General features: G+C 36.7%; 6 protein-coding genes across 10 annotated transcripts; 3 read left to right on the top strand and 3 right to left on the bottom strand.

Moving 5' to 3' along the window:
- The first annotated feature begins 24,729 nt into the window (after positions 1–24,729).
- LOC129275183 (splicing factor 3B subunit 1-like) lies at positions 24,730–57,832 on the top strand. 4 transcript variants are annotated; one of them, XR_010295389.1, is made up of 24 exons: positions 24,730–24,831; positions 29,877–30,088; positions 30,715–30,807; positions 33,157–33,274; positions 36,791–36,864; positions 37,476–37,557; positions 38,363–38,475; positions 39,140–39,401; positions 40,066–40,284; positions 40,685–40,803; positions 41,392–41,589; positions 42,035–42,316; positions 42,825–43,182; positions 43,840–43,985; positions 44,778–44,924; positions 45,546–45,671; positions 46,648–46,869; positions 49,705–49,887; positions 50,546–50,724; positions 51,955–52,140; positions 53,048–53,320; positions 54,029–54,245; positions 54,770–55,193; positions 55,398–57,832. XR_010295389.1 is itself a non-coding variant. In XM_054911973.2 (23 exons), the coding sequence occupies exons 1-23, from the start codon at positions 24,801–24,803 to the stop codon at positions 54,926–54,928; spliced, it is 3,999 nt and encodes a 1,332-aa protein (XP_054767948.2). In that variant the 5' UTR covers positions 24,730–24,800; the 3' UTR covers positions 54,929–57,832. The 4 variants fall into 4 exon arrangements, 3 of the variants coding, with proteins under 3 accessions (XP_054767948.2, XP_063964173.1, XP_063964174.1); XM_054911973.2 differs by having other exon boundaries at positions 54,770–57,832; XM_064108103.1 differs by lacking the exons at positions 24,730–24,831; positions 29,877–30,088; positions 30,715–30,807; positions 33,157–33,274 and adding an exon at positions 35,104–35,155 and having other exon boundaries at positions 54,770–57,832.
- Positions 57,833–59,309: 1,477 nt separating this feature from the next.
- LOC129275181 (60 kDa heat shock protein, mitochondrial-like) lies at positions 59,310–68,629 on the bottom strand. Its single transcript, XM_064108500.1, has 11 exons — positions 68,439–68,629; positions 66,940–67,147; positions 65,985–66,320; positions 65,152–65,341; positions 64,522–64,690; positions 63,875–63,974; positions 63,178–63,285; positions 62,667–62,804; positions 62,126–62,300; positions 61,626–61,804; positions 59,310–60,921 (listed from the first exon to the last, which is right to left on the bottom strand). The coding sequence occupies exons 2-11, from the start codon at positions 67,129–67,131 to the stop codon at positions 60,757–60,759; spliced, it is 1,752 nt and encodes a 583-aa protein (XP_063964570.1). The 5' UTR covers positions 67,132–67,147; positions 68,439–68,629; the 3' UTR covers positions 59,310–60,756.
- A 5,586-nt stretch (positions 68,630–74,215) lies between these two features.
- LOC129274670 (10 kDa heat shock protein, mitochondrial-like) lies at positions 74,216–78,073 on the top strand. Its single transcript, XM_064108499.1, has 4 exons — positions 74,216–74,521; positions 75,922–76,080; positions 76,605–76,694; positions 76,963–78,073. The coding sequence occupies exons 1-4, from the start codon at positions 74,519–74,521 to the stop codon at positions 77,017–77,019; spliced, it is 309 nt and encodes a 102-aa protein (XP_063964569.1). The 5' UTR covers positions 74,216–74,518; the 3' UTR covers positions 77,020–78,073.
- A 971-nt stretch (positions 78,074–79,044) lies between these two features.
- LOC129275185 (probable citrate synthase 2, mitochondrial) lies at positions 79,045–102,587 on the bottom strand. Its single transcript, XM_064108498.1, has 10 exons — positions 102,346–102,587; positions 100,141–100,191; positions 91,268–91,375; positions 90,441–90,638; positions 88,495–88,683; positions 85,170–85,366; positions 84,424–84,553; positions 83,858–83,959; positions 83,414–83,623; positions 79,045–80,576 (listed from the first exon to the last, which is right to left on the bottom strand). Exons 1-10 carry the CDS (start codon positions 102,391–102,393, stop codon positions 80,415–80,417), a joined length of 1,395 nt encoding a protein of 464 aa, XP_063964568.1. The 5' UTR covers positions 102,394–102,587; the 3' UTR covers positions 79,045–80,414.
- Positions 102,588–108,332: 5,745 nt separating this feature from the next.
- On the top strand, positions 108,333–112,123 carry LOC129274671 (uncharacterized). Of its 2 annotated transcripts, XR_010295466.1 has the most exons (3): positions 108,333–109,260; positions 109,708–111,638; positions 111,706–112,123. XR_010295466.1 is itself a non-coding variant. In XM_054911442.2 (2 exons), the coding sequence occupies exons 1-2, from the start codon at positions 108,796–108,798 to the stop codon at positions 110,899–110,901; spliced, it is 1,659 nt and encodes a 552-aa protein (XP_054767417.2). In that variant the 5' UTR covers positions 108,388–108,795; the 3' UTR covers positions 110,902–112,123. The 2 variants fall into 2 exon arrangements, 1 of the variants encoding a protein (XP_054767417.2); XM_054911442.2 differs by having other exon boundaries at positions 108,388–109,260; positions 109,708–112,123.
- Positions 112,124–113,913: 1,790 nt separating this feature from the next.
- On the bottom strand, positions 113,914–128,868 carry LOC129275186 (tubulin gamma-1 chain). Its single transcript, XM_064108562.1, has 13 exons — positions 128,722–128,868; positions 124,853–124,965; positions 124,282–124,449; positions 123,152–123,220; positions 122,462–122,541; positions 121,658–121,784; positions 121,163–121,249; positions 120,120–120,275; positions 119,538–119,693; positions 118,653–118,727; positions 117,785–117,871; positions 116,702–116,893; positions 113,914–115,808 (listed from the first exon to the last, which is right to left on the bottom strand). Exons 1-13 carry the CDS (start codon positions 128,768–128,770, stop codon positions 115,785–115,787), a joined length of 1,383 nt encoding a protein of 460 aa, XP_063964632.1. The 5' UTR covers positions 128,771–128,868; the 3' UTR covers positions 113,914–115,784.
- Positions 128,869–135,059: the final 6,191 nt, after the last annotated feature.

Below are 135,059 nucleotides of genomic sequence, written 5' to 3'. Positions count from 1 at the left end.
TAGGCCAAGAGATAACAGGGTACATCCACCAAGTCACCCTCCGGAGATTTCACTCGGCATCGCTCATACATAGTACGTCAATTCCCTAAAAATTGACATAACAAAATTAACTAGTATGGTTTTTCCTAAAACTCATCTAATTTAATCGAGTCTGAATTACTAAGACTACTGCTATCACTCGCCAAATATAATAAAAATAAACAAAGTTCATTCATTTTCTACGTACAGCGAATGGGGGGGGGGGTATACAAATCTGATCATGACAAAATACTGACAAGAAAATCAACTTCGCTTAATATACTCGATCTCATAGAAAACAAACATGATATAATTTCATTTTATAAACTGATCATAAGAAATCTTCTCTATTAGAATGTGAAATTGACTATAACAATAACATGAAGCATAACGATATTGTATCAGATATACAAAATTAAATTGACACTCAACTCTACTCTCCGTAATAATGTTTTTCTTAAGAATGATATCAACGTAGTCAAAATCTTAAACTGACAAACGATATATTTTGAATTCAAACTTACATGCCTCCTTGTCGAGCTTGACTTGGAAGAGCGAACATGTAACCCTAACGTACACTGTTGTCACCAATTGCTTTCTGATTTATCCTACCGCCGTAACAACCAAAACGCTTATTCTTTCGCGCCACCTACACTTGAACGCTACCTGATATAAATATCCTTCCACAACATCACAAATATTTATGACATATTACTACATTTAGTATCAATGAAAAGTATAATGGAAACAACTATGGTTTTAACACAAAAATCACACATATCATGTATTTATGAGAATAATCAGCTATAAATCTGAGGAACTACTTTTACTTTCTTGAGTAACAACATCATTGACGTTACGTAACAGGTGACTAAACAACGGAAAATGCCGACCAAGAAGAGATTCACTTTCGCTTACAATTCTCGTAAGGTGTCTCCTAAGAAACAATGATTTTGCAAGAAAATTCAGTTTACCACAATCCATCCTGACAAAATAACATTTTCTCCATATTATTGATAATATTCATTCTCCTAGAATTATTTTTCAATTCTTTAAATAAACATTACAATTTTTACAAAGATTGCATTTTTACCATATAAATTATTCAATATGCTCCTATTATGAAATATTTCAATCTATACCTAAACTTCAATCAAAAATTCTCATCTGAGTAGTTTTGATATCTCCAAAATGAAAAATGTAAATATCCAACATTATGGAAAGAAAAATGACAGAAGAAAAAGTGAAATTCATTTCACTGCCGTCCTGGGCAGATTATAAGGGTTGCTATGCATTCCCTTGGTTACTCTCGTCGAGCGTCGTAGTTGTCTCTGACCTACTTCCTCCCGAACTGGAAGTCTATCATTGAAGTTAGGGAGCATGATATGGTTCTCGTCATCTTCATCACTGCTAGAGGTGTCTGACATTTCATCATCTTCTCCTGGAGGCCATAGTTCTGGTGGATCCTCTTCTTCAGGTTCTCTCGGATAATCCAATAGATACTTCTTGTTCACTGTCTGTACTTTGCCTCCATGTAAAGGTCTGATGCTACATACATCTTCTTCAGGATTGATCCAAACCACGACATACTTGTTTCTATGATAATGATCAGCTAACTTATGTCTTCCTTTGAACGCGGTCCTTCGCAATAATACATGTTGCCCAATCGTGATCTTCTTTTCCTTCAGCCCAAGATCATGCCTACTCTTGTTATACTCTGCTACCTTCTTCGTGTTGTTTTCTACTATTGCATTCATCTTAGTAAGAGCATCAGCTTGAGCTGCAACATAGTCTTGATCCCAGTCTCCTTGTTGCTGAGATAAGAGTTGATCAAGAGGTATTGATGGGACCCTCCCATACATCAGTCGGTAAGGTGAGTAACCAGTAACTCGGTGTGGTGTACTATTGTATATGTACACCAAATGAAATAACATCTCTGGCCAGCGTCTGCGCTCACTAGGTTCCATCGACCTAATCATTGTACACAAGGTGCGGTTGAAACGCTCAATTTGCCCGTTTCCCTCTGGGTGGTAGGGGGTGGTTCTGGACTTGCTGATATTGTACAACTTACATAGCTCCTGTATCAATTTCCCTTCAAAGTCCCTGCCTTGGTCAGAGTGTACTCTCTGTGGTATACCATAATGTGAGAACCATGAGTCACGAAGCACTCTTGCTACTGTCACCGCTGTTTGGTCCTTACACGCAACAGCTTGGGCGTACTTCGTGTAAACATCAGACATGACTAGGATATCTTCATATCCTCCTCTCCCCTTATCAACCTTCAAGACATCTATGGCCAACACTTCCAATGGTCTGAAAGCTATAAGGTGTCTCATGGGTGTCTTCACTCTTGGTGATGGAGCTTTGGCCACATTACAATTCAAGCAGTTCCTCACATGACGTCTTACATCTCCATGTAGACCAGGCCAGAAGCACCGTTCACGCAATAGACTCAAGGTTCGTGTCACTCCTTGGTGTCCCCATCTGTCGTGAACGGATTCGAGAATGGTCTTCCGAAGCTTCTCAGGAACTAACAATTGTAAGATGTTCTTCCCCATCACTTGGACCTGTCTATATAGTACTCCTTTCTTCTCAGTCAAACTTGTCCACTCTTTCAGCCAACTTCGCACCTCTTTACTATCCTCAGATATCACTTGACCTGGTTGCCATCCTTTCCGATAACAGTCCCAAATCACCCCAAGTGATTCATCCTGCTCTTGGAGTTTCTTCAGTTCTTCGAGGCTGAACGAAGGGAAGATTCCAGGGCCACTTGCTTGCAATGGCTCTTCCTTTAACTCTTTCCTCTTGCTTTGAGACTCAGTCGACAACTCCACTGGAAGAACTGAACACCTGCTAAGTGCATCAGCACACCTATTGGAACGCCCTGACCTGTATCTGATTTCCAAGTCAAAGGGAGCTAGTTGGGCGATCCACCTCTGCTCCGTTGCTCCTAACTTGGCTGTCTGTAGATGGGCTAGAGGATTGTGATCCGTAAGTATCACAGTGTGGCTCCCAATCAGATAGTCCTTAAACTTCTCCGTGACTGCCCACTTTAGCCCTAATAACTCAATCTTAAAACTAGAATAATCTGAATAGTTCTTCTCGGCCTTTCTCAAACCTCTACTAGCAAATGCTAATGGGTGTAACTTCCCATCATCGCCATGTTGAGATAGACAGGCTCCTAAGCCCTTCAGTGAAGCGTCGATCTCTACGACAAATTCACGCCCGAATACTGGATAGCTCAAAACTGGTGTCGATGTCAACAATCTTTTGAGTGTGGCAAATGATTTCTCTGCTTCATCTGTCCATTCAAACTTTGCTGATACGTCACCTTTCTTCTTCTGATACCGCCTGGACTTCTTCGATGACTTCTGTGTCTTCCCTACTAAGGCATGAAGAGGGGAGGCAATCTGTGCAAAACCTGTGATAAATCTACGGTAATATGATGCCAAACCCAAAAATGACCGAAGTTCCTCAGGTGAGTTAGGGGTTGGCCAGTCCCTGATTCGTTCAATCTTCCCTGGATCTACAGATATGCCTTCTGCAGTCACCACATGACCAAGATGGTTCACCCTTTCCTGAAGGAACTTGCACTTCTTCCCTTTGAGCTTAAGACCGTTGTCAGTCAATCTTGTGAAAACAGCTTGAAGCCTCTCTATATGTTCCTCAAATGTGGTTGAATAGATAAGTATGTCATCTAAGTATATGATTACTTGCGTCATATTCAAATCTCCAAGGACCAATTCCATCACCCTCTGGAATGTACTGGGGCTATTAACTAAGCCTTGTGGCATCCTCTTGAACTCAAACAGCCCCCAAGGAACACGAAACGCCGTCTTGTCTATGGAATCCTTGTCCATGGCTACCTGAAAATATCCGTTAGCCAAATCTAGGGAGGAGAAATATGAAGCTCCTCCTAGGGCCTCAAGGGTTTCCTCTATACGTGGTAAGGGAAAGGAATCCCGAATTGTACGAGCATTCAACTGTCTGTAATCTATACAAAGCCTTAACGAGCCATCTTTCTTTCGCACTGGAACTACCGGACTTGCATACGGACTCCTGGAGCGCTGGATTATTCCTTTATCTAACATTTCTTGCAGTAACTTCTTCATCTCCGCAGCCTGATTAGGAGGAACACGACGATATGGCAACCGGATAGGTGGACCTTCTGACGTCTGGATTTGATGCGGAATGACTGTACAGCAACCCAAATCCATCTCTGATTCAGAAAATGCAGCCGCATTCTTGACCAAAAGCGAAGCAATAACATCGGCTTTCTCAGCTTCCAGTCCATCTAAATTAACCCCCATAGGTAGTTTGAGATTGCGACCGTCCAGGCAAGTGTGGATTCGGCTATCAGTTTCTGGTCCGTCAATCGCATCACTCACTGGAGCCTCATTATCAACTGCGCCAGGCTCAACTTCTATATCAGTGACCATGACTTCCACTGTATCGTTTTGTTCTTGTAGTACTATTTCACTCTTTCTTTCAATCCTTGTAGCAGATGCCAGTATTGTATTGGGCTCAATGACAAGTTGCTGCTCACTCCGGTTGGCTACTGTCACATGAAGTCTTTCTCCCTTCACCTGAGTGCAACCATCAAAGAGGTCAATCGAATTCAGTCTTGGTATGTCTTCTGACTCATCGTGTACAGCTTGGACAAGAACATCTCGACCATTCCACTGGGCTGCATTGTCCACGTGACACTCTAATCTCCTGACAGTGAGTGGTGGTATCACCTCATCGTTATCTCCTGTCTTCAGCACAGTTGAAGTCTCCTGGTTCAACACAGGCTTAGGAAATGCCTTTAAGACCTCCGCAACCATCTGCCAGTCACTTTTTCTACTTTGGGACTCATCATCTCCCACAAAGCTATAAAGAGTGTTGGAGCCTAATAAAACTGGGTATTCCTTTCTCTTACTAGGGACTACATCCTTAATCACGAGAAATCCTACTTCGTCAGTCTTCCCATTGGCTGTAACTGGTGCCCTGAAGTAACCTACGATTGGGACGGCTCCTGAGATGCCAGTCACTCTTAAACCGCTATCAGTACCTTCGAGATCCCCGATGATCCCCTCTAAACATCCCTCGTAGTAACTCAGTGGAACCAGACTCGCTTCGGCACCTGTGTCTAGAATACATCCAGTCTCTACTCCAGCTATCTTCACTATGGCTTTTGGACTTTCTGATACTAGCGATGAAAGATAATTTGAGGAGTTGGATACTGTGAGGACTTCAGCGGATCCTTCACTCAGGTGATTTCCAGGATTACTCTTCACCGTTTCCATAACCTCTGGACAATCTTTCTTAAAGTGACCTGGCTTGTCACAGGCATAACATCTAGGTGGTTTAACACAATTTTTCTGTACATGGCCCTTCTGTTTGCAGTTAAAGCAATGTAACTCTCCTTTCTTCTTTGGCTTTTGTCGAAGATGAGGGGGGAACTGTAGGGCCTGAATTTCCTTGACAACTTCACTAAGTCCTTCTTTAAGAAGAGATATTTCCTCCCTCATTGATTTTATCTCAGCTGTCTCAGAAGATGCTTCGACCCTAGCAGTCTCTACTTCACATTCTCTCACCCTTGGTCTTGGGACCGTATCTGTGTCTTGAAATAAAGTCAGGACCTCTTCTCTCATCGTCAGGAATGTCCCAGATCCGCTAGAAATTAGGATCCTCCTCAGCTCTCTCTGGATTTGTTTGTCCCGCACCCCTCTCACGAATTTTTCCTTGAGGGTCATGTCTCTCAATCTTTGCAGAGCCTCCTTCTCAGGTATCGAAGCGGCTGCTTCCATTCTATCATGCAAACGGATAAGAACACTGCTGAAATCGGCAAGTGATTCTCCGTCAAGTTGAACACGACTGTGAAGTTCACTACTCAAGCTTTGGACGCTCTCTCTTGAGCCAAACCGAGTCGTCAGCACCCTTCTCAGGCCAGTCGGATCTTCACGTAGACTTGCCTCCCTACACATGATCTCATCCTTGGCTGGACCACTTAGATGAGTCACAAGAACTTGTGCCTTCTCTCTCTCCGATAACTGGTAATATTGGCAGTATTCATCGAATTCATCAAACCATTCACGTACAGTCAAATCACCAGGCTTTTGTGGAATACCCTTAAACTTAGGCAACTTCATCGAGGGCATTGACCTAGTCATGGACATACTTCGGAACGCACCAGTCATAGAAGCAATCATGTCTTCGAGGCTAGTGCTAGGGGTTGCACCAGCCCCAGTCCCAACATTATCTCCAGGCATCCTGCTGGTTTATTTGGGGAAAGAAATCTATGACAATTTTGAAAACAACACAACTTCTTACAAAATACAATTATAATTTCTTAACTTCTTTCAACTATTTTAACCAAATTACCTTCCAACCTTAAATTAGCTTATATCTAATAGCGTCTTCTTATCCTCTTGACCTGCTGGAGTCCTCTGACGTAGTAGGGGGTTGCATCAATCTCAAACCGGTGATCCCACTTCTGACACCATTGTAGTAAACTGGGCGCGAGCGGTAGTATGGGTTGGGGTTCTATACACAGTCAGGAATGCAACCATAGACAAGAAGTAGGGGTGGGTCAGCCATTTATTGACAGCCGGGTAGATCGTACAAAACGAGGAAAAAACCCTGTAAATAAGGGAACAATATGTATACAATGAATATAATAGTTCATCAATACTGATCCAAGATCACGTGATTATCATATCATACCTTGATAAATTGTATTTCATTAATCATTAAATTGTATTTCATTAATCAAATGCATGATAATATATGTAATCATGAATTTAATTCAATAATCCGCAGAAATTATACAACAAAAATTGCATGCAAATATACATTAATTCATTTCTTGTTCATAAGTCTATAACATTACTAAGAAGAGTTATTGATCACTTTTCAATGAAGTCGTAATTATTACAAAAATAATATATTCCAATTAACCAATGATAATAGCAATAATACAGCTAGGATTAAAAATCATTCTTTTTAAGCACATTACAATATAATATTTAAACAATTATTGCCTTATTATACATGTAAATCACAACAAAATAACCATAACTTGGCCATCCTACCAACTAACTCACCCTACTATAGGCCAAGAGATAACAGGGTACATCCACCAAGTCACCCTCCGGAGATTTCACTCGGCATCGCTCATACATAGTACGTCAATTCCCTAAAAATTGACATAACAAAATTAACTAGTATGGTTTTTCCTAAAACTCATCTAATTTAATCGAGTCTGAATTACTAAGACTACTGCTATCACTCGCCAAATATAATAAAAATAAACAAAGTTCATTCATTTTCTACGTACAGCGAATGGGGGGGGGTATACAAATCTGATCATGACAAAATACTGACAAGAAAATCAACTTCGCTTAATATACTCGATCTCATAGAAAACAAACATGATATAATTTCATTTTATAAACTGATCATAAGAAATCTTCTCTATTAGAATGTGAAATTGACTATAACAATAACATGAAGCATAACGATATTGTATCAGATATACAAAATTAAATTGACACTCAACTCTACTCTCCGTAATAATGTTTTTCTTAAGAATGATATCAACGTAGTCAAAATCTTAAACTGACAAACGATATATTTTGAATTCAAACTTACATGCCTCCTTGTCGAGCTTGACTTGGAAGAGCGAACATGTAACCCTAACGTACACTGTTGTCACCAATTGCTTTCTGATTTATTCTACCGCCGTAACAACCAAAACGCTTATTCTTTCGCGCCACCTACACTTGAACGCTACCTGATATAAATATCCTTCCACAACATCACAAATATTTATGACATATTACTACATTTAGTATCAATGAAAAGTATAATGGAAACAACTATGGTTTTAACACAAAAATCACACATATCATGTATTTATGAGAATAATCAGCTATAAATCTGAGGAACTACTTTTACTTTCTTGAGTAACAACATCATTGACGTTACGTAACAGGTGACTAAACAACGGAAAATGCCGACCAAGAAGAGATTCACTTTCGCTTACAATTCTCGTAAGGTGTCTCCTAAGAAACAATGATTTTGCAAGAAAATTCAGTTTACCACACTAACTTTATAGTTCATTGGTGCGTGTAACTAGCTCCGCGAACCATAAAGCCCGGCCTTCCGTACGTTCTTGAATGACTCGTCTCTTTTGTATTCTCCTCTGATAAGCTAAGCTCGATCGGCTCGGAGGCTAATTACTGGTCCCGGGTTGAGAGGCAGCAGTTGCCCCCCAACCACCCAGTTGCCCCCCCCCCCAAAAAAAAAAAAAAAAAAAAAAAAAAAAAAACTGTATTCCATATCTTTCTATCTTGTTTTTCTTAAATTTTTTTAAGTTCCTTTCCCCTCATTTTTTTGGTCATATCGCCCGTTTTAATATTTCATTTTCTTTTTCTTTAATTTCTTGCTTTCCTCCGTTTCTCCCCCCCCCCCCCCATTGAATATTGTCTGTATTTCATGATCATCCTAGCTTTCTGCTTTTATTTTTTCTCCACCCTCTCCCCTATAGCTTTTCTTTCATTTTTTCTTCAACTCCGTGAGCGCGCAAATTGAATGAAAGGTTCTACAATACTGTGTTGTACGACATGGCCCTCACATCGGAGGGGGGGGGGGGGGTACGGCGGCACCGTAGATTTGCATGGATGCGCTGCGTGTGTTATGAGGCAGCACCCCTGAAGATTGGTATGCTTAAATGACAATCCACCCCAACAAAAAATTATTTGAATAAAAAGAGAAAAATCCAACAATGAAGCACATAACACTGAAAATTTCATTAAAATCCGATGTACTATAAGAAAAAGTTATGACATTTTAAAGTTTCATTTAATTTCACAAAACAGTATGCACATCCTGCTCGGTATGCAAATGATGAGACTGATGACGTCATCCACTCACTATTTCTTTAGAATTTCATTGCATGAAGTATGAAGTATTCTATTTTGTTATTCATTCTCAAGTAAAACAAAGATTAATTCCTCCCTTAACACGTGGAATTCATTAGGTTTAATACTATATGGATCAGTCAAGTTGCTCTTTATCAATTGACAAATCTGTTTAAAAATGAAATATTGTATAATTCAAAAAATAAAAAAACAATAGAAATAGTGAGTGAGGGACATCATCAACTGTCTCATATGCATGTCACTGAGTTATGCATAATTATCAATGTTTTGTGAAAATAGGCGAAACTTAAAAATGTCATAACTTTCTTATTTTACATCCGATTTTGATGAAATATTCAACGTTTTGCTAGTTGGATTTTGTATATTGACTTCAAAACTTGATATTTTAAGCTCCATATCAGCCTATTGAGCAAGTTATATCCGTCCAACTAATACAAACTATGGATCAGAGTTCAGAATAGTGGTAGGACTACTGAAATCGAAATTCAGTCCAGTTCGAGCCTCCCAGTAGGAATAAAAGCAAATTCAAACTATGGATCAGAGTTCAGAATAGTGGTAGGACTACTGAAATCGAAATTCAGTCCAGTTCGAGCCTCCCAGTAGGAATAAAAGCATAAGCTAAGCTCGATCGGCTCGGAGGCTAATTACTGGTCCCGGGTTGAGAGGCAGCAGTTGCCCCCCAACCCCCCAGTTGCCCCCCCCCCAAAAAAAAAAAAAAAAAAAAAAAAACTGTATTCCATATCTTTCTATCTTGTTTTTCTTAAATTTTTTTAAGTTCCTTTCCCCTCATTTTTTTGGTCATATCGCCCGTTTTAATATTTCATTTTCTTTTTCTTTAATTTCTTGCTTTCCTCCGTTTCTCCCCCCCCCCCCATTGAATATTGTCTGTATTTCATGATCATCCTAGCTTTCTGCTTTTATTTTTTCTCCACCCTCTCCCCTATAGCTTTTCTTTCATTTTTTCTTCAACTCCGTGAGCGCGCAAATTGAATGAAAGGTTCTATATACAATACTGTGTTGTACGACATGGCCCTCACATCGGAGGGGGGGGGGGGGGGGGGTACGGCGGCACCGTAGATTTGCATGGATGCGCTGCGTGTGTTATGAGGCAGCACCCCTGAAGATTGGTATGCTTAAATGACAATCCACCCCAACAAAAAATTATTTGAATAAAAAGAGAAAAATCCAACAATGAAGCACATAACACTGAAAATTTCATTAAAATCCGATGTACTATAAGAAAAAGTTATGACATTTTAAAGTTTCATTTAATTTCACAAAACAGTATGCACATCCTGCTCGGTATGCAAATGATGAGACTGATGACGTCATCCACTCACTATTTCTTTAGAATTTCATTGCATGAAGTATGAAGTATTCTATTTTGTTATTCATTCTCAAGTAAAACAAAGATTAATTCCTCCCTTAACACGTGGAATTCATTAGGTTTAATACTATATGGATCAGTCAAGTTGCTCTTTATCAATTGACAAATCTGTTTAAAAATGAAATATTGTATAATTCAAAAAATAAAAAAACAATAGAAATAGTGAGTGAGGGACATCATCAACTGTCTCATATGCATGTCACTGAGTTATGCATAATTATCAATGTTTTGTGAAAATAGGCGAAACTTAAAAATGTCATAACTTTCTTATTTTACATCCGATTTTGATGAAATATTCAACGTTTTGCTAGTTGGATTTTGTATATTGACTTCAAAACTTGATATTTTAAGCTCCATATCAGCCTATTGAGCAAGTTATATCCGTCCAACTAATACAAACTATGGATCAGAGTTCAGAATAGTGGTAGGACTACTGAAATCGAAATTCAGTCCAGTTCGAGCCTCCCAGTAGGAATAAAAGCAAATTCAAACTATGGATCAGAGTTCAGAATAGTGGTAGGACTACTGAAATCGAAATTCAGTCCAGTTCGAGCCTCCCAGTAGGAATAAAAGCATAAGCTAAGCTCGATCGGCTCGGAGGCTAATTACTGGTCCCGGGTTGAGAGGCAGCAGTTGCCCCCCAACCCCCCAGTTGCCCCCCCCCCCAAAAAAAAAAAAAAAAAAAAAAAAACTGTATTCCATATCTTTCTATCTTGTTTTTCTTAAATTTTTTTAAGTTCCTTTCCCCTCATTTTTTTGGTCATATCGCCCGTTTTAATATTTCATTTTCTTTTTCTTTAATTTCTTGCTTTCCTCCGTTTCTCCCCCCCCCATTGAATATTGTCTGTATTTCATGATCATCCTAGCTTTCTGCTTTTATTTTTTCTCCACCCTCTCCCCTATAGCTTTTCTTTCATTTTTTCTTCAACTCCGTGAGCGCGCAAATTGAATGAAAGGTTCTATATACAATACTGTGTTGTACGACATGGCCCTCACATCGGAGGGGGGGGGGGGGGTACGGCGGCACCGTAGATTTGCATGGATGCGCTGCGTGTGTTATGAGGCAGCACCCCTGAAGATTGGTATGCTTAAATGACAATCCACCCCAACAAAAAATTATTTGAATAAAAAGAGAAAAATCCAACAATGAAGCACATAACACTGAAAATTTCATTAAAATCCGATGTACTATAAGAAAAAGTTATGACATTTTAAAGTTTCATTTAATTTCACAAAACAGTATGCACATCCTGCTCGGTATGCAAATGATGAGACTGATGACGTCATCCACTCACTATTTCTTTAGAATTTCATTGCATGAAGTATGAAGTATTCTATTTTGTTATTCATTCTCAAGTAAAACAAAGATTAATTCCTCCCTTAACACGTGGAATTCATTAGGTTTAATACTATATGGATCAGTCAAGTTGCTCTTTATCAATTGACAAATCTGTTTAAAAATGAAATATTGTATAATTCAAAAAATAAAAAAACAATAGAAATAGTGAGTGAGGGACATCATCAACTGTCTCATATGCATGTCACTGAGTTATGCATAATTATCAATGTTTTGTGAAAATAGGCGAAACTTAAAAATGTCATAACTTTCTTATTTTACATCCGATTTTGATGAAATATTCAACGTTTTGCTAGTTGGATTTTGTATATTGACTTCAAAACTTGATATTTTAAGCTCCATATCAGCCTATTGAGCAAGTTATATCCGTCCAACTAATACAAACTATGGATCAGAGTTCAGAATAGTGGTAGGACTACTGAAATCGAAATTCAGTCCAGTTCGAGCCTCCCAGTAGGAATAAAAGCAAATTCAAACTATGGATCAGAGTTCAGAATAGTGGTAGGACTACTGAAATCGAAATTCAGTCCAGTTCGAGCCTCCCAGTAGGAATAAAAGCATAAGCTAAGCTCGATCGGCTCGGAGGCTAATTACTGGTCCCGGGTTGAGAGGCAGCAGTTGCCCCCCAACCCCCCAGTTGCCCCCCCCCCAAAAAAAAAAAAAAAAAAAAAACTGTATTCCATATCTTTCTATCTTGTTTTTCTTAAATTTTTTTAAGTTCCTTTCCCCTCATTTTTTTGGTCATATCGCCCGTTTTAATATTTCATTTTCTTTTTCTTTAATTTCTTGCTTTCCTCCGTTTCTCCCCCCCCCCATTGAATATTGTCTGTATTTCATGATCATCCTAGCTTTCTGCTTTTATTTTTTCTCCACCCTCTCCCCTATAGCTTTTCTTTCATTTTTTCTTCAACTCCGTGAGCGCGCAAATTGAATGAAAGGTTCTATATACAATACTGTGTTGTACGACATGGCCCTCACATCGGAGGGGGGGGGGGGGTACGGCGGCACCGTAGATTTGCATGGATGCGCTGCGTGTGTTATGAGGCAGCACCCCTGAAGATTGGTATGCTTAAATGACAATCCACCCCAACAAAAAATTATTTGAATAAAAAGAGAAAAATCCAACAATGAAGCACATAACACTGAAAATTTCATTAAAATCCGATGTACTATAAGAAAAAGTTATGACATTTTAAAGTTTCATTTAATTTCACAAAACAGTATGCACATCCTGCTCGGTATGCAAATGATGAGACTGATGACGTCATCCACTCACTATTTCTTTAGAATTTCATTGCATGAAGTATGAAGTATTCTATTTTGTTATTCATTCTCAAGTAAAACAAAGATTAATTCCTCCCTTAACACGTGGAATTCATTAGGTTTAATACTATATGGATCAGTCAAGTTGGTCTTTATCAATTGACAAATCTGTTTAAAAATGAAATATTGTATAATTCAAAAAATAAAAAAACAATAGAAATAGTGAGTGAGGGACATCATCAACTGTCTCATATGCATGTCACTGAGTTATGCATAATTATCAATGTTTTGTGAAAATAGGCGAAACTTAAAAATGTCATAACTTTCTTATTTTACATCCGATTTTGATGAAATATTCAACGTTTTGCTAGTTGGATTTTGTATATTGACTTCAAAACTTGATATTTTAAGCTCCATATCAGCCTATTGAGCAAGTTATATCCGTCCAACTAATACAAACTATGGATCAGAGTTCAGAATTGTGGTAGGACTACTGAAATCGAAATTCAGTCCAGTTCGAGCCTCCCAGTAGGAATAAAAGCAAATTCAAATCGAAATCGTAATGACGTCATCATCGGCTGCGACTTGAAGCCGATTTGGACATTACTTCGACCACAGGGCTTGTCGCAAAGTAAAAATATGATTTTAGTATAATATTCCTAACATTATGCCAAACTTTAAATAAAATAATTTTACTTCTTGGAACTTAACTCATATTTAATGCAAAATCGCGTCGCAAAAAATCGCAAAGTGTGAGCCGGGCTTATTGATATTCAGCGGCGCTATATACTGACCTGAAAATAACATTTTGCACTGTTTTTTTAAGGGGCTTATGACGAAGGTATGTTTATAAACCCCTCAAAAAAAGTTTGGAAATCTGAGTTTGGCCATTAATTTCTCCCAACTCCCAATTTTACACAATGCATATTGACATCATTCAAAATATCATTTAATTCTCTGATACCATGCTTGTTATGATCATGCCATCACGAAAAGAGCAGGATTAAAAAATGTTGGATGAGGTATGAATTGAAAAGCTGCAAAACGAGCAGAAAAGGTCATACAGGGTTAATACAGAACATGATTCTTTTGTCTGTGTCAACAGAGATGAAAATCCATTCAAATCAAGCCCCTTCTTTTTCATTTTTTATGTTTGTTGTGGTTAATGTAGTGATGGTTCTGTGAGAAAACAAGCGCGAAGCTTTCGGTGTTTCATAAATTAAAATGAAAAGGAGCCGTCTGTCTTGTCTCTAGTACCTATATCAGCTCCAATTCAGTTGACTATATTGTGATTTTGAACCTTGTTTTCAAAAGTGATTGTGAACGCACAAAGAGGGATAAAATGGAGGAAATTAAAAAAATATTAACCCCGCGCGAAGCGCAGAAGCTAAAGCGTTTTATCCAAAAAAAAATTGCAAAGAAAAGGGTCCCGAGAAAAGATTATTCTCTAAGTTATATTGAAAACTTCCCTTGGAAAGATCAGATTTGATTACAAACAATTTAGCGACAGTGCATATCATTCTTAACTCGCAAAACAGATGAGAATAAGAATATATGCCGGAAGGAAGATATTGCTCCCCGCGCAGAGCAATGAAACTCTGAAATTTGAAAGGGCGGACGTTTCATCAAATGCAGATATCTATAATACCCCCATCGGCTCTAATTCAATTGATTTCCTAAGATTATGGAACATCATACAAGGAAAATAGTTCGCAAAAAGTTGAAACTTCTGTGATTTATTGAAATTATTTAAAATAGGATGATGTATAATTTCTTTGACTTACCCTGATGCGCTTCACTTTGAATGATAAAGAAACTTAAGTGTCGTTAAATTTCAAACTGAGGGCGCAAAACAGGACAGGAGATGAATGTGCAGGGAAATGACATGAAGTTTAATAGAATTTGATTTAAAAATATTGTACTTTTTTATTTAATACGACACGAATTGTATACCTTCCTCTTTTGAAATTAGGAACCTGTTTGCCCCAAAAATTATGGTTGTTTAGTAATGAGCTGAAAAGCGGAAGAAGTTGCCTATGGAGGTGACGGCAGAAATTGATATAAAGATTTTACCCGCCCGGAGCCGACCCGACCAGAAGTTGCGCGATTAATAAAAAAGAAAGATAACTTCATATACTACGGCCTAACCTTACTCTCATTCCATGCCCTAATGTATACATTTGAACTTTAAATGGCAAGAAACACACATAGCTGAGGTGGAAAAACAGGGTTAGAGAAAGGGTGAGGGAAACAAAGGAGATTGTCATTTAACCGCGCGCAGCGCGAAAGCAAATTTCATATATATAAATTTAGAGCAAGAGTGAAGGAGTTTCTTTTTTGAAAAAAAAAAGAATAAAAAGAAAAACCTACGAAGCTACCTTTCTTCCCTTTCCTCCCTTCGCTTTTCCTTTTCTCCTCCCTTTTTTTCTTTTTGAGGACGCTTTGGGGGGGGCGACCGCCCCCACCGCCCCCCTGGCTGCGCGCCTGCTCCAAGGCCAAGGCCAAGGCTTTAACACCCAAGGCCAAGGCTTCAATACTAAAGGCCAAGGCTCGCATTTTGATTGGCGAATTATGTATGTCTCAATATTGATTATACAACAAACTACTTAAAATCCCCTTTTCATGACAGTGTATAAAAATTTAGGCTCGCAATTTGCGCTCGCATTAATGGTTAAAAATATATTATCTGATGTATCCTATTTATAATTACAAAAGTGCTTGAAATGTCCAGTTTTCAGGCCATAATTATAATCAAATTTCGCGCCCTCATTAGGCATTAATGAATAAGATATTGATTTAATAAGTGAATTGTCCCTTTTGTTTCATCTCGCGCTTAGCAAGAGGAATATGAAGACGGTCATCATTTCCATAATTATGATGACATGTCCTAAGGATGTCCCGGTCCTATGTCAAAACTCAAAGTAATTATAATGAAAAATATTAGCTCTTTATTAAGTGCGATCCATTTCCACCTCACAACTTTCCTACAATGTTCTTGAAATATAAAGCTGAAATTGACTCTTTTTTTTCAGATAGGAATATCAAATAATTTAAGCTCGCTCTTCGCGCTCGCTTTGATTTTCATGATAAAAGATGTATTTAGAATGCCTAGATTCTAGGTCTAAATATGAAACACTCGCGCGCATGTTTATTCAGAGGCTCGACTTGTTCTCTTCTTAAATCATTATCCAGTTTCAGATCACAATATCAAAAATGTTCTGCTCGAGCTTTGTGCTCGCATTATTAATGTAGGAAGATCCCCTATTACTCATTCTTTTCATGATTTACAAAAACATGAATAGAGTGTCCCATTTTAGGTCAAAATCTCGATTTTTCCGATCGCGCTTCGCGCTCGCATTAATTGTTTAGTTATATAGCTATCCTGTTCACGATTACAAAAATTGATTAAAATTTCCCATTCTTTATGTATAAATGTCAGAGATTTTCAGCTCGCGCTTCGCGCTCGCATTATTTGATTGTTGAAATATATAACGTCTTCATGACTAAGTGCAAGCAGTCCTTTTCGATCCGTTCAAAACGTATATAAAAATTTTCTGCTCGCGCTTTGCGCCGCATTATTAATGTAATGAAGATCCCCAATTACTCATCCTTTTCATGATTTACAAAACATGAATAGAGTGTCCCGTTTTAGGTCTAAATCTCGATTTTTTCCAATTGTTTAGTTATATACCTACTCTGTTTAAGTTACAAAAAAAGTGCTTAGAATTTCCATTCTTTGGGTAAAAATGTCAAAAGATTTCAGCTCGCGCTTAAAGCTCGCATTATTTGATTTTTAAAATATGTAACGTCTTCATAGCTAACTGCATGCAGTATTTAAAACAGGTACCTTTTCCACATTGTAAAAGATGAAGTGCTAATTTGGCACTTACGGTGCTTGTATAGTGACTGCACTACGAGTGCTGTTTTTCTAGTTCAAATTTAAACTAGAAAATCAGCACTCGTAGTGCAGTCACTATACATGCACTGTAAGTGCTAAATTAGCACTTATTGCCCAGAATGTTTGAATTTAAGAAAAAAATACGTAAGATTTCCACACAAAAAATTTAGCTCGCGCTTCGCGCTCGCATCGTATATATAAGGATTATGATATTATATATTTATGTTGATGTATAAGAATAAAGCTAAGAAATGACTATTAGGACTGCCCCTTCAAAGAAACAAAAAATCATCTTCGAGCTGCCGATCGGGGAAAATATGGCTGAAAAAAAAAAATCCGCCCCCCCCCTATATTGGCGAAGGCTGGATCCGCCCCTGAAGGCCAAGGCATTTCAAATGATATATGGAACAATGAGCCAACAATGCTTAGGCAGCAGGCATGGCACACAGGGCAAACTGTATAAAAGGTGTGAGCGAGCAAAATTTTGACCCTTGTACATGTAAAACAAAAATAATTTCATGATAGATTTAGACATATTAATATCAAAATAATAATAAAGTTACCTTTAATAAGGTACATTTAATACATTATTTTCTAGGCGATTTACATTGCAATAATTATTATTACCACGGTCATCTGATCCTGGCATGCCCATTCTTAACGTATGTCTTTCTCCACTCCCCGTGACAGGGGCGGCAGAACATATATATTTTTTTTTTTTTGGGGGGGGGTCACATATGGAAAACTAGCGGACAGAAGGTCCTCGCTGCACGCGCGCACCCTTATAACACGCAGACTTCCCTTGCATCATACCCTTTTTTTCACAAACAAATGTGTATCAAGGACAAGCGTTGATTCAGATAGAATTTCCGTCCCCCTGAAATGAATGTTAACAACTTTTTCTATCAGATGATTATAATTCTTTTTACATTCAATTGGTGAGAAATATGGCACTTTATTACATTAAAATCACTCAAAACCATCCATAGTCAGGAATATGTATTGGGATAATGGGTTTGGAGGACATTTTTATAGTACCCGGGTGGATTATATCCGTCGTCACATCGCTGGGTGATGGTATCAAGAATTTCCGCTCAGATTATAATAAAGGGCACATTGTAAGAAAAATACTCATGAAAGAACCATGAAGCTATAGCTTCATGAAAGAACCATGGAGATTGGTTAATAAGGAAATAGGGCACTTTTATCATCAAATCAGAGGAGATTTTCTTTGTGATAGTGATGTCCGAAGAGCAAACCTACACTCGACGTGCATTCAACATATAGGGCTGGACAGAGCTTTTGTGTACGTCGGTGTGTTGTTCGAGTCACAGCGGTTTTCTAGCTCTTTCCATTGCAGTGCTGAACATTTTATTAGGAATATATAAATATATATACATTGTCAGTCCGAACTACAGATATAAATATATCAGATACCATTATTTTTGCCAACAAAAATCAATTTTATTCTCTGAAAGCTGGATATTGTGACGGGTCCATTATGTATACGAGGGGTGCATCCTAGCTTACCACTGCATATGTAAGTCTGAAAATTAAGTTTTGCTTATTCCTTTCACTTTATAATGATGTTTTAAATGTTCAAACAACGATAATACATGAAATTGACACAAAATATTACAAATCAACGCTGAAACATTATTTGTGTATACATTTTATCCCTCTGTAATGCTATTTCCCCCATAAAGCCGCAATGGAACATTCTGCACCACTAGTCATACGATGATCGCGAGGTCTGCAAACGTCGTCTGCTCTATGTTTTTACATGTCCGGTACACTGCATGCAAGTTTTCGATATGAGCCAAAAAAGGCACTTATATGTCAAAATGGATATTTTGGTGCAAACAGAAAAAAAAACGAGATTATCAACTGCGTGAAGTAGTTGTATGTTTTTTAGAAATTAAGTTAAGCAAAGCCTTTTTAAGTGATTTTTAATTGATAAGATAGCTATTTTGATTATAGGCTTTACTTTTCCGCGAGAAAGCAGTTTTGAAAAAAAAAATCAATTCTGAAGTTGTGAAACTTGATTTTTGGTCAATTATGACGCTAATCACTGTTAAAAAGGCATCCTTGCGAGATGTTGCCAGCGCGAATCAAGAGCTTAAAATTTTGGACATTTCGTGTAATAAGACATGAAAATGAAATATTCCGAGCTGTTTATGTAATCATGAAAAAGATGTGTATCTAACTAAATAATTAACGCATTCGCGAAGCGCAAGCTAAAAATTTTAATCTACTGACCAGAAAAGGAAGCTTTTAAGGACTGCATTTAGTGACTCATAAATAGGATACTAGTACATAACTCAAGTGCACCAAATAAAATATTGCAAGCACAAAGCGCGAGCTTAAAAATTTTGTGATATTACAACCTGAAAACTGGACATTCTAAGCATTTTTTTTTGTAAACGGAAACAGAATGAGCAGTGGCGTAACAGGCGGGGGGGGGGGGCAGGGGGGGGGCAAGCTGCCCCCCCCCCCTGGCGGAGCTCACCGGGAAAAAAAAAAAAACGGGAAAAAGAAAAAAAGGGAAAGGAAAAAGAAAACTAAGAAAAAACATAAAAAAGGGAAAATGGAAAGATAACGGGAAAAGGAAGGAAAAAAGAACAAGTGAGAAAGAACAATTCGCCCCGATATACAAATACATTAGCATGATTAGTAAGACAGGGAAATAAATTAAAGATGACAAAAAGGCAAACAAAAGCGGGAAATAAAGGCAGAATGGAATTAGCCAAAATCTAAATTGGAAAATAAAGAATAGGGACAAGATAACGTACACTACCGGGCTGCCGAGGATTGAGATAACGAGCGGGAAGAAAAATGGATGGTATATAGCATAATGTCGTATGAAAGTCTATCATAAACTAGCTAAATCTCCAAAGGCTCTGTTCAAGAGTCAAGACCCCGTGCAGTGGGGGCTCTTCATCTGTAACCTTTAATGGGTTCTATAACGGGCCCCTATATGGACCCTTCCTGCATTAGGCTTTACGTTGAAGCACTGGCGTACCGGGGGGTGGTTCCACAGCCAAGGGGAAATAAAAGAAAATAAAGGAGGCAGCAAAATGAGATGAATGAAAAAAAATATATGACATGATATTTGCTATAATGATGTAAAAATCTATCACATAATTAGAATTTCGTTTTAACAGGCCATTTTTTTTCTGGCTCGCTTCGCTCGCCAGCGACTTTTTACAAATTTTCCCACATTTGCTATGGTGTGCCCCTCACAATATTTGGATGATTACGATACACACTTGAATTTATGTGTTGTGTTAAAGCTATATAAATATACACGCAATTTGATTAAATTAAGTGGCCATCTGTAAGGTTTAAAATGGCTTTGATATCAAGAGGTTCCGGGGCTCTGCCCTGGACCCCACCCATAAAGCACTGTTATATGGATGAGTTTGGACCATGGCCCCCAAAAGTTCTACAACCAAACAAAAAAAAATGAGGAAAGAAAGGAAAGTGTATTATATTTTTCTGAATATCACGTTAAAATCTATCTTCATGTTAGATTCTCATGAAAGGTGATTTTTTTATCTCGCTCGCTTCGCTCGCTCGGGACCTATGTTAAGCTACTTCTTGCCAGAAGCGCCATACTCGGCCCCCTCGAGCATGTAGAGCTTCGCCCTGATGCTCACAATCATAACAAAAATCCTGTTCACCGTGGCGTACAAAAAAGAGAGAAAAGGAAAAGAGAGGGTGAAATATGATATCATCTTTTTAACATTATGTAAAAATCTATCACAAAATTGGATTTTTGCAATAAAAATGTCAAAATATTTTTGCTCGCTCGCTTCGCTCGCTCGCTTTTATTTATATGTATATTTGCCCGATACGCCATATCGCCCCCTCAAATTTTTTGCCTTATGACGCCATTGCCTGTTCCATGATATGACCGGGAAATTTTTGGCTCTTGCCCCCCCCCCCCCCTGGCCACCGACCCCTGTTACGCCGCTGAGAATGAGTACCTTACTTAACAATTAATGCGAGTGCAGAACACGAGCCAAAGATCTGTGATATTCCAATCTGAAAACTGGAAATCATAAACATTTTTGTAACCATGAACAGGATTACTAGTATTAATACCATACTAAACAATAATTGATGCGAGTGCGATCCCAAATTTTTGATTTACTAACTTAAAATGTATTATGTTTTACTATAAATTCTATTTAAAAAAGGTATTTCTTTTCAATGTTTTTGAAAATGGGCACATTTCATTTGGAAAAAAGGGAATTTCTCGATTTAGAAAAGGGGCCTTTTTTCCTACATGGAACTTTTCAGGGGGGGGGGCAAGAGATCACAAAGCGCAAGTTGAAAATTTCAGATGCTGACCTGAAAATTAGTCAGTTTTAGGACTCTTGTCAGTTTTCATGTTTTTTTCTGCTTACAACCACTTTAAAATTTCAATTATCATTTTTTGTATCTTCTACTGTTTTTTTTTACCTAAAAAACCGGAATAAAGAATACTACCAAATTAAAGACCAAAGAAAATAATACGAGGAAAATCCTAATGGAATAGAAATCAACCTTGTTATCATTCTTCAGAATTAGCTATAAAAATTGTATGAAAATTGTTGTCAAAATTGCAGTCAGATCTGTCAGAATTCTTCCTGACATCAAATCACTATAATCTTTATCATAATCATTATTACGATAATTATCATCATTATTAGTAATATTGTCATTATCATCATTAGTCAAGATTACAACACATAATTTTTTTTTCATCACTGCTGTTTTCTTTGTAATATAATGTGTTGATGATTCTTGATAATTGTAAAAATATATTGATGGCACTGCTAGTACACTTACTACCGCTGCTGCTACTGCTATTGTTGACTGGTAGAATTGACCATTAGTGTCATTAAATATACAGAAAATTTTAAGCATTTATAATTACTTATATAAAAACAAATAAAAGTACAAATTACAAAATGCCTTGAAAATGCCTTGAAATTTCAAGGCTCAAAATCCTCAAGGCCAAGGTCAAGGCCCTCTCAAGGCTAAGGCTTGAATGTTCAAGGCCGAGGCTTTGAAAAAGTAGGCCTTAAGGCCAAGGCCAAGCATCATGACACTACAACACTGTGTGATAGCAAAAAAAATTTTTTTGCATACGCTGTTAGAAAAACAGAAGATTTTACATAAGAAAAAATAAAAACAGATTTTACAAAAAGAAGTAACCAATAATTGTTAAAACAGGAAAGATTTTATACAATTTTTATAGAATTTTTCAGAACAGGTCTGTTTTAAAAAGGGGGAAAACAGTTTTATTACAATAAATTTGTAAGGTTACATACACCAATATCTATTTTCTGTAATTTTACACAAAATGCATGTAATATTACACAGTGCAGTAACATACAGGTGTTCTCGAGACTCTGCTGCAGGAATTTTTGTTTTTTTTAAGTAGAAATTTTCTAACAGTGTAGACTTCAAAGCCGGATAGTTTAAGCACCATTTAATAATCATGAACAAGATATGGATTTCATTAAACACTATAATGCACGCGCGAAGCGCGAACAAAAATTCTAAATAGTGACCTGAACAAAAAAAATTATAATTCTTCCCCCATTCTTATTATACCCCGCTTCAGAACCCCTGAAGCTTGTGGGATTTCATGGATTTTTCAAACACCCCTCGTCAGCCTGTTCTGTATTTTTACAGCCTTTTCAGGATAGAATATGCTACACTGTAAAAAAAAAAATAAGTCAGGCATTCTTTATTTTCTCCATTAATAGTGCCCGTAAAATAAGAAATGCATTTTGAGACTATTTCTTGTCAACAACTAGTTGAATCTTTATAAAAGTGCTTATACGAGCTTGAATCCGCTTGAATCGGATTGGATGCTCAGATGCATCATAATTATGTTGAAGGGGAGCTCTCATTAGCTAGTCTTAAGATATACGTTTTGAGATAACAATTACCAATATATAGGCTTACAGAGAATAACCTAACCTATACTTAAAGTGATTGTTTAACATTGGTTTGACTTTTAAAAAATCTGAGCTAGAAGGTCACACTTAATTCTCACCTGTGTCTGTGATATGTTACAAAAATGAAGCCCAGAAAAAATTGCGTTCGAAAATAATTATTTAGTGCTACATAAATTTAAATATAAAGTGACCGAAAAAAACCATCTTAATTTCATCCCATACACTTATGTGTACTATTTAGGCGTCTATAAGACGCCTATTTACAAAATCGGGGTTTGCCTTGTAGTTTTAGCTTTTCATTCTCAATAATGGTTGTTTTCAGGGTTTATTAGTTCTAATACATGCACTTGTACACATGTTTCATCTTGGTTTGAGAATTTTTTAAATCGGCTGCTCACAATTAAAGTTTTTATTTTTTATTTTATTTATTTATTTACCACTTGTGGGATGGAACACCCTATCAGCAAGTGCTGTTTTTCGTAGGGGTCCATACACACAACAATAAAAAATGTACAATATACAATCAACCATGGTAATGACAAAAGCACAAACACAAAGTTAAACAATACCTTTAAAGGGAAAATAAACTGCTTTTGAGAGGAACGTACATGTTCTGCTACTTATATAGCATAATCACTGCGGTATTGTGAACGTATATATCGAGTATATTGAATTAGCATTCCGGGATTAGCATATCGTTCAAGTCGGTCTATATTACAAGACTACACTGCTCAGAATGTTGCATTATGGGTTACCTGTTGAGGTTTGAGTAGAGCGAGCTAAGGCTTGAGGTGATCAATTCATTAAGGCTTAGCTGTTACAGTGCTATAGTAGAATTTGATCTACTTTAAAGGTGAATGAAACCTTTGGAGCAAGTAGGCTTGTGTCGAAACAGAAAAATCAAAGAATAAGAACAAAGAAAGTTTGAGAAAAATCTGACAAATAATGAGAAAGTTATTGCAATCACTAATGCTATGGAGAACCTCCCATTGGCAATGCTACAAGGATGTGTGATGTCACGGAACAACTTTCCCTTTGATGGACTATAAAATACCCCCAAAATGTCTCTTTTTTTAATTTTCTTATGGTGATACAAACTCTTTATCCATGATGTATTCTTTAAAAATATGTATTATATGCCCTCCCATAGAAAGAATATATGCTCTACTGATAGATGTGAAAAAAGAGGCAGTTTTAGTGAAATGTATATGGGGAGAGTTGTTCACAAGTGACATCACACATCTTTGTCGCATTGCCAATGTGAGGATATCCATGTCATTAGTGATCGCAATATTCAATGACGCTCATAACTTTCTCATTATTTGTCCGATTTTTCTCAAACTTTTGTTGATCTGTTTCTTTGATTTGTCTGTTTTCACACAAGCTATCTTGTTCCAAATGTTTCATTTTCCTTTAAATACTAGTACACGATAGTCGACCTAAAAAAAACTATGCCCACCTCTCACTTTCTTGTCTCCCCTTCCTCTCCTGGCTTTTCTGAATTTTCTTTTCTTTTCCCTTAATTCTCTTCTCTTCTCTAATTCTCTTCTCTTCTCTCCTCTCCTCTCGATCCTCTTTTCTTCTCTTCCGGCTTCTCTTCTCTTCTCTTCTCTTCTCCTCTCTTCTCTTCTCTTCTCTTCTCTTCTCCCCAGTAAGCGCCCCCACCTCGATCTTAGTCTGCTATGCAGACTCTGAATGGCTGGTGAGGTGGGATCGCGCGCTGCTGCTGGTTTGCGCGAAGCAAGCAAACCAGCCTGAAATGGCGAGCGAAGCGAGCCAGCCACAGTAGACCTAGTCTGCTATGCAGACTCGTTGAATCAGGTGTGGTACACACACTGCAGATGTGGGTCTTCATTTGTAGACTACCTCGATCCTGCCGAGCCCTCAGCTCCGTCACGTCACGAGCAAAGGTCGCACGGCGCGTTCGTAAGCTAGCTTGACGAGCGCGTTCACGCGCGCACGGAAATCGTGTAGGTCCAATTTAGCATCAAACATGGCGGCCGCAGAGTATGCAACGCGTGAAGGTATGACTCTTGAAATGTTTCTTGTTTGGTGCCATGATTCACTCTATTGATACAAATTTGAAAGAAGAATGATCATAGATTTTGAGACCACAATTTTGAATGTTTAAAAATATGTTTTACTTGTCTGTTTATGTTGTATTATCAGTGTTGTTGACGACGAGAGTTGGGTGATTATTTTTTTTATTTTGTCATTTGTGTTGACTGATTCGTGTGGTGTCATATACGGTATGGCCTATGTATGGGTACACACTGGTACATGGCCTGTGTGATATGATGGGGGGGGGGGGGGGAAGCTACGCACTTTGTTTTCAAACGATAAAAACTATGCCAATTTTAATATTTGAACAAATTATATTTCACTAATTTGTGGCAAACATTCTAAAGATCATTAATAAACAAGAATAAAAATTTGCAAAACTCACGTAATACGAAAATCCCGCTGTCAGCCTGTCTGTCATGTCAATCATGTCAATGGCAATGCCAATGGCTGTTTTTTTCAGAATGTAGAAGAGGTCCTAAAGCTAGTGTCTGAAGCCACACTGAAAAGTGTCAGCATAAAACAGGCTGATTTAGGGGAAAATATGGCACATTTTTCGGGGAAGTTCAGGCTACTAGAAAAATGTGATCTGAATTGATTATTATTATTAACTTGTGTTTGGCATGTATGGAAAGAGAAAATTGAGGGGCTTCTTTTGACAGTAAGGACAAGTTTATATGATCATTTTAAATAAGGAATTAGAGATAAATTGCAAAACCTTATTTTTGTGTGTGTTGAGATTGCCATTTCTCCATGCGTTTTCCAGAGCTTCCAAGTCTCCCGGATCCTGCGGGAGAATACTGGATTTCGATCCAATCTCCCGTTCTCCCGACCCCATGCCAAAATCTCCCGGATAATTGTGATTTTTAGCTGTTAAATTGTAAAATTCATACAAACGACTGTTTTACGAGTCTAGCATGTTCAACTCCCTTTAGTTTTACACCCACGTGGAAACTCCTTATCACATTTTCATTTTACCCAGTTACTTTTACCAGTTTTTGTATAATCGTACATTGATTTCCAATGTAAATGAAGATAATTTTACCGAACGACTGGTGAATTAGTCTAACAAGCAATTTTTTTTTCTGGTTCTGCAATGTGCATGTGCATGATGGAAACACTTTAGCGGCACTCCATGCCTATGCCCCCCGACGCGCCCCGGCGCGGCACTGCCTGGTCTCCGGCAGGAGGCTATGCGAAAAGGGAAGTCCGATGTATTTTTCGGAAGCTTGTGTGCGCTTTATTCGAGCTGAAACTGTGGATCAACGATGGGTTACTATTATAATTACACCCTGACTTTTAGGAATAATTTTATTGACAATCCTGAAGAACAGAAGCAAAGTGGAGATTTTTTTTGCCTACTTTTACTTGGGTTGATCGGATTCGAACATTTTCTCTTTCGTGAGTGAGCTAGCCTGGCGCTGGCTGGCTGTGCGTGCTTGCTACAAAAAGGCAATTTTCACAGGAATCCCTCGGCCCTCAGACTTTAAAACAGGCCACATATAAGTCTTTACAGGGCCAGGCAAGCTCATCTTCCACTACTGCAGCCCTTTTCCCCTCTGGACAATAAAGGTATTTTCTTGTTGAACGCATTCTTTTGTGAATCATTTTATGTTCTACTGTATTGCCTGAAATCAGGCTTGAACTTATTTTTTTAGTCAATGACAGACAATTCATCATTTCATGAAATCTCTCTAATGTGCATTTAATCTATGTGCCAAAAGTTTTGATGGTTTAGACAGCTGTCGGATACTATCAAATGTTGTTTCTTAATGAGTTTTGCTACCCAAAACTCCCGTCCGTGGGACATTTCGCCGCGCGCTCCCTCACAAAATCATACCTCCGCGAAATCTTCTGGATTCTATCATCCCAATGTTGGCAGCTCTGGTTTTCTATGGGAAAATGAAATTTCTGTTTTAACTTTGTCGCAATTTTTCATTGTGATCTGGTTTCCAAATCTTTATAAAAATCATACCATCAGATAGAGCATAAAAAATCCTATTGGACTCTTTAAGGACAAGTTTTTGGCATTAATAATAAATTAATAACATCTCGGAAGCTAAAAATTTGGATTTGTGTGTGTCCATTTCTTAACTACACAGTCTATGGCAGAGAAATGCTGAAAATTGACCTAATTTCATTCTTCTTTTTTTGCAGCCAATAATTTGATTTTTTTCAAAAATGTTACATTTCTGTCAGTCTGAAGGTCATTTCTCTTCAAATTCGCAAAGAAAATGTGATATTTTCTTGAAATAAGAAAAATAATTTTTTTCTCCAGACACCCAAGCTACGCACTCGATTTATCATGCAAAAAATATTATTTCCTGTGTCTCAATTTCTAAAACATTATTATAGGATAAAATGACATTAAAGTGAGTATAACTCCAAAATTCCAAACAGTTCTTGGTTTTCTCTGCATTTAGAGATTTACTGCAGCCTCTGTTGAAAAAAAATTGTTCGTCACCCTGCAGTCAGTTCCACACGCAGAGTGCGCATTTGCCAAACTGCATGTGCGATGAGTGGTGTGTAGCTTTAGGACCCCCTACTACCATACTATTGATTGTCAATGTTGATCATTTGGCCATTTTTCATTTTTGAATGTTGATTGTGTCGAGTAGACGCCGCGCCTTGGCCAATGCCAGCCCAGGCTGCCCAGCTGTAAACCAGGGAGCTGCGGCCCAGTTTGCAGGCCGGAGCCCAGGTCCAGGACTCGTCCGTGCATAGTTGGCAGACATATTATGGGGTTGCATGATAAGTTGTAGTTGGGTATGCAAAAAGGGTGGCAGATGAACAATTTTCCACATGGTGCCATTGATAAATTGTTGCTACATCACAGTATCTTGATCAAATTTATTGAGTAAGATCTCATTTTGAAGCTTGAACTAAATGCTAAATACATTACTATAAGCCAAGGCCAAGTAAAAAAAAGAAAGAAGTTGATCGTCCGGGTTTAAAGCAGAATGGTAAAATCATTTTGTTCATAATTTTACACTGATGATGATGGAGATTATAAGAATGAGGACAATGGTGAAATTGAAGATCATGGACAGTAGAGGCGCATGGCCAATATGGGAGACTGTCTCCCATGAGAGACATCTCTAATATCAGAGACTTTTGTACAGAATTTGGGTATCGATTTCAGAGACAGTCTCCAGTTTGGGAGACCAATTTCCTTTGTTTACCTTGGCGGCAAATAAAAATGTGATAAATTACCCCTTTTCACCATCTACTTTAAAAATTCACCGTCTACTTTTGTTTTGATAAGGATTTTTGTTGTCATCCACACACAAAACAAATGGGCTTCTGACCTCAGTGAGACAAAATTTGGGTGGAAAAAATTATGCTTTTGTAGTTTTGTTGGTGTTGTTTCTTTTGTTCTTTTGCAAAGCAAGTCTCTAATATGGGAGATTGTCTCCCATAATAGAGAGTCTCCCATATTGGCTGTGCGCCTCTATTGATGGAGATGATGATGGTGGTGGTCATAGGGGAGGATTTAGTGATGATTAAATCAAAGGAAGAGTGATATTGACACAGAAAACTTACTTCAAATATTCTGATATCACAGATTTAATATTTGCATTAAATGAGTTAAGAGATGAGCATATTTTGATACACTCTGGTGGAGAGTTGCAGAAATCAGGACAGTTGTGTATTATGCGTCTCTGTGCAATAAGCAATAATGGGTTGATTAAGTGAAAATTTGAAGAGTTATGTGTAGAGTATGAATGAATTGCAGGGCCTGACCTTTACTTTTTTCTTAGGGAGCCAGCCAGGCACCTCAAGCACTTTTTTAGGGAGCCTGCAAGGGTTTTAAGGAGCCCAAGTTTATCAAGTTTTTTGTTTTGCATAATACTGGTCATTAACTATTGAAAAATTTAAACACACCGATCATGATACGTTTTTTCATAATCATCAGCACCAGGTAAATTTATTCAGCCCGCAAGGGTTTTAAGGAGCCCATAATTCACACATATCTGAAAATATGAAATAATTATGATTTCACTTAAGAAATAGGAAAATGAGATATGCCATATTTGCACAGCACACACACCAGGAAAAGTACACGGGGGCTGGGGCAATTTAGCCCTTGAAATGCGCAAACGAGCCCTGGAAATCCCCATTCATTGCAATGTTAAAGCGTATCCAATGTTTGAGATTTAGGCAGTAAGTTCTGAAAAGTAGCCCCTGAAAAATAAAATAACATGAATGGATCATACACAAAAGTGCATAGACACGTCTCAGCTGCATTCCCAAAGTCTCTCTGTGCATTGAGATCGATGTTAAGATGCCACCTTCTCTTTATTTTGATAACAATTATGTGCCCCACTTTCACAATGGAATGCTGTGGAAGGACTATCTCCACCCCTCCCCTGGTGTACAGATGTTGGGCTTATTAAGCATTAAAAAAAATACATTCCAAATCAACACACTTTGATGCCAAATATTGGCAACTTGTGTCGGCAGCTAGGGACATATCAATTTGCTGATTGAGTGCACCTCAAATCATTTGCCGAGTAAAATGTATTTGGACTGTATGAACCGAGTGTGCAACTCGAACTATGACCACCTTTAACTCCTTTTTCTTTCTCTGGATCTGTTAACTGAACGATGCAATCTTTCAAGGCGTTACTACGTTGTAAGGGTTAATATCAGATGACACAAACACCCTTAAACAAATTTTGCAAATGATTTCGAGAATCTTTTTGGTTTGGGTCAGGCAGTAACAGGTGAGTGGCGCAGCAGTAGATGGTGATGGTGAACTTGAATGTTTGAATGATACTGGTGTATAAATACAAATTTGCAGGAATGTCTTTGTCGTGCCACTAACATACAACATCCAGTTTGACTCCAGAATATATGTATGTACATGTAGAGGTTTAGGCCATGTCATCAAACGATGCTGTTGGTCTGTTGCAAGGTAACACCCTTCTAATGGGTGTGGAAACCTGTCAGTGATTTTTAGCTTATTATGCAATAATGTAATGTATAATTTCTGTTTTTTCTACAGATTTTCAACGTCAGATAGAGGAGTTGCAGTCGCGCACCACGTCACTGCGCAGTCAGGTCAACGATGAAGGGCCTGGCAAAGAGAATGAAAATGGAGAAAGGATAGGGTTTGCAGAATCCGGTCACTTTGATAATGAGATCTATGATGGTGGCAAGGCGCATGGAAAGTATGATGGCTATGTTTACTCTATCCCTGCAAATGAAGCAGATGAGGTAAGTTCAAATTCATTTTATATTTTTTTATAAATTATGTTTCATTAATGCTTAAGTGCTTTAAATTGCTATGGTATGTGCCGCAGTCATTTTTATTTTCATTAATCTCAAAGAATAGAGGTATGGTTGGATTTGTGTTTTTTTTTATAGGTGGGGGGGATATGTTATAAATGAACATGTGACATAGATACAGCTTGAATTTAGGCAATTGTGGCAATGTGTTGTTAATAGTAAACCATTTTTCAATACACCTCAATTATTGTTTAGTTATGTTAATCTCTATATGGTTTAGAGTAGACCAGGGCCAGACTTGGTACTTGTATTGTTGTTCCCATGAATGGATGTAATTTGTATAAAAGAAATGCATAGAATTTTGGCTAAATTCAGCTTTACTTTTTTCAGATAAAAATTGTGAGGGCTGCCCTGTGGGCAACAGATGGCACTATGTGCCCTTGCTCTGTCAAAGTATTAACTGCAGCTTAACTGACAAAACATCTAAACTAGTATCGTGTATAAGAATCCTTTCCTTGAATATGTCAGACTTATAAATGAATGAATAGCAGCATTTGCTTTAAAAACATTGAAATGACACGATACATTGCTGTTTTTTTAATCTGTAACTCCAGGACGAGGATGACTATGGCTCAAGTACTCTCATGCAGAAGAATACCTACACAGCGCCCTCTTCATTGTTTTCAGATGCACAGAAAGCCGGAAAGGTAATTCATAGATACACTAACTCTCTTTTACTTGCACTACCTTTAGCAGTCTGAACCGTTAGATTACCCATTACATTTTGAAATATAATGCTCTGTTTTATTCCATTTTTGTCTCGCCTGCATAGCAGAGCGAGACTATAGGCGCCGCTTTTCCGACGGCGATGGCGGCGTCAACATCAAATCTTAACCTACGGTTAAGTTTTTGAAATGACATCATAACTTAGAAAGTCTATGGACCTAGTTCATGAAACTTGGACATAAGGTTAATCAAGTATTACTGAACATCCTGCCTGAGTTTCAGGTCACATGACCAAGGTCAAAGGTCATTTAGGGTCAATAAACTTTGACCATGTTGGGAGAATTATTTTCGAAATCTTAACCGAAGGTTAAGTTTTTGAAATGACATCATAACTTAGAAAGTATATGGACCTAGTTCATGAAACTTGGGCATAAGGTTAATCAAGTAAAAACAAACATCCTGCTTGAGTTTCAGGTCACGTGACCAAGGTCAAAGGTCATTTAGGGTCAATGAACTTTGGTCAAGTTGGGGGTATTTGTTGAATTACCATCATCACTTTGAAAATTTATGGATCTAGTTCATGAAACTTGGACATTAGGTTAATTAAGTACCACTGAATATCCTGTGCGAGTTTCAGGTCACATGACCATGGTCAATGGTCATTTAAGGTCAACGAACTTTGGCCGTGTTGGGGGTATTTGTTAAATTACCATCCTAACTCTGAAAGTTTACGGATCTAGTTCATAAAACTTGGACAAAAGAGTAATCAAGTATCACTGAACATCCTGTACGAGTTTCAGGTCAAATGACCATGTTCAAAGGTCATTAAAGGTCAATGAACTTTGGCCGTGTTGGGGGTATTTGTTGAATTACCATCGTAACTCTGAAAGTTTATGGATCTAGTTCATAAAACTTGGGATATAAGAGTAATCAAGTATCACTGAACATCCCCTGTGAGTTTCAGGTCACAAAACCAAGGTCAAAGGTCAGTTAAGGTCAATAAACTTAGGCAATGTTGGGGTAATTGTTGAATTGCCATCATAACTTTGAAAGTTTATAGATAGAGTGAATGAAATGTGGACATGGGTGTAGTTGACAAGTCTTAAGTCACCGTTCAAATGTCATTTATGGTCAATGAACGTGGTATTATGTCATTATATAAATGGTGTTTTTGTGAATGATTATTTTATAGTAGTTTTCAAAGTTAGCACTGCTGCTACATTAAATCGCGTAATGCAGGCGAGACTGCCAGAGGCGTTCCACTTGTTATTAACATCAGGCACTCTTTAGTAGTGTGCATTTATTAAAAGTAATATGCATTTGTAGACTTTGCATGATACGAAATGATAAATTGTTATAATAATTTGTTATTGTTTTGGTGTGCTAGTGCCCTTTGGTAAGGCATTGGGCCGTATGCATAAAAACAAGCAATTGCTTGTGCTAGCCTTTTGCTTGAATCGGTATGCACATAAACAAGCAATTGCTCATAAGCAAAAGCTTTTGCTTACAAGCACAGACAATTGCTTACTACTCGTAAGCAAATGCTTACCAAACAAGCAATTGCTTAAAACCGTATGCATAAAACAAACCTTTTACTTGTCTTGATAAGCAATAGCTTGCGTTTTTTCAAGCACCTCCAGACCAGCTTGAGCTCTTGCTTACTCATGGCATTCTCGTTTAAGGATTAAACTTTCATACCGTTTCAAGCTCCATATTCCAGAGGTTATGTTGTGATTTCATATCTAATCAAATTCCTGTTATTTTAGACTTTTTACGGCAATTTTTGTCCATCGATCTACACAGAAACCCCCCCCCCTCCCCTGATGCTCTGCGCTGTTTTCCCCCTATTTGCGTAATAAAAAATACTTCTGCCAGGTCGGGAACAAAGCGTCGTCCTACTGTGCGATGTTCGCACAACCGTAACGATCCTTTGTCCAACACATAAGCAATTGCTTAGGCAGTGCAAGCAAAAGGTTTCAGCACAAGCAAAAGCTTGTGCATACGAATTTAAGCAATTGCTTGAACTTGCCCTTTTGCTTGACCAGCTCTTGCTTTTGCTTAAAGCATTTGCTTATAAGCAATTGCTTGTCTTTATGCATACGGCCCAATATCCTAATTACCAGGTCCCTCGGAGAGGAACTTAAGCCATCTGTCCTGTGGTTGCTTGCTAACAAGCATTCATGCTTTCTTAGAAATCAGTTAATAAATCAACACCACCACCAACCCCAAAAATTGGTTGCTAAAAACAAAGTAATCCGTCTATGGAATGTCAAAATTATTATTATTTCTTGGGACTTCTCTATTATTCTATATTCTCTTTGACTTTGCAGGACTATGACCCGATGGCGGAACATCGTATACCTCGTATCATGGACAGGGAGGATGAGTACCGAAGACTTAGACTCAGACAAAAGATGTCACCCGAGAGAAACGATCCTTTTGCAGATGGTAGGTTTCATTGCTTCATCTTTCTTTTATTTTCATTCATTCTAAAATCTTACGTTTGCATACAATCTGTATTTCGTTGTTATAAGAAAATGTTTTTTCCATCTGTGCTTTTGGTTATTTTGTTGTATCTTTGAAAGAAAATTATATTTTTGTTTACTTGGTATTTAACCTTGTTAGCAAGTGCAATCTACATTTTTGCTCATTTAAATACAGATCATGCAGTATATCATGCAAATTCAGTTCTTGTTGGGAATATTTTATGTTTTCAAATAACTTTCTAATTTTTTATTTCCAATATTGGAAAGGGAGAATTGTAATGCTGGAATCTTGAAAGGTTTGTTTAAAAGACTTGATTTATCATAAAAAATTAAAGCTCTCTCATACTATTGACTGAGTCTAAAGATGGCACTAACCCCTCGATTCCTAACTATGGCAGAGTCCTATCAGCTAAAGGGGACCCAGGAATTGACAGCTTTGTGTTGGGAATGAATTTGTGAAAATGATGCCTGTTCTCAAGTATTCTGTAATTTCCCCAAATATTGCAAACACACGTCAATTGATTTAAGGGAACGATAACAAGACTGTATTAAAGTGAAAAGGAAGGTTGCACCTGTTTTTTGTTTTAATTAAGTTAAAGCAGATTTCATGTTTTGTCTGATGAGGCAGCATTAAAGATAAAACAGAAGTTTAATTAAACTCATCTCTGTATGTACTATGTACATGTATTTATACATTTTAGTAGAAAATCAAGTCTATATCCAAGAAATACAATTTGCTGTACTGTCAAATTAACAGTTAATAATTGTAGCTGCGTATAAAAAATGGATCTGTTGTGTTTTTATCATGGGCCCATAACACAAGTACTTGCAATTGATTGCCTCTTTGAAAGATCAATTCTGTTTTATTACTGGCCAATCTGTAGACCAGAATGCGCATGTAGCAGTGATCTCGATTGATCGTTGCCATTTTGTAATTGATTGCAAATTTTGTGCAGTAGGGGGCACTGAGGGGTTATGCAATTGCCAGTCACATGCTTATGTACTTGACTTATAAAGAAGACGACATTGCTTTCACCTAAGGAAAGGGAATTCTCCTTGACTGGTATTGTCTTTATGTATGTGTATCACATGAGTTACAGTTGTGATACCGCATACTAATTTTGCTCTCTTACCTTTTTTCCAAACAGCGCATCTCATTTGTGTCATCTGATGAATAAACCAAGGGTACAGTGTAATTAATAAGTGTCTATGGACATGGTTAAGAGCACGCTTGTTGTTAGTAACTTTGAAGGTTTCGGATTCGAAGATAATCATACATCAGTAATGCTAAACGCATACAGCTTTTTGTAGGAACATCTCAACAGAGATTTAACTTTTATCATTGACTTTGATAACTAAGGAGAATGATTAATTTTACCCTGATACAACCCGTTATGTCAAAAGAGAAGAAGATAAGCAAGCAATGACAAATGAACATGTACTGCATTGACCTGCATAATTACTTTGTCTATTAAAAAATGGAGTTGATAGGTACTAACTGTGTAATTTATTCCTGATGAAACATCTTATTCATAAACTAATAGAATATGTGACATTTTAAGACTAGGTACTCCAATACATTGAATACAATATGTTCGTGCGACAGTCTTACCAGTGAAACCGACCCCAGACCGAACGATGCTATTACATATGGCATATTGTCGGTCGGTTTGGAGCCGGTTTCATTGGTATGACTGAAGCAGTAGGTAGTGTACGGTAAGATGTGTAGATTAAGCAGCTACCGGAGTGTACTAATGACTTACAAAAGATTGATTTCATTTAGCCCGGCATCCCTTTTGCGATGGCATCGGAAGGTGAAAACGACACCAGGCCTGGCGCTAGAGTACGTATAAAGGTTTGACACCAGAGACTCAAGAACATGGCGTAAATTCTTGGTGTTATGCACTTTAGATGAGAAATGATTCATCTAGGTGCATAGCGAGAAAGAGTTTCTGGAAGGGTATTTGGTTTCATGATATACTGTATAATATTGAAAATGAGTGCTTGTATTAAAGTCGATTTGGGATCAGATATGGGACACAGATGAGAAGTTGTTGACTTTTCATAAACACTTCAAATCACTTACCCGCAAAACTGAATATTATAAGATTTCATGTTTGTAAAATTATCAAAGGATTTTCCATAGCGCTTCACCTTTCCATCACTTTCAGTTTATAGAATATCCTTATTGAAAGCCCAAGACATAATCCAATGCAATTGAGAGCTGTATGTGTATTGAAATCTACATGGGCGCCAAAATATTAAATTTGGTTTATTTTGATAATTTAAAGATTTCTCAGAGATATTGGTCTTGTTACATACAATTGATATATGGAGGACAATTAACATAAATGACATCAGTAATACCTTTCATCACACCAGATTTACATACATTTACATGCACTTCCAACCTTACTGTGTCCCATATGTGTTCTATCATGTTATATATGTATCTTATACTTATATCACTTTCAATGAAATGAAATACGTGAACCAACCACACCTCAGTTGTTCAAGTTTGTAAAGCAATTCTGATCATCGTCCTAGGAAGATAAATACCTGTGATTTTTCCAGTTTCTGAAGAAAGAGATATTTTTACACATGAAAGTGGTTTCAAAGGACAGATTCTCCTTGTCTGTGTATAGTGTGAGTTATGCAGGGTGATGAAAGGAAACTATGAATTAAAGGGATTGGCGGGTGGTTACCTTAAGAATTGCCTGCTGCCCTCTCCAACATCACCACTGTGCTCATATTCTGCTCAGTAAGAAGGTGCTGTTGAAACACTCTAGGTGTAAAGCTGGGGAAAAAAAGTTCTGTGATACTAAGTAAATTAGATTGCAATGCCCATGTAAACACCTGTAAAGGCTGATATTCTTTTATTTAAAAAGGAAACTTTTCTAAAGATTATCACTGGGAGGTGAAAAAACAAACAATTTTCTAGATTGTCACACAGTACTGTAGAGAGAGAATTTTTAAAAAATAGGTATTAACTACTCCACAGAAAACATCAATCACCAAAGATACAATTAAATATTGGTGTAGATAACACTTGAGGTGTGTTTTTCCTTTGGAAATGTCATATTTTTGTTAGTACGATGCACAGAGTAGGCAAAGGTCTTGGATTTGATTCGAGGATGAACTCTTTAAAAGATTTGAAATTTGACCTTCTCTTTTGTGAAGAAATGAAAATGTATATGTTCTTCTATGAAGATGTAAATATGATAGTAAAAAAAAACTTCCTCTGCTTTTCTTTGCCTACTCTGCACAGTCGCCAACGCTAAGCAATTTCTTCTGTAAAAAATGCCTGACAATTTAGAAGTCCCCTTCCTAACAGACTGTTCTCCATTTCTTTTCCTCTTTATTTCTCTTTTTTTGCTTGGCTCAATTTACATCTTTTCATCTCCTCCTCCTCCCTCTGTCATCCCTCTTCCTCCGTCCCCTTGTTTCCATGGTGACCATTTCCATGTACTCACTACAGGCGGTAAGACACCTGACCCGAGCCTTGCGACCTATGCTGAGATAAGAAAACAGCAGATGATGAGCAAAGAAGAGGTGAGAGCAAAAGACTTGATATTAATGAGTGGCAGATTTGTCTCTTCATTACTAATTAAATTAAAAAACCCTCATTATTGCTTGACAGGGGCTTTTTATTCTACTTGAATGGGTTATTTTTAATACCTATGTTGAAATCAGAAAACGACAGATGATGAGCAAAGAAGAGGCGAGATCAGGAGAAAATGCATATTTTTGGGACAGTTCACTATTTCTCTTGCTTTGAACAAATTCAAAATTCCTTTATTTTGAAGCCATTACTGATTTGGGGTACTTTGGGTTATGTCATGGACAAAATGTCCTTTGCAATGATGAAATAATGTAAAGGGACAAGGATTCATATCAGAGTTAGAATCCTTTATATCACATCAAACGTTCCTAAAGTTTGACAGTCATTTAAATATTCCTTGAAAGTAAGATTAATAGGATGTTTTTGTTCAATATCACTGATTTTGATGCAATTGATCTAGTTTTTTTATGTCTGAAATATTTAAAACCCTATTTGTGTATATTTCTTGAGGAATAACAGATTGTTTATCTATTAATCTTCTATTCATTGAGCTTTCAATGGTATAGTTAATGTAACATTTGATATATATATTTTATTTCAGGCGGCCTACAAGCATCAGATTCAAGAAAAGAGCAAGGCAGGCGAACTCTTTATCAGTAAAGAAGTGGAAAAACCAAAACCAGGTTAGATCTAAATAATATTCATGCTCCATGTTCATCCAAATTATGAGATTAAGTAATCGGTAGAGTCAAATTTAATGGTGTTTATGAGTGTGTTAACAATCAGAAAATGACTTCAAATAAGATTACAACTGAAGTGTTTTTATTGTCTGTTTAAAAAAAAATGAATATGTGAATATATTCTGCTAAGAAATGCTGAGTAACAACAAAGGAGAACAAGTAATGCATTCTTTCTGGTTGACTCGTCCTATTCCAAGCTATACTAGTACACTATTGCTAGAAAAAGCTGAATTAGAAATGTAGTATTGATATTTCTTGAGATTATAGGAAAATACCTTATAGTTCTTTGGCTTGCGTTTTGTGCAAGAAGAATATAATCTTTAGACTCTTCACTTTGTGGTCTGTCTGTTTAAACCTGTGTATTTGTAATTTTGACTTTTGAAACAATTTATGGCCCTGTCTTATGATGATTTGCAGTAAATTCAAATTAAACTTAAATTGCGATCGAATGAAATGGAATTTTTTTAGATCAATCACCATTTGAGTTTAATTTGAATCTAACGCATCTGGGCCTCATTGCATAAAAGTTACTATTATGGTAATTGGTATCTTTGCCATCCAATGGTAACTACCATCGTAACGCTGAACAACAGCCAATCAAAATCAAGGATTCCATGCAAGTGACCATTGAATGGCAAAGTTACCTTAATGGTATCTCTAATGCAATGGGACCCAGTTTGTAATACATGGCCCAGAAGTCTCTCTTGTACTAGCATTGCTAAGAATGTGTTTCATATGTTTATTATAGCTAAGAGAAGTAGATGGGACATGGCAAGGGGAGGTGGAGATGGTGCAGAGACTCCGAGTACTACACCAGGTCTTACTCCAAGGAAGAAAGCTAGTACATGGGACCAAGCAGAGGTAAGTCAACTCAACAGGGATTCTTTACTGAAAAGACTTGGCTATTTTGATAAATAAAATGACCTGGGGGAGGGGCTGTACTTGCCTTCCAGTTTTCATGGGTTAGATTTAACTGTAAAATATAAAGGATGTATACATGCATAAAGCTCGAGTGTTTCTTTTTTTTGAGTTGGGTTGGATTGAAAACGCATTCTACAACATGCCCCAAATTAATCAGTGTCCCTCTAATCTGAACAGTCAAACCATGAATGGGGCTATTAAGGCAAAAAAAGTAAAAATAAACCAAAATTAACCTTAAAATTAGAAATAAGAGAAAAGAAAAAGTGGAAAAAAGAAATAAAAATGAATTCAGAAAAATAAATATAATAAAAATGATAAAAATGAAGATTAAAAGTACAAAATGCAATCGAAGTAATAAAATATTAAATATTTTTGAACAAATAACAAGCAAGTAGTTGAGTAACAAGGTAATCCAGCAAGAGAGTTGTAGCAAAGAAAGAAATCGGTCTAAGAAAGATAAGTTGAACCATACTACCATTGGGTGCATGTTCATGCTTACATGGAACGGAAATATGTGTATCATCATATTCCTTATTCAGATTTCTAGAGATTGAAAACTTGTGCATTACTTATTTTATTGATCCATGTATGCTTTTCTCTCCAGTCTCAAACTCCATCAATCAGCCGCTGGGACGAGACACCCGGCAGACACAAGGGAGGGGAAACCCCCGGAGCCGCTACACCGGGTGCCACGCCCACTGCTAGTACCCGTATCTGGGAGGCCACGCCCGGTCACGTCACCCCTGGTCACGTCACACCCGGACACGCTACACCCGGACATGTTACACCTGGTCATGCGACCCCTGGTAGAGCCACGCCCAGCGCTAGGAGGAATCGATGGGATGAAACCCCACGCACAGAGAGAGGTAAATCTGATAATGTTGGCATTGTGATTTAATTGTAAACCAAGGGGGTGTTTCATGAAACAATTAGTCAGTGACAAATTTCCTCTGAGCCAATCAGATGTTAGGATTACAATAGCTTTTGATAATAGTCAAAATGACTATTTGTTTCATGAAACATTCTTTGGGTTCGATGGCATCAAATTATCTGAAAAGTTCAACTCATTACACTCCAAGTGTTTACCAAATGTTATAAGATAAAGTACACAAATTTCAGTGCCAGTATGTGTATTTTGAATCCATTATAACTTTAAAACTGAATTAATTCTAGGGGGCTTGTGTTTGGCAGGGAAGGCATTAATAATTAATTTTGTTAAGATCATTGTACCTACCAACTCCTTATGTTTTGAGAACAAAATTGGACTTGCCTATTCATTTTGCTGGATGAAAGATGTCTTTGTTATAAAAATTTCTATTCTTATTTGTATGAAAAAAAATGTAAAAACAGTTTGTTGTTGGACCAGTATGTTTGAAATGTGCAACAGATGTCTTATGTAAAAAAATCATTAATTTCTTTGTTAGTGTTCTTCTTTTAAGAAGGTAAAAAAAATATGGTAGGAGTTCTTTGTTAGATTCGTAGGTTTCAAAGCATTTCTGTAAACCATGTTTTTTTTCTTTCACCCACTAGAAACCCCTGGCCATGGCAGTGGTTGGGCTGAGACACCCCGCACAGACCGTGGTGGTGAGGGGGCTCCGTCCGAGACTCCTACCCCAGCCAGCAAACGTCGATCACGATGGGATGAGACCCCGGCTGGAAGCCAGACACCATCCGCTACTCCTATGATGCAGAGTGGTATCACTCCTGTAGGCTCCAAGGCTGCTATCATGAACACACCCACGCCATCAGGTCAGGCTCTTTCATTTATTCTTGTAAATGATAAAGAGATGTTCAGAATCTAATCTTGAGTGATGAAGAAATTTTGACCAAAATACTCCTAATCATTATTAAAATTTTGATGATAATGTTGAGAAATGTTTCTTATGTTCCCAAGAAAGCGATTGAAAAATATTGATTATAATGTTCCTTATCTTCAGCGCGCTAAAAATGCATGCAATCAAGCACCCTGTGTCTATCATACTTATCTTGAATAACATGAAAAGAATCCCAAAGCTCATAATTGCTGTAATCTTTCACCACCATAGATAAACAAACATTGGGCATAGGAATGATGGAACCCCACAAAGTGTGACAAATCTATTAACAGCGATCATAAGTTCTAACTATTTATGTTCTATTCATTATACAGCTCTACGCATCATGACTCCAGAGCAGTTGCAAGCTTGGCGTTGGGAGAAAGAGATTGATGAGAGGAACAGACCTCTATCAGATGATGAACTTGATACACTTTTCCCTGAAGGGTACAAAGTAAGTTGAAATTCCAGTTTCATTAGCCATTCAAAAGTGATTTCATGGGATCTCATGCTTTTGATTAGTCAGAAGCAAGGAAAAAAAAAAGAATCGTTTTTATTTTTTCCATAAAAGGAATGATTGACAGTATTCATCTGGTCCTGTAAGAAAAGTTTGTTATTGACAAACTGAAAGTTTTTTATTCTTGACAGAAATTTCTTCAAGCATTTGATCTGTACTCTGATGGTTAAATTGATGAGATTGTGCATAGAAAACATTTGATATGTCTAATAATGCTAAAAATTTGTGCACAATAACATGTACCTCCCTCCCATAACAAAAAACAAAGACATTGACTCCTTTTTTTGTATGAAATTTTCAACTAAACCTCTTGAATCGGAAGCCCATGACAGATAATTGTTTCACTGAGCCATTCACCTCTGTCCTCTATTTTCATTTTACTGTGTTATCTTCTTTGTGTAGTAATGCAACTGTTGCCAATCACATTTTGATTCAAGGCTTTGATTCAAACCAATGCACAGAGCACATCATTGACCCACCTTTGCTTTTCAAAACAGTATTTTCATTCCTCCCTTCTCTGTCCAGGTCTTGACCCCGCCCGCCGGCTACGTACCCATCCGTACCCCGGCCCGCAAGCTGACAGCCACACCCACCCCCATGGGAGGTATGAGTGGGTTCAGTATGCAGCAGGATGGAGGGCTAGTGGATGCTGGATTGGCACAACCACCGGGCAACCTACCCGTCCTCAAACCAGATGATACTCAGTACTTTGGTAAACTACTGGTGAGTATTGAACTTTAGTACAACACAGTTCTTGTATAGCGCACAATATGATCTAACATCCCTATGCGCTTCCGAAGGAGTTGGATATTATTAACCTGGCTTTTAGCCGGGTAATAATCTGTGCATGCTTAAAGCAATATACATGCATATATGCAGCTAATAGAACATATTCTATGCATACAGAAAGAGTTGGTTTTCATGCTCCTATTATTCTATTGATTTTCTACGTTAAGCGACTGGTATGTTTAGGTTTACTGTTACCTGTTTTCTAGTCGGAGCTCAGACTCTTTTGGTTCATTTCATCATTTTAGTTTCTTTTTTGCATTAATTTGATTTTATCTTCTGTTCTATTTTGTGTTTGCTCTTGATAAATTTGATACAATTTTTTTTAGCTTATCTTGATTCAATGTCATTTTAAGACCTGTAATATGTTTCTTGTACATAGAATGATGTTGATGAGAGTACCTTGAGCCCTGAAGAAGCCAAAGAGCGTCGCATCATGAAACTCCTGCTCAAGATCAAGAACGGTACTCCACCAATGAGGAAGGCTGCTCTAAGACAGATCACAGACAAGGCCAGGGACTTTGGTGCTGGACCTCTCTTCAATCAGATCCTACCTCTTCTTATGTCTCCGACGCTGGAGGATCAAGAGCGCCATCTGTTGGTCAAAGTCATCGATCGTATCCTCTACAAACTTGATGACTTGGTTAGACCGTACGTTCACAAGGTAAGATTTATTAGATTAAAAGTATCAGATGCTGACATCAAAAAGTTCTTATTGGAATGCTCTCTAAAGGTGTATGTTGTTGCTTGTTACAAAGGAAAGTGTCAGAAAGACAATATTTTCATGAAAGTGTTTTTAATGAATGCATGGATATCTTGTCATAGGCCCATGCGCATTAGGATGATCCAGATTCACTTACCTTATCCTAACACCAGTGGAAATGAACTGTGAACTTTTTGAAAGAAATACGATAGGCATTTGATATTTATTTGAAAAAAGTGCTTGGAAGCGTAACAAACATTTTGTATTTTGGCAGATATTGATATGGATGATGTTAGCAGCAGTGCAAAATCATATATCCTCGTCAGTGCAACAGTCTGATCATGCATTATTATAGAACTGCATGATCAGACTGTTGCACCCTGTGAGTGCCTTACGTCTTGAGATGGCGCTGTTCAAAGTGACTTTGGTATATTGGCTTCAATCTAGATATTGATCTCTCTTGTCGCAGATCTTGGTTGTGATTGAACCCCTGCTGATTGACGAAGACTACTACGCCCGTGTCGAAGGTCGTGAGATCATCTCAAATCTCGCCAAGGCTGCCGGTCTTGCCACCATGATCTCTACAATGCGTCCTGATATCGACAACTTGGATGAATATGTCCGTAACACCACAGCTCGTGCCTTCGCGGTGGTAGCCTCGGCTTTGGGTATCCCATCCCTATTGCCTTTCCTGAAGGCTGTGTGCCGCAGTAAGAAGTCCTGGCAGGCTCGTCATACTGGTATCAAGATCGTCCAGCAGATAGCTATCCTCATGGGTTGTGCTATCCTTCCTCATCTTAGGAACTTGGTAGAAATCATTGAACATGGTAAGTATTTACATTGTAATGTTTTACAGATTTGTTCAATGTGACTTTAAAATGTATGTAAAGCAATATTATTTTGTAAATTTTCTTAAGAAAAATTTTAGGTGTGTGTTGAAAGATGGTAATGGAGTTGAGGGGAACTATGTAATGAGAATGAATTCATGGGCTTATTTTGAGAGGACATGATGCAAAAAATTTCACGCACCAAAATTTGGCATGAATCAGTCCGTGCTGGCCCAACCGTAATGAACCAGTCCAGTCTACACTAATTTCAGGGTGGCTAAATTAGTATCCATATGGCCAAATCTTTAAGGCCTGATGAACTCATTATGCTCCACAAACATGGTTTCCAAGTCACTGAATTTGCGATCCCCCCCCCAAGAAAAAATTATTTGTGATATCATTGCTTCAGTACTCTATAATGTGACTTCTAGCACTCCTATTCAATCCCAATTCTATATGTAGGTTACTTTGTGAATGGAAAATAAATAGATAGACAATCTCAACTTAATTGATCAATTCAGTGAGCCGCTTGTGGGATAATTGATTTTTTTTTGAGGGGGGGATGACCTGAGCTGTAGAAAAAAGAGGTTGGAGATTTATTTTTGATCTTATGATTATTCTATACTGTTTAATATCTCTTTTCAATTCCTTCTCTAGGATTGGTTGATGAACAGCAGAAGGTTCGTACCATCACTGCCCTCGCCCTGGCTGCCCTGGCTGAAGCTGCTACACCATACGGTATCGAGTCCTTTGATAGTGTTCTCAAGCCTCTTTGGAAGGGTATCAGACAACACAGAGGAAAGGTGAGCAAAGAATAAGGTGGGGGGGGGGGTTGATGGTGGTGGTGGTTGTGGTAGTGATTATGATGATGACGATGATGCTGCAATGATTCATCTGTACAAAAACACTATAGGCAACACAATGCTTCTGATGTCATTTTGAATACAGCACTGCTTTCAATGATGATGATGTTGATGATGATGATGGTGGTGGTGGTGGTGATGTAATGATGATGCTGTATTATGGTGGTGATGATGATGATGATGCTGTATTATGGTGGTGATGATGATGCTGTATTATGTTGGTGATGATGATGATGATGATGATAAACAGTTCTTGTATAGCGCATATCACATTATGAATATAATGTCTATGCACTTCCAAAGGACTTGGATATTGCCCCGAATTTAGCTTGGCGGCCGTAATTACTTACAGCGCACAATGATATTGTTATACTCGGAAATACATGTAAATCTAACTCGTACAGATTAGGAAGGTAACTGACTCCATATTGTGATTTTGATATAGTATCTCTTTGCTGCAAAGTGCATTTCCAAGAAAATTGACCCTCGCATTAAATCTTCTTATATCTAAAAAAAGTGGTTATTTAGAATTTTTGCCAGATGTAGAAGTGACCTCTATGATTTCCTGAAAAAAAAACCCAAACAGATGTATTAAGCAGTGATCAACTACAACAATTCAGATAAATGTCAACTATATCTATTTGTTATTTAATTCCTAGCTTATATTATTAGATTAAATACACTGCTTTCTACTGCCATCATAATCAATTCTAATATCACTCTTCCTTTCAGGGTCTTGCTGCTTTCCTGAAAGCCATTGGATACCTGATCCCTTTGATGGACCCTGAGTATGCTAACTATTATACCAAGGAAGTGATGTTGATCCTCATCCGTGAATTCCAGTCCCCTGATGAAGAAATGAAGAAGATTGTCTTGAAGGTAAATACATGTATAATTTATATACTGCTGAGTGTTTCATGAAAGTTAGGTTTGTAATCACTTTGATTTGAAGAGAAACATTGATTAACACAGATTATTGGATACATTGTGTTAGACCAACATCTCAAGATTAAGGAGAATGAGCTAAGATCATGGTGCACCTCGCGTGATGTATTATAAACCCCCAAATTCTTATCTTATTTATTATCGGTGAGATAAATTCCTGACTTCAAAATCATTCTGACTTTTAGGAAAACATTCTCAATTTTCAACATTCCATGCTTTTCGTGATACTTTCAATTCACTCTCCAGTGGGAAAAATGATGTTCCTTTTTATGTAAACAGAAAGAGAGAGAGAGCTTGAGATAGGGAATCGCTATTCAAATGCATATGAAACGAATAGGACTTCAGGTTGCTCGTAAAGGAAATTGCAGAGATTGCATATTTGAGACCCTGTGGCAGCCATGGTGAAACAAGGTGCTCCATTCATGTGAATAAACACACATTTTAAACATACATTTGAAAATAAAATGTCTAAAGTTGCAAGAATTAATTATTGTACCATCAGAATTATTGTTCCAATATATCCACATCGTTAATGTTTTTGTTATCCCTGTATAGGTTGTGAAGCAGTGTTGTGCAACTGATGGTGTAGAAGAGGATTACATCAGGGATGAAGTTCTGCCGTCATTCTTCAAGCATTTCTGGCAACACAGGATGGCCCTTGATAGGCGTAACTACAGACAGGTAAATCAACCTTAAGAATGTGTCATAATTTAATTTCATTAAATACTAACACTTGTGTATGTCCACCCCTATTTTTCTCAAGTTTTGTCTTGCCTGCGTATTATATTCATAACATAGGCACTGCTTTTTTTTTCTATGGCAATACTGCATCAACATCACGGAAGCGCCGTGGTGTAGCGGTTCTGACTCTCGCCTTGTAATCAGAGGGTCGTGTGTTCGAATCCCACCATGGTCTAGCGTCCTTTGGCAAGGCGTCAATCCACACATTGCCACTCTCACCCAGGTGCTAATTGGGTACCGGTAGTCAACAACCGTCATTGTGGTTGGTTTAGCAAGTTTGCGCCTAACAGGCTGCTTGAAATGCTATGAATCCAGTGACCGGGTAATAATAATTGTGAAGCGCTATGAACAGTCGTAGATTGATAAAGCACTATATAAATGCCAATTATTATTATTATTAAAATCTGAATCCAATGTAGACCTGAGGGATAACAAACTGGTGACTCTTGTGCACTGAGTTTACAATTGTAGATGTGCACATTATACAGTAGCTATACATTTTTTTTTGTGTAATAATTTTTTCGGAGCTTGTATGTCTCCTCTATCACTTGAAATTTTTATTCTCACAAGAATTTACTTCAATTTACAATCAATTTATGGTAAAGTGGTATACAACCTTAGTACTGAAAATGCCCCCCCCTCCCCTAAGAAACACAGACAAAAAATATAAAGGCTAATAATAATTAATTATGGGGCTACTTTTCACAACCGATTGCCTTAATCTGCAACATTGGATAAGCTCAAACATTTCTGTGAATTGGAAATTTTGGGGACTCTTTTTTTTATTTCCAGGGTTCATTTGAGCATTTCAGGGGCATAATCGCCCCAAGCCCCAGTGTACTTTTATCCCTGACTGATTATGATAATGTATGCAAGCTAACAGGCATCCATTTTACGGTTGTGTTTATTCTCCTAGCTCGTGGACACCACTGTTGAGATCGCTAACAAAGTTGGAGCTTCTGAGATCATTGTGAGGGTGGTCGACGACCTCAAGGATGAAGCTGAACAGTACAGGAAGATGGTGATGGAGACTATTGAGAAGGTGATGGATAACCTTGGAGCATCAGACATTGATTCAAGGTTAGAAGAACAGCTGATTGATGGTATCCTCTATGCCTTCCAGGAACAGACTACAGAGGTGAGTCAAGGACTAACGTAGCACTCGATGGGGTAATGTATAGTGATGTACATACCTGTCTCCTTTTTTTCTATTCCTCATTCTCTTTTTTAGTGCTGTAGCTCGGATCGTTTACCGGACTGAATCCTGCCGAGTTGGCATAGTCCGGCTCGGAGCTTTACGGGTCGGGTTTCACTTTGAATCCCTCGAACTCGGTAAATAAACCCGGATGGTTTGATAATATTTGAGGTGTCATTTGTCACCGCAATAAAAGTCGTGAAACTGTTTTAAACAAGCAATCCATCCACCTAGTGTGATGGTCGAAGGGACAGGTCAAAGGCCAAGCATCCCTACCTTATTTTCATTTTTTCCCCCATCATGATCGGACCTCCTGAGTCATGGCCTAGTGTGTGTGTGTGAGGGATCGAGATGATATCCAATAGCTAGCCGGCTAACAGCGCACATGCACACAGCACAGTACCTGCCATGTGATATCATCTGACTGGTCATGTGATTGGCTGAGAGTAATGGTTTCACTGGGTGAGAATGTCCTATTTGTTTACAGGTAAAGGCCAGTTGGTCCATTAGGCATGGTCATAACTCAAGAAGTTTTCTTTTGATATTATGACTGTGATGACATGCAGAATATTTCTCTCTTTTTTGTAAAATAATCTGTCCGGTTTATTGAGATTTCTTTTATATCAGTTTTTTCTGCTAACCATAAAACCCCCCTCCCCCCCAAGAAAAAAAACCCTGTCGTGTTGACATATTCCACAAAGTCGGTGATCCGAAAATAATAGCTCAGCTAGGTGCAAAACATTTTAATTCCCATTTAAAGGATACATTAAAGAGGGTGGACCGAGACGGACGAGAAGAGGAGGGTGCAGTTAGAGGGAGAGAGAAGGGGGGGGGGGTACATGTACAAGAGCAAACCAAAAAAAATGTGTGAGATGAAAAAATTGATGATATGGGGGTAGGATGATATTGGACCAATTGTCAAATTTGAATATGAAATAAAAAATGTATTTTAATTCATTTTTTTATTAAAAGGGGAATACACCTTTCTCCTGTAAGAGAGTAATTTTTTTCAGATTATTTTTCTTGATCGATAGGCCTATCACACAAAAAATATTATTACTGGTAGCTGAAAGCTAGAATAAGACAGATAAAAATAAATCATACTAAAAAATAGTTTGAGTAAAATATTCTATTGCTTCAAAGCAAATATGAAGAATTAAATACTCGCAGAAATTAACTCTTTTTGCCACCTCCACCCCGGCTCGGAAAAAAAATCTACCCTATGGTAGACAGAAACAATCTCTGTAAGAGCCTGTTTAAAAATTGGGTTACCAGAATTAAAACATAATTATAAACAATGTGGTTTGTAATCTGCCTCTCGATTTCACACACACACACACACACAAATCATTTCAAAGCACATGTTTCGTATAAAATCACTAGCGGTGCACAGACTGTGCTGTTGACCGCTGCACTGGTGATAAGCATGTGAGCGATTGCGAGTTGGCCTTGTATCGTCTCAATCCCCTCTCTACATTACTACTGGATAATATAAACAGTGAATAAAATATTTTGGGGGTATGTCTTTTGAGAACAAGGTCAGAAGGCGATGTCGGTCACAGATAAGAGTCAAGTAGGTCAAAACTTTGTATTTTTGCATGGACATAAATCAATTTTAGCCGGACCGGGTTACCGGGCCTTTCCGGGTCGAGCTATGATTCTGATAAGATTTACGAGCCGGGTTCGGACCGAGTTGAAGGAACCGAGCTACAGCACTACTCTTTTTCATCCTTCTCAGCCTCCTCCTTGTTCTCTTCATACTCCTCTTTCCTTTTTTCTTTCCTCACTTTTCCCCTTCTTTTTTTGTTCTTCGCTCCCTCTTTCTGTTTCTTTTGTTTCTTCCTTCAGTTCCTTCTGTTTCTTCCTTGCTCCTTCCTTCCTCTTTCCTCATTCCTTTCTCCACCTTCCTGCTCCTACCATTCTTCCTCCTTTCTATCCCTTCCTTCCTCCACCCTCTTTCCTTCTTTCCTCCTTCTTTTCTCATACTTCCTCTTCCTTCCTTTGTCTTCCCTTTCTCCTTCTTCCTCCTCCTCCCCTTCTCTTTCTGCTCCTCCTGCTCCTCCTTCTTTTCTCCTTTATCCACATTCTCCCTTTTCCCTGTGTTTCTCCTCACAAATCCGGAGTTCCAATTACATTAGATTAAAACTGTTGTAATCTCTTATCCATACAAAGCATTCATTCATGTCCCATTCATCCATGCCCCGTGCACAACCAGTTCGCAAAACTCTCCTTGTTTCCATACAATAGACCAGTTCATAGTTACTTCATGGACAATTTTGGTCAAATGACCTTTCATTTCTTTCATTATGATAGGCAGATTTCAAAGCAAGATATTACAATATATAAGCTTGCCTTACATAGCAAAATGAAGAAATTCAATAGACCATGTGACTAGAATAGCACACCAAAGATCACTTTATGAAGGTATTTGTTGCATTCCTACTTTGAATGCATATCATAGCATGTTGCACAATGTACTTGGCAAACTGTGAAATACCAGTCGTTCATGGACGCATTGTTGTTTTTGTGGATGTAAATGAAAACCACAATTCAAAAGAATATATGAATAATCAAGACATCAAAGTAGGTGCTTATCTCATTAGATTTTAAACCACCATGTCACTTTAGTACAAATGACCTTCCTCTGATCATGCATAAAATCTTTTGATCATGCGCAGAAAGGAACTACGAACTGGCTTATACTATCAACTACCTGCCTAACTGTCATTCATGTGTCATTGCTTTAAGTTGTAATATCACATTCTCTGTCACCCACAGGACTCTGTAATGCTGAATGGTTTTGGTACCATAGTGAATGCCCTTGGTAAGCGAGTAAAGGCTTACCTACCTCAGATCTGTGGTACTATCCTATGGCGTCTTAATAACAAAGCAGCTAAGGTCAGACAGCAAGCTGCTGATCTCATCTCAAGGATCGCTATCGTCATGAGAACATGTCAAGAGGTAATGTCTCTTCATCATTATTTGTTTTATTTTTATGAATTATTACATACCTACCAGGTCTCTACACTTGTCTACATCTCGTTCACTTGCGGTTTTAAAACTTTCAAACACTTTGGGGAGAGATCCTTTGCTCATGCATGTCCCATACTATGGAATGGACTTCTTGAAGACATCAAAAATTGTATCTCTGTTGAGTCCTTAAAAAATGTTCTCAAAACCTTTCTTTTTACTTCTTAATTTCTTTATGCGACTTTAGCTTTCTACAGAATGGATTTGACGCTTTATAAGTCACATATAAAGTCACATATATTGGTATCATTTTATTTCACTTTCAAGGTATGCTAATATAAATGTACCTATGATAGAAAACAAGAAGGAGGTTAAGAGAGTGTATCTTGAAATTCTCCTATATTGTGCTCGTAAAGTGATCTTATTTTCAAAAGATAAGCAGATTATGAGGACCTGATTCATTGATGTAGGACATTTCTTTACTGTAAAACATCTTTCACATACATTTTCTTTGTAAAACACAATATTTTATTTATCCTTTACCTGGCATTCAAATATTACAAATAGCATTTCATTTCTGTTGATTATAGGTAGTGTCAATAAAAAACCCCACTTCTAATTATTTACCTTTCTTTGTTTTGATAAACAGGAGAAACTAATGGGTCACTTGGGTGTTGTGCTGTATGAATATCTTGGAGAAGAATACCCAGAGGTTCTGGGCAGCATTCTAGGAGCACTCAAGGGCATTGTCAATGTCATTGGTATGCATAAGATGACCCCACCCATCAAGGATCTCCTGCCTCGTCTTACACCTATTCTCAAAAACAGGTGAGTAATCATGGGGTGCTTTGTCGACGTAGTTTTTGTTACTGTTGATTTTTATTCCTTTAATTTTTTAATTTTTTTTTTTTGGGGGGGGCTGGGTGATTCATTGACTGGGAGAATTCTCATTCTTAAAAGCAATATCTGGGCTGGGTAATTGTCCCAGCTTATTGTTCCACTGATCTGTTTTCAAGGCTGTGATCAGTTAAGTCATAGCATAGATGAAAATACAAAAGACTCGTTCCCACCACCCCATCAAAATACTCTCATTTGAGTCACTCTGCCCATGTTTTGATCACATTATTTCAAGTTGTTATCAGACAGTTTGCAAATACTTGTTTAAAGTATTTCAGTTTGGTATTTTTCATCAAATCCCTAAAATTCCTGTAAGTATGTTCGCTCTAGGAATGTATTGAGCCTTAGAGTGAATTTGCTCCAATTGGTATTGTTTTAGCCCTAAGTGAACCCCCCCCCCTCCCCTCCAGATGATTTCACTTTGTAGAGTTGTTCAATATTGATTGTGAAAGGAAACTGTGCTAGTGAACAATCCTGATTGGAGTTGTCTCTTCCATGTCCACCACAAGTTCTTTCTGAACTCAACCTTTATTTAAGAAATTGAAAAGATTGAATATTTATGATATGAATAAATTACAACTAGCATCTTTTATGTTTTCCTACTCTAAACAATTGCTTCCAAATTATTTTAATGAATACTTTGAATATAATATCAACATGAATGAATATAACACAAGAAATGCCAATAAAATGTATGTACCTTTTTATCATTATAATTTTTCAAGAACAACTGTCAGTTTTAAAGGCTCACAGTCTTGGAATCTCTTGCCAGATGACCTCAAAGAGAGCCAAACTACTTGTTCTTTTAGGAGAAAATATAAATTGTATTTACTTAAGTCTGAATAATTTAATTTGTAATCTTGCCTTTTATGTGTTTAGATTTGTTATGTTATTGTATGTTGTTCGCTTTATGTCTATAATTGTTATTTTGTATTAGTTTTTGAATTGGGTAAATTCGGGGATTTACCTTGACAGGCCAATGGCCTTTTGTTTATCCCCCACATCCTCCTCACTTCATCTTTACCATTTCTTTTATAATGTTATGTAAAATGTATTTTGTATTGATTTGTAAACTTGATCTTTTGATGTTTTTAAAGAGATGTGAATTGAATTGAAGTAATTCCCTTGTGTTAATTCTATCATCATCTTCTTTGTTTTCAGACATGAGAAGGTACAAGAGAACTGCATAGACTTGGTAGGACGCATCGCTGACCGTGGAGCGGAGTATGTCTCAGCCAGGGAATGGATGAGGATCTGTTTTGAGCTTCTAGATCTTCTCAAAGCTCATAAGAAGTCCATCAGAAGAGCTACTGTCAATACCTTTGGGTATATCGCCAAGGCTATCGGGTGAGTAGGTTTCCATTTACCATCCCGTTGACATAGAAGTGTAATAATAACACTAAGTTATGCAGGGCTTGTTGGGATAACCGTTATAAGAGCTTAATGGCGACCCTGGGTACTATTATTGTGATTGTTAGGTATGCTTTTTCTGAAAGCAACAAGGAAATCGGTATGATGCTATAATAATGCTATTATTTATGATGATACGGATTGCTGCTACCTGATTTTTGCTTAGTTCTCAAGACGAGCAAATCATCAAGAATAAAATCAAGTAGCAAAGTCCCACCTCTCATGTGCTTGTCTTTTTTATTAATGATAGCCATCTTGTAATGGTTTGAAATAGTCAGTAACATGACATGTGCTCCTGCGACATGTACTCCTCTCAGAGGGCACAGGGTTGAAGTTACAATAGTAATGGAGTTTTGGTTCAGAATAATGTAAATATATTAGGATTAAGGTTTATTCAGTTTTGGAGGTTAGGTTTTGTGTTTGGCTAACATGCAGATTTTCCATGGGACCTTTGGTCTCCGGAGCAAATGCCATGGAATCAAAATAGTCACTCTGCACCAATGGCTATTCTGTGTTGCATGTTCTGTGGCCCATTTCATAAAGGACTTACAACTTTTGTAACTTTGCCATTATGGCAACTACCATGGTAACAGGGCTCAGCAGCCAATCAAAATCAAGGTTACCATGGTAGTTGCCATAATGGCAAAGTTACGACAGTTGAAAGTCCTTTATGAAACAGCTCCCAGGCATGTTAAATTGTCTTAATGTGTATTAGGCGATATTCCGTTTCACCTTTTGCCATGTGATCTTCGTTTCCAGAGCAGGTTAATATATATATATATATATATCTAGCTTTTACTATTCTAAACATGTAGATTTTCATATCTTCCCTCTCCCCTACCAGACCTCACGACGTATTAGCCACGCTGCTGAACAACCTCAAAGTGCAGGAGCGTCAGAACCGTGTATGTACCACCGTAGCCATTGCCATCGTAGCCGAGACCTGTTCCCCCTTCACCGTCCTCCCCGCCCTGATGAATGAATACAGGGTACCGGAACTCAACGTGCAGAATGGTGTTCTTAAGTCACTCTCTTTTCTCTTTGAGTACATCGGTGAGATGGGCAAGGATTATATCTACGCTGTTACACCACTGCTAGAAGATGCTCTTATGGACAGGTGAGCAAGAATGGATGGGTTTATGTGATTTCAGTCATACCTCATTTGCAACAGACATTCTTTCAGTGATTTTTGCCTAATACCTGTCCACATCCACATTATGACATAGAAAATAGAAATATACTAGTAAATGAAAGTTGTATATAAAAATAAACTAAGAAATCTTTCCCTATATTGCATGTGGTATCCGCACTGAATTAACAGACTAGTCTCTCCGAAACTCCTTAGGGTGTCTTGCAAGCACACAAGACTATAATTTGATAATTTGTTGTGTTGTGCTTCAATGTTTGTTTATTGCCATCATTGTCTTTAATCAAAATACCAATAATTTATTTATAAATCTTTTTTTAATAGCGTGGCTCGATGAGTTATTGGCATACTGTTGTCCTTGGAGGCCCTATAACAAAGATATAAACATTACAAACATAATTATGAAAAACATACAATGTGAAGTTAAGACAAACAAACTGATAAGAAGAGAACATAAAACAACACAAAGGCCCAGTTTATAGATTAAGTCTGATATTAGAATATGCAAGAATTCAAATCCCTGATGCTTGATTAGTATAGCACTTACTCTTTAAATTATTGCTCACTGTAACTTCTTGAACTAGACTTTGAATTTCTATCAAAATCCACTCTACTCTTGATACAGTCAATGCCAGTGAAACTGACTTCTGTTTGTTGAATTGTTTTTGTTTTCCTCAGGGATCTTGTCCATCGACAGACTGCCTGTGCAGCCATCAAACACATGTCACTTGGAGTCTTTGGGTTCGGCTGTGAGGACGCCCTCATACATCTCCTTAACTTTGTGTGGCCAAACATCTTTGAGACGTCTCCCCATGTCATCCAGGCCGTCATGGAAGCCATTGAAGGTCTTAGGGTCGGTGTAGGGTCTATCAAGATGTTACAGTATGCATTACAGGTAAGAACATGTGGTTCTTTGTGTCTGGTCATTTTGTCTGCCAGGCTCAAAGCTGACAATATGTCTTTAACCCTGATAGAAGTGTGGGAGAGATTAGGGGGGGGGGGTAATCATTTTCCTCTGAAATAACTTGGTCTTTCAGGGTTAATATATAGGTCCTTGTTATAAGTCAAATAGTAATTTGTGCTTCTGTCAGGATATGAAGATTTGATATTATACAGAGTAACAAAAGACTAGAAGTTATCTTTTCTTTATATCTTTCTTTAGTTTCTTTTGGTGAAGGGGGGGGGGTGGATGGGAGGCTGCTGAGAGCGAGCTAGATCTTACTCAGTATGCATATGGATTATAGTTGATCATTTTAAATTTTATAGCTCTTAAGTTCATCATGAAATAAGGTAAAAATGGAGAAAGGTTGAGGTCAACTGTATAACAAGGTTGATTGTTTGATAGTATTGCCCAAGTATGTGAGTTTGCAACAACATGAACTTTAAAATCTCATCTGTTCTTTTTTGTCTTTCCCTCAGGGATTGTTCCACCCAGCCCGTAAGGTCCGAGACACATACTGGAGAATATACAACACACTGTACATCGGCGCGCAGGACTCGTTGGTTGCTGGCTTCCCTAGAGTTCCTAACGATGAGAAGAACCAATACCTACGATATGAATTAGATTATGTGCTCTGAGAGGTGATCAGATGGAACATTATCATGGATGATTTCAAATTTGATGGACAATAATGTGGACTTCATGAGATGGAGTTCTGCTCCAGACCTATGCTTCAGAATTGACTTTGTATGATATACCATTACTCCTGAATATCAGTTCTACTACTTTACCGTATCTTCAAGGTTAATACGTTTTGTTTTGATTTATTTGAAACAGTGAAGCCTGTACATATAGAAAGATCGTTGACTGAAGTAGTAATATATCTGTAAAGTGCTTTTAGACATTGTCCTGGGGGGTGTTTCACAAAGATTTAAGTATGACTTAAATGCCGAAGCGAACATGATATGCAACGTGCAATCTTACTGATCAATATGCAGTAGTGCGCGTCCTCTTGGCATGATCTGACCAATGCTGTCATGCCTTTTATACTGCGCGCAACTAGATATATTAGTGCGACTCTAAGTCATACTTAAATCTTTGTGAAACACTCCCCTGATGTGTGAAGCACTATATAAAAGCGGAATAGTATTATTATCATTATTCAATTGAAGTATTGTGCAAAGGAGATCATGTTCCCTCTTGGTAAGTGGACTTTATGTTTAGGGCCTTTTTTCTCAAAAGTTTTTATTGATCCAGTCGATCTAAATATAGACCTATATTACAGAATATCAGCTCTTCTACGTTTTAGGTTGATATGGGACCCATTGCAGAAAGAGTTGCGTTTAAACGCAAGCCAAAAAATCAATCGCAAGTCCCAAATGCGCGCTTTTGATTGCATGATTTTTAGATTTGCGATTGATTGCAACTCTTTCTGCAACGGGCCCATGGTTTGATCTATTTGAAACAGCCTGTACGTAGAATGATCATTTGATAGAAATGATAGGAGACAACTGTCCTCACACATACACAGTCAGTCATATTCAGGGCCTTGTTTCACAAATACTTGTGATTGATCTAATCAATCTTAACAAAGGAGAGCCATCAATGTTATAATCCTTCATGGAAGAGGTCTAGGCACTTATCCGGTCTGTAGAAAAAGGGGCGTACTGTCTATTCACAAAAAAATGACGCACAAACAGGTATCTTATCAGATATATAGAAACTTTGAATCGACATCTGCATTCTAAATGACAGCATAATCGGCTTTCAATATTTCAGATCGATCGGCTTTCAATATTTCATATTGATTTGGTAAGTTACAACTGTTTTTGAGACAGGGCCAAGTGCCTGCTGCAGAGAAACGCTGTTAGCCTAACAGAGCGCTAACGGTAAGCCCCGTCACATCTTTCGGATTATGAAGTCAAAACATTTATTTCATTTGCATTACCAGTTACATTAGCGGTTGTAACAGGGCATCTGTTTGTGCATTGTTAGTGCTAACAACATTTCTGTGCGGTCAGTTCAGGTTTTACTCATACTAGTACATGGCTAAAGGGAGATCAGTTGCCTGTTCTACAAAGAGTTGCGATTGATCCGATCAATCGTAACTATGGAAAGCCAGCAACGTCAACAACTGACATACATGTTTGTTCAAAATATTTTCTAGAAATGACATATATTCATACATTAACTGTTTTCTTGACAATTCAGTACGCTTCTCTTTGTTTCCAATGGATATTGAGCAAATTTCCAAAGAAAAAATTATGACATTGATGGATTTCCATATATACTTGAGATCGATCAGATCAATCGTAACTCTTTGTAAGATGGGGCCCTATTTTTATGGTAAATGGAGAACATGCTTGGCGGTTAATTCAGAAGGTTAAGAATGTAGCTCAGGTGGTGTAACATACAGAAATAAATTTATCATTGACAATTCATTGCACATTTTTGTACACGGTTTGCCAAACGGTCATAATTAATTGAGCAATTGACAGTATCTTTAATGTCACAGGGCACTGATTGTGCTTTTTACACAGATGAATAAAACCATGAATATCACTCAGTTTTACAAGTGATTTGTACAGGAACCATTTTAAAATTACATTGAAATCCAGTCATTTCATTCAGTATGTGGTATCATGAAAATATCAGTATGTAAATATACTCAGTTGAAGTAGGGAACCCATAAATGGAGTACTCTTTCAAGTCATTGTGCTATAGCTTTTCTGCTTACTTCATTGCTTTTCATCTGTAACTGTATTTGTTATCTTCTGGTAGAAGAGTGATTTTGATATAGCACAACTAGATCACATTTTTTTCTGTTTCTCATCTCACTGAATTTCTGCGCTGGAATCAGGTAGGAAACTCTTTTTATTTTGACACTATTGACAGCTCAATTCTGAATCTATTTTTTTTTTTGGGGGGGGGGGGGTCAAAACTAGTAGTCATGTTGGAAAATCTTAGCAGACTGCAGTGAAATAATCTAGATTTAAAGCTCTTTTGCCCTCTTCCAAGGGGAAAAATGTGTAGAGAGACTAAAGCTTTCCTTTTTCATCTGTTCTTTCTGCATGTATCTTCACCTTTTTCTTATTTCAACAAGACTGGGATTATGCTTAATTACACTGTTCACAAATGATTAAATCACCCACATGTTTACTTGTGTTCCACTATTATGTATCTATGGTAAATCATTTCTGGAATGTGATATGAAGTTGCAATGTTATCTGTATATAAGAAAATGCTTATGTAATGGACAATTGCGGTTGCTTTCCTGTGATTCCCGTGTTGTTTTGACTTATCAAGACTTAGGGAGCATTTTCATGAAGCAAAAAAATTATTTTCACTGACTTATTTGCTCTGAGCCAATCAGATGCAAGGATTCACAGTAGCTTGTAACAGTAGTCGGTGAAAATCAATCACTATTTGCTTCATGAATTGCTGCCCTGAAAGTGATTTTACATGTGAAAACTGTCCTAGACTTATGATCATTGTTTCAAACGATATTTTGGTGATAAATAAATGATTTGTAAATACATGTACGACGATGTGTTGTGACTTGCTTGATATCTTGAGGTCATATTTCACATGTCCCTCTTACAAACCCATTTACAGTATCAGGGGAGTGTTTCATCAAGATTTTTCTCCGACAAGTTTTCAGATCTGACAACTTTCCCTGATTCTGATTGGCTGAGAGGTGCTGTTACTATGGTAGCTGTCGGATAAAATCCTTTCATGAAATGCTCCCCAGGTGGGTGTTTCATAAAGCTGTTCATAAGCTTTGAGCGACTTTACAAATGACTGGTGATCATTTCTTGTGATAAAACATATACCATACTGCAAAGTTTTATTGTTGATCTAGCTTCCAGAAAAGGATCACCAGTCGCTTGTAACTTACAGCTTTATCAAACACCCACCCGGTAGCACTTTTTCAGCATTCTAAAGACTCTTGGCCCAAATTCACAAAGGTTATTTTGAAAACCATCGGTTGAACCAATGGTTTATGCAGATTTCCTGTATAGATTATGCTTATTGACCACGTATATTATACCCCTTTCATAAACCCATCCTCCAATTAGCCGCCTAAGAGTGATGCGGATAATTCAATAAAATTGCGTTCACAAACTCCGAAAATAATCTGCAGTATTTTTACGAGCGCCCGTCCTGAAAAAGGTGGATAATCGTCATGACAACTGCACACGCCCCCTCCGATGCGGTTGTGTTGGAAAAGGGTGACCCTGTGACCGCACCATGGCAATTATCCGCATTATTTGGAAATGCGTTCATAAACTCAAAATCTTGTCCCGATGCCGCTATTATGCGGATAATTGCAGCATCAAAATAATGCGGATAACTCTGGTCCTCCTCCGATTTTACGACCAAATTATGCTGCTATTAGCCGCATAATTGGGTTTATGAAAGGGGTATTAGAAAATGTCCAATGCTGCGCGCTTTTGAATTAATGAGTAAATAGTGGACTCGTGTATAAATTAGCATACTAAACCATGGCAACAGGCGTCAAATTGGCGCACTTTAACAAAAGCTTGCATTAGTATTGGACAGTTTTTAATACATGGTAAATCAAGCATAATTTATACAGGAAATCTGCTTTAACCGTGGGTTCAATCAATGGCTATATAATCACCTTTGTGAATTTGGGCCTTATGACTCATTTCAACATTCTACAAGCATTAACAATTTTAGTTTGCCTGTTCGTATGTTCTGGGCCTCGTTACATGAAGCTTAGCTATTGATCGTATGTTTGATTTTATGATCTACCATGAGGGTGGGTTGGAAGTCTGTTCTCAAAATACAGAGATCACCTCCCATACACAAAACATGCAACAGCAACACATTAGTATTTCTCACTTCATTATTTCTATTCCAGATAAATTCACATTTCCAACTCAACTTACTTCTCATGTACACCACTTTCATAATTATGACCTCGCTCTCTGTTTGGAAGATACTCACACAAATTGAAATAAAGTAACCTCAAGACTTTGGAAACATCAGTAATAATGGGAATATTTTTCTTTTTATTTCAAGAAATTACTCCACAATGATGGAATACAAACATTCATATTTGCAGTAGCAATTTACATAGGAAGTTTCTCAAATGATTTTCTTCAAAGTACCGCACCTGATAATCACATATTTATAAATTGGGTACATTCAGACAGAAACATGACAAAACGATCTATATTTCAATGCCATACATAAGCAATTTCAAGCATAATTACTCCACAACAATTTATTTTGTATAGGAGTCGATAGTCTCGTAACTTTCTTTCATTTTTTAAAATGAAAAGTGGATCAAATTTTAATATCCCTGTAGCCACTTTTAACGTGTATCAAAATACATACACTAATATTTCATATCTGCTCCTTCGAAAATACACATACTTCAAGTTATCATGATTGGTCAACAAATTGAAAATAAAAAAACAAATGTAAAAGTTCTTAGTGAGAAATGAAAATAAGATAGAAGTACCAAAAAATTCTCTCATACATATAAGCAACAATTGAAACCATTTAATCAAAAACAAATCAAAGCATGGATTTAAAATCCCTCTTAATTTCATATGATTATTTAAAGAACAGTTCCCAAAAAAGTCCCAAACCAAATCAATCCCTTGCCCACAAATATGCATCACTTTCATTGGAAATAATACATTTAATCAGATGTATACACATGCAGCTATTCATAATGTACAATGTAGAGGAACAAAAACAATCCATTGTGTGTCACCATTTGGTCATAAAATGCCTAGCTTTATCATCACTCCAGTACCATCCTACATAAAAAAGTCAGGATATATTTGCACATTTATTGTCATACACTTGTGCTGAGGGGCAGTCCTTTCAACATATCAAAGACCTTTGAACTGGCTTATTCACAGAACACCGCTGACAACCAAACAGCGGTTTTCTACCATAACAACCAGTCATGATCACACAGATAGGCAAGTCTGCTGATCTAGTACAAGATTTGTGACAGGTTTGAGGAACATTTACATTACTGACTTCATACTCTAAGGAGGTGTTGAAAGAAAGATATCTTTATCGATTGCAAATACCAACCACAAATAAGCATTTAATAGATAATTTTCACAGACAGCAAGTCAATTAAGATTTTCTTTAGAAAAAGTAGGCCAAGCCATCACTTGCAAAGAAGGCAAATAATAGCAAGAATTTTGATTGCTTTTGAGAACCTTGGGACGACTACTGTCTTGCAATTGGCTTTAGGTTTCTTGCAACACCCCCATATAGGATTCTTAGAGGCAGCCGATGATTTCTTCTTCCTCATAATGATCGTCGGTGCATGGCTGGTCGCGTCTTCTCAAATCTCTGGAATCACAATCATGTACATTTCCATTCATGTTGTTATACATTCAAATAGTTATCTCTTATATATAAAATAATCACCCTTATCTAGTTTCCCCTGATCGGGGTGCAGCTAGCCTCACATCATGCCCCCCATACCACCCATTCCTCCCATACCGCCCATGCCTCCCATACCACCGCCTGGCATCTCTTCCTTCTCTTTAGGAATCTCAGTGATGACGGTCTCGGCTGTCGCCAGGAGGGAGGCCACACCCGATGCATCCACGAGTGCTGTCCTTACAACCTATAGGTATAAAAGAAAAGATCAAAATGTAAGTGCTGATGATTCAATAACCCGATGTTTGTTGTTGGGCGAGTAGAACAGGTGCAAACACCATTGTAGGGCCTTAACTGGGTTTCTGGCAGTGTTTTTTTTTAACTGCACACGTCTGCAAATCAGTTAATACTTATATTACCCATAACTCAATACTCCTGCTGATAACTTTGAGAACTTGCCCCCAAAAGTTCTGGTTTAGATGGGTATGAATGTGAAAAATCATTTAATCAGGTAGTATGAGGAATGAACAACTTCTCAAAAGTAAACAGGTAGTTTGGTAATCAGATGGGTCTGAAAGCAGAAACTTGGAGAGATCCGAACTTTTCAGCAGTCCAAGAAATTCTTGCATGTCATGTTTCAGATAACTTACTTTTCTCACGGTACTTTGTCAAAAGTCTGTGCCTTGTCTTTGAGAAGGTATCCTGTTACAAAGGCACTATGCATCTTTTCATAGCAGCTTTCCTGCGTTCTCTATTTTTTTAAATCTATGTTGAAACGTGAGAATTGGTAATGAAAGGCCACTTGCAGGATTCCTGCAAGAAAGATCTTGCTCTGTTTTGACAAGATACCGAAGTTCAATTTTGAGGCCTAAATGAATAATCTTGGTTATTGTAGATGAACTTGAACCAAGCATGTATAATTTGAATTTTTTAAAATCAATGTCAACTTACCTTTGTGGGATCAATAATACCAGCCTGGACCATGTCAACAAACTCTCCTTCCATTGCATTATAACCAATCCCTTCTGCCGCATCGATCACCTTCTCAACAATGAGGGCGCCCTCTACACCAGCGTTGTTGGCGATGGTCTGGGTTGGGATGCGAAGCGCTCTCCTGACAATCTCCACACCTGCAGAAAGAGAAGCAAAGGTTGTATTTCATAGTCATTCCTTGACGTAAAGACTGTGGATGAATTGCCAAATAATCTGTAAATAAGCAAGGGATTTTGCCATCAGATGTCTCTTTTCTCCATATACGTAGATATGTACCCTCTTGTGGTTATACATGTCAGAGGTTTTCAGCATCTTTTATTACTGTATACAACATCTGGATTGCTTTAATGATATCAAAAGTTATCATTTCAAATCCTCTTCATTCTAAAGACTTTTTTTTGAAATAATTGTTTACTACAATTTCTTGAATTTGGCTCTTAAATTCCTTTTTATCTTACCAATCTTCTTATCAGCATTTTCAGCTGGGATGTTTTCAAGCGATGGTAGACACCTGATGAGGGCGGTACCACCACCAAGCACGATGCCTTCCTCTACGGCAGCCCTGGTGGCATTCAGGGCATCGTTCACACGATCCTTCTTCTCGTTTACTTCAACGTCACTTGAACCACCAACCTGAAAAAGATAAAGAAAGCAATATAACTATCCTCCCTTTCACTGACAAAAGGAATCAAGTGACAAAAGTGTAATTTACTGCAAAATATGTCTGCGATTTACAAAGACACCAATGCGCACAATGGATAACCGGCCATATCTCAACCTATGAAAATAGGAAACGGTCAGTAACCATTCTAACACAAACTTTGACTCTATTGCAAAGATTTCTTTTGATGACTGCTTGATGATGATCCATCTGATGTCCCAACAAACATTGCAGCTAGTGAGAAGTCTATAGGATTTAAACATTGACCTGGGTTCGATATTCTCAACCTGTTAAGTAAGGAAGCGGCCTCACCAGGATTTAGAATTAATATTTCTTACCTTCAGTACTGCTACACCATCAGAAAGCTTGGCTAGCCTTTCATTCAGCTTCTCCCTCTCATACTCTGAGTTTGTGTTCTCAATCTGTTCAGCGATCTCAGCCACTCTCGTGTCAATATCCTCTTGCCTGCCCTTACCCTGTTAAAAAATAAAAGCCAAACTTTAGTAGTAGTATATATATATATATATATATACTCTAGCAGGCCAGGGCCCCCATTGCATAAAAAAATACTCTTACGGTTAAGTTGCAATCCAATGGTGACTTCAATGGTCACTATTCTTAACAGCCAATCAAAATTAAAAAATTGTATGAAAATTACCACTGGACAGCAGAGTTACAAACAAAATTACAAAAAAATCTTTTATGCAACAGGGTCTTGTCATATTTTCTGTGACAGTACTTTTGTATCATTTCAGTGTCATATTATTATAACTATACTTCACATTTGTGTTTAAAGATGAAATATAAATTATAAAAGAAAAAGAGTCAGACTTTGGGATAAATAGATACCTTGAGAATGAGTGTATCGTCCTTGGTGATGGCGATCTCACCGACCTGACCTAGATCCTGGACCTGAACATCTTCAATCTTAACATCCATAGCTTCATCACCAAATACCTGACAAACAAGGGGTAGAGAAAGTGGGAGAAAGGGTTAAAAGACAAACTGTATTGTCTGTAATGTATTTTTTATCATTAACAATAAATTTGTGGACTTAGTCATGCCTTATGACCATGTTGCTAATACTATGTCACAATATTTGAGTTTTGAATATTAAATGTTGCCTGTAATGTCAGCTTACTCATGAATGACTGAAAAGATCTATCTTTAAACACCAGAATTAGCCAATAAGAGTGGAACATTCTACCCCCCCCCTCATTGGATAGACCTTATTAAAAGTAAAAGACGGAGGTGAAATATTTTGACTTGGGTTGAACTTTCTTAGGCGCATTACCAAAAGCCAGAGAAGTGTATTTTCCACAAGAATCCTCAAGCAAATTTTCATAACAAATCCTCACATTTCATCACAAAACAAGAAAGAATGAAGGGAAAGTGACTGTAAAATGTCCCTGAGTGCCTAAAAGGTAGGATTCTTACCAATAAAAGACATGGCAGAGATGCTTGGTAAGTTACCTAAAGTTTATATTACAATCAACAGGGCTACATCTCTGCATGTTAGCCAGAGAAAGGGAAAGCGATTACTTACAATTCCTCCTGTAGAGATGGCCATATCATGAAGCTGGTTCTTCCTGTTATCACCAAACCCTGGTGCTTTGACTGCTGCTACCTGAAGACCAACCTTTAACCTTCAGGAGGAAAGACAAAACTTTAATATCAGATCAACACATCTCAATCAGTGTCTATGTAGCATTGGGAAATGTCACATTTAGTGGACACTGGGTAGCATAGAGACAATTTTAGATTTTCTCATAAAAACAAAACTATGCATTGGAAATCTGAGGTATTTCGCTACCTAGTGAATTTGCATATTGCATCAAGTTTTGGTCAACCTAATTGCCATAATTTGACTTAAAGGACCAAATGATATTATCGCTATGCTACACAGACACTGTTTCCATGTTACAGTACACTATTTTGCTCAATAACATCATAAATGATTAGTCTAAATGCCCCAAAATTTCCAGTAAAAGGTCTTTAATATGTAAGCCCACAAACAATAAATGTGTAAAATAATAAGTTTTGGGTTAGGCTGAAATGTCACAATGTTTGCCCCAACTTGATGGAAAGGCCCAACTCTACAAGAACCCGTTTCAATTCAATGGTTTGTAAGTTCATGCATGACATTATAAGCATGTTGTTGAAGCATTCCCTAGGTCTCTAGACAGAGCTTACCTATTAAGAACCAATGTGCTTAGAGCTTCCCCATCGATGTCCTCAGCGATGATGACGAGAGGTTTCCTCTGAGCATTGGCAAGCTCCAAGGCTGGGACGATGGCTTGGATGGTTGAGATCTTCTTCTCACATAGCAACAGGAGAGCATCTTGGAATTCAACCTTTTGACCTGGAAGGAAAAGGAATCAAGGTTGTAAACATGGATGGTTTAAAAGCTTTTCATCAAATGATAGAGTTGAATGATGCCATGGCTCTTCACAAATCTGTAGATATTCAAAGAAAACTTGCACAGCTACATGTAAAACTTTGGAGACCACAGTCAACACATTTTAACCAGACCTTTTCAGACAATTTTGCAAAGACATAATGACACATAACAGTAACCGGATAAGTAGTTTTTCCTATACAAGCAAACTTGTTTTGTAATTTTATTATATTGCAATTGTGCAAGTTAGATGCATATCACTAGTTCTTTTTATTACTCTCTTCAAATTAGGTCTTTTGCAAAGTCTTGGTGAAACACATAAAGAGAACATTCTTTTTTTGAAAAAATTCAACTTCAATTCACTCTTTTGTTGAAGCTTTTCTACAATCTTGTGCATCACCACAAATTTCACCCAAATGCAATACCTTTAGCTGAGTTGATAAAATATGGCGAGATGTATCCTCTGTCAAACTTGAGACCCTCAATGACCTCGAGCTCATCATTTAATGTCTTGCCATCCTTGACGGTAATAACACCATGCCGCCCGACCTTCTTCATCGCCCTGGAGATGAGTTCACCGATTCCTGCATCTCCGTTAGCTGAGATGGTAGCAACCTGTAGCAAGAGGAAAGTAAAAGTGAAACTGGCTATAATTGAGTGAAGCTGAATTTTAATCATAGAGTTGTCAGGTTTTGGATAGTTTGGTCAAAAAATTGCTTAACATATGAGATTGAATAACATGAGGGTGATTTAAAGTGGCACAATTAACTGTGGGTCATTCTCAGGGATACAGAAGCGAGCGATAGTTCCATGTCACAAGGCTGATGCTAAGGCCCGCCTTGACTACATCCCTGATCGTTATCAACTAGAAAATATTCAATTCACGACTATCACCTATAACTGATTGGATAGAGTGCGTAATTGAAAAAGCAACTTGATAATCGTTGCCTCATAAAGGCTGTTATTTTACTTTATTATAATTTGATTTGTAAACTGGAAATACCAAATTTCTTCCTCTTCAAAAGCAGCATTGGCAAAGTAAAATATTGCTTGACTGTACAACCTACTGAAAATAGCACAAATGATATATTCCAAACAGCACAATATTTATATCTGAAATACAGAGTAGTAAAGTTTTGTTAACCCAATATAGACTGAAGCTGCATAATGTGGGCTGGGGTCCATAGAAAATATGTCATAGTATAAATTGCTAGTCTCCAATGGGTTAATTAGGTATTTAACAAGTAGGACAGTTCACCTGTGCAATTTCTTCTGGTGTTGTAACTGGTTTGGACTGTCTCTGTAACTCCTTAACAACGACATCAACAGCGTTCATAATGCCCTTCCTGATTTCTGTAGGGTTGGCTCCCCTGCTGATGTTATCAAAACCCTCCTTGGCGATAGCTCGTGCCAATACTGTTGCTGTCGTGGTTCCATCCCCGGCTTCTTCGTTCGTGTTATTTGCAACGTCCTGGACAAGTTTAGCTCCAACGTTCTGCCATTTGTCTTTGAGTTCAATGGCTTTGGCGACTGTGACACCGTCTTTTGTGATTTTAGGACCACCCCAGCTTTGCTCTATAATTACATTACGTCCCTGTCAATTACAAAAAGGGAAAGTTAGCATGATGGAAGAAAGTAGAACGAGCAGTCAAGGACAAAGATTTTGGAAAACTTAGTTAATTCAATAGCTCTTGAGGAACAAGTGAACTTGTTCATACACACAACAAACAAACAAAAGAAGCCACCTTGGCAGTGAAGCACTTTTCTTTTAACATTAGCCTACATAAATAAATTATACAATTTTTGTATAGAGATGGAGGACAATTAAGCACAGAAAGAAAAGATTATCAGTTATCTGATCTCATCATCTGATCCTGAAAAATTGCTTTGTCTTAGAAGGTTATTTGACTTACAGCAGGAATCAGTTGGCTGTTTGATTGATTAAACCTATCTGCTACAACAAAAAATCATCTTTTTATGGCAAGCAAGAACAGGCTGATAAGTGACAAACAAACCAAAGGATTGTTTTGTATGGCTCAAAAAGCCCGGAGATGCACAATAGATCTCCCACAGCACTGTACATACATGTATAACAAACTGTACAAGAAAAAAAATTTCTTCATTGCTGTCTCTTCAATTTGAAGTTAAATTTAAATGCTGGCAAATTCCCACCAAACTAAGAAACCCCTGCCCCCTATTGACCATCAACTCACTTTGGGGCCCATTGTGACTGCTACAGCATCTGCAAGGAGGTCAACGCCCTGAAGCATCATACCCCTAGCCTCTGCACCAAACTTGATATCCTTGGCATAGCTTCTGGCAAGATGTGGGCACACGACTCTGTTTACTGATGGGGTCAGGGCCCGGGAGGTCAAAGGTCGGAGGACGCTGGATAGTCTGTACATGATGGAAGCTTGAGTGCTGTAGGAAAGGAAGACAGTGAGAATGTTACCTTGTTCATTTATAAGCTCGTTGTTTTGTGAAAATTTTGAACCAACTAAAATAAACTAAAGTTGACCAAGCACTGCCTGGCTTCAGTTTTTAGTTTGCTGAGGCATGCCTAAGCAACAGTGGTGGATAAAGGGGTGGTCCCAAACATCGGACATATCGGCCGATTGTATTGGAAATGCGTGCTGTTGACGTGCGTGCACTCGTTTTCAGAACAAAGTCGCTCGCAGCTAAGCGAAGACATCCGATGTTCGGAGTAGTTCAGATTGGACCTTGGTGTTTGGAAGTTCTTTTCCTAAAGCTAACATAGCATAGAGGGCACATGACATGACTCCCACTCTCTAATCAGCACCAATCCACGGACTCATCTTCCCTCCTCAGGGAAGATGGCGCTGATTCATTGCTCAGACTCAGAGAAGATCAGTGGCTCATGTGCCCTCTATGTTAGCTTTGGGAAAGAGAACTTCCAAACACCAAGGTCCAATCTGGACTATGTTTGGAGCAGAAAGAAGTCCGTTTGGTAAGTAAATTATCATTACTTACCGATTTCTATATAGAAATTGATACTGTAGTTATATAAGCAGGGGCCGCGGAACGGTTTTCAAAGTGGGGGGGCTGACCGCGCAAAAAATCACAATCATATGGTCATTTTTACGTTTTTGTACACGGTTTTGGAAAAAAGTGGGGGGGGGGGGCTGAAGCCGGTCCAGCCCCCCCGCTTCCGCGGCCCCTGATATAAGTAAAATCGGAATTTGCGTAGGGAAAGTAAATTATTTTATCAACAATTAGCCTAAGCCTTTTAGTATTACAGAGACCGAAGCTTGTTACTAGTTTTGGTCAACAAAAACTGTCTGTCTTGTAGTTGTACTTGTAAGTTGTAGTTGTCCTTGTCATGCTTGTCATCAGTCATGCTTGTACTTGTACTATGATAACAATCGACAATATGTACTAATAATATTGGTTGAAACTGAAAGAAACAGAAGATTGCAAGATCGAACTTGTGTTGAAATGACATTTAAATTGTGAAAAGAAATGTGGAATAAGTACTAACCATGCTAACATTAATAGAAAAGAAAGACAGAGCATTCAGATTCAGAATCAGAGTCAGACTAACGTTAGTTCAGACATCCAGAATTCGGCAGAAATTAAAAACAAAACTTAAAAAGAATGTTGTTGGGGGCACACTTCACTTCTAATTTGACTTCTAAAATGTGCCTATGCGTTCAAAGAACAAAGCTACATTAATAAATAAAATCTTACTTACGCCTTATGTAAATAGAAGATGAGATTTTGTTAAGTTACACCACCAGTTTGTCCAGGGCAGGTCTTCGGGGGAGTTACGGCTGAGATCAGTGACAAATGCCGGTAAACCAGCTCACGTTGGTTGCACGCGCACGTGTAATCTCGAATGTTCGCACGTGCTGCATCAAAGCCTCGCACGCACGAATATTGCATAATCAAGGGCATTTAAACATTTTCGAGTGCCCTGCACCCACATAACCAAATAAATACACATCTCATTGGGTAAATTAAACGTAGAATTGATTGCTTTGAAATGATGTTATGGCTTTTTTATTTTTATTGATATCTACAATATTCAATGATGGGACAGTGGGAGCAATTTATGGCTTTAAAATCAAGAAGTTTTTCATAATTTTATATTCATACAGGTTACAGGGCTACCCTTGAATTCTACCGTCATATGTAATCGATTAGAACACAACCGATGGGATGTTAGACTCTGTTTAGTCATTTATCTAAATTCATTCAAAGACATGCCTATAAAAGGTATAGTCTGCAGGTACAGAATTAGTTTGCGCAATTAGTGCTTAATGCAGAGTCTGAAGTAGTGAGACTTTTTTTTTTAATAATTCTGTTTTTATTATACAAATTGAAATAAATCACAAAATTTACAAATGATTAATAGGTGATTGCAAATCACATAAACACAATTTAGTTACACAAAAAATAACAACCATAATAATAATTTAAAAAAAAAAAAAAACCTACCCACTTATCCTCCCCCACCCCCCCCCCCCAAAAAAAAAGGAATGTGGCAATGCGATGACTTAATATCAGTGTTATCTAAACAAAGATAGGTGATTTGGTAAATAAAGTAGACAAAACAAAATATACAAGCTATGATTATATGAAGTGGTTTCCAAACAACTATTCATAGGATTAAAAAGCACAACTGGTTATCCAAGACGACATAATTATGGAGGTTTTTAAACGAATAAGTATATCAAGGTGACTGAGATACAAGTTGCATGAAAAAATGGGATCTGATGTCTACAACCATAATTATAACCAATACAGTGCAGTATTATATAAAAAAATGGGACACTAAACCTGTTATACAAAATATACAGTGTTAGTTATCATGTAACCTATACTGACATTTTTTAAAACCAAATTATAAGGTGAATCGCCACTTCTTAAAGTGAGCGGGCAACTTATTTTTTTTCTTAGCTATCAAATATTCCAAGTCTTGTTGTTTTTTAACAAATGTTTTAAAATGAGCAAAACTTGGAGGATTATTCTTAAATTTACATGTATGAATATAATACTTCAAAAGTAAAAAAAGGTATGAAATGAACTTATCAGTTGAGAGTCCGAACATTTTTTCAAAATTAGAACCATTTATTTGAACATTATTTTGGGAAATTTTCGTTAAAAGGGATTGCCAAATAGGAATTACCCTTTCACATTCGCAAAACAGGTGGATAATTGTTTCCTCACTTTTATCACAGAAAACACAATTGGGTGAATCCTTAGATTTAATCTTATACAAAAAATCATTTAATGCTATGGCTTTATGAAAAATCTTAAAATAGAAAGATCTTAATTTAGTATCAATGGTACAAAAAAAAATTGTGTAGTGTACCTTTTCCCAATCGATAGATACTGGTATTGGTAAACGTTCATCCCAATAAGAGTATCTTTTGTCAGGTGTGTGTGATCCCCTAAATAAAATGTATGAATGTCTAGGGACTTTTTTATAACTCAACAATTTATGTACAATTGTTTCATGAACACCAATAATATCAGGGTCAAAACTCACCAACCATTCTTCAGGGATGCACTTAAGTAAAATAATTATATTTCCTTCTGTCTGTTTGGGGGATTCCAAAATCTAACACAAGCTCTTCAAAGAGTTTGTGACCTAAAAGAGGAGGATTAAATAAGTCAGATAACATTAATACATTTCTCTCATGCCACATTGGATAATTAAGATACTGTTTAGATTTTGAACGAATCAATTTGTTATACCACAGGAGTTGACAACCACTCAAATCTGAAAAATGTTTACCATAACATTCGACAGCAGCTTCCTCCCTAAATGAATACCACATTCTCAATGCTTCAGCTAATTGTATATTACCAAGACTGTTTAAAATGCTCTCAGGAGCATGAGATTTCCACAAAATTTGAATATCATGATTAATTTTTTCTAAAAAGGCTACTTCAATCTTTTTCCATGGAGCATCAAAATTCTCATCCAATAGGTGTTTTACCCAGACCATTTTTTGAGCACATGCAAAAGAAAAAGGGTCAATCATTTTTAGTCCAGCCTGAGTATAATCATTACACATTATCTTACGTTGAACTCTATCCTTGCCTCCATTCCAAATAAATTTAAAAAATAATTTATTTAATTCTTTAAAAAAGGCTCTGGGTAATTTAACAGAAAGAACAGAAAAAAGATAGATTAACTGTGGCAAAATAAGAGTTTTGACAACACAGATTCTACCAATTAGAGAAAGGTTTCTAGTTCGCCAGCAGTTTAAAGTTTGCTCCATTCTTTTTAGTTTCTCTTTATAATTTAACTCATAAATTTGTGCAACATTAGACAAAGATTAGAGTTTGGCATCTAGTCTTTATTCTAGACATGGTTGGTTGAATTATAAGTGTCAAATATGAGTATGTGCTGGGAGACTATTTAAGTGACTGGAAATGTGCCCGGGGAAATGCTCCCATGCGGCATTTTTTCAAAGGACAATTAGTCCACCCCAACAAAAAGTTGATTTGAATAAAAGGAGAAAACCCCTACAAGCATAACACTGAAAATTTCATCAAATTTGGATGTAAAATAAGAAATAGAAATGACATTTATAAGTTTCGTTTAAGTTTCACAAACAATATTCACATTCCTGGTCGGTACGCAAATGAGGGGACTGATGACATATATCACCCACTCACTATTTATTTGTATTTTATTATATGAAATATTCTAATTTTAGCCTCATTGTCCTGCGAAAAAAAGTTAGGCCTATATCCCCGCGAGGCTCATGTGGTATACCATATTGTTATTATGTTTTTTGGTTCAGTAATATAAATCGGTAAAAATGGAAATACTGTATTATTCAAACAATACAAAACAAACGAAATAGTGAGAATAGACATCACCGACTCTCTAATTTGCATATCACTGATTGTGCATATACCAAGGAGATATCACTGTATAACTCCTTGATATAGCTGTTTTGTGAAAAATAAGCGAAACTGTTATTAAGTTATCCGATTTTGATGAAATTTTCAGCGTATTAGGCCTATAATGCTTGTTTGATTAAAATCAAAACGTTTCTTAGATGGACTTGACCTTTAAGCTTTAGTGCCAGACATGCCACAGGGGCCTGGATTTTTTTTAAGATGGGGTGCTGGCTTGTAAAATTTTGACAGTCAAGCAAATGAACATTTGTAAAAATAAGTTTCACTCCAGAACTTGATGAAGGTGAATTTGATCAGAAAAAAATTGAATGAAGAAATGAATGAATGAATGAATAAATAAATAAATAAATAAATGAATAAATAAATGAATGAATAAATGAATAAATGAATAAATAAATAAATAAATGAATAAAAACAAATAAATAAATGAGACTAAAAAAATAAAGGTTTTCACTAGAGGTGCTTTCGATTAGAAAAATATGATTTGACAAGCAGGAGGAAAAAAGTGTTTTGTTTATAGACTCGCCACTCAGTTGCGCCCACTTTGGTCGGGTGCGATAACCCCAGCACGCCCACTACGTAGGGCCTTGCCCTTGACATCTCAATTTTTCATTAAAATTCTGTGTTATTTCCATTTAAAAGTTAATTGTAAGCGGACTATCTGGGATATAGGACTTTTGCTCAAAAAAAAAAATAGATTTTGATATATTCAACATAGGCCTATAAATTATATCGCCCTTTCCTATCATAGAAGTGGAACTTGAGTGAGGGTGAATTCATGCAGAGCTAGCACAAATTAAGTCACCCCACCCAGGACCAAAATCCAGTTGAAACCAATTAGAGCAAAACGAATTGAAACCAGTTGGCCAACTGGTTTCAATAGGGAAATTGGAACAACTGATTCCAAATGAAACCAGTTGCCAATTGGTTCCAGTTAAAACCAATTGGGCAACTGGAACCAGTTGGCAATGGGTTTCAATTGGTTGAGTTGAAACCAATTAGGCAACTGGTTTCAATTGGTTCCAATTTCCCTATTAAAACCAATTGAATCCAATTGGAAGCAACTGGTTTCAATCAGGGGTTCCAGTTGGAACCAATTGAAGGCAACTGGTTTCAACCAGAACCAGTTGAAACTAATTGGTTTCCAACTGGATCCGATTGGAACTTCCAGTTGGAATGAATTTAATTAGTTACAAATTTTGCCTCCGACGAAGATTCTGCTAGGATCGAAAGCTTAGGCCCCTGTTGACTTTCTATAGATACAAATGAATTAGAATTTGCATTAACTATTGCTCATGCCAACAAAGAAGCAATGTTATATGTCTATTAATACCAATGTAAAGGGCGTTCATTATTGATAAAATAGACTTTCATATATATATATTTATATGAAAGATCTTCAAATATATGTATTTGTATTTGATTTAATTTGGTAACCAGTTAGTGGTGTACTTATGACCTTATAATCTGTTTTAATTATAATCTAAAACATTTATTAACATGGTTTTCACTGCTAAGCATTCTAAACACTTATCTGAAACAAGTATGGTACCTGAAATGGAAAAGAATTAAATAGGTACATTGTAAATGATGATGAATCACATAAAACATTCATCTGTGCACACTGGCAGATAATATGCAAATTAACTCGTTTCAATTGGAACCAGTTGGGTAACTGGAAAATTTCCATTGGAAACCAATTAGAAGTCATCTCCAGTTACCCAACTGGATCCAGTTGGGATTTCCAGTTACCCAACTGGTTTGTTCCAGTTAGGATTTCCAGTAACCCAACTGGTTCCAGTTAGAAATCATTTCCAGTTGGAAGTCATTTCCAGTTACCCAACTGGTTCCAGTTGACCAACGGGTTCCAGTTAGGATTTCCAGTTGCCCAACTGGTTTCAATTGCATGGTTTCAACTGGAAATTGTTATATTCCAGTTAAAACCAATTGAAATCAAACTGCGCTAATCATACATGCATAAGTATATATAGTGTATATAATGAGCCGGTAATGAGCAAAGACAATAATTGAGCCGGGGCAATTAACATGCATGCAGGTGTCTCATGCAGTTTAAAACAAAATCAGTTTAAAATTTCAAATTGTCAGTTTTTTGTTTTTTTAGCGGCCTCTTTATCTTATGTCTATGATTATAATTTTTTTATATGTATTGATCGATTCCTTTTGGCCGTGTAATGCTCCCAAGCCATCTACACGCCTGTGACATGCAGGGCACAAACGGGACACATAATAAAGGAAATTTCCCTCAGGAGTTTAAATTAGACGGCCACATACTGATAACTCAACGGACCTATAAGGAATGATGCAAGGACTATTCATTTTTTTTTTTCGAACAGTTTTCTTTTATACACTACGTCTATTATTTTATGTTTATGCCATTCTATATTTAGTTGTATGATTTCGATTGTATTCATATATTCCATGCCGGGATTCCATGCCCCCATTGACGCCCCTCGACACTATCTTGACTTCAAACGGCTGTCAAGAAAGTCTAAAGGAGATCGATCATCAAGTTTCTAGAACGTTCGGGGACCCTGCCGCTGACCCTGATGTGATGCAATGTTTTATGTTCTTGCAAAGTAGATAAATTAATCCATTTGTGTGTATTAAATGTGAACGACGATTATTATTGTCCCTTTTCTCTGTCTCATAGACGATGTATGAGATGAGTTTATTTATGAAAGGGGAATTTTAGAGAGGTTTTTAAGAAAGGGGGAGGGGTCGTCAATGCGTACGCGTACGCGCGCGGCAGCATTGTTTTTGCTAAACACGTGTGATTAGCCGAGCGGACCTGTGCTGTGCAACAAGGGTCGAGATCGAGACTGCCGGATAGTCAAAATTAAACGTATCTTAGGGAAATAAACCTCAAATAAAATGGTAAGAAAATTTATACGATATGAATGTTTCGTTCAGATGTACAATATATTGATACATTCAAATATTAGTTGTTCTAGATCATGTGAAATTCGACTTGGCTTGATCATGCAGTCCCTGGCATTAAATTCTGTGTGTGCTGTGCGCATTAACGTGTTATTGTTAATATTCTTGTTTGAACTTTGTCTTTGATAGTGGTACTGCGTTAATTCCGTTTGATTGAGTGTAGCAGCAATGTCTGGTAGTACTTTAGTTTGTAGTGCACGCCACTACCGGTGGTCATGATGGTGATGATGATGATTGGTAGGACATCCTGATCCAATGACAATGTATCACTATCAGTTATCACTATCATTAAAAAAAAAATAGAGGGGGATCAGAGACGGAGGGGTACTTAGTCTTAGGCTTTCAAAAAGTGAGCAGATGTTGATCAATATTCAATGACTGAGCTGAGTTTGAACTCGGAACTGGGGTTGAGAATGCAGGAGTCTGAATGAGGAGAAGGCCTTACACAGGCTTAACTTCTGGAGTAAAACAATGAAAAGTTCTAATAAAAAGAGAATCAAACTCAGAGGAGGAAAGCTAAGAGAAGAGGAGGAGGAATTCATGCATGCATGGAATTAAAATTGAGGAGGGGAAAGAGAAAGGGAAGAAGAACAAATCAATTGGAAGGGGAGCGTGAGGAAGTGGGGGAGAAGTTCAAGAAGAATATAGAGCAACTCAACATTTTATCACTTGTTTTCCCATTCATACTTTTTATCCCCACCTTTATTTTATTTTTGCTATTTTTCTACCTTTTTTTTATTGCTCTTCTTGCCTTTTACCTATGTCGATCAATGCCCACTTTCCATAAGCCCTTTTCCTTGACCTCCACTGCCATGGTACAGGAGAAAAACATTGTTGTAGCCTGGCCTAACTTATAATATCTACTATACCATGAACTACTGAGCTAACCTTAATAATGGATCACTGAAAGTACTTCGGTGGCCTGGTTGAAGATTAACTACAGAAGCACAAGATGTTTGATGCGAAGCGTACCGTTGCAGAGCGCTCTGTCGGGTCCTAGCTGGAGTATGTATACTGCCGGGGTATGTCACGTTCACAGGCCAGGTGATACACCCTTTCAGCTATGGATTCATTAGAAGCAAACTCAAACAACTACTTAACCTACAGGAATGACTCGGCTTATATAGGGAACCATGAGCTGTGACTAGAGCCAGGAGTTATGTGGCTCGCCAAAAGGGAATACGTATGTAACCATATGGATAGCAGATAGATAAACTATATAAAAGTGCTTGTCACTACAACACATTCTTGACCAGTGTAGTACATCAGTTATTTCTCTCAAAATGTTTTTTTTTTTCCTGAGATTTTTATTTTGTTTTTAAATCTTATATTCTCAGGCTGTTTTCAGGAGATTCAGACCACTGTTTGACCGGATCCTTGTGGAACGACTTGTCCCCGAGACCAAGACCAAAGGAGGTATCATGATCCCAGAGAAGGCTCAGCAGAAGGTCAATCAAGCTACCGTTGTAGCAGTAGGAGCAGGGTCTAGAGATTCAGTGAGTATTCAGCAGGAAAGGGAAAAGGGTGTTGTTTCATTTATAAAGCTGTACATTGCTTTACTTTATGCTTCAGTAGGAATCACAACATTTTTTTTTATGTTGAAGTTCGCTGTTAATAACGTGAACATGACCACTAGTGTCTACTATTGTCATTTTCAAATAAATTTGTGGTAGGAAATCCAACAGAATCAAACAAAAGACCACTGAGTGATCGTACCATTACCTTGCATTGCGTAGTATGACTGCTCAGGCAAATATTCTGTATTCTTTGCCAATTGATTCCGATAGAAAAATCATTCAGCAATATTAGCAAAATGAACAAGGCATTTTATCAGTAGCCTAGTCTTTTCTTCAAGATATGATTATTTCTTACATCTTACCAGACCACGGGCCTGTAGCAGAAAGTGTTAAAATCGCATTCAACTCCAAATATCAATTGCAACTTGTCAACCAAACAGAGGCATACATTTATCTCATTTTTAATTACTTCTGTTGGCCTTTTTTTTTCTCATCCAACACAGTCGGGTACTGTGCACAAGGTCGCTGTAGATGTTGGTGATAAAGTTCTACTTCCAGAATTTGGAGGAACCAAGGTTTCATTTGAAGAGAAGGTAAAGTACTGAAACATTTGGAATAAATGTTTTCCACATGTCATGATTTTATTTTGTGGTTCACGTAGTGGTGGATAAAGATAACTTTTGAAATGTAACTTTTATTTAGTTTATCAGTCATCAACCGTGCATGCACATGTATTTGCAACCGATCGTAGCATTATGAATGACATAAAACATCCTCAGAAGGTCCCCTTTTTCATTGACTGCAATGTTTTTATGTTATTAATGATAATATATTTTCATTCTTTCTTTCTTTCTTTTACAGGAATATTTCATCTTCAGGGAAGGCGATATAATAGGAGTTCTGAATGAGGAAAAGTGATGGAGATTTAGAACAATATCTAATTATAACATGTGACCACAGCCAGTGTTGACTCCTATTCGATGCATGTATGATGTATGGTGTAAATATGAAGATGATTTATTGGTTGGATGATGGTGTTGCTTTTCTACAAGTATTTGTCTTTGTATTTTGATATGTTGCAGTCTTGGATTTGCCTAAAATGGAAAGTTCAAATATTATGTTAATTTACTCATTTCCGTTTGCCTCATAAAGGCTCATATTATATTGATTAATGATGGGAAAATGCGTCAATACAACCCCTTTATCTTGCTTTTAACTCTACCCAGTCCAGTTTACACAGATTTCGAAACTGCATAGCATGACCATCTAACCCTGCTGCAATATTATGTTACTAGTCATACAAATATTTTTAAAAGGGTGACAGTATCCTTGTATTTCAACTACTATCACTGTCATAAGATGGCAATTTGTTTTAGATACATGTACAAGATTTTATCAGTAATGATTTATATCAAGCCCCCCTGTGTAAAGCAACACTTAAATTTTTCTTGGTAATCTGTTACCCTGGCTCTGTTTCATGAAGCTTGTCAGCACTGACAATGTGTCATTCTCCAATAGTTACCATAGTAAACACTTACAAGCAATTCTTGGCCAATGGGAACCAAGAACTTCACTGAAATTGTCATAGCTGACAATGTAATCAGTGTTGTCAACTTTCATGAAATGGTGTCCACTAGTTTATTTCTTATCCTATCAGTATTGAAAAAAATAGAAAGCAAACTGGCTCTGTGATTGTATACTATTCTGTTGGCCTGGTGCTTTATACATATTAATTACATGAACATTGTAGTACTGACAACTGTATTCTTAGCATCAATTCCGATGGTCGTTGTGAATTGCTCCTTGCATCCTGATGCTTATCTCAAGTTTTGGCTGTTAAATCATCATTAACCAAAATAGTGTTTGTACTATGTACCTTTGAGGTATGGATATGTCAACATTCATGAATGAATAGCACCATGTATGTAAAATTATGACCTGATCATGTTGATTAAAACTGAATTACATTGTATATCTTCCAAACGGTTTCACGGGACTGAATCTGTCAACTAATTCTCTTTCATGTGGTAAATCACACTAAGAGAAGAATATATATAGAGTACCAAAGTGATGACATCACAAAAACCCTTCAGCATTTCTACATCATACCAGGGCGGGGCATGATGAAAAACTCCCAACAGCCCAAATTTAGTGGGAATCAGTTGATGGGGGCCAGAGGATATGACCTCTTGAAAACATAATTTGCCCCATTAAGTCAGTGTACCATTGGTGTGGTTCATTTAATTCTTGGGGCCCCCATTGAATGATTCCTACCAATTTTTGTGGGTTTTGGAGGTATTGCATGAAAATGTCTTTAAAAATGCTGAAATACAAAATTGATGTCACACTTCAGTGCTCTATTGCAGATCAGATTTTTATGAGGGTTTATGAACAAATCTGTCCCTTGCCTGGCAATTGTAAAAAAATGAAATAAAATGGAGGGATCCGTCATTGTTTTATTTGAAAGGGGGGAAAATGGCTGCCATGAAATTGAATGGGATTTTCATAAAAATACTGCCTGGGTTATTGATATTTCAGCACGTTTAAAGATTTAGCAAGGTTTTTAAAGTATGGACTTAGTTGGAAGATGGAGACAGGAAGGAAAGGACAAGAGAGAGAATGGGGGGGGGGGGGGGAGGTTACAGACAGGGATGGGAGAATATTAAAGTCGGAGAGAGAGGGGGGAGTCCTGGGGTGATTCAGAAATGGGGATTAAAGGTAAGGTGGAAGGAGAGAGGAGGGCTGGGGATTTACGAATGAGGATTGAGGTCTGGTTGAGGGAGAGTTAAAAGGCGGGGGGGGGGGGGGTTCATAATAGAAAAGTATGGTAGATGAGAGGGAAGGGAGATTCAGACATTCGCATTGAGATGTAATGTGGAAGGAGAGAGATAGAGATGGAATAATCAAATATAACCAGGTGAAAATACAAAAGAAAAACAAATATTTTAGTGGGTCAAAGACTTTATTCTCTCAGAATATATTTGTACATTCACAGTGTGCTGAATAACAGATTACATTACACACATTTAAAAACTCCTTTCTTCAAAACAGAAATGACTGTCGATTCATTTTTTTTTCATCATTAAAGATGATTTTGATAAATTATCACGTTAGTCTGCCATATCCCATATTCTTTTCAATTCTTTCATTATATAATTCTGCACTAAATCTCTGCATAGATCAGTCATCAATTAATCAAAGAATTTAATGAATCTTTCTTGGAAAGACCCACACCATACACAGCATCTGTTAAATACAGTAGTCGAGCCAAAGGAAAAGATTTGTAGAATATCAAATCATTTCACTGTAGATTGTATGAGCTGTACATGTACATAATAGGGCAAGTACAAAAGCAGTAAAATAGACTGCCTTACCAGATCATGCACAGCACAGTCATTATTTATTGCCTTGGAATCTCAGAACAGATATTAAGCACTTGGTCTTCAAATAAAATACAATCTAAAGCAAAATAACAGCAGGAGCCTACATCTCGAAAAAAAATCAATAAAGCAGGATAATGATGATAACAAACAATACGGTCAAATCCATAAATCCTACTTTTGAAATATATTTTGGCAAAAGTGTCAAACGATATTGATAGTATAATGCCACAATGGTCACCTATTATTGAAAGGAAAATACATAACTATCTTGCTAGTACAGTTTCATACATATAGCAAAGAATAGTTGGAATCCATCTAATATAATCCCAGCATTCTCGCACAAATCACAGAGTTGGATATGGTATGGATACCAAGTTGAAAGGGATATACCATATTACAGCCATTACCTTGAAAATATTTCCCCTAGCATTTGGTTGGCTTTGATTTGTATGACATTTGATAGTTAGAATAGATTAAATCTGGTATTTTCAACAAAATCACAAAATTTACAAGTTCACAACTGTTGATATATAAGAATTTATTCTATATCGGAAAAAAAAAAGAAAAAAAAATGCAAAGCAGCTTTGCAGGTCAAAATAGATCTACAAAACTGAACCATCCTAAGGATAAAACTCAAAATAATATTTCATACTTGGTATTCAACTCTCAACTGCATTTTTGAATACAAATAATCATGTCGTACATATAATATTCAAGACATAACAAGATTCAACACAGTGGGTCTTATATTTTCGCTAAAAGGTGACTTTGTCCAAATTTCATTTAACAAGTACACTCCATCGAGTCCCATAAATATATCTTTTAGATTTATACACTCATCTTCGCAAAAACCCTTTTGTATATCATACTCCCTTTAGGTTAGGTTTTAGAGGTTTTGTGTGGCATAGCTTGATTAGCATAGGGGGTTGTTTAGCGACCGACAAGTTTCTTGAGCCCCTCAGTGCTCATTGATTTTGGTCGTTCCAGAGGTAGACCGAAGGCTCTGTCCCAGATGAGAGAAGCAAGGGTACCCAAAGCCCTTGAAACACCAAAGAGGACGGTGTAGTAGTTCATCTCTGTCATCCCGTAATACTGTAATTAATACAAAGGAGGAAAAAAATAACACTCAAGATTGCACATGATTTTCACTGGAATACATTAAATATCAAGGAGCTTTGGATATCTCACACATGATGCAGATCTTCTCTTTTGGGAAAATCAGCCTCATCAATGTTAATAGAACGCAGCATTAAAGGAGAGAAAATCCCTAATCATGGAGTAGATTATGAAATCTAAAGCTCCCTATCAGAACCAATAACAGAACATAAGGAATTACAAGGTCTACTCGCATACCAGCATTAAAAATTTGCGTTCGATTGATGAAATTTGTTTCTGACAGAGAACAATTTACATTTACTTACATTGTGTTAACCCTATTGTTGCATTTGATTGCGTTTCTTTCTGTGAAGAATCAAGGTATCACAAATGTCCCAAGTTCTATCTATCTTACATACTAACAATGGCATGATGTTATTTTCTCTACCACAGCAATAGACTTGGGAACAGCCAGGAGCCGAATATTTTGTCTTCTTCTCTGCCCTCTTGGCCATTGCGTTATCATTATCAGTATGGGGAAAATCAACGTTAGGGAGAACCCTGGGAAAACAGTAGGTCATCAATCGGGCATGTGATGTTAGGGGGAATTTAATATAGGAAAGAGCCATTTCAAACAAAGGGAAATAAACAAAATAATTCCCCCTAACGTTTTAAATAACTTTGGTATCATCTGTGCCTACAAGGCAAAAATGAACTGAGAAAGTGACCCGTGGTTCTCTCCTCCCGACATTACTAATGTTGTTGTGTGCAGGTGGACCAGTATGCAAGGGTTTCCAAGGGTTATGCTTTTCACACTGCATTTCCTTAACCCCGTACTATCTTTTTTTTGTTTCACACTGTCTCTCTTAACCCCATACTATATGCTTAGCCGGGGTTAACGCCCTAACCCCGGACTATCGCACAGCTCATGGATATCGATGATTTTACCATACAGAGCGCAATTAATGTGCAATTTTGACTTCTGTGATTGGCAAATGCTTAGCCCCACTTTTCCTTAGCCAAGTTTCGTTTCACACTGCATCTCTTAGCACCGCAGCACCACAATAAGCCGGCTTACCCTGCTTTTTTGCAGGGCCAGATAGTACCGTACTATTTACCATGCTAGCCAACTTTCCTAAAACATAGTGTGAAAACGAAGTGGGCTAAGCTTAACCCTGGGAAATTGGTGGGGCTAAGTGTCACGTGGGAAGTGACTTTTTTAAATTATTTACTTACTGCTGCTTGACACCAAATAAAGAATACGTAGAACTGATGAATACAGCAATGTTTAAAGATTATGAAGTACTTTCATTTATTTGAAAATAGAATACTATTAAAACTATGAAAGTGGTAAGAAATACTGCATTTTGTTTTGAAAAAAAAAATTGTATGAAGAAAGATTACTGAACTTTTATATTTTACAAATCAAAGTAAGCTTTTCATAGAAAGGTTTTTCACAGAAGAGATTGTAAATTTTAATGTATTTGGCAGAACTCAAATTGATATTTTGAAACTGAAAAGTGAACTTGATCCTTTACAAAACTAAAGAAAAGCCTAGATGATTTGATATGAAATGATTTTGTATATTACATCTGGCATATATATTATGTATGTGTAAAACTCAATATTACTTTATATGATTACAATAACAATGTTTTTGGAAAGAATGTTATGGAAGTTTTGTCAATGCTTTGTTAGTAAATTTCTTTAATGGATATAATTCAGGTTCCCTTAATTTCATCTTAAGGTGGGGGATATTGTCAGGAAAGAAATTTAATTATAAAATGTTTCAGTTTAAACATGTGTTCAACATACTTGTCCAGGTTAGGGTTGTCTTGTAGACAAGCATATACATACGTTTTGAATATTTTAAAGGCAAGCGTTGGAAACGTTTGATACCCCCCCCTTTAGAATACAAGTGTACCAGGTTGATGCCATATTTCGTATTAGGTATACTATAAGCATTTTCATACAGGTGTCATAAATAGCCAATACAGTGCTCTAGCATTTATAAATGTAGTTGAGAGATGCACAGGAAGTGTCTTTTATTAATAAGAATGTGTTGCTTTATGCACATCTGTTATTTGAAATTCTTTGAATTACTTTATAGAAGTTTTACAGTTAGTCCTAGTAACGGTAGGGTATATTAGGAGGTTAATTTAAGTAATTCAAGGAGAACCACCTAAGCTAGAATAGACTACAGATGTTCGTATAGGCAGTCTAAGTTAAAACTGAGGGACTACGTCGGTGACGAGATAACGACCCCAGCTGCCACCGGTTCTCCACCGACATGATTCGACACAATTCATGTCATCATTGGGGGCTCGATCTCGTCCACTAATTCGTTGAAGTCACATCTTTGATCTGAGGGCTACTCATCGAGGGGCAACACAGTCTGCGGAGGCCGAGGCCGAGTGGAAGAGACATCGCTAGCTGCGGAGGCCAGGAACTGGACCGACCACCAGGGCCGAGTGGGGCATGTCAGGCCAGATGAGATGATGGGGGCTAGAGTCAACGATTACCGTTAAGTTAAGTTGTATTTTGTTATATCTGTGTATATTTTCATGTACAAATTATTGTAAAACCATCAAAAGAGAACATCAGAAAGATTGAAGAGATATGATTAAATCTTTTTAATAACTGTATTCATCAGTTCTACGTATTCTTTATTTGGTGTCAAGCAGCAGTAAGTAAATAATTAAAAAAAAGTCACTTCCCACGTGACACTAAGAACCCCCCTTAGCCCCACCAATATCCAGGGGTTAAGGAAAAAAAGTGCAGTGTGAAAAGCATATTAGTCATGGTAAATATTTGATCAGACGTTATTGGCTTACCTGGAGTAACACACCACTGTGTGCATCCACGTTGGGCCATGGGTTCTGGGCCTTGCCTTGCTCCAGGAGGATGTCAGGTACTAGCTTATAAATCTGACTAACAAGTTTGAACATTGGGTCATCAGGTAGATGCTTCAGGGCAAACTCACGTTGGCATTCATAACGAGGATCTGTCTTCCTCAGGACAGCGTGACCATAGCCTGGTACAACCTGAAAGAAGATTGAAGATACAGTCATAGAGCAACTGACTAACAAATTTGAACAAAAGGGTTATCGGGAAATCCTGATGGCGCTCATAACTGGGATCCGTCTTTCTTTGAACAGCCTGGCGATTGGCCATAGCCTGGTACAACTGCAGGAAAGTTTACTTGCAATTATACAAACTAGGGGAAACTTCAATTTTGCTTATAAAGCACATTGCGTGTTTAAGTGACCGATTCTTACCTGTCCTGATTTGAGTGTACTCCAGATGAATTCTCTCATGTTTTCATCAGATACATTATCACCAACCTGCTCTCGGAGCTTTGTCAGCCATACTAGCACTTCCTGCAATCGGATAAAAAAAAACACATCACCATCAATGCAAACATATTCCATTACGTACGATGAAATACGTAACCAGAGATGTTTCCTAAAGTTGTTCATAATGTATGCATGAACTTACAAAATGCTTGCACATATTCTTAAGTGATAAATTGAAATGGTAATGGAATGCTCTGTATAAATGTAATTTTTATTTATCATTCTCTTTCCTTTTGAATCATCTGAAGTTAAATTACACCACAGTGACAGAGAAGTCTACATAAGTTGACTTTATGTAAATTTAAATTAATGGCTGAGAAGAAGCAAATTTTCACACCAAGATATGCAGAGTAGACCTAACTTTTTTTTTAACCATTACCTGCCAGTGATTTTTCAGAATATTTCGGAGGATCATTACATCAGAAGTGTCAAAAACAAAGACTTTGAAACAAAGGCACGGTGAAGAAATAAATTTCTTTATTAGTTACCTGGTTAGCGAGTCCATGGAGTGGTCCAGCAAGACCATTCATACCAGCAGCAAATGAAAGATATGGATCTGAAAGAGCACTGCCAACAAGATGAACCGTGTGGGCACTGACGTTTCCTCCTTCATGGTCACTGCAAAAGAGAACATACAACATGAAGGTGACGTGAATGCACATGACCATGCAATAATGAGCTTTATATTTTCCATACATGGCACTGAATCTTCTAATTGGGGGAAATGCCTTACTGGACATGAATGAGGGGTGAAAAAGAGCAGCCTTAGGGGACAGATTCCATTTTATTGCCTTGGGCTAGGTTGTGAAATCTACAGATCTCTACTAACAATTATCTGAATTAATATATCACATGAAAAAGCTTAGTTTACAAAACTTAGCTGAATTGACTGAAAAAAAATATTTTTTTTCTTCAGCAAACTGACATTAATATGGTTGAAGTTTTGCATTGTTTTGGGAAATGGTTCAAATGAAATCTAAAAGTGGCTTACCTATCCAAATCCTTACTTTTATTCAATCCATGTTTGAGAAGTATTATAATAATACAAAAAGAAAAATTAACTTAACAATTCTTGACACCAATTCTTTATCGTTAGAAAATTTATAAGTATGAATTTCACTCATCAATTTAAGATTTTATACCCTATCATGTTTGACACTGATCTCTGAATCCTAAAACGGAAAATTAATGATTTTCAGATGCAGACAAATCTTCTACCAATCCAAATCCTTACCTGTGAATTGTGAGGTACAGCCTCATAAGCTCTGTGAACATGTCATTATCATAACCAAGCATCTGAGAGAAGTTACCAGACCAATCCATGTCCATACTGATAGGAGATACCTTGCCATCCTTGTAGAGATTACGGTAGATAATGGCTGCTACAGTCGGAAGCTTGGCAATCAGGTTCATTGAATCTTCATAGGTGTACTGTGAGAAGAAAGGATTTAAATATTGAACCTTGAAAAACAATCCCTTTCAGCAACTCCAAAGCTATCCCAGGATGAAAACATTCTGTGTATCAGTGCAAGAAGCCACGGTGAGGTAAATGAAATTTCACTTATGTACAGTAAAAGTTAATATGGATCGTGCAAGTAAAAAATGCCTCTATAGAGACCTAAGAGGAGGCTGCATCGCACTGATGAATGGCAGTGCGGCCTCTCTAAATACAAAGAGTTTGTTCCTATTAAACAGATCCTGGTACGTGGTTCCTGTGTTTGACAGTACGTGGGAAGGAGAACTTGGTAGCATCTAGTAAGTGTCTAAAAAATGTCCGAGTTCAAACAACATGCAACAAAATGACAACCTTAATACTAGTTTGGGTTGTAATAAAAAACGTTTTTTATTAAAAAAAACAAATAAAACGTTTTTTATTGTTTTAAAACGTTTTAAATCGTTTTAAAACGTTTTTTTCCCCCAACGAACGATGAAATTTTCTGTAAATCAATTAAACTATACATTTAATACTGTATTATTTAAGCTCTTGATGTTTTAAATACATTTTTGGAGTAAGTAAGAGATAACTACAATTTTTCTCACTGAATTTCCAAAAGAAAGGTTCATATTTTCCCAAAAATTACTAAATCATTGAAATTGAATGCAAAAAAGGAAATTGACATTTTATAAGTTTATTCCTCATACATGTACATACATTTGAGTCTTGTCAATCTAGGGGGTGAGAAGAATTTGCACAATGTAAGAAAATGACATAATCTAAAGACTATGGGCTTTCAAAGCTTGATTTCATTTAATCAATATTCTTCATTTCATTTTAATAAATTAAACCAATTTTAGTGCATGAAATACAAGTTTGGGTTTAAATCTATAAATAAAGCCCTTATTTCTTTAATTGAAGATTTCTAATCAAAATGTTTTTTAGTGTTTGTTTTAACTTTTTTTATATATTTCTTATGAACAGTTTTTTTGGTTAGGTTTTTTTTAAATGGAAATTATTGGCGATAATTTTCCAATCATGTACAAATATTGGTACAGGTACGAATGTTGGCAAAAAATTATCATTGGCTTTATACATGAAATCACGTTATTGAGCAATTCGGGGTCTGACATGCACTTGTGTAATATCATAATCACATACCCATGCATGCATCCCAAAAATAGTCTTGAACAATATGGCGTGGCCCTGTCGTGCTCATGGATTCATCATAGAAAATTTTTAGGGGGCCATTACGGTCCCCTGGGATTGTTAGGGTTAAAGGTCAAGTCCACCCCAGAAAAATGTTGATTTCAATCAGTAGAGAAAATTCAAACAAGCATAATGCTGAAAATTTCATCAAAATCAAATGTGAAATAAGTTACATGTATGACACTTTAAAGTTTCGCTTATTTTTCACAAAACAGTAATACCAACCATCTCAGTGATATGCAAATGAAAGAGTCGATGATGTTCCTCACTATTTATTTTGTTTTTTATTTGAACAATACAATTTCAATTTTTACAGATTTGATAATAATGACCTACTTGACTGACCCAAAAAATGTTAAAAACAATGGTAGTTCCACATGTTCAGGGAGGAATAAAACTTTATTTCACATGACAATGAGAAAATAACGAAATACAAAATAAATAGTGAGTGAGTGATGTCATTAGTCCCCTCATTTGCATACCGACCAAGATATCTAATTGTTTTGCATAATTAAGCAAAACTTTAAAATGTCATAACTTTATCATTTTACATCCGATTTTAAAGAAATTTTCAGCATATACATGTATTTTTCTTGGGGTGGACTTGTCCTTTAAGGTTTGCTAGCTGACAATCTTATACTGAATTAAACTACTTTTCTTCATCTTTACGAAGCACAAAGTTTCACCTGCTTTTGTATGTACCTCAAGAATACAATGTCAATTTTTTCAGTCTATTTGTAAAGTATTTTATGCTTTTGCAACTCCTCCATTCATTCAAGTACTACTATTACACATTTGAGCTTATTTTAAATAGTGTTTCTTTCCCTGTCTAAAAAGTGAGCACAACACTCAGATGTTTGTTATAATGAGAATATTCTATAGATTGATGTGCACAATTGAACAAGAGGATTTCAAGGAACATGACAAAGTGATGGAGAAAGGGGGATTAAGAAGGAAAGAGTGGTGTTGAAAAAGAGATTTAGTTAGAAGAAAATAATATACCACTTAAGAAATAAAAGAATTAAAAAAAATATTCATCTAAAATCACATCCATGACCATGCATATTTATAACACACAAGTCTATGAGGCGTTTTAAAACACGTTTTTTTTGTAAAAAAAACGGGTGTTTTAAAACGCGTTTTAAAACATGTTTTAAAACACACCGTTTAAAACGTGCCAACCCTGCTGATGTATGAATAAAAGATTGTGCCAAATGATTCTGGATGAAATGATTGTTGATAAATAAGCAAAATAAGCATAGCATTCCAGCTAAATATAGGGTCTTTATCCACGTGATAACAGTACACATGTGCTTCTCTCTGTTTGTTTAAGTTTTAAGTAATTGTATCAGATCTAGATTTATAATGATATAGTGAAAATTAACCTTCATTTTTAATGATTTTACCATTGACTGCACTCATCATTATGTGCAATCAATCATAAAACTCAATTGGACAACAAGCCTGTATTCTGAAATCCTTTTCAAATTACACCATGGTCTTACTCAAAAATTATGGGAAGCCAATATTGTCCATAGTTTGCTAATATTCTATGTTTCTATCTTCACTTTTTTGTTTTGCAATAGTGATGAAAAAAAAAAATTCCAGTAAATATTCCCAGAACATTATGAATGACTGGAGTGTTAAATGAGTTGACAGATTGAACCTGTACCATTACTGATTTGCGTCACACTTGGCTATCCATAGTTAAACCATTAACTGTTGTAACTTTGCCATAATGGCAACTACCATGGTCAGCAGCCAATCAAAATCAAGGTTACCATGGTAGTTACCATAATGGCAAAGTTTCCACAGTTATAACTCTTTATGAAACGGGCCCCTGAGTTTAAATTATTAAATAAGACTGCAGAATATGGGCCTTGGTCACAAAGCTTTGCCTAACAGGTAACCTTACCTCCCAGTATGTAGTCTTGTTAACACCCTGTGCATAAGCCTCAGCAAACTTGCTCTCGCTGTTCATAGCCGAGATAGCAGCACTGAACTGAGACATAGGATGGAGTGAATCGGGGAAGTTATTCAGCATCTGCACAACGTGGTATGGGACGGCTGCTCTCTCGTTCCATTCCTGAGAGATGGCTTTGACCTGCAAAGGTAGTAATGATAATAAGATTGCAAGATGACTTAATTGATCATACAAGTTTTCAGCCTCCAAACATGGAAAGGTCTTCTGGCACATCTATAAATAAGCTTCAATGTGCCCTCACTACCCATAAGGACAAGCGCAACTCCAAGGACCTCCCTGGAGTTTACCGAATTCCTTGTGAATGCGGTAAAGTATACATCGGAGAGACGGGTCGTTCCTTCAACACTCGGATTAAGGAACACAAGGCCCATGGTAGGAGAGACGAGAGGGAAAAAATCTGCAATCATCGATCATGCCCATACGCATGATCACCGGATTCTTTGGGATGAGAGTAGACTGGTCACCCGTGTCCCCTACTGGCATCAGCGGAGAGTCAGAGAAGCGTTGGAGATTGAGTAACATAACACTGTTCCTCAAGACAGCGGCCTCCAACTCAGCAATATCTGGCTTACCGTTCTAGACAAAGAGGCTAATTTGCCTAATTAGCCTACCCGGACGTTCCACACACGTGTGAGCACTGCAGTGCATGGGCGGAAGTGGTGACTATTGTCATTCATGCTAATCCTAGCGGGAATAATAACTGACAGCATTTCCGGCCGTCGCTGGTTTTGCGCGCCCAATTTGTGTGTTGTCACCCACGTCCGCATATGTGGATGTCATGTGACCTATCTAGCCAATCAGAGACATGTACCCTGCGAGATACCGTGCATACGGTACTTCGACAGAGTATATAAGGCCTGCTTTTACAAACTTTGCTCATTCTCCTGAGGACGACAAGAACACACTTGTCGAAACGTCGAGATTGGGTGGTCCTTTTCAGGACCAACATCTGCACAAGATACATGGTGTACCGTGAAACCTACTACACTGCACATCTATATTCATGTTCATCAGGAGAATCCTTCAAGCTAATTCAAAGACTTACATATTTCTTTTGCATTTCTGTATTATATACAGGTAATTCTGCCTAGATTGAATCTCTTGGGACAAAAATTTCAATTTCATTTTATTGTCCACATGGAAATTTGTTTTGTTCACATCATAACGATTTGTAATAAAACATTACATATTACATGTTCATACATCACATGCATATAAATACAATTATACAGAATGACATTAGAAAGTTACAAATACAAGAGAAATTCTACAGGATAATGTTTTCCCTATAAAGATGTCAAAGTAAAGATGATCGTCTGGTATAAAAAGAACAGAAACTCAGAAAGTGAATTCAAGTGGTGGGATTATTGTTCATTTTTTGCATGCCTAGCATGAGGGAGTTATTATAGTAAATTGCATCTTCAAAAATCTTAAGTTTACAAAAAAAAAGAAGTAAACTATGTCTATTAAAGAGGAGGATGCAGTTATAATTGCAAAGATTCTAGATTACAGAAGTTGCGTTGCTAATCTCAAGCTGCCGATCGTACTTTCAAAAGACACGAACCATGGTCCTGTTTCATAAAACTTGTTGTAATTACAAATATACTATAACAGTCAAAAGCTACTGGAATCCTTCAATCTGATTGGCTGATGGTAAACTGGTTATAGAAAGTAGGAATTTGATATCATAACAAGTCTTTATGAAATGGGACCCAGGGTCCTGTTTCACAGAACTTTTTATAATAACTATCACACGATCCTATGACAATTTAACCATTAGCCCATCAGTTTGAGGAATTTCAGTAGCTTTAAACTGTTATAGTAAATGTGTAATCATTACAAGTTTTGTTAAATGGACTCTAGGTATATTTACAAACCTGAGCATCTGTTGGGATATCCCCCGTTACCAGGAGCCAGAAAAGACCTTCAGGGAGTGGCTCGGATCCACCTGGAGCCTTAGGGAGAAGCTTCTGGCATTCAGGGAGGCTGTAACCACGGAAACGGATGCCTTCATTTGGATCGAGCACAGACGTCTCTGTGACGAGACCCTTCATACCTCGCATACCTCCATAAAGCTGACAAGACACAAACATAATGAAGTTATTTGAAAATTAACAATAGAACAAACGCACTGAATGTGATTAGGTAAAGGGATGTAGTAAAAAAACATGTCATTACAAAATATATCAGAACTTTTTGCTCTCATTTCAATTCCTGTACCAAAACATTGAAAAATTAAATAAAAATGGGAGAAATATAAAAATAGACTGATCATGTGGTTATCTCTATAGTATACTGTACCTATGAGGGTTAAAATTTGGTAATTCAACTTTAATGTAATGTAGGCACAACTCCTCTATTTGGTTAAATACATGTACTATAAATGTTGTTTCCCCACAAAATGTACAGTACGGTAGTAATTTGCTACTGTACATGAATCTATGTGAATCCTGAGGAGAAAAGATTCATGTACTTGGGGGTAACTGAGTATTCCTGACAATTATTATGATGAAAAGGAGAGCACACACAATCATCATTCTTTTCATAATCTTGCCAATTTGAGACTTATTTGTCTTTTTCAAAATGCAAGATCTTTTTTATTCTCTTTATGATTTCTGTCTAAATGTCACTCTTGATTTATACTCATTTAAAAAAAGAAGAAACACATTTAATTTTCCCCAAAATTTCAAATTAAAGAACTTACCATGTCTACTTGAATTTCACCAATGACCTTTGACCCACATTCTTTGCGGAATTCTTTGACTTCCTTCTGCTTCTCTGGAATTTGTCTGGCTAGCACTTCTCTTAAATCCTAGATGAGAGGGTGAAAAATAGAGGGAGGGATGAGGGAGGGATGAGGGAGGGAGAGACAGAGAGACTCAAGAGTAATATTCATAGAGCTACAAGTGATTTTATTTGTTTGAAATCTTTCTTTATCGAATGTTACATACATGTACCTCATAATCACCATACATGTAGATCCAACAGTGAATTACTGTAATGTACTATCATACGCATAAAGTACTTTGGGCAGGATCAATATATTTCTTGTTCAATTATTATATTCATAAATTAAATGGTTCAAAGATACATTCAGTTTTTGATAGCCATGGATCATTGCCTTTATGCACTAATGTGTGAGTGTGCAGTGTATTGTATAGATCGTATCAAATGGAAAAAAAATCTACAATTCCAAATATATATTATCATAATATTGAGATTAAAAAGCAAGATATACATGTACATATTTTTCTCATTTCATATTGTAATGGGAAAGACAAATTGTAGCTAGCCTTTCAGGTTACAACAAATAAATCGGAGAGGAAATATAGATCTATCACATTTTTGTTCCATTATACTGTACATGTCCATAGACAACTTCAGATGACAGGACAGTCCTGACTAAATATACAAATCTTTCTTTATAGTGTACATTATCAAAGCAAATTTGATAAACATGATCTTTGAGAAGGAAACAAACACACTGTCTCCATCTGAAAGAAAAGTCTTATCTTGCACAATGCAGCATAAAATGAGGAAGGTTCAATTTAAGTATGCGTGTCTCACTCTGCCTTTGCTTTAACCTTGCTCTGACTTTTAGACACTGTATGACCTCACTGAGTTCAACTTCCTATATTCATTGCCAGGTCTTTTTGCCACCCTGGAAAGAAATGACTAAATCTTGAAAAGATGCACAATGTACATGTACGTACATGTAGTGTAAGTGTACATGTGCATGTACTGTAGCAGCTGTTATTATAATTATTACACTGGACAGAAAGGACAAATCATCCCCCCCTGAATACATAAATGGGTATGCACTGTATTATGTAACTATATAAAGGGTGGACAAGCAGAGCCTAAATATATACCGTACATGTAAATGTAGGCCTATATATATGCTACATGTGTGGTGTATATCAGTTCTTACTGAAGTCAGCTTTCTTGGCTTACCACCGTCAATCACCTGTTTCTTATTTCATGACTCAGAGCAACGTGCTCTTCATTTCCAAAAGTTGAATGTTAAAGGAGAATGAAACCCTTGAAACCAGCTGAATCCATATCAAAGAGAAAAATCAAAGAAACATATTGTTGAAAGTTTGAGGAAGATTGAATGAATAATAAGAAAGTTATGAGCATTTGAATATTGAGATCACTAATGCCATGTAGATCCTCCAATTGGCAATGCGACCAAGATCTGTGATGTCACACACGTACAACTCCCTCATTACTTTAATACTTATTTCACTTACATTCTCACTTTTATAGAGTCTATCACAAGGTGATGTGTTCTCTTTATGAGAGGACAAGTACAGAGGTTTCACAACATTATATCATTGATGAATCGTTTGTCATATGATTAGAATGAGCAAAAAGAGATGTTTTGGGGTATATTTTCAGTGTCCAAAAGGGGAGAGTTGTTCATCTGTTACATCATAGATCTTGGTCGCATTGCCAATGGTAGGATCTCCATAGCATTAGTGATCTCGACATTCAAATGCTCATAACTCTTTTATTGCTAGTCTTATTTTACTCAAACTTTTGTTGATCTTATTCTTTGATTTTTCTGCTTTCACAAAAGCTAACTTGCTCCATGAGTTTCATTCTCCTTTAAAGACCAAGTCTAGCCAAATCAAATCAAAATCAGAATTCTTTTTCAGTTTCTGGTATATACATGTATATATTTTTTTCAAACAATGAAAGGGCTGGAAATTTCAGGACATTAAGCAACATTCATGTATATATGTATGTACTTGTACATCTTTGTTTCTGTCACAGGGCCTTAATTGATCCCTTGATCCAAGGCCATCGTGGTTTTGGATTAAGGCGTAGATATTCATATTAATATTCATATCAAATATTCATATTAAATATTCATATTGAATATCCATATTATCATATGGATTAAGGCGTAAATATTCATATCTGAATGATACGCGCCTTAAAACCCAAGATAACAACACAACAACAACGCCCCTCTCTCTCTCATATGATTGGCCTTGTGGTATTTTGTGCATTTTAAAATGTACCCATTTGTGCTGTAACACAGAGTATGCCCTGTAAGAAATTGGCCAGCCACCCCACCCCCTTATTTTCTTTGTGTGTGTAATCACTGATTTAGTAAAATCAAAGTATTACTGAGTAGGCCAAGGAAGGGAGCTAAAAATAAAATTGAAATGTTTACAAAGAATTAATGGATGAAAAAGATTGAATGGTCAATGGCACTTATGAAAGACTGGAATGCTCTCAGATTTTGTACCTAGGTTTTAACAATCACTCTACAATATTGGTGATCCCAGTCAGCGGAGATGGACAAAGATGTAGGACCAGCATGCATGACATTGCAATTCAGTATTCAATACTACTGTATAGGTTTATACCCTGAAGTGAGTGAGCCTGCCTAGACATTATCAAAATATCAAAGGGATCTCCGAGCTCAAGGACTGGAGTACACTGATTGAAGCATCATGAAATTTAAATGGCAAAACCAATATGAATGAGAGTTTCTATTATAAAGGTTTTATAAAGTAGGCATTTTTTCTAAATTTTATTCAGGGGGCTACTTTTCCCAACCTACTGGTTTAATCTGCAACATTGGAGAACATTCAACATTGCAGTGAAAGGACATTTTCTAGGGCTCATTAGAGTGATACCAGGGCAAAATCACCCTGAGTCCCTGTGCATTCCCCCTCCACCCCACCCCTGCTGGTTTATAATGGGATGCAATGAAGATACAATGTAGTTTGTACAATGTACACATTATAATACATGAGGTACATAGTGCACATGATAAAAAGTAATGCTGGGTCCATTTTTAAGTCCATCTCAGTCAACACTGTGCAGCATGATGTTTGAGTTTTGCATTAAGGAGGCCTTTATGCAAAGTGTCTGTGGGCATTCATGCCCACAGACACTTCATTTGCTTGCACACTCGCAACAAAATGTCAATGATTGGCATGCACACAGCAAAATACAGAAGCCTCCTATGGGCTCACAGTAAAAATAAACATTAAAGTTAATAATACTGACTTTTAATCTTTTGGAGATTAAATACATTGCCCTATTAAAGGACAAGTCCACTGTCCACCTCAACAAAAATTTGATTAGAACAAAAAGAGAAAATCTAACAAACATTTATCACTGAAATTTTTTTATCAAAATCGCATGTAAAATAAGAAAATTTCGCTAAAAGATAAATACCATTTGTGGTAACGATCTCAAAATGAGTTCGAACAGAATCCAATAAAATGACAACCCAAGTGTTTGTACGTGTAAATAAAAATATGTAATTCCTGAGAAATGAGCAATATAAGCAAGGAATTCCATTAGATGTTGGGTGCATGCATTTTTCCAAACAATATAATACACTGTCTCACATATGCCTTTTTGTGCTCATCAGAATTATCGGTTTCAGCTAAGATTTCATGATTTCACAAAGACAAGTTTATTTCAATCAATGTACCAGAACTACATGTACAAGTAGAGCTATGATAATTTTGGTGGCATTTAACCATAATTCCAAAGACTTTCTCATTAAATAATTGTTTGCTGCAAATACTTTCTTTCACCTTTAATTTTACAATGTCAATAGTCATATGCACATCCTGGTGAGTACATGTACATACATGTATGCAAATGAGTGAACTCATGATGTCATCCACTCCCATTTTCTTTAGTATAAAATATTCAAATCTTCTCATTGTCTTGTGGAACAATGTCTTATTCCTCCATGAACACGTGGAATTACATTTATTTTAACATTTTATGGTTCAGTCATGTTGGATGTTCTTGTCAAATCTGTAAAAATTGAAAAGAATAATTCAAATTTTCAAAAAAAACCATAAGAAATAAGTGAGGGACATCATTGACTCTCTTACTTATAATGTCACTGAGTTTTGTATATACGTGTAAACTGTTCTGTGAAAAAATAAGCGAAAATTTGAAATGTCATAACTTTCTCATTTTAATCTGATTTTGATGAAATTTTCAGCATAATGTTGGTCTGACTTTTTCTTCATCAATTCAAATCATCATTTCTCTGGGGTGAACTTGACGTTTAACAAAGTCCAAGGTCTTCAATTACTGGGGAAAAAAATCTGAACTCTGCTCGATACTTTAAAATCTGGCCAATTAACTTAACTTTAATACTTTGGAGGAAATCATTCTTTCTTTGACTAGATAGGAAAAAAGCCAAGACAAATACATGTATATTTTTCCCTTTTAAGTGAAAAACTACAAAACCTATGCAGATTTCATAACTGCAAATAAAAATAGTTTCCATAATCTCTAAGGCTTTCAAATAAAAAGATGTACAGTATGCAGTTTTCACACCTGCAGGCTGACACAATGGGTTCCCTTTGCACATCAAACCAGACCCTTCTCACATGGATATCATTGCATTTCTTTGTAAAGATGCTGGTAATTGATTACACCTAATAATTCATATACATAGGCCGATATGATGGAGTAGGTCCTGTAGGGCACATGTACAATTAAAGGGGAAGTTCACCCTGACAAAAAGTTAAGTGTAAAAATAGCAGAAAAAATAAAAATATTGCCGAAGGTTTGAGAAAAATCTATCTTTAAAAGGTTATTAGAATTTTAATTATTTGATTTGTGATGTCATGAGCAGCATTCTTACATGTATAGCAAATGGTAATATCAATGTCATTTTTTCTGAAAATTGAAATTGGTTTTTACTGTACCTTTTGTACATGTATATCAATAGACAAATCAATTCACATCCGATCATGAAAAGAAAACAAACATAAGTCATCAGGAACCATTACAAAAGTGAAATTCATGCATTTTAAATTACATAACATAATGTATGAGGCAGCTGCTCGTTTATGACGTCATAAATCCAAAACTTAAAAATAAAATTCTAATAACTTTCTTCATCTTTAACAGATTTTCCTCAAACCTTCACCAATATTTTTCAATTATTTTTTCTGCTATTTTTATAACGAACTTTTCTTCAGGGTGTATAAGTGTTAGACTATGGCAAATCTTGTACAAAAAAGTTAGGGTTCACCTACGAATATCAATTTATTGAATTATCATTATTCTGTTTCATACAAGATAGGGTTATGATATTATAATGGGCAAGTCCAAGAAAAGGTCAACCTAGAAGGCAAAATTTCATCTTTAATTTAAATAGTTATCTTTGATGGGGTAAGAAAGCCCAAATGTTGAATTTAAAAATTTCATTAAAAAAATTTGATAATATGCATATTTATGCTAATTTGGGGCACCTAATTTGCATAATTGGTAAAATGGGCGTTACGTATGGGACAATTATAAAAACTCATAGAAAATCAAAACAAAACTTGTAAGATTTAGTCATAGGTGGGACATGGACCCCCTAACATCTTATTACTTTTGGGGAAAAAAAAGTGGTGTCATCTAATTAAATATGCAAATTAGGTCTTGTCCAAGGATGGAATGTCCCATACGTAACATTTTGAGGATGTTTTTTTAAGTTATTTCTCATAATACAATACTTGTATTGTTGCATCTCTGGGAAGTTCTAATTTATTAAGTATGAAAATGTTATACCACAAAAAGTTTCAAAAATATCAAAAGTTAATTAAAAAATTGTTACGTATGGGACAACATGCTACGTATGGGACATTTACAAACAATGTCAATGGGGAGATTTGTGTACAAAGTGAATGGAGAAAAACAAATTTCAAGAGTGCTAAAAAAAGTAATTATTTACCTTTTCTTTAGTTAAAGGTAAATGCCAGTTTTGGTAACGATCTCAAAATGACTTTTTAAAGAATCCAATATAATGACCACCCAAGTGTCGGTTTGTATGAATAAAAAATATGTGCCAAAGGATTCTGGAAGAAATTGTGTAATTGCTGAGAAATAAGCAAAATAAGCGCGGATTCGGGCACTTCCGTCGGGTCTTTATTCCAGCAATAATAATATACTGTCCCACGTGTGCCTATCTGTGTTGGCGATCTTCAGTGTGATCGTTTTTCAGCTTAGATTTTATGATTTCACAGAGTTCAGTTTATGTAACTGTACCAGATCTAGATCCACGATGATATAGTTATATTTAACCTTGGTTTTACAGACTTTCTCACGAAATCAGTGTTTACTGCAACTACTATCATTTAGCTTTAAAGACTGATTTGTTATGAATACTGATTAATGAAAACAATCAAAGCAAAAAAATTGTAAAAAAATTGAAAAATATGAAAAAAAATAAAAAACATTAGAAATACATAAAAAATTCATGAAACCATAAAAAAAGAATAAAAATTGTTGAAATGGCTAATTTCCTTTTCAGTCATATCAAATATGTCTTAATAGAACATTTTAAAAGAAAAACAAATCTTTTGTTATTTACATTTATAATTCAAATTATTTTAATTTTTGAAATTATGGGAAAAATTGTGTACATTCTCTATGGGGACAAAATGTCCCATACGTAACATGTCATTAATTTGTTTAATTAGAGTCTGTAATTAGAGGGTTTGGGCTTATGGCATGAAACTTGCCTTAGATATACAATAGTGTTGTGACTTCTATCACACTAAGTTACAAGTTGTCAAATGAAGTACTTTCAGAGAATTCTCAACTTGAAAAAAATGTTTTACAAATTTTCTTTTTTCTGCGTCCCATGCGTAACGGCACATCTTTTCTCTCTAAAAGGTCAAGGTCATTTGTCACCATTTTTTGCATCATTATTTTTCTCCTACATGTAGATGTCTACCATCATGAGGGTATTCAATCTAATCAAAGTCATTAAACACTATTTTTCAGGTCATTAAAGCCTCTGAAATGTCCCATACGTAACGCCCACAAATTCTTGGACTTGCCCTATAAATACAGTGTATGCCTCGGAATATACTGTATTTCTAAACAATGCAAAAATAGTTTTTGTTTTGCCATAAATTTGAAGATTAAGACTAAGAAAGAAAATTTCTTAAATCAATAGATCTGTAAAGTACATTTCAGTACGAAACAAACAATAATATTGAGAATCAATGGACAGAGTTGACTGGATTATTCATTCTTTTTTAATTTTACTGCACCAAATTGTTAAAAAGAAAGTGTAGCATTGGTAAAAAAAAATATCCATTAATGTGGGTTCAGTTAATATTCACATGACACAATGTCACGTGAATATCAACAGAACCCTTTGTATAAATTCTCTCATTAAACTTACTTTATCAATGATTTGAGTAAAATATTCTGTTTGCCCACCCCCAAACCTGTGACTGTGTATTTCAGGAAATGAGTTGTCTGACGTTTCATCCAAAAAAAATCCTGTTGTATCCAACAATAACCTTTGCAACAGAGCCTCTCAGGAGTCTCAGCCAATCAAAATCTAGGAAAGATGTCAGATCTGACAACTTGTCGGACAAAAATATTGATGAAACGCTCCCTTGAGCATTTCTACTGAGATGGACATTGCGCCTATAAATTGCATTTATTAATAATATAGGCTAAACCTCAACAGAAAAATCTGTAAGATTCATTTCAGAGGATAGATGACCTGTAATTTGGATTGAAGTCTTAGGAAGTGTTGCAAGATTTATTTGCAATCAATTGCATATTTCAGATGCCAATTTGCTAGTGATAGACATATTTTAACTGAATCAATGCAAGAAGCAGAACATCAAATCAATTGCAAATTGGAATGAAATGCATCACTTTAAAATGAATTTGGTACACTGTATACCCAATTGTTGTGTGTCCGGACAATCAATTTTAAGCAGCCATTGGAAAAGTTAACGAGGAAGTTTCCATCAATTTTTTTGATAAACAGTTAAGCAATATTATAGAGAACAAAACTGAAGTAGATTACTATCAAATTCATATTTTTTTTTTGTAATCCAAAGCCAGAAAGAAGACTTCAAAATTTTAAAGTGTCCAGACACCCCACGCCCCCAAAACCATCAGGATCTACTTCATACTGACTTTTAAGATAAATTGCAAGTTTCTTGCAATACCCCATTAGTCACGTCTTCAGTGCACCTCCCGTAGGCGTAGGCATGACAATTTACAGGCCCTAAAGTCTTAGGCCCGTATTCTGAAGTTCGGGCTTAATTCAAATTCTGGTTTAAAGTTGTGGTTTAACTATGGATAGCAAATTGTGGCATAAATATCTAACAGTAGAATTTCAATGGATCAGCTCATTTTTCTCTTAAATCATTCTTCACTATTTCGGAAGGATAAATAAGATAGCTTTCTTCACCATCCATGAGTTAAAAAAGAACATAGTAACTATAAGGAACATACAAATTACAATGTAAGAAATTTTTTTGGCTTTCCTTAATTTTAGCAGAGTTAGACCATGGTCTATAAAGTTAAACCTGGGGAGCGTTTCATCAACATTTTCGTCCGACAACTTGTCAGATCTGACAACTTTCCTTGATAATGATTGGCTGAGAGTCACCGTTACCATAGTAACTGTCGGATAAAACAGTACTTGTCGGATAAAACGTCCGACAAGTCCTTTCATGAAACGCTCCCCTGACTTCAGAGTAAGGGCCATGTCTCCCATTATAAGATCAGGTGTGCACCCCCCCCCCTAGTGATGTAGCTATTTTTACTTACTGTTGACTCTGATGCATTTCTGACCCCAGCACCAAATGCAGGTAGAGCATTCTGTGAGGAAAAGAAGAAAATCATTAAATCAATGGTGGAATCTCAGCATACAGTGTAAATTCCAAATAAAGTTTTATATACATGTAAATCAACAATCACAAAAATGACAAAATCAATTTAGAAGATTTTACAGTAAGACTAAATTTAAAGGACAAGTCCACCCCAACAAAAAATTGAATAAAAAGAGAAAAATCCAACAAGATCAACACTGAAAATTTCTTCAAAGTTTGATGTACATGTGTAAAATAAGAAAGTTGACATTTTAAAGCTTCGCTTAATCTCACAAAATAGTTATGCAGATCCTAGTCAGTATGCAAATGAGAGAGCTGATAACATCACCCACTCACTGTTTCCTTTGTATTTTATTATATGAAATATGAATACTTCCATTTTCTCTGCATTATCATGTGAAACAAAGTTTTTATTTCTCTCCGAACATGTCAAAATACCATTGTTTTAACATTTTCTGGTTCAGTCAAGTTGGTCATTATTGTCAAATCTGTAAAAATCTTATATTGTATATTCAGAAAATAAAAAACAAAAGAAATAGTGAGTGAAGGACATCATTGACTCTCTCATTATTATCAATGAGTTGTGCATTTAACTGTTTTGTGAAAAAATATGTAAACTTCAAAAAAAGTCATAATTTTCCTATTTTACATCCGATATTCATATTTTTAGCATTATGTTTCTTTGATTTTTCTCTCTTGAGAGAACACATATGTGGAACACATAACGTTAGGGCCTTTGACTTTACATTCGCTCTCAGTGCAGTGACTATCTTACAAAATTCTTAGCTCTGCTTAGACTTAGTCACAGACGTATCCGTGCCACACAATGCACAATTTGAAAACTGTGACACTACAAATATTATAGATAGTCAAGTGACAAATAATAACAAGTGCTACAATCCAATCAGAGCACGAACTGAACAATACAGGAACTCGATCTTCCCATCCACTATCAGTATCATAACATGACATTGAGTGGAATCACCTGAGTGACGCTGTCATCAACTCAACATCGACAAGCTCATTCAAGGCCATTGACAGAACCTTCTCTTCTTCTAATCCTCACTCCGCCCTCTCTCACCCGATGCATTTATGCCCAGGAGGAGGGCCCTGCATCGTATACATCCAGATCCAGACAGAAAATAGTCAGTAAAACAAGTGTCCCTTCTCGCTTCACTTCATTTCATTCTCATCACACACACAGCATGTATGGTTGGAACTACCCCTTATCGACCACCTAATCTTCTAAGCATCGTATCTGCGAAAATATTTATCAATTTTACCCAGTTTTTGTCTCGTTTGTGCAGAAAATTGAGCAGATCAGAATCCCATGTTTCGCTCGGCGACTCCGATTCAATCCGCGTATATATCGACGAACAACGAATACGACGATTTTACATTTGCTCATTTGCACCCGTCTTTTGAAACCGAGCACCCGCGTTACGCTAAATTTACGGCCGATTCTTGCCGCAGTGGTGAAATATTTTTACTTTTCAAAATTAGTTCTATGATGTCAACATGCTAAATTATCGTCTCACTACTTCCACTGCGAGCTCCGGCACATGATTCGACGATTGACGACGGATATTTGTTCTAAAGACGTTTCCTATCGGATTTCTTGGTTTTTCAGCGGGGTTTGGGTCTGGTCAATACAATTTTGATTAATTCTACTAAATTTTTACTTTTTGTTGCTTCTTTTTTTCTCGTAAAATCGATTCTTACCGTTTTTACGGACACTGTGCCTACTCTCCCGCGCGTATTGTTTGTAGGCCTAATAATACGCAATAATTTTAACACGCGCAAGGTGGTCGGTTTCAAAAGAGGTGGTCGATATGTGGTAGTCTCACCATACCGTATGTCCAGTACCGGTTATCTAGAGACTGTATTTACTTCGGGCGAAATTCGTGCAGGCTCCACTCCACTTCACTACCGCTACACTACGTCTACGCTCCACCTACCCGGGTAGGTGGAGCGTAGTGTAGCGGTAGTGGAGTGGAGCCTGCACGAAATTCGCACTCTGAGATAAGACGGTATTCAGCATGAATCCGCGTCGCGTCAGGGCGGCGTTGCCATACCTCATTCACAAATCATGATCACCGCGAAATATTCACCTAAAAAAAACCACACACGATATAAACCATACCTTGGCATGTAGAAGTAATCTCCTAGTTGCTATATTGACGAGAGACATAATTTTAGGTTGAACTTAACGCCAGATTACTTGTAAAAGGGGACTTTAATCCAGTCCAATATCACCGGCGAGTTTTCTGCAGCAGCGTACCGGAAGCTCTCGGCATTCTTAAAGGTCATCCGGCCGGGTCATCACGAGCTCGATAGCTGCTCGCGATCCGTCGCGATCTCGATCTCGCGAGCTAGATTTCCGAGGGGCGCGCCAGGGTCGGGGTGAAAAAGGGAGCTTCGAGCCCTCCGAGGGGCCGGAGAAGTGATGAAAATAATGATCCCATCCAGTGGCGTACCTAGGATTTTCCACAGGGGGGGGCAAATTCGTCCGCCAAGAAAATTTGACAAGCAAAAAAAAAAAAAAAAAGTCTTCAACCACAAATAAAGGATTTCATACCAGAAAAAAATTTGACAAGCAAAAAAAAAAAAAAGTCTTCAACCACAAATAAAGGATTTCATACCAGAAAAAAATTTGACAAGCAAAGAAAAAAAAAAAAAAAAAAGGTCTTCAATCACAAATAAAGGATTCCGTACCAGAAAAAAAATTGATAAGCAAAAAAAAAAAAAGAAAAAGGGCTTCAAGACTCGTCAGGGGGGCAGGGATATGTCCCTTGCATGGGTTGTGACTCGTCAGGGGGGGGGGCAGTCTGCCCCCCGTAGTTACGCTAGTGATCCCATCCCATTGAGGGGGGATCCAAGTGCCCCTATCTGTACGTCAGTGATGTAAATCCTGCATGATTTGACTGATTCCCTAAATCTCGTGAAATGGGAGCTTCCCAATTGAAGGGCGAGTAAATAACAGCCTGATTGAATTGAAAAAAAATGGTATAATTTTCACAGCATCGAATTAACTCAGACCTGAGTGTATGTATGTGCACCTCCTCTAGGTATAATGTGATTATCGCTAGATCGATCAAGAAGAAGACTAATTAATAAGAAAATGAAAAAGAATTAAGAACAAAAATAAATTAAGCCTATCAATAGGTGCCCTATTATTTTAATGACAATATAATTAATATATGTTTATCATTGTCTACAGAATGGTCCATTTATGATATTTTCTTCCATATCCGCCTCTTTGTTCAATTGATATGTTCTTTTGATTGATTGATTGATTGCATTTGTTCTTTTTCATTCCAAAATTCAACTGTATACTATTCTTTTCCTTGTTTAAGCTTAAAATGCGGTACATTTTTGAAGATTTCTGCTTTTATTATTTCATGTAAACTTCAGACCCCTAGCACTCAAATTCTTCAGTAATGTTTTGTTTGATAACTAGTATGTTTTATCATCCTATTTGCTGTATTAATGTTCTTAGTCAATTTTCACCAAAATCCCGTATACCATATACGTTTCAATACACTCATGTAAGGGGAGAGAGAGAGTTAATTTACATATCATTATACCATAATTATATTTATATTTTGATATACTGTACATGTACTCTTCTTAATTTAACCAACTATGTTTCTCACTCTTCAGTTTCTCACTTGGTTTAAATCAGAATTACATCTGTGTATTACTACTCTCATACTCATCTCTTCTGTCCTCATCTTCCCCAGCCCTCTTTCCCTACTCTACTGTATCTCCTTTTCCCATTATCTCTACACTCTGGTCACCCTTTCCTTAATCTGTCAAGTTATCCAAAGTGTTTGTATTTTTATTTGTAAATAATATATTTATAAAGTTCGATTGCTATATCATCCTATCATTTTATTGTTATATTTTGTAAATCCAATGCAATTCAGTCTAAATGGCTGCGATATGTGGATATTCTAATAAAACCTTCAAACCTTCAATATTTCGCTCGCGGTTCGCGTAAGCCTATATATTATAATGACGAATCTCATTTTAATTATCGCTGATGATCAATTTTCATATATACGATGGGCGTGGGTTGTGGATATCCCAGCACCTGGGGGCCTTGGGAGGGGGGGGGGGTGACATCATTATTGCCGTTGATAAGGAAAAGACAAAAATTATTTCTTAATATTCTAAAACATATAATCTAACAAGTGAATCATTTTTTTGAGCTCTTTAATTGTTATCTAAAAAGCCAGCAAATCGGAGAAAAGGAGTCATCGATCTATACAGTCTTCATTTTAGTCATTTTTTAATATACCGTATCTCCGATATGTCCGAAGAATCAAATATGTTTAAAAATGAGTAATTCTTGGCAACGGATTCATCCTATGCCATGAAACTATTACCTTAATTATACTTAACAGCCTTTAATCAAACAACTATCACATAGGCGGATCCAGGGGGGACCCGAGGGGCCCGGGCCCCCCTATTGGCGGAGCAAAAAAAGAAAAAAGGGGATAGAAAGAAAAAAAGAAAAAGAAGAGAAGAGAGAGGAGAAAAAAGAAGGGGGGGACATTTATATGAGGAAGAAGACGAGTGAATAAAATAAGATGAGGGGAAGACTTGGAAACTAATTAAGAAAATCTTTCATGTCACTAAATAAAATTTTCGCTCGCGCTTCGCATTGCCTTTTAGGTGATTTACATATATTGTTCAATATGGAATTTAAATATCTATCAAGTTTGGAAGTCAATATACAAAACATATACATTTCATCTCAGAAATCGAACATTCATTATTTTGTGTGATTTACAAATTGATTTTAAAAAAGTGCTCTGTAAAAATGTCAGTTTTATGGTCTGAATATTAACATTTTCTGCTCGCGCTGCGCGCTTGCAAATTTTAATTTACCAGATACCTATTATTTTCGTGTATTCCATAAAGTTTTCAAAATATCCCTTTTCAGGTCTGATTGTCAAAACGTATCAGCTAGCGCTGCATGCTCGCATTTTGATTGGCGAGCTATGTCTCAATATTGATTATACAACAAACTACGTAAAATCCCCTTTTCATGACAGTGTATAAAAAAATTTCGGCTCGCAATTTGCGCTCGCATTAATGGTTAATAATATATTAACTGATGCATCCTAGTTATAATTACAAAAGTGATTGAAATGTCCAGATTTCAGGCCATCATATCATCAGATTTCGCGCCCTTGTTAGGCATTAATGAATAAGATATTTATTTAATAATTGAATTGGCACTTTTGTTTCATCTCGAGCTTAGCAAGAGGAATAGGAAGACAGTTTTCATTTTCATATGATGACATGTCCTAAGGACATCATTTTCCAGTGTCAGATCACAATATCAAACATTTTCTGCTCGCGCTTTGTGCTCTCATTATTAATGTAGAAAGATCCCGTATTACTCATTAAGTTTTCATGATTTACAAAACATGAATAGAGTGTCCAGTTTTTAGGTCTAAATCTCGATTTATTTTTTCAGCTTGCGCTTCGCGCTCGCATCAATTGCTTAGTTATATAGCTATCTTGTTCAAGATTATAAAAAATTGATTACAATTTTCCATTCTTAATGTAGAAATGTCAAAAATTTTCAGCTCGCGCTTCGCGCTCGCATGATTTGATTGTTGAAATACGTAACGTCTCCATGGCTAAGTGGCAGTTCTTAACGGGTACCTTTTCGATCAGTTCAAAACGCATATACAATTTTTCTGCTCGCGCTTTGCGCTCGCATTATTAATATAAGGGAGATCCCCAATTACTCATACTTTTCATGATTTACAAAATACGAATAGTGTCTCGTTCAGCAGGTCTTAAAGTATACATCCAAAGAAAATTCACGAAAGTGATGATTATAGACAAATTATATATGAATGGAAAGGTCTTGTCTTTTTATACACAAATATGTCACTAAAAAGTCTTATTGATGTCTTAAAGATATATGAAAGAAAGTCCGCTCGCCGCTGTTTCCTAATAATGCTTCGGCAACTCAACTGCAATTTCAGTCATTTCGCGATGGATATTGCCGTGTTTTTTTGTGGTTCCTGACTTTGCTACTCAATGAAATTTCATAATTTTTGTTCAGTCATAAAGAAGAATGTCTATGCTTTATATTGATTATAACATTAATGTGACGCAAGTGTGATTTCTACGTGAAAATATGCTTTGTTTATTCACATATATTTCTTTAAAAAAAAATTCTAAGCTAAATATCGGTTACCAAAATACGTTAAATGTGCACTTTTTTTCACTGTTCAGTAAATTCAAACTTTTATCTATATAACAAGACCAATCTTAAGAGGAATAAACAATTCTAAGAGCAAAAAACGCTGATTGGAAAGATCGTCTCCAATGGGCTGCTGTCAGCTCAGCTGCTCACTGCTCATTGTGTGACGTCACTCAGCTGGAGCTCGCAAGAGGACCGGTGGAAGGCAGAAATATGGCATGAATATAAATCATTTTTAAGAGCTGATTTCTGCAATCTCTGATCACTATTTTGAAAAGTGAAGTTATATATCTGATTAGTAATACTTCCCCTTTACAATGATGACCACATAAAGTCATTATAAAATACTTTTGATTCTTCGGATGTATACTTTAATCTCAAAATTTTCCGCTCGCACTTCGCGCTCGCATTGATTGTTTAAATTAGTTATATAAAAAGTGCTTAGAATTTCCATTCTTCGGGTAAAAATGTCAAAAAACTGCATGCAGTCTTTAACAGGTAGCTTCTCCATCAGTTCGGCTCGCGCTTCGCGTTTGTAGTAATTATTTAGTTGCATACACATCTTTTTCAGGATAACAGACATTGCCCAGAATGTTTAAGGAAAAAATACATAAGATTTCCAAAAAAATTAGCTCGCGCTTCGCGCTCACATTATATAAATAAGGATTATGATATTATATATTTATGTTGATCGATAAGAATAAAGCTAAAAACTGACTATTAGGACTACCCCTTCAAAGAAACCGAAAATCATCTTCGAGCGGCCGATCGGGGAAAATATGGCTGAAAAAAAATCCGGGCTCCCCTATTGGCGAAGGCTGGATCCGCACCTGATATAATTCACATAGCAAACAACCTGTTAATCGCTCGAATTAATAATAATTAAAAGAAATTGTTTTGGAAACATTTATGTACTCTATTTGTTTCCAAGGTCCGTTTCGATCCAGCCCGAAAGATTACAAGCTTTATACTCGTTGAGGTAAAGAAATCAACCTCAAAACAACACAAACAATCAAGAGACACATTATTTGTAATAAATGTATATACTTATTGATAAAATAATTTAAAGAGCTTGTATATAGGAAAGGAATACGGATTATATATAAAACAGTATTATTGATGAACGAGAAAAGGCATACGGGGAAAAATGTTACCCTGCATGTAAAAGCGAAGAGACCGAGCCGAAATAAGCTATGTTTAGGACGGCGGCACGGGGTGGGGAGGGGCAATGACTCCCAATCGCTTTTTTTTTAAAGATGTGAATAAAGAGAAAGATCGAGAAAGAGGGGGAGAGAGAGAGAAAGGAGAAGAAGGAGGAGGAGGAGAGGAAGAAGAAGGAGGAGAAGAGGAAGAGGAAGAAGTATGTAGATGAAGAAGAAAAGGGGAAGAAGGAAAAAAATATATAGAAACGGAGCTATATACATGTAGGTCGGGTTCGTTTAACATCCTGTATAGTAACTTTAACTACAATTAAATTGAAGAAAAAAAGCCTTCCACATCAGGACGTCTTGTCCCCCTAGTAGTTTTGGATATTCACATCTACACTCGAAAACAATCTACTAAAATGTTATTCGCATGATTAGATACCCCATTAGAGGGGAACTTAATAGACCCAATAATTTACGGTAAAAAAAATAATACCCTGTCAAAAAAAATATACATTTGGCTATTCGCTTGGACTAGAATCTTCTTCATTTTTTTTCCGATAGAGTTTATAAAGTCTCTTATTTCAGTAAATAACTAAAGCGTCCCTTTGATAATGTATTTATTCAAAATTGAGTATGTTATTTTTTTGGAATGTATATAGACCATTTTCTTTGTGGAAATCGGAAACAGTGCGGTTAAGTTGACTTTTTTATTTTCCTGTGATCTGACTAACAATCAAAGAAGGTCCAGGAAGTGACCTTTCATGAACAGGGAAATTATGTGTAGATAAACTTCCATAATAAGGTATTTCAACCTGTCATAATCACGCATGCAAACTTCGATCAACAAGCTATGGGCCTATAAGTTCAGGATATAAACAATCGTACAGTAACAATTTTAGGTTTGCAAGGATCGGCAACGAGTGTTGGTTGATTACCCACTTAGACTTTCCAAGTTCATGGAATAAATAATGCGTCTGTCGGTGATTTGTTTAATTAACATCAGCTAAGCAGTTTGTAAAAAAATAGGAATACGGCCAAAGAATGGCCATGGAGGGAGAACAATTGCCAATCATCAAGACACGTTGTTGCATGAGTCATCAGAGATCCGTCTGATTTAAAAGTGAATCAGCTTATAATTATAAAAATAGTTTCTGAATCAGTCCATGTTTTCAATCAAGTTGCATCCAATGGGACTGAAGAAGGTCCAAATAATATGGAGCCACGTGACATCTCTGAAATCTACAGAGAAAAGGACAGCAGTGAGGAGAAGATTCTGACAAGGCCATGCAGTAACTTGAAAGATGAAGATGCAGATGGCCACACTGGAACAAGACCATCGACTGCCTGGAAATTAACTGCCTCCAAACTTCATGATGATAGGACACCCTGTGCTTTCAAAGGAGACCATACCGACGCTGATGCCAAGGAAGGACTGGACTTTGGCTGCTGCAAACGGCATGATGGTCAGTGGAAGAAGTTCTTCTGCAGAGACTGTGATGTGTTCATCTGTGCATCGTGTGTGATCTTGGAGCATGAGAAGCAGGGTCATACATGGATCAGTGCGTCTGAAGCTGTAGGTCAGATACAGAGAGAGGCGGAGGACATCCTGCTCAAAGCAGAGGTGAAGCTGGATACAGTTGGTGACGCCATTACTCAGCTTGAGAAGAAGATTGAAGAGGTGAGTGACTAGTCTTTCAGTTTTCTAATTTCTGTGCATTGTTTGAATGTTGTTTCTTCGTTAATTGGATTTATCCTAAAAGTGTTAATTAAAGAGAAGAGAATGGTATTTCAGTCTACCAGTTACCCTTAAGTTTCGTTAAAAATAAATGAGTATATATTAAGAAGCGAGAAATGGAGAGAAAGAGAGAGAAAGAGTAAAACTATAGAAAGTGGGAATGTTTGATATTAATATTTACATTTTGGCAAGCACAGTACAATTTTATTTGCCGGGTTACATCAACATGATCTGTATCATTGTAAGAAACAAGGTTTTGAATCATTCTGAAACACTCTTGACAATATATATTAATACACCCATTTCCACGAATGTAATTTGATCAAAGGACTACAATGTTTTTAACGCATTTTTTTGTTTCCTTCTCTCCACAATTCTTATATTTTATAGGTACCCCTTCATACACAGGCTCTCAAGGAAAGTGTTACAGCAGCTTGTGATGATGCAATCAAGTATTTCACGCAATATCTGCAATCGAAACGTTCCCTGCTGCTAGAAAGAATCAAGACCCTGGAGAAATCCGGCATTGATAATCTAGAATCATCAAGAAAGGAAGGATTGGAGATTCAGGCCAAACTTGCAAGGATAACCATGTCTGAATCAAAGGTAATAGCTGAAAGGAATCCAGGAGATATCTTGAAGTGGAAAAGCAATCTTGAGGAATCTTTGAAGGCTATTCAGGTGCAGAGCTGGTGTAAACAGAATGCCCATGTAAAGGTTGGTGCCCTAGATCCAGAACTCAAGTTTGTCAAAAGAACTCAGGAAACTCATCAGTGTTGGTGCCATGTTGGCAGGCTAGTGCAACCAGGAAGATGGATAATGGTGCGAACAGTTAAAGTTCAGAGGCAGTTGGGTGATCTGGTAACAGCAATTGCCACAATGAAAGATGGTTCAGTGGCACTGGGATACCAGATAAGTGGGGTATGCATTGTAGATCCTGCAGGTCATCAAAGGCACGTTTTCCAAGATGTAGGACATGTTATAGACATCTCAGTCATGAGCAGACACAAACTAGCCATGTTAGATGCTAATGGTGTCATCAAGGTTGTGGATTTGTCAGGTCAGGTGACAACAAATGAATTCCCTCAAGGTTCTCACCATTTCAAGTGTCTCTCTGCTTCTACAGAAGGTGCATTATTCACGGGATCCATCTCTGAGAACACTATCCACATCCTGGGAGGTGACCAATCCCGTGATATCCTAGCAATGCCAATGTCGCCACTGAAGATTGCTGTCTCAGCCAACCACATTGCCATCTTGCACCAACCTGCAAGCATCACAATACTGGACATGGATGGCATAGAACAGAGTGTCATCCGCGAAGACCAGTGGGCTTATGCTTCAGTGTGCTCATCAGGAATGGGAGACTTCTTTGTCCTCTCTGCTGACAAATCCAACCCAAAGTCACTAAAGATTGGCCGATATGGCTTTGATGGGACAATGGTAGAAACTGTCATTAGTAACTATCGCATATCTACATTAGGATGGTTGAACCCTAGAATAAGTGCTTCATCTGGTAAGATCATGGTTTGTATCGAGGATGAGCTCATTACCTTTGAACGAGAAATGGATACATTGGAATAGTGTCACCTCTATTTCAAATGGTCCTTTATAAAGCACCTTAGTAATAACAATGTAGGCTGCATCTTTCACCAGAAGCACTCCTCTGCATCTTCCCCTCTCCCTTCATATTGCAGCCTAGACAAAATAACTGGGAATTAGCAGGACAAGGTCATTGGATGACTTCAAGCTTGTTATTGGTGCTGGTGTCGGAAGCACAATGCAGATTGCGTCCAATAGCACCAGCACATAAAATCTGAGTTTACAAAAATGATCCACATCACATTATTGATGGTTCAACACCTAGTGAGTGAGATTCACCACAAGATCAACATCATGGTGCAGGTTTATGTCAGCTCCAAGACTCGGGACGACACAGCTGTTCCAGTTCACCACTTATCAACAAACACCTCCCGGCTGTTCTCCAATAGCACCAAGACATAAGATCTGAGTTTACAAAAATGATCCACATCACATTATTGATGGTTCAACACCTAGTGAGTGAGATTCACCCCAAGACCAACATCATGGTGCAAGTTTTCATCAGCTCCTAAACTCGGGACGAAACTGCTGTTCCAGTACACCACTTTTCGACATAGACCTCCCAGCTGTTCTTTGTCATTTGACGGACATTTTTCAATACATTTACTGTGTTCCTAAATCCATTGTACATCGGAGAAGTGAAAACTCCTTAACCTCTTGGTCTTTGCCTCGGGGATCATCGTCTTGGTCTCATTTGAGACTAAATCAGACACAACACTGTAAACCAGCAACTACATGTAATGCATCCAAGTACCATTTTGTATTAATTTTATTGTTGCATACCAGTATATGTCTAGAACGTTGGAAATATTTTCATGTTCTGATATTCTTAAACAAAGAGGATGCAAGTGCATTGAAATTGCCAAAATAAACCCTAAAAAATGTCATGTGTCAAAGCAAACATACAATATACATATTTATGGTTGAGCGAAATATAATGTATATCGTTGATTGGGACTTTGCTGGGATTTAGCTTCATCTTGCAAGTGTTTCAACAAGCAACTTGACAGTGATTTTCACAGATGAATCTGCTCTGAGCCAATCAGATGCAAGGATTTCAGTAGCTTATAACAACTAGTCAGTGAAAATCACAATTTGTTTCATAAAATGATCCCCAAGACAAGACCTTGTAACTTTAATTTTGTTTAAACATAGAACGCCATACTTTGATACATTTTTAAAAATAAATCTCAATGAGAATATAGTTTTAGGCACAATTTTGAATTGTTTATTTATGAAACAAATAAGAAATTTACATCATATAGATAACAGGCACTGCATTTGCAATTGCATTTATATACATTAAGGCCCTTATTCTGAAGTCGGGTTTAACTTAAACTCAGGTTTAAAGTTGTGGTTTAAGTATGGAGAGCCAATGTTACATAAATCACTAACAGTAGAGATATCATATTTCATCTAATTTGGCTCTCAAATCATTCATAATTGTCTAGGAAGTATAAATAGATGATTGTCTTCACCATTGATGAATCAGGAAAGAGCAAAGTAAACATAAGAAACATACAACTTAATAACAATTTTGACACTTTTGGCTTCTCATAATTTTAGCACAGAGTTAGACCATGGTCTAAGTTAAACCTGACTTCAGAATACAGGCCTAAGCGTAGAAATGTTTCTGACTAGAATTTCTAAAGCTATTTGTAAGTTACTCACAACTTCAGGCATGGCTGTGACATGTTCTTGGGTGCAAAATCAGATTGTGATTCCTATTAGCTAAAAGTCTGAAAATTGATCTATGAAGTTTGAAAGTCTTGTTGGTAATAAACGACTAAGTGTAATTTATTACTTGTCAAAATATGATTACCAGTATACTTTAGAACATAAAATTTCTGAGAACTCATTTAGCACAAGAACAAAAAAGTCACAAGTGGTCCAAAGAGTAACGGGTAACTTACAAACAGCTTTATGAAATGACAAGATCACCTTTCTTCCTACATTATACAGTGCGTCCCAAAAAAAACTATACACTTTTGAAATGGCTGCCAAATAATAAATGGAGCACTTTGGGGGAAAAGACTTATAAATATGGAAAGCCAATAAAGTCAACTTTCAAATGACACCAAAAAGTTGGAAAACTATTCATGCTTGAGCAAGCACTGCCCACTGAAACAAAGGGTATGAAAATTAGGGTGGGCCGGAATTAGCCTTCCAATTTCTTTCAGGTTTTTTTGTTTGGTACTTAAAAGTTGAGGGTTATTTGGTGAATTAAAGATCATTTGTGATCAGTGTGTTGTTTGTGAAAATTTAATGCGTTATTAAATTGAAATTTAATGCATGAGTGATCATGAATTGCAATTTTTAGTGCAGCATTTTGTCTTTATCATGTGGATCTCAACAATGTGTTCATGAGAGTCAGGAGAAGAGGGGGTAATATGACTTAGGTAGGTGAAGTATGTTGATGGGATAAAGGTCAACAGAACATTTAAGCAACCCCTCTCTCCATCTCAACCCCCACCTCCCCCCACTTCTCTCCTGAGAGATTAAGCTCGGCTAGACTGGGCAGGAATTAGCCTTAAAGTTTTTTGGAGTGGTTAGTCCTTTGGAACTTGCTAAGCTAAGGGTGTTAAGCTAAATTGATGAGTAAGATAAGTTTTGGTTTCTTAGGCAAATTTCACGAGTTACTAAATTGAAATTTAATGCATGAGTGAACCGGAGTTGTAATTTTAGTGTAGCATATTCATCTTGTGGACCTCAGAAGTGTGTTCGTGAGAGGCAGAGTAATGTGATGGTACCTGTTACAAGCAAGAGGGCGAGATATGCTAAGACTTGGTTAAAAGGGCATTCCTCTTCTTTTTGTCCTTTTTACAAATTAATAGTCATATGTACCATCCCTTCTCCACCTCCATTTCCCAGCCCCCCCCCTCTCTCTCTCTGTCTCTTTTCCTGGATTGCAGCCTATTCAAAACTTAACTGCCAAGTGACCGGTGGCTGATGGTCATTTTTTTTATTGAATCATTACCAAGAAATTTAATGATTATGATGATTAATGAAATAATTTATTGAAAAAAAATGAATGTTTGATTGATCACATTGCACATTGAATGAGTTGATTTACTAATAAATTGTTGATTCAATGATTGATAGGAAAAAGTTGATGCCCCAATTCAGAATTTATCATTAAATCGACATTCTGCTCTGGACTTCACGCATACATGACAATAGCCATCAGTCTCACAACAGGAGGGGAGGATGGGAAAGAGGGAGGGGGAGGGTGGGAAAGAGGGAGGGGGCGGGGACTCAATGTTCTGTTGACCCTTATTCCATCAACCTGCTTCTCCCACTTAAATCCTATCTCACCCCCTATCCTCCAGACTCCCATGAACACATTGCTGAGATCCACATGATAAAGTTGAAATGCTGCCCAAAAAAGAGATCCAAATGATAAAGTTGAAATGCTGCCCCAAAAGTATAATTTATGCTCACTAATGCATTAAAGTTCAATTTAATAATTTATGAAATTTGCTTATGCAACCAAAACTGGTCATGGTTGATCATTAATTTATCACAACGCCCTTAACTTTGCAAGTTTAAAAGGATTTGCCTCTTAAAAACTGACACAAATTGGAAGGCTAATTCCAGCCCACCCTAATTTTCATACCCTTTGTTTCAGTGGGCAGTGCTCGCTCAAGCATGAATAGTTTTCCAACTTTTTGGTGTCATTTGAAAGTTGACTTTATTGGCTTTCCATATATGTAAGTCTTTTTCAGCAAAGTGCTCCATTTATTATTTGGCAGCCATTTCAAAAGTGTATAGTTTTTTTTGGGACGCACTGTAGTGTATTCAGTCTTCAATATCTGTACAGGGGGAGTTTCACCATCTACAACATATAATATATTCTTTTGCAAAATACTCCTATCTGCTTAAGCCAGAATAAGTACTTTTAATCTAAAAGGAAAAGAACTTAAAGTGGATAAAAAAACGAGTCTCATGTTTTGCTATGTCCAGACAATTTTTTTTTCAGGGGCTACCTTTCAAAACTTACTGCATGAATCTGCAACATTTGATAAACTTTAACATTGCAATGAATGGGGATTTTCAAGGGCTCTTTTGAACATATTGGGGGCGAAATCACCCCAAGCATCCATGTTTCCCCGGCTAAGTCAAAGCATAAATGATACATTAAATCCCATGATAGAATAAATAGGTTACACCTAGAGGAATATCAACCTGATATAAAGAATTGCAGTATTTTAGTCTGGATAAAACCCCAAAAGTTGTCAAAATGTTCAACTTCTCTGTCATAGACGCATATGTAATACAATTTTAGAAAAAAAGGGTAATTTAATGAAATCAGTATTATTTCTATTAGAAGCAGCAAACATTCTGCAAAATGGAATAGTTTGCACCTTGGTTTGTACCTTGAGAGGAAAGTTTCATACAGTACATCCAGACTATAGATAGATCTCCTTAGTCTTTAAAGAAGATGATGGGAAGCAAAATCCTTCAACTGTCCATAAATATGAACGTTGAGGATAGTACTGCACCCAATGGCATTGTCATCTGGTCTCATGTACTTTCCCATCCAAAGCAGACAACTTGAGAAATTAATTTTGTAAGTTAAAAAAATTTTTTTTTTACTACACAAAGATGAGCTCAAAGGTTGTTTGTATAGTCACAGGTGGCCGACTCCTATATTCCAGCCACAAGAGTCTTTCCACTATAGTCTTTCAGAGCTCACTCTCTGAGACCAATCAACAGCTCACAATGATATGTCCAGGATATGGGCTAGTCAAACAAGAGCAGTCTCCAGCATCTGGGGATTTGTTTGAGTAGAATTCAACATAAGCTCCAGTAATTGGATTTGGACTGTTGACATATCCCCCAGCTTGCTTTGCTTCTCGTTTGTCTCACGACTTTGAAGCTTGAGCACTCTGTGAGTAAGAAGAAAATAAGAATTAAATATAAATATAATAGTTGAATTAAATTTTATATTTAAGAAGATGATAAATATCAAGAGAATGAGAGAAATCACTTACATTTTAGGACTGGGTGATTTCAAATTCGGTGTTGGTGTTGGAATTTGGATTGCTTCCCCTAGCTCCAAAACCTATTATGAGTTTGTAAAACTGATCCAGATCACATTATTGACATCTCAACAATTAGTAAGTGACATTTCAGGACCATCTTCAATTTATGTTTGATGTTATACTCGTATTAAAATTGACCTAACACTAACACCAAAAGGTCAACACTGAACTTGAAATCAGCCAGTGTCAGCATGAACTGTTAACACTTTTACAATCACTGATATCTGGTGCCATGTGTTTTATCGTAAGATTCAGAAGATGAATTGACAGGGATATAGTTTCTGAAGCTAAACAAGTTAACAGAGAATAACAGTTCACCAAGTACCAGGTACCTATGTACTTGTAGGCGTTTGGTAATGACATCATTTAATCAAATGGCCCCTTTGTCATATTTCCACATGATCTACCAATATTTCAAACTTTTTCTAATGAAAACATGGTTCATAAACAGTTAATCTAAATCAGACAAGTCTAGTGGTGTATGACAAAGTGGGTTATAGGCAAGATGGGTATAGCCTGAATGTCAATTACACAAAATGTGAATGAGACCAAATGAATTTTGCTTTGATTTTCAGGATTTCCACTCTACTTATAGTATTTCAATTCATTTGCTCTGAAAAATTGTGTTTTCTTCAGAATTCAGGGTCTTTTATTTATTATCTGTATCTTGGAAAACTGGGGACTTAAGTGAAGATCAAGTGGGTGTTGACCAAATGGACATTTGTTATTGCCCTCACCTGCTGAGTGCCCCATGAGATATAATCGGGTTTGGTTGCAGCATGGCACTCATCAATCAGCTGCTGAACAACCTCTCTAGAATCATCTAACTCATCAAGATTATCCTTGAAGATACTCTCCTTACGGAACTGCTCCAGGAAAGCCTCTCGCTTCCGAAGCTTGTCAAACTGCTGGCATGTCCTCTCGAACAGCTGGGTTAACATAAATACAGATAAACTCTCACAAGTCAACCTTTCATAAGTTGAATATTCGGTTACACAACATTTGCTCCGGGTTTTATATCGTCAAAGATATAGAGTTAGAATAGGGTTTTATGTTAAGTTTAGGGTTAGGTTTAGGATAGGGTATAGTGTTAAATCCAGGGTTGAAGTTGGTTGTTCCATTACTAGTAATATGTGGAATATGCAGCAGAGCATTATCTCTGGAGCAAATGTCATGGAACCGAATATTCGCATAAGTTGTGCTGAATTTCTCATAAGCCAAACAAAATTTTGCGGTCCCAAGAGATGTGATTTAGGCAAAGATAAGGTCATAAATCATAGCAAACAAAAATATTTGAAAAACCCCTATTTTATGTACTGACGAATGAATCATGGTTTCTGCCATTGGCCAACATTTACACACAAAGAAGGTTTGAACACCTTCTTGTTTGGCCTACAACTAGGTTAGGTTGAAAACACATGTGAGAACAATAAATATAATACAATCATATAAGTGCTGTAGGTGAGCACATTGGCGATCTTTTTTTATAGTGTGCGTGAAAAAAAGGACTTGATTTTATACCCCTCTTGGGCTGAATCTTTCTTTTGTGAATTTGGGACATGAGGTTTTGAACTATTATGTATGTTATAATGTAGATATTGAATTTTGGCCACTAAAGTGAATTTTAGAAGATATTCACCAATTATACACCCAATCAATAAGAAAAATATATAACCTTTATCTAAATAGATACATTATTTCTGTCAAAACAATTGATAATTTCTAAGTTCATTCTGAGGACTCCAAATAATTAGTTGTTCTAAATGGGATAAAAGTAGAACACAAAAATATATTTGGTGATAACAAAGAATAAAACTCACTGAGACAATGCTGGTATGGTTTGCTAACATCAAACCACTGACTCTGTGAGCTGTCTGTACATAAGGAGATTTCTTAGATAGAGCCACCTGAAAGAGAAAGAAAAAACAATAATACTATAATGAAATATAGGAAAACTACATTTAAGTCTGCATATGTTGACCTCCTTCAAGTCAATTAATCGCCCAACTCAAAGCAGTTTTTCAGAACAGATAATAGAAAAATCTGTGCGGGCATTTCAGTTGTGGCCTTCTTATACTGCAGATCATTTAAAAACCACAATAGCTAAGCACACTGGTTGGTATTCTTGTACATTAATCTTGGTTAAAAACAAAAGTAAATGGTTGACTCGTACAAAGCAACCCAAATTACATCTTCCTAATTAAATATTCACGAACAAGGATAATAAAGTAAAACAAAACTTTATACCGGTATTATATCATATATATTTTCGAAGTGCGCACTTCATTCATGTCATTGTTATTTGCATGTTTATCCTTATGTTTGTTTATTTTTGCATATTCATGTTAATGTCATTATGTTCACATCTACGTTGTATAATATGTTATTGTCACCCTGTATCGTGTTCCGTAAGAACTGATAGCCTGGGTTTTATGTTTATTACCTTTGTTTATTTGATATTTATGATTGATCAATAAAGAGGTGATTTAAAAAAAAAACTCTAATTCACTGCAAAGTTATATGTTCATCATAACTTTCACTTAAAGATAATATGCACTTGATGAAACGTGTAAACATTTATATTCATACCTTTATAATAGAAGAAACACATTTGGGTAATCAGTCTTTACAAAGTATGATTACCACATGCCCAAAATGTGTCAAACAAACTTAGACATAACGCAATACCTGAATACTTGCTGGTCCCCACGGTATGAAGTTGGCAAGCTTTCGTTCTCGTATCCTCTGAAGACTCTTGTGGACCTAAATATTTTCAAGAATGATAAGTGATATGTGGAAGAAAATGAAAAAAGGCACAAGTGTCTTGAGTGATATTTTAATGAATCTTTGTTTCCAAACCAAGCAAATATGAAGTTATGAATGTGAAATAATAAGCTTATTTCTGACTGGATACTTCACATGGATTACCATGCAAAGTGGCATGCAAGACACAGAGACCATGCTTGGCAGAAAAATAATTTGTAATGAAACGAAAAGTGGTACCCTTATTGCAACATCGTAGATATCTGGAAGAATAACTGACCACTTGGGTTATATATCTCTAACCATGCATCTCTGACCATACAGGATTTCAAATTTTATGATTGCATTACTAGACAAATCTTTAATTTGGATGTGAATCCTGGATATAGACTTTAGGATACAGCAATAATCATTTCCTTCACTTCAAAACAAAATTAACTGCAAAAATTGATTATAATGTAATTGAGCAGTATCAAATGTAAATGAAAAAAAAATCTAAACCTAAAGCTAACACTGTCTCTTGAATTGCCAGGTGGGTGTTTCATAAAGCTGTTCGTAAGGTACGATTGACTTTACGCATGACTGGTGATCCTTTCTTGTGCTATCCGTATGTAATTGAGTTGTGTACCTAAGAACACGTTCCAGTTGTGCGTAAAGTCGTTCGTAACTTTACGAACAACTTTATGAAACACCCACCTGCACAGGAATTGCCTGCATAGTGAGGGTTGGTTCTGCCCATAGTTTCATCCTTTGAGGCTTCAACTGAACTAAAAAATATCATTCCAATGCAGAGTCTTTGTACAAACATACTTGTGTTGGGTCAACCTCTCCCTGAATGATGTTGAGGATTGAGATGTAGCAGTGACTACTCTGTTTATCTCTTAATGTGGTAGACACCATGATGTTCTTGGGTTGCAGGAGACGACGCATCACGTCAAGGACTGTGGTCTTCCTAACACTTGCCAGCTGTGGGGGTTGTGAAAAGATAATACAATGACTTGAAAGGTGAAAATTCAATTCAATTGGTTTAATAGGAACGCAAGTCCTAAGGCTGAATTTGTAATAACTTCCTAGCATGAATATAACATTAAGTACAGCTTGGAAAACTATTGGTTTGGTTTTATACACTGTTAATGAATGACCTCTTTGTAGTTTGTTACAGGACAGAGCATTATAATCACTCAGACTTAAAACTTATGAGGCAGGAGCTCAGTATCGATGCGGTATCAAATTTCTAAACTGTTTTAAATGTTTTCCGGTATCATGGAAAAATATTACGGATAAAGACCCTTCACTGCCGAGTTTGCATTATATCAGATTTCAGGCATTCAATAGCTTCAGACCGTCTTTAGAAGGAATTCATCTGGTATTTATCGTAAAATCCTGACATACCTTGGTGTCTGTTCCCAGTGTAAGAGGTGTATAACCAGTCATAAGGAAATGAAGCCTTGGGGTGGGGATGAGGGAAGCTACCAGTCCAATCAGATCATTGTTCATATAGCCAGGGTACCTCAACGTTGTGGTGCTGGTTGACATGATGGTGGACACCTAGAGAAGAGAATTCCAAATACAATTTCAGTAAGAGCAAAGAAATAGTTCTTTCCCAACATGAGCAATTTCCTGATACTTCTTTCAATTAAAAATCACACCTTCATCAACAAAAAATAATATAAAGGGACTCTTGCAACTCTGGGGTTGTAAAAGCCCTTGATTTGCCTTTTTTCCTGTAATAAAAGTATACCCACAGATTTCTTGAACCAAAATTTTCTAATGGGCCTTTTCAGACAAAATTTTTACAGAGAGAGGGGGGCTTATCGACACCCCCTCCCACTTCAGAGCTGGGCCATAAAAGGGACGTTAAGCGCAAAAATTTAAACTGACATTTGGACCTGTGTAGTAGATATGCCATGTATCTCTTTTTGTTTAAAAAGTTGTTTTGCAATATACTATGCAAAATTATGCAAATTAAAAGTAAACATTTCTATTTGTCATTTCCCTCAATGTAGGTGTATAAATCTGTTTAAAAAAACAAATAATTTACATCATTACGTTTTGTTCAGATATAATTTTTATCACCTAAATCACTACCTTGAAACAGTCAAGTCAAGCACCCTCGGCTATTCTATCAGGCATGTCCGAACTGTCCATGTGGCAAATTCTTTAATACTTAAGGGGCTGAAACACAAAGACAATTTAGCCAGAGTATGCCAGCATACATATAACAAGACCTTTTATCAAGAATTCTTTTTTTTTTTACATCAAGAAACCATTATGTTTTTTCAACAAATGACAATTTTGTACATCAAGAAAAAGAATAGATGACACAACAGCTTGTCCGATGTACATTGGAAAATGCTGGCTACATCCTGGGACAGCCCCTTTAGAGCCTTAACAATGAATATTATTTGTAATATTTATGATCCTAGTCAAGTTACCATCTGGTTGATCTGTAAAAAATCTGGCTGTTGAAGATGGAGCCTCTCGGTAGCTATCCTGTTCAGAGCTGTGTTGTCAAGTACAACCTGGGACACAGTGCAATAGAAATAAACAAGTATGATGCAAATGAGGATACAGATGATACTAAAAAAAAATACACAGCCAGAAATCCAGAAGCCCTGTTTAATAAACTTGTTATAAAAACAAATTTCCAATATCATTTTAGAGCTAACAAAATCATTCAATTTGTGTGGGTGATGGTAAAACTGTTGTAGAATTTGTACATTTGTTGAATAACAAGTCTTTACGAAATAGTACGCCAAATAGTGAAAGACTATATTAGAGAAGGAAGAAGAAAATTAGATCTAATATTAGCGATTGGGTAAGTAGATTATCTGCCGATGTCATATATTTATCAGGATTGTGATTTTCTTCTCAGGACCTTCTCCCTCAAAACAGTAATAAAGACATCTTAAAACATGAATAAAACTCACCACACAATCACTATTCTGTGTCAGTCTCTTCAATGTAAGCATGGAATTATAAGGCTGTACAACGACATCACTTATCTCCTGCTGATTAGGAAACACCGAGTAGGTCTGGATCAACTTCTTAGGAAACCTGGTTGAAAAGATAGGACACAATATCAATACAAAAACAATACTACCCTCCAATAATGTAGAACCTGCTTTGATTCATCAGGAAAATGTGAAACCACCATGTTATCAATTGATTGTGCGAATATTCTTTAAAATCATAAACAACTATTACTTAGCAACTACTTCTCTCCTTTTAACTTCTATATACAGATATGAGGAAATCTGTTACCTTTTCAAATTATATGTAAACATATCTACTTTATTCAGTTCCATGCAGGAAAAATCTTTTGAAACCTACTGCACTTCCATTTTAACCAATACTTTTTAATTTCTTATTGATTGCTGTCGTCTTATCCTTAAGGGAAAATATATCCTTTACATAATCTGTGGTTTTCTTTTTAAGAAAATTAATCAAATAAAAAACATATATTTTGGATTAGTTGATTTATACTCTAACTGAACAGGTACATATTCATCATCATATACATATCTTTCTTGATGAAGAAATACATGCATTTGATAGCACAACTATATCAAGGACGGTGTTCTAAACCTTTTTTAAAGTACTTCTTCAATAATGTTACTGTTAATATACATTTAGCTCCAAATGACAATAGATCATTTTGACATGGCTTAAATACTGTGTACTTAAATCCCGACTACATGATGAACCTATGATGTCATCAAACATATTCTCACCTGTCATTTAGTTTCTCCAGGATATAGGATCCCATACCGGACCCAGTCCCACCAGCGATGGAATGACACAACACAAAACCCTTTAAAAAGACAGAAAACAAATGATTGTATTTATGGAGGGTCACTCTCACATAGTATTAAACTGCTGCTAAAAGGTATATTCCATATCTGACCTAGTCCCACCAGCAAAAGGAAATTACACACTAACCCTATACACAAACAGAAAACAAACTATGCGATTCATACAATGGTAGCTCTCACATATTACATGAATATTACACAGTTTATGTCTACACAGTCTATGTCTACTTCTGAGGTTTTCAAATACCATTTGGTCTACTCTCAATTTGGTCTAATTGCTATTTGGTCTACACTACATGTACTCTTGGTCTAATACCAACTTGGTCTCTTTCTTATTCAGTCTATAAATGCTCATGGTGTCTAATTTCCACTCTGGTCTGCTTATCATTTTTAACAATGTCAAATGAAAAATTGGTTTATATACAGTTCATCTTACCACTTACCAGACTAATATGAGATCTGGGGCCTGTAATACAAAGCTTAGTAATTCATCTTAGTTGATTTGTACAACCAATTCCACAAAATAGTCAAAGTAATCAAGCATAAAATTCAGCCTTGCGATCGAGTGCTAACCTTCGCGATACAGAGCCCTGCTCACAGTAAACTCACCTCAAGACTATCACTGTTATCGGCTTCTCTGTCTATGATGTCAAAAACCTCTTCGTACAGTTTTTCACCCTGCAAAAAAAAAGGAAAAAAATTATCATGTTCAATATCACATATTTTTATTTCAGAAAAAGATTCATAGCTTCAAATTTCCATATACATGGTAACAGATTTAGTTCCTATGACAGGAATAAATCAGGCTCATTTTATTTGGGCTATTTCAACTGGGGGAGGGGGGGGTAATTTGACCAACCTAGAGCCCCCTCCATTAACTAAGGGTTAAACTTTGAAGATGGAAGCTATCATGCTGCCTCCCAATGTTCTGAATCATCAATCTGAGATGGAAATAAACGAGGCTACAAAATTTCACGAGAAGGCCTCCATCCTCTCTCTGGACTATGCAGACTTGTCTAGAAATGTACTGAGAAAAAGGATGCAGCTGCATTTGGTCTGAACACGTTGAAAATGACTGCAGGGAATAATTTTCCTGGTATCGCATCACAATTTGCTCCATATTTTTGAAAGACTGCTATGCATAAAGTCTTTTGTATAGCATAGTTTTACATAGGACTGTACATTACTTAGTTGAGAGCTTTTCTCTTTATGACCAAAAATGCTATTGAAATTTGTAAAGCAGAATCTGGACTGTATGCAAAGTCTTACAATTTGTCGACAGTAGTATCCTTATTAAATTTGTCATTTTACTAATAAAATAGAGTTGAAGTTTGGATAAAATATAAAAACACTGTTATATTTGTTTGAAAATTATCTCATAATCCTAGCTTCTAGATCTTGTTTTGTGTGTACATTATTAACCAAATCACTTAACTTTGTTTAGATAAAACTGATATCAAGTCATCACTTTGCCACATTCCCTTTTTTTCCCGGGGAGGGGGGGGGGTGGTAAGCGGGGACGGGGTATGAATCAAGGTTATTCTATTACTGTTTCTGTTACTCTTCTTTTTCTGTGAACCAACTTGTGTTTATGTGATTTGCAATCATTCAATAATCATTAGTAAATTTTGTAATTGACTTTAGTTTGTTATAATAAAAACAGAATTAAAAAAACCCATTATGCTAAAGGCTCCCCCACAACATTCAGAGTCACTTGGAAGAGAGACAATCATACAAACCTGTGTGTAGCCTGATGCCCAGTTGTTTCCAGCTCCCCCTCCATCCTTAGAAATGTAGATGTTTTCTGGATTGTACAGATTGGCATAGGGAGAGTTCTGGATTCCATGAATGACCCTGGGTTCCAAGTCTAACAAAACTGCTCTGGGTATGTAATGTTCATCATCAGCCTATTGAAGTGACATGAATAATGAATATGAGTCACCATGTTTTTAATAATAATAAACGAGATTTGTACAGCGCACTTCCCATCTTGATTGGATGCTCAAGGCGCTTCAGAGCACAACAACAAAAGCAATTTACATATACATGTCTGAACACAACCTTTTTCATGCCTTAAATTTTGATAGGTCTCCCAACTTCCTGGTTTTGTAAGGCAACTTCATTTATATTCTACGGCGCAGATTGCAGCAAGTTAAAAGGGCAAGAAATCACCCAAGGCCAAGCTCAATGAGAGGGGCATTGTGGGTAGTTAATGGGAGCATCCAAGGGCATTGTGGGTAGTTAATGACATCAAACTTCATACATGTAGCCTTGGATTCATTTAATTCCTGGTTTTTAACTAACATTTACCTGATAAAAAAAGACATCCTTGCGATCTGATCCATCCGTTGCAAAATCTTCAAGAATTCCTTCCGGGCTGATTCCATGTTCCAGACACAGCTGCTTCCAAAACTCCATACCAACTTCAAAGAGAAAAAAAATTATGTATATAAGATCCAAATTGGGAAAGCAAGTGCGAATGCACTACATGTAAATAATATACATCCACTTCAGACACAGATCTGTGATGCCTACATGTACGCTAGAGCATTTATTTTCCCATTTTATACAGGTATATGTCAAATTGTGTTCATGTCAAATTTTCTATTTTCTGTGATTCTCTATGTAACTCAAAACCAAAAATATAAAGACATTAACCCTAGCTAAAACGTATTGTGATTGCACAATCATTGGGCAAAACCACAGCCAGACAATCAAAACCTAGCGGTGTTGTGAATTTGTTATTGATTGTCCAGCTGAGTGTTGCGCAACTATTTTCGATGACCATTAAACAAACAAAAAAAGCCAAGATGGTTGTGGAAACTGCAGTAAATTTTGCCATGGTTAGACCTGTCTAGAATCTACTTTACTAAAAGAAAAGTAATGGTTTGATAATCACTTTGCAAAACATGCAGAATTAGGCAATATTCTTGTAGATTTTAATACTTTTGCAAATTTACCATCTGTCACCTGTTACTAATGTGCTAAAAATGAAGAAATCTGGATCATATATTCAAAATGACCAATCAAAAAAGAAAACTAGCACATCAATGATGTGGAGCTCTCCGGCATCTCGCAACAAAATTGAACAGGCCGAGTGAGTTGACACTTGAAACTGGTAAATTATATTGGTGACATGATAAATTGAGGAAACAGAATTGAAATTGATGAAAATATGACATAGACATGATGATAGAAGCATTTTTTGTGATTTATGAATAAATTTCGTATAAATTAGCACAAATAATTTTCTATTCAAAATTTGTAATTCGGTGTAAAAAGTTACAACCTCATGCAACTGTTATTGTTAACAAAAAAGTTAGCTCTCTCACTCACACGTATTGCGAGGTTAGTATTTAATTTAGTAGTAGGCCTATACCACTCCTAGTACCAATGAGGTCCAAACATTAACATGTATGGACCTCATAGGCGACAATGCGTTAAAAACAGGTTAGAACTTCTAAACGTACTGTTTCCTGCACCCAAGTATGATATTACTCCCAAAATATGAGTTTTGTCCTCGTTTGTTTATCATTTATTAAAAGATTGCCCATTAAATATATTCCTATTCCTAATTTGAATTTAATAAAATAAAGGGAAACTTACATTTGAGTCATTTTTCGATCTTTTTTTGGCAGTCAGTCCGGTCACCGTCGAGTGCGATCAAAGCGGTATGAAGCTGATTTTCAGATCACGTGATACGTGTGGTCATCACCTGATCAATCGACTATCCTTTTTTAAAGACCGCAACAATTATAAATTTTATTATAAAATATATATAGAATGAATAATTGCATGATATTATATATATTTCTACAATTAAAAATATTTTGTGATATGAATTTAATATTTGACGTAAAAATCGCTATTTAACAAAATATTTATTAAAAATAAAAAATCAAACAAAATAAAAACGCCTTGGACACAGTGCAGAAAACCTAACAATTTGGCCGCGTTCTTAACAACTATCGTAAGGGGCGCTCTATTTATAAATAAAGTTGCATATGTAGCTGTCTACCGCGACAGGAACAGCCGCAGAATTGAAGCCAGAAGCGTGGGAAATTGCCAGAAAATTCAAGAAAAGAACCGGTGAGTACCGATTTAACAGTACTAATTTATTAAGTAACATTTATTGAATCATTACAAGATTTATTTTTTAGTAAAACAAAGCTTAGTTCTAAGCTAGGGCGGCCCAAATGCGCGTGAGTGGAGTCCCAGTTTATTAGCACGGGTAAGTATTGGGGTGTCGCCTAGAGTGGCCTATACTAATAGGGACAGTGATTTTCCGCGATCGCGGAAAACGGACGGAATTCACGGAAAGGGCCTTTTGAAACGGAAAATGGCATTTCAAACGGAAAATCACGGAAAACGTATTTTCCCTCAAAATACACAGAATAGCAACAGAAATTACTCCAAAATCACAACAAAATGAGAATATTAAATGGCCAAAAAACCCCAGAAAACACGATCTCACTTCGCTACTATCATGACAATTCACACATCGTGACTGCACTCGACATCAGCACACTCGATTGTACCCCGCACCGTACCCGTACGTACCCGGCCGGCCGGGTTGGGCTTCACATGCACACATGTATCGTTCAACTACATGTACACAGTTGTGTGTTGCTGCCCTCTACGTTTGAAGATGTAACAGCACGATATCGTGGTCTTAAAATCCAAGATGGCGGATTGGGAAAAGACGATGACTGATGATAACGATGTCCAAAAACCCCCCAAATTATCGATGAAATATCATTTCACCGTGAAATAATGCTAATAATATGAAAGGTGAGGATGTATGCATGCAAAATGGGTGTGTTAAAATATTTTATTCACCCGCATAGATCCGATTAGAACGGATTTTATTGTGTTGTTGGTACAGTAGCAGATACAAATTTTGACCAGTGCGAGTGTGCATGTAAATGTGTAAACGGAATTGTCACTTTTCCGTGTGTACAAAGTCTATGGGGAAACGGAATTTCCGTTTTCTGACATGCTGAAACGGAATTTGAGATTTTCTGAAACGGAAAAGGCAATTTTTTGAAACGGAAAATCACTGTCCCTATACTAACTCAAACTCAGGACAGATGGAACCAAAAACAAGAAAAAAAATCAGAACACACAATGACACAGTACACACTGCCTACTACTACTAGTATGATGGTGGGCCCCAAGTCTGCGCACCTAACAATTTGAGTTAAGATTTAACATGAATTTCTTCTTATTTCACAAAATCTTTTGGTTAATAGTGTTCCTTATATTATTAAGAGTAAGTGTACCAAATTTCTCATTAAAAAATGAAAGAAAATATAAGATTTTCTTGAAAAAACCTTTGGGCAGTCATTTTCAGATTGAAAAAAAAATGGTACCCCATGTCTGCGCACTCATTCACTTTGCACACGATTCAGGGATTTTGATGACAAAGGCTGCATTTTGAGGCCGTCACATGAAATGCCCTGAATTCATTATTTTTCCACTATTTTGAGTCGGATTTTTTAATGAATACCTGTCTATGTATTGCATGTGTAAAGTTCGTGCTCGTTGCGTATCTTCTTTTACTAGAATCGCGCAGATACGCGGGTGCACAGACTTGGGAGACCGCGCAGACATGTCATGGGGGAACTGACCATACTAGTAGTAAGGAAAAGTTTAACCCTGACCAATCCTTTACTTGCCCATGTTCCCATTAATAACGTTACCTGCTGAAACCACACATCGCCATATAACCTTTACCAGTTTATCTTCCACTATAATGACTTCATGAAATCAAGAAATTGGAAGGAGGAGAGGGGCAAACAAGTTTTTTAGGTAAAACTTTACGCCCACAACAAGGTATGTTACAAGGTATGTTAGTAGTAGTAGTAATAGCTAGGCCTATACTATTCTATAGTATGGGCGACATGTCAAGGCTCCGTGGTGTATACGTAAAAATATCATCACTGAGGCTAGAGTTAACAAGTTAGCTGCTGTGCTTGACAACTGACAGAGCCCCGCTGCTGCAATAGAATAGTCGCAGCGGAAGACCGAAAGACCCCCCTCCATTCGTTATTTGACTAACGTGGTAATAAGCGTCTGGGACCGAAGTAAATAGATTAGGCGGCACAAAACAATTCACTAAAACAATCATAAATCATCATCTATCGTTTTAATTACAGTCATGATTAAAAAAAACTTACTCTGGTTGCCACATTGTCCAAGCTGCAAGGTAATAATCTCCCGAGGCATGATTAACTGACGTAGGCCTAAGTGCTTTTAGTTTTATTAATATGCAAAACTCCACATCCAGATATCTGCTCAGCTTAGGTTTTCAACGTTATGATTGGCGGTAAATTCCTCTAAGTTGTACAACAGAGGGCGTTCATTCCCCAGACAGAGTTTTACTACTCTGCCCCCAGAGTTATTAATATAGCAATGTTTATTAATATTTCCCACCCAGGCTCTGTTTCTCCCGTTTAAGATTTTTCTTCCCGGCCTTAAAGTGATCTTTCTCCCGCCTAAATTCCACACAATTCCACACAGTCCTTTAAATCATACCTCGAAAGGTGTCATTCACCAGAGTAAATTGCACATTGCACGGAAGCGACATCACATCTAGACGATAGTGCTACTAAGCGATGTCTGGATTACCCTTTCTGAGATTCAAACACCTTTTTAAGCAGATTTCAAGGTAACTAAAGCGTCAAAGCTGTGTGCAATCTCGTTAATTAAGCGGGCGCGAGCGATCTAGATAGCATCATCCCTCCTATTAATAGGCCCTCCTACGTTGCATATACCAAAGAATAATATTGATAACATGACATGACATGAATTAATGACTATATCATTAGAATGTAAAAAGTGAGGAAATTCCTTCATTTTTGTTTTTGAGGAATACCATGTGAAATAATTAGAGAAGCTGTAAAATTGCTGAAAACCAACTTTAAGCAATCCTACTCCAGAGATCGATATCATAAGGGGCCCATTTCATAAAAGACTTGCAACTGTTGTAACTTTGCCATTATCATGAATATGGCAACTACCATGGAAACCTTGATTATGATTGGCTGCTGAGCCCTTTTACCATGGTAGTTGCCATTGTGGCAAAGGTACGTGTAAGTCCTTAAAAAACAGGCCCCAGATGAGACAAGATGGATATGGAAATGTCAATGTAAGGTGAGGTAGTATTAATTATTATGTCTTTACAGGTTGATACGAATAAAGATATCGCAAAAATGTATGGTTTTGTAGATGCTTATCAATTTCATATGCATGCATGAATAATGATATATGACAAGAAATTTTATAAAACCAAGATGTATGATTTGATTCATTATTTTGTTATTGACTTAGAGCCATCATATATTGAAAATCAGCCTGAGATAGCACGGGAGAGCACCTAGGACCCTACAGCTTCCAGAGCCACAAGGTTTCTTCCTTTTTGGTCATTACCTTCCTCACTTTCTTTAAATTTGATGTTCATTGTATTTACATTGTCTATTTTTTTATGTATTTTTATCTTGATCTCTTGAGGAGAAATAAATGAAACTTGAAACTTGAGGGGTCCTACACCCCGCCTGCAAGGGACTTCGCGCTGGTTCGCGCACATCAAGTTGGAGTCTCCAGTTTGCTTGGGGATCCAGGCGGGAGAATCTCCAGATCAGAAGGTGCTTGGGGTTGGAGTCTCTGGATTTTTGTGAAAAAAGTATAACCCCTATAACATTCCCCCGAACTAGTATAACCTTAAAATGTTTATGACAATTTCTCCCAATTAAAACTCTTATAATAATGGAAATGTTTTAACCATTTTTATAATTTCCACCTTTAAACCAACAAGCCAGTAAAACTCCTTATTGAATTTTCATTCAGGCGCCGCTTATCTAGTTACCTAAAAGTATAAATCATTACCCCGGTATTAGCTCCAGCTGCAAAAGGCACTCGGTGCATTTACAGAAATTAATCCTGCCGTGTACCCATTCACCTCATCTGGGTTAAATGCAGCACCATGTGGGTAAATTTAGTTGCTGAAGTAAAACATATGCCATGGTTGGGATTCGAATCCACGTCCTAAATGAAAGACGAGAGTCGTAACCACTAGACCACGACATCCCCTTAAAAAATCTAAACATATTACGTTACATTATATGATTAAGGCAATAAATCATTTTGTCCGTTGCTTAAACAATGATTATGATTACAATAATGCTATAACGATAACTACTACTACTACTACTACTACTACTACTACTACTACTACTACTACTACTACTACTACTACTACTACTACTACTACAACTATATACTACTACTACTAATACTACTACTACTACTACTACTACTGCTACTACTGCTACTACTGCTACTACTGCTACTACTGCTACTACTACTATACTACTACTACTACTAGTATTGTATTGTATTTGTTATTTATTTATTTATTTATAATGTTTACATTATATTTTGTTATGATTCTATTTGTATGTAAACATTCACTTATTTCAGTCTTTGACTGCTTGTGATTGTATTTTGATAGTTTTTATTGCAATAAAATCCAATATATATATATACTACTACTACAACCACTACTACTACTACTACTACAACTATATACTACTACTACTATACTACTACTACTAATACTACTACTACTACTACTACTACTACTACTACTACTACTACTACTACTACTACTACTACTACTACTACTACAACCACTACTATAGACTACTACTACTACTACTACTACTTCTACTACTACTACTACTATATACTACTACTACTACTACTACTACTACTACTACTACTATTACTACTACTACTACTACTACTACTACTACTTCTACTACTACTACAACCACTACTACTACTACTACTACTACAACTATATACTACTACTACTATACTACTACTACTACTACTACGTACTACTACTACTACTACTACTACTACTACTACTACTACTACTACTACTACTACTACTAATACTACTACTACTACTACTACTACAGCAACTACTATAGACTACTACTACTACTACTACTACTACTGCTACTACTACTTCTACTACTACTACTACTACTATATAATACTACTACTACTACTACTACTACTACTACTACTACTACTACTACTACTACTACTACTACTATACTACTACTACAACCACTACTACTACTACTACTACAACTATATACTACTACTACTACTACTACTACTACTACTACTACTACTACTACTACTACTACTACTATACTACTACTACTACTACAACCACTACTACTACTACTACAACTACTACTACTACTACTACTACAACCACTACTATAGACTACTACTACTACTACTACTACTGCTACTACTACTTCTACTACTACTACTACTACTATATACTACTACTACGACTACTACTACTACTACTATACTACTACTACTACTACTACTACTACAACCACTACTACTACTACTACAACTATAAACTACTACTACTATACTACTACTACTACTACTACTACTACTACTACTACTACTACTACTACTGCTACTACTACTACGTACCACTACTACTACTACTACTACTACTACTACTACTACTACTACTATACTACTACCATATTACTACCACTACTACTACTACTACTACTACTACTACTACTACTACTACTACTACTACTTCTACTACTATACTACTACTACTACTACTACTACTACAACCACTACTACTACTACTACTACAACTATATACTACTACTACTACTACTACTACTACTACTACTACTACTACTACTACTACTACTACTATACTACTACTACTACTACTACAACCACTACTACTACTACTACAACTATATACTACTACTACTATACTACTACTACTACTACTACTACTACTACTACTACGTACTACTACTACTACTACTACTACTACTACTACTACTACTACTACTACTACTACTACTACTACTACTACTACTACTACTACTACTATACTACTACCATATTACTACCACTACTACTACTACTACTACTACTACTACTACTACTACTACTACTACTACTACTTCTACTACTATACTACTACTACTACTACTACTACTACTACTACTACAACCACTACTACTACTACAACTACAACTATATACTACTACTACTACTACTACTACTACTACTACTACTACTACTACTACTACTACTACTACAACCACTACTACTACTACTACAACCACTACTACTACTACTACAACTATATACTACTACTACTATACTACTACTACCACTACTACTACTACTACTACTACTACGTACTACTACTACTACTACTACTACTACTACTACTACTACTACTACTACTACTACTACTACTTCTTCTACTACTACTACTACTACGTACTACTACTACTACTACTACTACTACTACTACTACTACTACTACTACTACTACTACTTCTTCTACTACTGGTTACTACTACTACTGCTACTACTACTACTACTACTACTACTACTACTACTACTACTACTATACTGGCTACTACTACTATAGACTACTACTACTACTACTACTACTACTAGGCCTACTACTACTACTACTACTACTACTACTACTACTACTACTACTACTACTATTACAACCACTGCTATAGACTACTACTACTACTACTACTACTAATACTACTAATACTACTTCTTCTACTACTACTGCTACTACTGCTACTTCTACTACTACTTCTACTACTTTACTACTACCACTACTACTACTACTACTACTACTACTACTACTACTACTACTACTACTACTTCTACTACTTCTACTTTTACTACTATACTTCTACTACTACTACTACTACTACTACTACTAATAATAATAATAATGATAATTATTACACTACTACTACTACTTCATAATATTTTTTTTTAATTATTACTGTTATCATTATCATCACTGTAATTACCATAGTATCACAATATCGACAATAAAATGCTTGGAGCACCATCATGTTCAACATTACCCCACTTTTCCACATCTTTATACCAGTGATCCAAATATGAAAAAAACAAAACATTTTCTTTGTCTTCATAAACTGAGGATGCTTCAGAATAATAAATCTAACCTCTCTTTTCTCCTGGATTGACCATCCCCCATACTTACATGCAGAAAAAGCATCATGGGGCAAAACCCGTCATCTCATTTTTCCAATCTTTATTGATAACGTAGTTTCTGTTCCAGATCCCCTTTCACACAACAAAAGTCACACTCGGCGATCGCGCATTTGAATTTGCTGCCCCCAAATTATAGAATAGACTGCCAATTAATGGATATAAAGATGTTCTCCATCACTTACTATCTTCAAATCGAAATTGAAAACATATCTCTTTAATTGCTGTGTACACATTTACTTATTTATTAACAATATTTCAACAGGATACCCAATCAACATAAAAATTGCTCTCCTAATTGCGCGGCCTAAATTTTTAGATATACTTTCTGGTAGAATCAAGTAAAAGAACTCTGAGCAAGCACAACTGAACTCATATAAAAGCTGCGCTATACAGATTTATGTTTATTTATACACGGCCAAGACATTTCGTTTTTATTCTCTACTTTCGTATTCTTTCCTGTTCACAAGTCTCATTCCAGAAGCAAGATCCTTACACACTCATACATGTAACAAGTATTATAAGAAGTAGAAAAAGGTTGTCTCTATCTGATAAAATTTTGATAAAACCGAAAACCTCCACATTTATGCGCGTAAGGCAAAGGAAGAAAATTTCCCTTTTAGTATAACTCACTTATTCAATTTGTTCGGGAGGTCCCTTTTCTGCCAGAAAGTATATCTAAAAATTTAGGCCGCGCTTTGCGCTCGCATTTTCATGCATCTTGATCATGATCATAAGGATTGCATAGAATGTTCGATTTTCAAGTTTGAATAATGAAATATTAAAGATTTGATCTCGCGCTTCGCATACTTTATATAGGTTTTATGATATAACTGATTTGTAAGAGTAAAAGTTGAGATGCACTTTTACAACTTCAGTCTTTAGTTAGGACTACCCCCTAAAAATGATAAAATCTACTTTTAGCTGCCAAGCGGAGAAAATGTCAGTAAAAATATTTCCTTTTGGCGGAAATTGGATCCCATTTACAACTGGACTGGCATGGATGTTCAATTGGGCGCTTACTCTTCAGCCATGCGACTGAACGAGCTTGGATGGGCCAGTGGGATAGATGCTTAGATGTATAATAGTTTCCTGCGTTCTGATTGGTTTAAACGATACATTATTGGACAAATCCTGGATTAATCTATGGTGGCATAGTTTCATATTAATGACCAACTTTGCCCCCCCCCATAAAGAATGCTTAGCTATGCATGTGTTCTGCGCTATAAAAGAACTACTATCATTATTTTGAATGGTGAAGTCGACCCCATAAGAATGTCGATTTGAATCAATATATCAGGCACACATAACGCAGAAAATTTCATCTAAATGGGATGTAAAAGAAGAACAATTTCAACGTTTCGCTTATTTTTCACAAAACAGATGT

Source organism: Lytechinus pictus, chromosome 13, assembly GCF_037042905.1.
Source record: "Lytechinus pictus isolate F3 Inbred chromosome 13, Lp3.0, whole genome shotgun sequence".
In the NCBI taxonomy this organism is placed as follows: Eukaryota; Metazoa; Echinodermata; class Echinoidea; order Temnopleuroida; family Toxopneustidae; genus Lytechinus; species Lytechinus pictus.
Note: the sequence above shows the minus strand (reverse complement) of the source record. Positions and strands in the feature narration are given on the sequence as shown.

Excerpts from the sequence above, each read along its gene's own strand:
- LOC129275183 (XM_054911973.2), top strand. The coding sequence starts at position 24,801 with ATGGCGGCCGCAGAGTATGCAACGCGTGAAG. Across the intron at positions 36,865-37,475 it reads AGATGATGAGCAAAGAAGAG|GCGGCCTACAAGCATCAGAT; the intron begins GTGAGAGCAAAA and ends ATTTTATTTCAG. Across the intron at positions 53,321-54,028 it reads GAAGATGCTCTTATGGACAG|GGATCTTGTCCATCGACAGA; the intron begins GTGAGCAAGAAT and ends TGTTTTCCTCAG.
- LOC129275181 (XM_064108500.1), bottom strand. The coding sequence starts at position 67,131 with ATGTACAGACTATCCAGCGTCCTCCGACCTTTGACCTCCCGGGCCCTG. Across the intron at positions 66,321-66,939 it reads CAGTCACAATGGGCCCCAAA|GGACGTAATGTAATTATAGA; the intron begins GTGAGTTGATGG and ends TGTAATTGACAG. Across the intron at positions 62,301-62,666 it reads ATGGTGTAGCAGTACTGAAG|GTTGGTGGTTCAAGTGACGT; the intron begins GTAAGAAATATT and ends TATCTTTTTCAG.
- LOC129274670 (XM_064108499.1), top strand. Across the intron at positions 76,081-76,604 it reads GAGCAGGGTCTAGAGATTCA|TCGGGTACTGTGCACAAGGT; the intron begins GTGAGTATTCAG and ends CATCCAACACAG. Across the intron at positions 76,695-76,962 it reads AGGTTTCATTTGAAGAGAAG|GAATATTTCATCTTCAGGGA; the intron begins GTAAAGTACTGA and ends TTTCTTTTACAG.
- LOC129275185 (XM_064108498.1), bottom strand. The coding sequence starts at position 102,393 with ATGTCTCTCGTCAATATAGCAACTAGGAGATTACTTCTACATGCCAAG. Across the intron at positions 83,960-84,423 it reads TCCATGGACTCGCTAACCAG|GAAGTGCTAGTATGGCTGAC; the intron begins GTAACTAATAAA and ends ATCCGATTGCAG. Across the intron at positions 80,577-83,413 it reads ACAGTGGTGTGTTACTCCAG|TATTACGGGATGACAGAGAT; the intron begins GTAAGCCAATAA and ends TATTAATTACAG.
- LOC129274671 (XM_054911442.2), top strand. The coding sequence starts at position 108,796 with ATGGAGCCACGTGACATCTCTGAAATCTACAGAGAAAAGGACAGCAGT. Across the intron at positions 109,261-109,707 it reads TTGAGAAGAAGATTGAAGAG|GTACCCCTTCATACACAGGC; the intron begins GTGAGTGACTAG and ends TATATTTTATAG.
- LOC129275186 (XM_064108562.1), bottom strand. The coding sequence starts at position 128,770 with ATGCCTCGGGAGATTATTACCTTGCAGCTTGGACAATGTGGCAACCAG. Across the intron at positions 122,542-123,151 it reads ATAACAGTGATAGTCTTGAG|GGTTTTGTGTTGTGTCATTC; the intron begins GTGAGTTTACTG and ends GTCTTTTTAAAG. Across the intron at positions 117,872-118,652 it reads GGGGACCAGCAAGTATTCAG|GTGGCTCTATCTAAGAAATC; the intron begins GTATTGCGTTAT and ends TTTCTCTTTCAG.